The sequence below is a fragment of the Hibiscus syriacus genome, unplaced genomic scaffold (assembly GCF_006381635.1).
Source record: "Hibiscus syriacus cultivar Baekdansim isolate YM2019G1 unplaced genomic scaffold, ASM638163v2 tig00018586_pilon, whole genome shotgun sequence".
In the NCBI taxonomy this organism is placed as follows: domain Eukaryota; kingdom Viridiplantae; phylum Streptophyta; class Magnoliopsida; order Malvales; family Malvaceae; genus Hibiscus; species Hibiscus syriacus.
This window is the reverse complement of record NW_024062441.1, coordinates 298,992-443,170: the sequence shown is the minus strand read 5'-3', so window position 1 is coordinate 443,170 and position 144,179 is coordinate 298,992. Positions and strand designations below refer to the sequence as shown.

Here is a 144,179-nt window from a genome sequence, read left to right as displayed (position 1 = left end):
TGAAAGGGGTGAATGAATGAAAGGTTTAGGTTGATATTGGTAAATTTCGGGTATAAAAAGTGATTTCTGGGTTATGGGTATCAGTACTGATTCATTCAGTACCGATACTTCAAAGGGTAAAAGAGTGATATTTAGAGTAGAGGTATCGATACTGGTTGAACAGTATCGATACCATAAGCCAAAAATTAGATAAGCTATTCAAGGGGTATCAATACCTAAAGGGGTAATATCGATACATAGGGTACCGATACCATAATGCAAGTATCGATACCATTTTGAAATAAGGATTTCATAATCGAAATTGGGTATCGATACCCAAGCTCGGTATCAATACCACATCTAGGGAAGTATCAATACCATACCTTGGGTTCAAATACTACTCAAAGTGAAAAATTGAATTAAACCTTTCTTTTAGCCTAAGTTATTAAGGATCGAATTATAATACTGTAACACCCCAAACCCGTATCCGACCCGGATACGAATCCGAGGTGTCACATTAACTATTCAAAACATATACTTTTATAAAAAACCATAGAAATTTTCAAAATTCCATTAGAGCATACATACTCAATAATTTAGTTTACATGCCAACATATTAATTTACATAACAGAACATACTTTACAAAAGATTTCTGATCTGATCTTTGAGTGGAGATATATTGTTCTTCTTGTACTAGGCTTTATCCTCTTGCTTATCAACACCTACGCATAAGACATTTACACGCTAAGTCATAGACTTAGTGAGACATGTAAATACATATGTAATTAACAAATGCATGTACATACAATATAATACACATTCTACTTACATACATATTTAAACCATTATAACATTCTTATCATTACTTATTTTATTATCACTAATTACTTTCTATCATGTGAGCATATACTTATCATGAACATATTATATAATCTCTAAACCACCTCAATACATGAATAATTACTATGATCATATCATACACAAACACATAGCATCTCATATCACAATTACACATATGTATTTGTTATCATTATTATCATATGATCCTAACTTATTACTTACACATGTAATATATCACATAAACCATTTAACGAGAAACACACATATAATCATATCAATTTATTTATTCTTTTTAAAGCCCATGCACACTTCTGAGAACTTAATGTATGTGAGTACATAGAGGTTGTGCACATATGTTGTCACCATATCTCGCATAATTCCCACTAGGGGCGCGTAGAATTTGTCCCGTATGACCACTATGTCTCGAAGGACCATTATGTCCCGAAGGACCACAGAGAACACATATGTCCCGAAGCACCACGTAGAACCCTTGACTCTTGGCATGCCAACTATACCCCTAGTTCTCATACACATAACATGGGCATTATTATTATATTATCACATTTTCACATATTTATATCATATACACATATAAGCTCAAGGCTTCTTATCACATATATCGTGTAATACTCACTTAGAGTTTCATATCTTCTTATCACATATCTCATATCACAAGTTCTTGTATTTACATAACATGTCATCACGTAGCTCTTGTCACGTTTTCATATGATTCATATTCACATATCACTTGGCTTGTTTCTTGTTCTTATATCTTCTCTTATACATATAAACACATATTTTCTCATCTTATAACTTATATTACATATGCATGTAATCTTATGACTTATTATCAAATAACTTAGGCAACATTCTTGTATTGTTTCATAGATCATTATTACATAAATTCATATCACATAACATGTAATGTAAGCAAGGAACATTCACATAGTATACAATCCTAATCATACCTTGACTCATGCTATCATATATTCATATAAATCACATACCTTTATTCACATAGATCATATGTATATATGCACTTAACATCTAGACACATGCATTTATTCCTATACATCTACATCATATCACTACATGCTTATATTCCAATATCCATATAGCTTACAATCAGAATTAGACTTATCGCAAGTCTTAATTCCCTTACATAACCCAATCTTAAAACATGTACTCACCTGGGTCTCAAAGGGCACTAACAAGATCTCGTTTTTTCTTGTGAATCTTACTCTGACGACCTATTTCTATTTTCCCTTTGAAGTGTATCGGTACACACTATAGGATATTTATATATTCCTTAACGAGTGTATCGATACACTACCTATATATCGATACACAAATTACATTCGAAAGTTTTTCCTGTTCACGGGGTATTGATACACTCCTTCTTGTATCGATACACTTTGAACATCTTCCCAGATTTTACTATTGATGTATCGGTACCTATTGAATGTGTACCGATACACACCAACCCAAAAATCAATTTTAAATCACGAAAATCACTTTATTTCCACTCAAATGTTCTTTATGTCACACCCTTTTATATTCTTAACTCACATGCACATACCTAAACTCATTAATACTCATTTATCCTATCTTAAACCTCCAAATCCTATATTCCCCATGGAATTTAAGAATTAAACTCAATAATCCACATGTTCTAAATTCACTTCTATCACTTTATATCTCTTAATTAAGTTGATGATAAGTCAAATTCATCAATAAAACTTCAAAAACCAAACCATATAAAAAATTCATCTTAAAACTCATTTTACAAATTCCTTATCAATACATTCATCTTATTGTTTAAATCACATATAAGCTTTCCTTAAGCTTATTTAATACCCAAAGAATCAAAACCCACTTAAAATTTCAAGTAAACAACCATAAAAATCCAACTTACCTTTTGTAGCTAAGCCCTATGTGAAGAAGAGAAAACAAGAAGAAGAGGAAAGCTTCCAGATAGCTCTTTTCCCACGTGTTTCACTCTTATATAAGGGGAAAATATATTTTAAAGGACAAAGACCATAATACCATTTCAATCTTTCCCCATTTACAATTTAATCCAATACTGAAATATTCCTATTTAAGTCCTTGAACTTTTTAATTTTCCTAAATTAATCCCCAAATTTCAAAAATTCTCATTTTAGTCACTGACTCGAATTTCAAAATGTTACAAATCTCCCCTCCTTTAAAGAAAATTTGTCCTCAAATTTTCACTTTATAACAGGATAAAGCAATCCTTTATAATACTTATCAATTCTTGGTTTACCTTTACTATTAACCTTATGCTCATATACAGTCCTCCTTTGAGACTCAATATATATTTCCTCTAATCATACCATATAAAAACTCAACACAATCTATTCACTTGGGAACCATATCTTATTTGTCTAACAATTCATTACTTATTTCTTCAATCAAATCTTTCAATTGTTCTACTACTTGCCACTTAACAAACACTATACTAAATCCCAAATCTATTAACCCCAACTACTTTACCATGTTATTGAGATTTACCTGCAAGAATCTCTGGATCCTCAACATTTTCATCGGTTCTTAAATGATAAACTCTTGCAGTTGGTTGCATATCATGTTGAGTGAATGATTCAAATTGATTCCTTCTACGACCTCTACCTCTACTTCTCCGAGATACCATAACAGACCTCTCTCTCTGCACCATCTTATCAGTCATAAGTGGATAATCTCGAATAAAATGTCCAACATCACCACATCTAAAACATGCTCCTGAAATCACTCGACATACTCCTGAATGATTCTTTCCACAATATGAACATGGCCTAGATTGACTGAGATTTGATCTTCTAGTAGAATAAGCTGCTGATTCCAACATATCATGAGTTGAAAAATCCAATTCTCTATTTTTCTTTGATGGCGAGGAACTCGACGAAGCACCCATTCTCTTAAACTTCTGAACTTTCTGTTCTTTAAATCTCTCACTCTAAGCTCTTTCTAGAGCTTTAGCTCGATTAACCACTTCTTGAAATGATGAAAAATTCAAGGCTATCAATAACTCTCTTAATCTATGGCGCAGACCCTCCACAAACCAATCACATACATCCTTCTCAGTCGGAATAAGTTCACTCTTATATAAGGGGAAAATATCTTTTAAAGGACAAAGACCATAATACCCTTTCAATCTTTCCCCATGTAATTTTTAATCTAATATTGAAATATTCTTAGTTAAGTCCTTGAACTTTTCAATTTTCCTAAATTGATCCCTAAATTTTAAAAATTCTCATTTTAGTCATTGACCCAGATTTCAGGATGTTACAAATCTCCCATCCTTTAAAGAAAATTCATCCTCAAATTTTCCCTTTATAGCAGGATAAAGCAATCCTTTATAATACTTATCAATTCTTGGTTTACCTTTACTATTAACCTTATGCTCATATACAGTCCTTCTTCGAGACTTAATATATATTTCCTCTACTCATACCATATACAAACTCAACATAATTTATTCACTTGGGAACTATATCTCATTTGTTTTTAACAATTCATTACTTATTTATTCAATCAAATCTTTCAATTGTTCTACTATTTGCCACTTAACAAACACTATATTGAATCCCAAATCTATTAAAACCAACTACTTTACCATGTTATTGAGATTTACCTGTAAGAATCTATGGATCCTCAACATCTTCATCGATTCTTAAATGATAAACTCTTGCAGTTGGTTGCATATCATATTGAGTAAATGATTTAGATTGATTCCTTCTACGACCTCTACCTCTACTTCTTCGAGATACCATAACAGACCTCTCTCTCTGCACCATCTCATCAGTCATAAGTGGATAATCTCAAATAAAATGTCCAACATCACCACATCTAAAACATGCTCCTGAAATCACTCGATATACTCCTGAATGATTCTTTCCACAATATGAACATGGCCTAGATTGACTGAGATTTGATCTTCTAGCAGAATAAGCAGCTGAATCCAACATATCATGAGTTGAAAAAAATCCAATTCTCTATTTTTCTTTGATGACGAGGAACTCGACGAAGCACCCATTCTCTTAGACTTCTGAACTTTCTGTTCTTTAAATCTCTCACTCTAAGCTCTTTCTAGAGCTTTAGCTCGATTAACCACTTCTTGAAACGATGACAAATTCAAGGCTATCAATAACTCTCTTAATCTAGGCGCAGACCCTCCACAAACCAATCACATACATCATTCTCAGTAGGAATAAGTTCACTCTTATATAAGGGGAAAAATATCTTTTAAAGGACAAAGACCATAATACCCTTTCAATCTTTCCCCATTTACAATTTAATCTAATACTGAAATATTCTTATTTAAGTCCTTAAACTTTTTAATTTTCCTAAATTGATCCCCAAATTTCAAAAATTCTCATTTTATTCATTGACCAAGATTTCGGGATGTTATAAATCTCCCCTCCTTTAAAGAAAATTTGTCCTCAAATTTTCACTTTATAGCAAGATAAATCAATCCTTTATAATACTTATCAATTCTTGGTTTACCTTTACTATTAACCTTATGCTCATATACAGTCCTCCTTCGAGACTCAATATATATTTCCTCTACTCATACCATATACAAACTCAACACAATCTATTCACTTGGGAACCATATCTTATTTGTTTCTAACAATTCATTACTTATTTTTTCAATCAAATCTTTCAATTGTTCTACTACTTGCCACTTAACAAACACTATACTGAATCCCAAATCTATTAAAACCAACTACTTTACCATGTTATTGAGATTTACCTGCAAGAATCTCTGGATCCTCAACATCTTCATCGGTTCTTAAATCATAAACTCTTGCAGTTGGTTGCATATCATGTTGAGTGAATGATTCAGATTGATTCCTTCTACGACCTCTACCTCTACTTCTCTGAGATACCATAATAGACGTCTCTCTGTGCACCATCTCATCAGTCATAAGTGGACAATCTTGAATAAAATGTCCAACATCACCGCATCTAAAACATGCTTCTGAAATCACTCGACATACTCCTGAATAATGCTTTCCATAATATGAATATGGCCTAGATTGACTGAGATTTGATCTTCTAGTAGAATAAGCAGCTGATTCTAACATATCATGAATTGAAAAATCCAATTCTCTATTTTTCTTTGATGGAGAGGAACTCGACGAAGCCCCCATTCTCTTAGACTTCTAAACTTTCTATTCTTTAAATCTCTCACTCTGAGCTCTTTCTAGAGCTTTTGCTCGATTAACCACTTCTTGAAACGATAAAAAATTAAAGGTTATCAATAACTCTCTTAATCTAGGGCGCAAACCCTCCACAAACCAATCACATACATCATTCTCAGTCGGAATAAGTTCACAAGCAAAATGACTTAACTTATTAAACTCACGTTCATATTCATACACTTTATAATTCTCTTACTTCAAATTCAAAAATTCTTGTTTCATCTGTCTAATATATTGGTCCCCAATATACTTACGCTTGAATTCTTCCAAGAAGAATAATCATGTCACTTAATCACTTCTTAATCTCATGGTGACATTTGTCCACCATATTCTAGCTTGACCCCTTAACAGCGAAACTATTCCATCTAATTTCTGCACGTTAGAACAGTGGAGTCCATCCAACATTATCTTGACATCATTCAACCAAAGATCCGCAACAATCGAATCTTCCTTAGATTCACCTTTAAACTCTGGTTCTCATAAACCTTTCAATTCCTTAGCTATATTCATTCGAGGAGCCGGGGGTGCTGAGGGTTGAAAACATGACAGAATATCATTTAATGTTCCAAAACATAACCCTTGATCTCTCACTGGTACTTCTGGAGGTGTTCGCTCTTCACCCTGCCTGGCCAGGGCAGGTGAATTGCTACTACCCTCAGGTCTATTACTTCTCCTTTCACTTCGAGGACTTCCACGATCAGACATCTAATACATAACCATATAACTTTTTTATGAAACAACATACTCATGACCTATCAGATCATAGACTTTCACTTTTTGTTGGCATGTATACCTTTTTAAAATATTTTTTACTTCGTTTTAAGCCTAGCTCTGATACTATTAAATGTAAAACCCCAACCCGTATCTGACCCAGATACGAATCCGAGGTGTCACATTAACAATTCAAAAAAATATACTTTTATAAAAACCATAGAAATTTTCAAACTTCCATCAGAGCATACATACTCAATAATTTAGTTTACATGCCAACATACTAATTTACATAACAAAACATATTGTACAAAAGATTTCTGATCTAATCTTTGAGTGGAGATATGTTGTTATGCTGGTACTAGGCTTTATCCTCTTGCTTATCAACACCTACGCATAAGACACTTACACGCTAACTCATAGACTTAATGAGACATGTAAATACATATGTAATTAACAAATGCATGTACATACAATATAATACACATTCTACTTACATACATATTTAAACCATTATAACATGCTTATTATTACTTATTTTATTATCACTAATTCCTTTATATCATATGAGCATATACTTATCATGAACATATTATATAATCTCTAAACCACCTCAATACATGAACAATTACTATGATCATATCATATACAAACACATAGCATCTCATATCACAATTACACATATGCTTTTGTTATCATTATTATCATATGATCCTAACTTATTACTTATACATGTCATATATCACATAAACCATTTCACGAGAAACACACATATCATCATATCAATTTATTTATTCCTTTTAAAGCCCATGCACACTTCTGAGAACTTAAGGTATGTGAGTACATAGGGGTTGTGCACATATGTTATCACCACAACTCGTATAATTCCCACTAGGGGCGCGTAGAATTTGTCTCGTAGGACCACTATGTCCCAAAAGACCATATAGAACACATATGTCCCGAAGGACCATGTAGAACCCTCGACTCTTGACATTCCAACTATACCCCTAGCTCTAATACACATAACATGGGCATTATTATTATATTATCACATTTTCACATATTCATATCATATACACATATAAGCTCAAGGCTTCTTATCACATATATCGTGTAATACTCACTTGGAGTTTCATATCTTCTTATCACATATCTCATATCACAAGTTCTTGTATTTACATAACATGTCATCACGTAGTTCATGTCACGTTTTCATATGATTCATATTCACATATCACTTGGCTTGTTTCTTGTTCTTATATATTCTCCTATACATATAAACACATATTTTCTCATCTTATAACTTATTTTACATATGATTGTAATCTTATGACTTATTATCAAATAACTTAGGTAACATTCTTGTATTATTTCATAGATCATTATCACATAAATGCATATCATATAACATGTAATGCAAGCAAGGCACATTCACATAGTATAGAATCCTAATCATACCTTGACTCATGCTATCATATATTCATATAAATCACATACCTTTATTCACATAGATCATATGTACATATGCACTTAACATCTAGACACATGCCTTTATTCCTATACATCTACTTCATAACACTACATGCTTATATTCTAATATCCATATAGATTATAATCGAAATTAGACTTATCACAAGTCTTAATTCCCTTACGTAACCCAATCTTAAAACATGTACTCACCTGGGTCTCAAATGGCACTATCAATATCTCATTTTTTTCTTACGAATCTTACTCTGACGACTTATCCGAACTTTTTTTCCGATCAATATCTACACAATCATGTATTGATACTTATCAGTATTTCAATTGATATACTCTAATCTTTCATTTCTTTCCCTTTGAATTGTATCGGTATAAACTATAGGGTATCTATACATTCCTTAACGAGTGTATCGATACACTACCTATGTATCGATACACAAATTACATTCGAAAGTTTTTCCTGTTCACGGGGTATCGATACATTCCTTAATATATCGGTACACTTTGAACATCTTCCTAGATTTTACTCTTGATGTATCGATACTTATTGAATGTGTACTGATACACACCAGCCCGAAAATCAATTTTAAATCATGAAAATCACTTCATTTCCACTCAAATGTTCCATATTTCATCCCCTTGTATATTCTTAACTCACATACACATACCTAAACTCATTAATACTCATTTATCTCATCTTAAACCTCCAAATCCTATCACCCCCATAGAATTTAGGAATTAAACTCAATTATCCACATGTTCTAAATTCACTTTATACCTCTTAATTAAGTTGATGAAAAGTTAAATTAATCAATAAAACTTCAAAAACCAAACCATTTAAAAAATTCATTTTAAAACTCATTTTACAAATTCCTTCTCAATACCTTGATCTTATTGTTTAAATCCCATATAAACTTTCCTTAAGCTTATTTAATACCAAAAGAATCAAAACCAACTTAAAATTTCAAGTAAACAACCATAAAAATCCAACTTACCTTTTGTAGCTAAGCCCCACGTGAAGAAGAGAAAGCAAGAAGAAGAAGAAAGCTTCCAGATAGCTCTCTTCCCACGTGTTTCACTCTTATATAAGGGGGAAAAATATCTTTTAAAGGACAAATACCATAATACCCTTTCAATCTTTCCCTGTTTACAATTTAATCCAATACTGAAATATTCCTATTTAAGTACTTAAATTTTTCAATTTTCCTAAATTGATCCCTAAATTTAAAAAATTCTCATTTTAGTCACTGACCCAAATTTTGGGATGTAACAAATACCTAGGATTCTTGTAATACCCCAAAAATTTAGATAATGACCAAACTGAAAATTTTGAAAGTTTGATGGTCAAAGTAGAAAATTGTGAAAAATTTAAGGAATTAAGTGGTGATTTTTCCAATAATAATGTTATTCTATAAATGGATTTATTTAGTGACCAAATTATAAATTTGGTAAAGTTTGGTGACCAAAGTATAAACTTTAAAAAGTTTTGGGACCAAAATGTAATTTTGGAAAAATTACAAATAGGTCACGAAAATAAAAATATTATTTTCATATTTTTAAAATGTTGGAAAATAATTGTTTAATTCCATGTTTTATTTGAACTGTTGGATTAAGGTGATTGAATTGTAATTTTTGGAAATTGCAAGGGTAAAACGGTAAAGTGGAAAATTATTTTTTCATCTTTGACTATTAGAAGATGATAATGCTGAGATGATATGATTTGAATGATTATAAGGATAAGTATCTTGGTTTTATGGTAATTATGAAGTTATATTAAGGGTAAATTAGTAATTTATCATTTAATGAATTTTAAATTCATTATATGATAAAGAAAGATGAAAAATTATCAAGGATATTTCTTCATTTCAGCAGCTTGGACGTTGGATAGCTTCCAAGGTAAAAAATATTTTATTTTTAATTTTTGAGTCGATTCCTTTGGAATTCGGGTTATGCCGTGAAATAGGAAAGCGATCTAAGCGAAAAACGCTATCATTTGGTACAAATATTTCTTTCTAATCTTGCTGGATTTCAAAGATCCCAAATTTAAGGGTTTATGTTCATGATATGATTCATGAAATTGATGATAAATCTTGATGATTTAGAGGTTGTAAATTTGTTTTCAAGCTTGATTTATGGTTAAAACATGTTCAATCTTTATAGAGATTATTATGTAAAATTTGACCAAATTATAAGTTGGAGAACTTTGTGTTCTGATGAGATTTGATTGTAGAGATGTTAAAAGGCTGATTGAAAGTTGATTTCATGCTTGAATCGAATCAAAATCGAGAAAAATCATGAAAACGTAGTTTTAAAGGATAAACTATTCGATCATGATGTATCTAAGTGATAAAATGGTAAAGAACCATTTTATGTATTGGAAAAGATGATATCAATGTTAAAAGGAATTATTAAGTGTTAAAGATTTGATAGAAAATGAGTTCCAAGTATATTATGGATTTTGTTTTGGGGAAATGTGTTATGTTAGTATAATACTAACATAAGTATTGTTATGAATTTGTGATTTTATACAGATTGTGATTGAATTGTGATTGAAGCAAATCAAGTATAAAAGAGTTATTATGGACCGTAGTGAGGCATACATATTGTGGATATCATAAAGTGTCAAGGTGAGTGCAATACATGCATGACATGATACATAGATGTTTTATACATCGTGTACATATATGTTTTATACATCATCTGGAAGACTTGCGACAAGTCGACCTTGTTTTATCAGCATGAGATTTGACATGGATGTTATTTTGGGTATGAACTGCCCTAATGTTTATACATGGTTATACGTTTCCATGGATGATTTAATTGATGGCTGTATGCCCAAATATGTTATTGAGGTTCAGTGGTATTAATGGCATGTCATAGAGTCTAGCAGTTGCAGAATTAAATAGTATTATAGTGTCAAATAAGATACATAATACAAGTCAGGTGGATGAAACCCGACCTCAGCACTACGGTGCATTATTAGGTGAGCAATGCTCGACCTCAGCACTTTTGTGCACTAGTTGACTCTTATACCAGGTTCCTCATAGATTGAGAATTGTGGGCAATAGTAGTGGATAAAAATGATTTTATTATATTATGTTGTTTTGATTTTGACATGGAAATCCATGCATGAGTTGTATTGCACTATCTATTATTTTAATTTCCTCACTAAGTACATACTTAGCGTGTGATGATTTTCACGCGTAGGTAAAAAGCCAGTAGTGGAATAAAGAGTTCAAAGCGATATCAAGCATCAAGGTGTATATTTTCAATATCAGTAAGACATACTAAGATGTAATGTTGATTTTATTAGTGGCATGTAATTATTAATGTTTTACTTGCTTTGTTGAACAAATTTGGAAACAAAATGGTAATTTTTTGAGTTTTATGTATTTTGCTGAAAATACTGTGGCAGTGCATCGGTACACTGTTTATGTTACTGTAGCAATGCATCGGTATACTGTTCACGGTACTGTTCATGGTACTGTTCATCACTATTCATAAAAAAATCTTTTTCCTTAAATCTATTATAATGAATCATAATTCATATGATATGATAATTTTGATAATATCATTTATCATTTTAAGAAAATAAATTTTGAATTGGAAATGGTTTTTAAAATTCGAGTGACATCTATAATCTGTATAGGTATAATTATACGGGTTATGGGTGTTACAATTCTGATATGCATATTAAATGTATGATTATGTAGATATTGAGCATAATCAAGTTCCATAACAATCGAAGGGTTAGAAACGGTCGGGAGAGAGATAAAGTCATAGAATCGATTCGAATCAAGTAAGGTTAAGGTAAGTGCATACCATAGTTAGTATATATGTTGTTTTATGGAAATAAGACTTGTGATAAGTTTATTTCCTATATTTGATTTCATGATTCCATATTCATATTCATATACATGCATATGTTATGATTATAATGAGTACATGCATAATTTATACATGCTTTAATATTATATGATATGATATGATATGATATGTGATGTATGCAAAAATAAGAGAACAAATTCAAGCTATATGTTATAAGATAGGTGATCATATGTGTACATGTGAAATATGAGATGTGGTTATATGAGAAATGACAGAAGAAATATGAAAATATGGAACGTATCAATATTTAAACCCATGTTATGTGATATGAGAGCTGTAGGTATAATTGGCATGTCAAGAGTCGAGGGTTCTATGTGTTCATTCGGGATATATATGTAATCATTTGGAACATATATGCGGTTCTTCGGGACACATATTTGGTCCTTTGGAATATATATGTGATCCTTAAGGAGTGATCATTCGGGACATATACGTGGTCATTCGGGATAAATTATATGTGCCCCTAGTGAGAATTTATACGAGCTGTGGTGGCAACATATGTGCACAACCTCAATGTACTCACGTGCCTCAGGTTCTCAGTAATGTACATGGGCATACAAAAGATAAACTGAATTAAACACCTCATAAGATGATATGTATTATTCGTGCATTCCATGATTATGTATGTTATGATTGAGTAAATATATGAAAATTGTAGTTTCATATTGGAATTATAGGATTGCATGGTTCATGAATTCATTATTACATGTTTATATTATGCCTAGATAAGTCTGTTACTTAGCGTGTGAGTGTTTCACACGTAGGTATCAAAAAGCAAGAGGATCAGAATTAGGAGTTACAAAGCCAGCATACTTCTACCAGCAGATCAGATTAGAAGTAATTCGCAAAGTATGTATTTTGTTGTATTAAATGTGTTGGCATGTAGACAAAATTTTGAATTACGTATGCTCTGATCTATTTTGTATTATTTTGATCAAACTTATGTAACTAAACTAAGTTTTATTTTAATGAAAGTTTAGATTTTCATGATTTTGTAAAAGTAAAAGTTTTGAAAAGTCAAGGTAACACCCCGAATTCGTATCCGATCGGGTACGGGTTGGGGGTGTTACATCATTATCATGTTAATGTTGATTGTAGACTGAAAAGGGTAACGTTAATCAATTCAGAAGGATTTGAAATGACAATGTTCAGTGAAAGATAGAATCTATTGGAAAACATAATATCAGTGATATCATCCAAGAAGTTATTGCTACAAGGATGTCAGGGTTACATTGTTAATGTGCTGGATATTAGAACCAAGGAGAAAGGGATTGAAGAAATTCCCATAGTCAGAGAGTTTCCATATGTCTTTCCCACAGAGTTGCCAGGTTTACCTCTAGATAGAGAGATGGAATTTCAGATTGAGATAATGCCTGGAACAACACCCATTGTAATGGCACCATACAGAATGGCTCCAAAAGAGTTGCAGGAGTTAAAGATTCAGTTACAGGAATTGCTGGATAAAGGATTTATTAGAACAAGTGTATCACCCTAGGGAGCTCCAGTATTGTTTTTCATGAAGAAAGATGGTTCAATGCGTCTCTGCATTGATTATAAGCAGTTTAATAAGGTGAGTATCAAGAATAAGTATCCCTCTCTAGAATTGACGATTTGTTTGATCAGCTGAAGGGAGCTTCAGTTTTCTCTAAGATTGATTTATGGTATAGATATCATTAATTGAAGATTCAAGAGAAAGATATTCCGAAAACGGCTTTTAGAATGAGATATGATCACTATGAGTTTATTGTTATGTCATTTGGGGTTACAAATGCACCTACTGCTTTTATGGATCTGATGAATAGAATATTTCAACCCTATCTGGATCAGTTCATAGTGGTATTCATTGACGATATATTAGTGTATTCGAAGTCGGAAGAACAGCATAGTATACATCTGAAGATAGTTTTGTAGATTTTACGGGATAAGAAACTATATGCCAAACTATCTAAATGTGAATTTTGGTTGAATGAAGTGACATTCCTTAGACATGTAATTTCTGTAGAAGGAATTCGGGTTGATTCCCAAAAGATAAAAGTCATTATAGAATGGGAAGTTCCAAAGAATGTGTCAGAAGTTCGAAGTTTTTTGGGGCTAGCAGGTTATTATCAAAAGTTCGTTAAGAACTTTTCGATGATAGATTTACCCTTAACTAGGTTGATGAGAAAAGATGTAAAATTTTCTTGGACTCTGGAATGCCAAGAAAGTTTTGAAACGTTGAAGAAAATTTTGACAGAAACTCCAGTTTTAGTTCAACCTAAGTCTGGTAAGAACTACGTGGTTTACAGTGACTCGTCCCATAACGACTTGGGATGTGTATTGATGCAAGAAGGTAAAGTAGTGGCCTATGCGTCTAGACAATTAAAACCACATGAAAAGAACTATCCAACGTATGACTTGGAGTTGGTTGCAGTAGTGTTCGCTCTTAAGATTTGGCGTCACTACTTATATGGTGAATGCTGTTACTTATACACAGATCATAAGATCTTAAAGTATCTGATGACCTAGAAAGAGTTGAATTTAAGGTAGAGAACATGGATTGAATTCTAAAGGATTATAATGTGGTAATCGATTTCCACTCTGGAAAAGCAAATATAGTAGCGGATGCTTTAAGCCTAAAAACGTTTGCAGCCTTACGAGCTCTAGATGCCAGGTTGTCATTAGATGGAGAGGGTACAATATGTGTAAAATTAAAGATTAAACCAACATGGTTGGATCCAATTAAAGAATATCAAAAGATGAAAAGTGTTTGAAGAATTTGCAACAAGTAAAGAATGAAGAGATGAAAGATTATAATATCAAGTCTGATGGGATCTTATATTATCGAGAGAGATTGGTAATTCCAGATGATGATGAATTGGAGAATGATCTGTTAACAGAAGCTCACTGTAGTCTTTTGAAGATGCACCCTGGTTGAAACAAAATGTATATAGATCTCAAGAGTCGATATTGGTGGTCGGGAATGAAGAGAAATGCTATGGAATTTGTATCCAAGTGTTTAACTTGCCAGCAAGTCAAATATGAGCATCATGTTCCGTTAGGACTATTACAACCAATATTTATTCCTCAATGAAAATGAGAGAATGTGACGATGGATTTTGTGACGGGGTTGCCATTAACTCTTAACAAAAGAGATTCCATTTGGGTGATCGTGGATAGATTAACTAAGTCAGCCCATTTTATTCATGTACGAGCTGATTTCTCCATGGATAAGTTTGTGTTGAACTGTATATTAGGGAGATTATACGATTGCATGGTGTACCTGTTTCAATTGTTTCATATCGGGATCCTAGATTCACATCTAGGTTTTGGAAAACTTTGCATGGAGTGTTAAGAACTCGATTGAACTTTAGCACAACATTTCATCCTCAAACTGATGAATAGTCCGAGTGGACTATCCAAATTTTGAAAGATATGTTAAGAGCATGTGTGATCGAGTTTAAAAGATATTGGGAAAAATACTTGTCACTTGCCAAATTCGCTTACAATAATAACTAACAGTCAAGTATCAAGATGGCTCCCTATGAGGCTTTATATGGGAGAAAGTGCCATACACCCTTGACTTGGTACGAGCTGAAAGATCAAGAAGTTCTTGGTCCCGAATTGATTCCCTAGGTGGAAGAGAAAGTTCAAGTGGTTCAGAACAATCTTAAAGTAGCAGTAAATAGACAGAAATCATATATTGATTTTAAGAGAAAAGAAATTGAATTTCAAGTTGGAGATAAAGTGTTTCTAAATCTATCTCCTTGGAAGAATGTGCTAAGATTTGGACAAAAAGGAAAGCTTAGTCTCTGGTTTATTGGACCCTATGAGATCGTTAAGAGAGTAGGACCAATGGCAAACCAACTGGCTTTGCCACCTGAAATGGAGAAGATTCATGATGTTTTCCACGTTTTAATGCTTCATAGATATAGATCAGATCTTCTCATATTGTTTCACCAGAAAAGATAGAAGTTTAGCCTGATCTGATTTATGAGGAAGAACCGATACAAATTTTGGCTCATGAGGTTAAACAGTTACGAAATAAGACGATTCCATTGGTCAAGGTATTATGGAGGAATCATAAGGTAGATGAAACAAAGTGGGAACGTGAAGAGGACATGAGGAATCAGTACCCCCATCTCTTTGTGAAATGAAAATTCGAGGACCAATTTTCTTAAAGGGGGATTTGTAATATCCTAAACATCAGGTTAGTAACCAAATTGTAAAACTTCATAATTTTATGGCTATTGTAGATAAATTAAAAAGTTCAGGGACTTATATAGAAATTTTATGTAGGACTGAATAGCAAAGAAGGATGATTAGAAGGGTAAAATGGTCATTTGACCAAAAATTAAATTAAAAATGTGTATGAGTTAATATATATACACGTGGAGATTTAAAAAAAATGAAAGAAAATATCTAGAGTTATCTTCATCCTTCTTCATTCTTCCAGCCGTGCACCCCAAATTGGTTCAGGTAAGTTTCTTGCTAGCTGATTATTCATTGAATTTAAGTTTGGTTTATGTTCTTTAGATGATACTTAAGCTTTAAGTTGCCTTAAAACCAAAAGATGAAGAAGTTAGGAAGGATTAACGATAAAAGGTTAATAAGTGAAATATTTGAAGAGAGTTAGTAAGTAAAGTTTGAGACTAAATTTGACTTGTCATCAGTTAGATTAAGAAATATAAAGTGTTAGAATTGATATTAGGTAGAATTCTTGATTTCAAGATAGAGGATGAGATTTTGAAGATAAGAATATGTTATATGAATATAAATTGATTTGAGTATATGTATTTGAGTTTAAGTGTATGAAAGGGGTGAATGAATGAAAGGTTTAGGTTGATATTGGTAAATTTCGGGTATAAAAAGTGATTTCTGAGTTATGGGTATCGGTACTGATTCATTCAGTTCCGATACTTCAAAGGATAAAAGAGTGATATTTAGAGTAGATGTATCGATACTGGTTGAATAGTATCGATACCATAAGCAAAATATTAGATAAGTTATTCAAGGGGTATCGATACCTAAAGAGGTAGTATCGATACATAGGGTACTGATACCATAATGTAAGTATTGATACCATTTTGAAATAAGGATTTCAGAATCGAAATTGGGTATCGATACCCAAGCTCAGTATCGATACCACAGCTAGGGAAGTATCGGTACCATACATTGGGAGCCGATACTACTCAAAGTGGAAAATTGAATTAAGCCTTTCTTTTAGCTTAAGTTATTAAGGATCAAATTATAATACCTAGGATTCTGATGTGCATATTAAATGTATGATTATGTAGATATCGAGCATAACCAAGTTTCAGAACAATCGAAGAGTCAGAAACGGTCGGGAGAGAGATAAAGTCATAGAATCGATTCGAATCAAGTGAGGTTAAGGTGAGTGCATACCATAGTTAGTATAGATGTTGTTTTATGGAAATAAGACTTGTGATAAGTCTATTTCCTATATTTGATTTCATGATTCTATATTCATATACATGCATATGTTATGATTATAATGAGTACATGCATAACTTATACATGTTTTAATATGATATGATATGTGATGTGATATATGCAAACATAAAAGAAAAAATTCAAGCTATATGTTATAAGATAAGTGATCATATGTGTACAGGTGAAATATGAGATGTGGTTATATGAGAAATGATAGAAGAGATATGAAAATATAGAATGTATCAATATTTAAGCCCATGTTATGTGATATGAGAGTTGTAGGTATAATTGGAATGCCAAGAGTCGAGGGTTCAATGTGGTCCTTCGGGATATATATATGTAATCCTTTGGAACATATATGCGGTTCTTCGGGACACATATTTGGTCCTTTGGAATATATATGTGATCCTTAAGGAGTGATCCTTCGGGACATATATGTGGTCCTTCGGGACAAATTCTATGTGCCCCTAGTGGGAATTTATATGAGTTGTGGTGACAACATATGTGCACAACCTCAATGTACTCACGTACCTCAGGTTCTCAGTAATGTACATGGGCATACAAAAGATAAAATCGAATTAAACACCTCATAAGATGATATGTATTGTTTGTGCATTCCATGATTATTTATGTTATGATTGAGTAAATATATGCAAATTGTAGTTTTATCTTGGAATTTTAGGATTGCATGGTTCATGAATTCATTATTTCATGTTTATATTATGCCTCACTAAGTCTGTGACTTAGCGTGTGAGTGTTTCACACGTAGGTATTAAAAAGCAGGAGGATCAGAATTAGGAGTTGCAAAGCCATCATACTTCTACCAGCAGATCAGATCAGAAGTAATTTGCAAAGTATGTATTTTGTTGTATTAAATGTGTTGGCATGTAGACAAAATTTTAAATTACATATGCTCTGATATATATTGTATTATTTTGATCAAACTTAAGTAACTAAACTAAGTTTTATTTTAATGAAAGTTTAGATTTTCATGATTTTGTAAAAGTAAAAGTTTTGAAAAGTCAAGGTAACACCTCAGATTCGTATCTGGGTCGGGTACGGGTTGAGGGTGTTACATCCTTCGTCATGTTTTATTAATAAGTTTAAATACATGTGAAATACTTGTAAAAATCAATTTTATTGATTCAATGGAATGCTTTTTTTAATATTAGTTCACTTTTCTTCGATATTTATCGATTGTTATCTAGAACTAGGACCATCTTGACTCAGTTTTTATTAATTGTTATCTAGAATTGGGAGCGACTTTATTGAGTTTTTATTGATTGTTATCTAGAATTCTCACAAGATTTTGTAAATGGCATATCCATCACCATATTCACTATGATACTCTCTCTTCTACTCTCTCTTCTTTCACATGTGAGATGCATTTTAAATACAAGTTTGAACTTGTTTATTAAGGGTTTAATATAAAAAATTATTTAAATTATACTTTTTATTTAATTTAGGTGTTTAAATATTTTTTTCGATCATCTAGGTGCCTAACGTTACAAATGTTACCATTTTAAGTATCCCTACTGTAATGACGTTAAAAAATTTCATTAAGTGACATGTGTCACATCTTGATAATTTAAAAATTTATATTTAAAAAACTTAAAATTATTATTATATTTATAAAAAAAAACCTAAAATTTTCTAAATTTTAAAAAAATTAAATCCCTCAAATCAACCCTAAAATCAATAACACTAACCTTACCATCTCCCTTGCCAATTAACACCTATCGTCGCCAATGCTACCATTGCCTTCTCTTTTCGATCGTCGTCACCCTTGTCATCTCTCGCGCCGTCAGATTTTGTGGGGTCGTGTAAATATCACAATTTTTCTTGTAGTTCATCAAGTTTAAATCGTGATTGGGATTCGTTGGTGACTATTAGTCGGGTGGCTGGTCGACGAGTGGAGCTGTGGCCGGAGTAGGTTCAATCGATTACAAAGGCGACGACTATCGTGGGTATAAGAATTTGAATTAGGGTTTTTAAAGTTTTAGGGTTTTTTAAGATTCGAGAAAATTATGGGTTTTTTTAAAATATGTTTTTAAGTTTTTTTTTAAAAAATAAAATTTTTAAAATTATTGGAATATGACATGTGTCAATTAATAGAATTTTTTAATGATCGTTACGGTCGGAGCACTTAAAATGATAACATCTGTAATGTTAGACTTTTGAATAAGAGAAAAAAGTATAATTTAAATAACTTTTTTTATATTAATTCTTTATTAAAATGCTCAACACCTTGCTGGGCATGTTCCCTCTGATTCATTTTCCAGTGCAGACCAGATGAATGGATTTAGTGAACGATGTTACACTCGTCATTGAGCTATTGGCTAGATCGAACCAAATGTACTTATTGCTCACTCATTGGTTTAGAATTCAAGAACAGAGATTGATGGTGGGAGATTTCCCAGTCAAATTAGAGATAATTTCAAAGGTCATTTAGTGTCACTTCAATTGCTATTACAGAGATTTCTTAAATAATTCTCACTGACATATTAATTTTAAGAGTGCAATCATTCTAACATGGAAAACTTTTAATATTGTTTGACAAAATTAAGAGACGGTAATCATCATTACTAGACTTTTACCAATTTAATTGAAAAACAAATATGAAATCATAATTAGTGGAAACTCCAATCACCAGACCTAAATGATAAAAATAACTAGAATTTGTCACCACACTTGGATGAGAAGTAATTAAAATTTGTTATACCTATAACGTTGAGTACAAAAATTTCATGCATATTTCGTATTTCTAGAATATATATATATATATATATATATATATATATATATATATATATATATATATATATTGACTAGTGAAATGATCAATTATAGAAGGTGATCGGACAATGATTTTAAGGGTCTTGGTATGGTCTTTTGGTGAAGAAGAATGTATGTACCCTAACTCTTTGTTGCATGACTATTTATAATATTTTAGATAAATGTCGATTGAAAGTTATCGTGACATTAGTATTGATTTAACGTCTTATGAAGTGATGGTTTAAACTGATTTGACATTAAATAAGACCACGTGTATCAACACATGATAATTAATACTTATACGTAGGATGTGTTCACTAGGGTCGTACGTAATCGATGGTACTCATGGGTACGCTTCGCATGTCTAAAGATTTGCATGAGTCGTAGGTCGCGTATTTTAGAGGTTCACATTTGTTGTTGGTTCGCAAGTAGTAACAATAATATATATATATATATATAGGTCTTCGTAATGATTAAAAAGTTAGAAACTTATAAAAATTCATAAAAAAGTTAGCAAATTTGAAAAAAAGAAAAGAGATAGGGATAGTTTTATTATAACAACAAATAATGGGCAGTTGGTTATGAATACTGAGAAGTTACAAGGAGTGATAGTTTTTTAAAGATATTTGTGTAGACACTGGTTTTGTCCGTACCGAAATCGTTATTATTATTAATTATTATTATTATTATTAATTAAAATGTGTTAATATCATTAGGGATGGTTAAGTCGGGTTTTTGGTCCACTTGACTCGACTCGACAACAAAGGAGTCTCTGCCCGGGACTCGACCTGACCAAAACAAAAGTTCACCCGACCCGAACCCAATCCGATATATAACTTAGAAACCCGACCTGAGCTGAAATAATAATAAAATATTATTTTTATTCAATAAAAACAGTGACTTAATTGGAAAAAAAATTATATATGGAGGGATATTATTGTAATTATTTCTAAATATATAAGGTAATTTTTTTTTTCGGGTCGGATATTTTTCACCCTAAACCCGAACCCGATCCGACCCAAACATCGCACTTAAAAAAATCCAACCCAAACCCAATTTTTTTTAAGAAAACCCGACCCGATTGAGTAAGATCGAAACCTGTCGGGTTCATGTCATGCCTATCCCTAAATATCATGCATGGTCCTTAGTTAACTTGTAATTTCGTTAGTTCACAGGATTGTTAATTTGAATATATGTGAACATACATTTAGTAATTATATTATACATATGTGTGATGTTTTGAGTTGTTATTTATAATTATATTAGAATATAAATGTATGATGATCAATAATATTTATTACTGACATATTATTATTTTTATTACAGATCATACAATAGCCCAAAAATACCGGTCCAAAATACAAGGCAGCCCACCAGCCATTTCAAACCCAATGTTGCAGCAGCCCACTTGTGTAGCCCAAAACCCGTGTAGAGTTTCTCGCCCCAAGCCCAGATCAGCGCGATCTCTATCGTCAGATCTGGAGAAAATCAACGGCCCAGATAAGTCAAGAATTAGGGTTTTCACCATAACTTGTTGCGCAGCCACGTCCTAGCCGTCAGATCTGTTTAGATCTAATGGCTAGATGTAGTCCGAATTTAGGGTTTTACCCTAACAGATCAACAGTCACCGCTACCACCCAGTAGATCTGAACCGTTTCATCACGCGCGCGTGTACCATGCGCCCACCGTTCGGTTCCCCGCCCGAGTGAGCTACCGCCGACCACTCCCATGCCGCAAATCCGATCGAACAATAGGAAAATTAGGCTATTTGACTAAACTGACACGCCTTTAACGAATATTTACCTTTTTGGCACCGTTTAATATATATTTCCCGAAATGACACCCTTTCGGCTGAGCTGGCGAAAGGCGCGTCCCCGGGGACGTGCTTTACCCGTGTTTTCGCTCAGTTGGATGCCACGTGTGAAAGGCGCATCCCCGGGGACGCGCCTTTCGCCAGTTCGACTGCCACGTATTTTGTTTAATAATAAATATTTTATTTTTATTATTATTATAAATTAATAATATATTATGTAAAGTGTTTCGATTATAATGTAAGAATTATCAAATGTATTTTGTTAATGTGTGTTAAAGGTGGAGTGAATTATCTACATTAATATGATATAACAATATATGAAAACCAGTTTTGACTTTATTGTAGTTATAGGAAAAATGTATGAAATTATAATATTACACATATGGTTATATTATTATTTTTGATTTTGATTATCGATCTATTAATTTTATCAGTTAATTGTTTTAATGTTATCAATCTAGTCATCTCTTAACAATATTTAACGAAAATATTGATGCATAAGTTAATAAATTAGTATAATTACATATTTAATCTTCAAGACTTACATATTTTATGAAATTAGTCTTATTGAAAATTTAATTTAATAAATTTAATCCTCCAATCAGAACATGAAATGTGTCATCGTATACATAAATTTTTTAATAACTTTTAATTTGTTTAATTTAATATTTTTCTCTACTTAGAAGGTGGAATTATTATTATATTTAAAAAAAATTTATAACTAATAATATTAATTATTATATTAAATAAATATATTAAAAATATTTATGTATTTAAAAGTTAAACAAAAATTATTTAGGTGTACATACATTGACAAATTATATAAATGCAATAACATTAAATTATTAGAAACAAAAACATTCATTTAAATACAATATTAATTACATAAGAGTTAACGGTTATATGATGATAACAGAGCTGGACATTTTTTTCTATTGTGCCCGATGTTTCTACAATGCCCACATCGTTTCTGTTCTGTTGACTTCTCCCGAATATCCATATCACAATGTATTCTAGTAGATTTTGGACGACCTGAGTCCCTCAATAGCAATGGATCTGATACAATTGTAAGCCAAGTTTGAATCTCATTTGGGTCTCTTTCGTTTCCTATGGGCGGAAACTCAAATTCATATACCTTGAATACTTGTGAAAGTTGGTATACGGGATCAACATAATTTTTGTAGTCCAAATACAAATGTGAGCAAGTAGCAATGACATGAGAGCATGGATATTTGAGTGCTTGAAAGAAACCACAATCGCACCACCTCTCTTGCAGATTAACTCTGAAAGAGTTAGCTCCAATCCCTTACAGCGGACGTGGCATTTCGGTTACACGAAACAATTCACGGGTGCGAGAAAAATTTGTAACTAACATCCCATTTGATGCAGCCACTTTTTTCTGTAAATCAACTACTAGTCTTGGGTGGTAAATATTTCCGTTTTGCATCCAAGTAAGAGCTTGTCCACCGAGCTTTGCAAAGAGTTGACCCAAACGAAAATAAGTCATTTTAACCAACGCCGTGACTGGTAAATGACACGCCCTCTTTAAGGTTGAATTTATTGCTTCAGCCAAGTTTGTTGTCATATGACCATAGCGATACCCTCCGTCATATGCATTTGTCCACATTTCTTTGCTGATGTCCATAATGTACTCGCACCCCTTCTTATTTTTGCCAAACAACTCTTGTAGCATCGACTCAAACCTTTGAGGTAAGAGTTCGTAACCTAAGCCATTAGGAATATGTAATAGTTAATATGAAGTATAAATAAGTAATAAGAATTTGATAGAAAAATTGGGAAAAAGTAACATACCCATCCGCACGACTAACTAACGTTCATCGTTCTTCTTGTATTTTCCGTAATAGTTTGCAGCAATATGACGGACACAATAACGATGTTGAACATGTGGAGGTCTATACATTGTACCCAAAGAGTCCATTGCTGCTTTTATCCCGGCTCCTCGGTCTGAAATAATGCATACTCGTTCCCTGGTGACAACATGTAAACGTAAATTTTTAAGGAAAAAAGCCCAAGACTCAGTGTCTTCTCCTTGAACGAGGGCAAACGCAACAGGAAGAATATTGCGGTTTCCATCTTGGACCACATCCAATAATAAAACTTGCTTGTATTTCCCATACAAGAAAGTACCATCAATTTGGACAACTGGTTTACAGTACTTGACTGCATTAATACACTGAGGGTAAGTCCAAAAGGCACGGTAAAATTGGCAGCGATCGCGAACCATTCGATCATTCACGTAATGATGTTGAGTTTCGAACTCAACAATTGTCCCGGGATTAAGTCTTTGCACAACATGAAACAAACTAGGCAGCTCGTTGTAAGAGGAATCCCATTCGCCATGAAGTTTGCAAATGGCATTCTGTTTTGCCAACCACGCTTTTTTATATGAGACAGTGTACCCATATTGTGACTGTATAGAAGAAATCAACACTACAACAGCTATATGAGAGCTTTGCTTCACAATGGGCATGATTGCTTGACAAATAATGTTGGAGTCCAAGTTGGGATGATCCTGGTTTATACCTATTGCACAACATGTATGAGGACCGTTATATCTGGTTAGTTCCCATAAGTTGTTCTTCCTATTCCTCTTTGATACACGGACCATCCATTGACATCCGTTGTCACGTTGGACGCAGTAGTAGACATATTTCTCCGTGTTAGATCGATCAACTCAGGACTTAACTGAGTTACGAATATTGTAACTCTTTATTGCCATCATTGCTTCCTCATTCGATGCGAACTCCATTCCAATATGTAAATTACCGTCATTGACTAATGATTGAAGTCCATAGTTGCCAACATCAGGAAGATCTGGAAATTCAGGCTCATACATTGCATCATAATCAGCCTCATACATATGTGCAGGAAATTCGGCTGGTGTTGTATTTATCGGAACGTCATCCTCATCATCATCAGAATGTACGTTAAACTGTGGCGAGTCAGGTTCAACGAATAATCCTGTTTCAGCACCATCTGCACCTGGCTCCCGAAGAGGTTCTTCTGGTGAAGATGAGGGTTCCTCCGATAATCCAATGTTGAGGTCAAATAAGTTCCCGCTTGCGTGTCCTCCCCTTGAACTTGAGGCTATTGTATCATGTGGGATGTGAATAGACTGCCGTCTCGTTGGCATTTCCATATGTAAGTCGAAAACATTGGCAGATGAATGTCTGCCCCTTGAAGTAGAAGAGATGTTGCCATATGGATTATTGGTGAAGCCACGTGGGTTGAGATCATAAGCAGTTGCAGATGAATGCCTTCCTATTGAACTTGAGGGCATGGTATCTGGCGTTGGATCCGCCATTAATGATGTGAAATCATTACAGATCAGTTGTGTCGGGCTATCAACTTGATCAGTTTGATATGCAATGCCAAAGTGAGAGGAATATGAGAGATCATGAGTTGCACGAACCTCAATAAAAGTGGCATACATTTCAATAAGAGATTGTGAACTCTCCATATGAGCATCAACCATCATAGAAACATCATCATCGTTTGAAAGCTGAAATGATGTATACGTGAGCGGAAAAAGTTCAGTAGGAAATCTGTACTGAAGTGAAGATAGTCTTCTCTGGCCTGCTATACGAATCTTTAACGAAATTTTTGTGATTAACTCCTCAATTGTGATGGTTCTCTTCAAGGTTAAGGGGATATAATGATCTGACTAAAAAACAACCCCCTCTTCAGCTTCCTTAATTTCTCCATCATACAAAACAACAGCAGAAAGATGACTCATTTTCAGAGAATTTGAGAATTTAGAGTTTGGGAATTTGAGAATTTGAAAGCTTGTGAACTGAAGTTTGTTTTGAAAGTTTATAATATTTTGCATATAATAGTGTCTATAATCGGAGTACTATTCACATGAAGGCGCGTTCCCGGGGGCGCGCCTTCCATTATTTTGTCAGAGAATATGTTATCATTGCCCTATTATGTCACTCATGTCCCTCGGGGACACTAGATATATTAGTACCTATTATTTCTCAAGGGACTTGAAGGCGCGTTCCCGGGGGCGCGTCTTCCATTATTTTGTCAGAGAATATGTTATCATTACCCTATTATGTCACTCATGTCCCTCGGGGACACTAGATATATCAGTACCTATTATTTCTCAGGGGACTTGAAGGCGCGTTCCCGGGGGCGCGCCTTCCATTATTTTGTCAGAGAATATGTTATCATTGCCCTATTATGTCACTCATGTCCCTCGGGGACACTAGATATATCAGTAAATCAGGTAAATTATAACCAAAATTTAACTTCTTTTGAAAGTTTAGCAAGTTAAGAATAACTTAAATTAAAACTACTGAAAACATTTTGATATTTCGATATAAAAAATTAAGTTAAATGAATTTTAAGATTTTCCAAATGATTTTCTAAGTATATTCGATAGAATTATTCGAATATCAAAACATTACTCCAAATCTTTCAAAGATCATTTTTAATCCTTACTCAAAGTGTAAAATTAAGTTTTAATCTTAAAACAACTTCAAAATAATTTTACAAAGTATTTCAAACCATTTCAAAGCCAAAAGGTCCAGATTGCTCAGAGGGAACCGATTCCCCCCCAAGGGGGTACCGATTCCCCCTGAATGGTTTGGCTCCGAGAATTCCAGTATGCTCGGAGGGAACCGATTCCCCCCCCAGGGGGTACCGATTCCCCCTTGTATAACGGTCGAAATATTTAAATTTTACACTTAGGGAACCGATTCCCCATAGGGGGTACCGATTCCCCCCACGCTCCAAACTGTTTTATTAGTTGTTTTCACACTAAAACGGCTATATTATTTTCTCTAATTATCCCCAACGTTCAGAAGTGTTTCAAGGTGTATTTAAGCAAGCTTAGAAGCCATTGATCAACAACAAGAAACATCAAGCAATTAGAATCAAGAGAGAATAAATGTGAAGTCATAAGTTGATTTTAATGTATACGTTTTAATATATATGTTAATGATAAAATCATATGTATGGATAAATTTAATTTCAATTTAAGTATTGTGAACTATAATTGGAATATAACTTTTAATTTCGAATACAATTGGAATATTAAGTTGAAATTTAATGTTAAATTTCGAATACTATAATTTATATTTTAAATTTAAATTTTGAATAATATTATTTTTATTTTTATTTTAAATTTCGAATAATATAATTTGTATTTTAAAAACATTTATCAAACATTTAATGTTAAATGTTAATAAAAAATAACATTAAAAATATGTATGTAGCAACCATGAAACATTTAAATAACATAACCAAATTACATAAAATTCTGAAATATAACTATTTAAATTACATTAAATACAACTGGATCACCGATGTCGTCTTCTCGAATGAGTTCCACATGGCGGTGGTTGTCTATTTCGTGGAGGATTTCTTCGTGGAACTTGTTCTTCAGTCTCCTCATCTTCACTATCATCATCAGCAGCATTTTCTTCATTTGGTGTAGATGACGCTGAAGGGGCTGAAGGGCCTGTATAAAATAACGACCCTGGAGGAGTGCTAGTAACAATCCCATCGCTCCCCGGGAACTGTGAAAACTGTGGAAACATTGGCATCGATGTCTGTGATCCATATGGAGATTGAGGTGTCTACGGAGAAGCACCACCAGCCAAATAAGATGCATATGAACCATATGCTGGATCATTAAACATAGTCGTATATGCACCTCCATATGGTATAAAACCCTGCGGGCTAGGCATGTGACCTGGCGGGCTAGGAATGTAACCCTGCGGGCTCGGAATGTAACCCTGCGGGCTCGGAATGTAACCCTGCGGAGATGGCATATAAACTGGTGGGCTTGGCATATGAAGTGGAGGGCTGGGCATGTACCCCTGCGGCATCGACGGATAAGGATATTGTGGTGGGACTGATGCAGAACCGGTAGCGCCTTCTCTCCGTCCATGCGTCGGGGGACGATGATATTGAGACGGTTGAAGTCTTTCTCGGCGCCTAGGAATGTTAACCCCTCGTGCTTTCGCCGAAAGTAGAAACGGCTTCCCATTTTCATTAAACCAGTCCATATAGTTATCCGTAACCATATGACCAGTTTCAGCGTAATATTGTCAAGGGGCCAACAGTGTATATCGGTTCTCCCAAAGCGCAATCCAATCTCTGTGTCTCACTACCCAGTTAACATCTTTCTTTCCTCGTCTATCTATGTTATGCACGTCGTCTAAATTCCTAGGTGCTCCAGGAATATGTTGTGTACAACCATACTGACGGAGCACGCGATCAACTGGATGCCACTCAATAATAGCATAACATATAAGAGGTATAACCGATATCCATACCTCTAATGACCCACTAAGGTGGGGTGGGATGCAAGCTTTCACTTCATCGCTCGCATAAGGTATCCACTGAAACTGAAATATAAATATACAATTCAAATAAATAAAATATTCTAATTATATCTAGCATTTTAAATTAAAATATTAATAATTAAACAAATTTAAAAACATACCTCAGACCCAACTTTCATATCAATAAGTAAACGAATTTCCTCCAACCCAGTAGGTATACTTTTATGGTCCTTTCTTTTCATCGACCACCTATGAAATATAATATAAACTAAATATCACCCTATTTAATTGAAAATATTTAAATCAAAATTTAGTTCAAAAATTACCTCAACAATAAGGGGAATACGTATGGTTCATTCACGATCGGACATAAGAAATGCATGCGGAACCACGCCCATGATTGTAGAAGCAAAAGACATCCACCGATAGTAGTTTTCTTATAATTCGTCGCCCGACACATTTCTCTAAAGAGAAATGCCAAAACTGCAGTGCCCCAACTATATCTTCCAGCTTCATCAAAATCGATCAGATGCCGTAACCACATACAATGCACCTGGTTGCGAGATTTGTCGGGCATCAATATTCCTCCAATTATTCGTAGAATATATGCCCGAGCACATGCATTTGCTTGATCCTCTGAAGCATTTTCATTTAAAACCTCAAAATTAGCTTTCAACCAAGATAAAGCTATTCTACCTCCATTAAACTCTGGCGGAGCAGCTCCAAGATAATCAATGCACATTGATTGCCAATCACCATCCGCCATACCACACATCATATTTCCGTCGACGGGAAGCTCCAGATGCATAGAGACATCCTCCAATGTAATTGTGGCCTCTCCACATGGAAGGTGAAAAGTGTGTGTCTCGGGCTTCCACCTCTCAATCAGTGCAGAAATAAGGACAGGTTCGAGTTTGCAACTACCTATAATTGTTGCAATATACCCGAACCCGGCAGAAGCCAAATATGGCAAAATACGTTCCGGTGTCGGTATACGTGGATTTTTAATAAAAGTCTCTAAAATACGATCAGTATCCTAAATAATATGCATTATAAAAAATTAAAATTAATATAAATTCATAATAAATTTAAATTAAACATAACAATAAATATTAACATTAATTATAAAAAAAATATTACCATATCGCTAAAATGTCTGGAGATATGATCAGCATCCAATCGCAACAGCATTTCGTTTTCCATTATAACTGTAGACAAAATAATATAATTAGCAAAAAAAATTAATAATTCTAAATAAATAATAATTATATAAATATTATTTTAATAAAAAAAAATATTTACATAAATATATTAATATAAAATATAATAACTATTTAAAAAAATATTAACATAAAAATAAATTTCTTACCACTAATAACAAATTTAAAACTCAAATAGTTGGAGAATTTGAGTTATATAAGAGAGGAGAATATGATTTTGGTGTGAAGAATGAGGGAGGGTTGAGGGGGTTTATATAGGGGAGGAGGGGGTAGTTAGGGAAAACGGATGGAGGCATTTATGGCATTTAATGGAAGGCATGTCCCCGGGGATCGCTTTCCACACGTGGCAGTCGAGTCAGTGAAGGCGCGTCCCCGGGGATGCGCCTTCCACACGTGGCATCCAACTCAGCGAAAAACGGGTTCGCCAGCTCAGCCGAAAGGGTGCCATTTCGGGAAATATATATTAAACGGTGCCAAAAAGGTAAATATTCGTTAAAGGCGTGTCAGTTTAGTCAAATAGCTGGAAAATTAACCAAACACATCAAGTCAGTCAAAATTTCAACCAAATCCAACAACCCAATAAACAAATCACAAAAATCTCGTTAAATCCGGGATAATACTAGGGAAAACATTTCCTAGGAGGAGATGTCATGATAGAAGACATATATTTCGGAAAAGAGATTTTCAAAGAAAGAAAGGATAGAAGACATATATTTCGGAAAAGAGATTTTCAAAGAAAGAAAGGATAGAAGACATTCGAACAGATATAGGGATTTCAAACTAAGAAACAGAGGGGGATTTTTGAGAAGCCATTCGAACAGGATAAAAAAAACCGAACAAAAATAGCCATATTCGAAAGAGAGAGTACGAAACAAAGAGAAGGAAAAGAGCTCTACTGTTCGGGAAAAAACACACCTTGAGACGAGACCCGACCACCGATTGCTTCATCGGAGTAACATCATCCCGCCATCAAAGGTATATATTTTACCTGTAGGGATTTGATTTTCCATTTTTCGCGTATGGATGCTTTCGGGGTTAGGTTTTAGGAGTGGCTGTGAAGGGATGTTTTAGGAGGTCATTTCGAGTGTGGCCACCGATTCGTGGTGACCGGGACGTTGGGTTATCTTCATCGGCGGCGGGAAGAGAACTAGAGGGAGATGGGAAAGTTTTAGGCATGCCTTTTAGGTTAAAAGAGAGAAAATGAGATAAATGAGAAAATGAGTTTTAACCATATATGTCAAATACTAAACGATGTCGTTTTAAGAGGAGAGTGGACATTTATGCTTCGGCGTGTGGGTTATTTGCAAGAAAGGTACCCTGTGCTTTGTAACCTTCATATTATGGTAATTGAATGAAGCTTTCTTATCTTTTAAGGTTTATGTTTAAGTCACTAGTTTATACATTATGCTATGTTTGCTAATACTTGACTCTGACCATGATGTTTATGAATCTTTCACTTTGGTCACTAAATAAAAATATTTCCTCTTGATTCGAGCTTCGAATTTATCAGTGTTTACATTTTAATCACTTTCTGCTTGTAATATGTATTTGGTTTAATATCTCCTTTTGGCCGATGATTTATGATTTATTTATTTTGATTCTTGTATGTGTTAATTAATTAATTTGTATTTAGGGTCTAGCCTTTAAATTCTCTTGCCTTTTATTTTAGTCCTTAAACATAATTTTAGAAGATAAATACTTATCTTAGATTTTAATTTTAGCTTGGTCACTGATTTAGTTTTCTAAAATGAGATTTCTTGGATTACTACATGATTAAGCTATATTACTTTTTTTTTGTTTGTGATATTGTCCTTTATAGTTACTTTTATTTTAGTCATTATCATTTTCTTTTAATTATTGCATAATTTCGTTTCATGCATTTTACCTTCATATATTTAGCAATTTTTTATGTGATTATATTTTATACTATGTTATTGTATATAAACACATTGTACGCATGAATGTTAGTATGTTAGTTGTTTTCATATTTTGCTTTATTTATTTATTTATTTATTAATATTGTGTTATTATTATTCGATGCATGAGTATACAATATATATTAATGATGTATTTTTTTGTTGTTTTAATAATTGGTTATTTGCGTATAAGTTTAGTCATATTTTATTCGATATGTATGATAGTCTCGTGAGCATAACTTGACTCGAATCAAAATAATTTGACTAAGGGTAATATTCGTTCATTTTAAGATTATCGTGAAGTGACTGTCTTAACGTATAAAAAAGTTGCTTTTGAAAATTTTAAAATGAAAGTGTATACTATTAGGTGACATGAATAAAATTGGATACTTAAAATTTGGGGACCGAGAAAAAGATCATGTTCTTTTAATTAAATTCACCGAAAAAAGAATGTTAGATTAAGTCTAAGGTCTCGTCTCGATGTATTTAAATAATTGAACATCTTTATTCTCATTAATGATTGATAAAATAATTAATTAATTATATTTGTTTGACGTATGTGCTTAGTTTTCATTTTATTTATATGATTTCAAAATAAATAATATTCGAATTAATAATGAATTTTAGGATGAAATATTAATATCTTTTATTTCAATTGGAGTAATAAATGACCGCTTTAAGGCATTAAAGGTAATTTATTCTCGATATAATTAGATATTATCATTTTCCCTATTAAAATTTAAAGAATATGTTTAAAACAAGGTCTTAAATTTAATTTGTTTTATCTTATTGTTATTTCTGCACTTAAATGTTGAATTAATAATAAACTCTAGGATGAAATTGTAATATTTCTTTATTTTAATTAGAGTAAGAATCGACTGCTTTAATGCATGAGAGGACGATTCTTCTCGATAGGAAATAATTAAATATTATTGTGTTTCGTCATAAAATTCAAAGAATATTATTTAAAGGGATCCTGAATTAAATTAAATTCAAACTCATAAATTTCATGGCAAAGATAACTAATTAATCAACTAAGTACCAATTTAGGGCACTGTGGGGGTGCTAATCATTTCTCACACGTAACCGACTCCTGAACTCAAATTTTTGATAACACAAATCACAAATTTGTTTTTTTATTAAAATGACAAACATGCTTTTGGATGTCCAATCACACATTAATCAAATATTGGTGGCGACTCCTCTAACCGTATTTTAGTATTAAAAGGTCACCGAATTATTCAAGACGATATCTTTTAAAAATCAGATTTTAAAAAATTAAATTTATTTTTTTTAAATCGTTTCGACAATTTGTTTATATATTTGATAGAAAGTCTAGATGACATTATTTTTTTATAAGATTAGATTTGACATCGCCTCAATTAATAAGATGTCATTTATTTATTATCCTGTTGATATGACTTACTTTGGACCCTCAGATGAATTTGGATATACAATTTGCGTTAAGAGATAGTTTTCTGAGGAAGCTCGACTCTGATTCACAATTATCGGTAGTCTTTTAGTAGTTTGATCTCTTGTTGTAATTCATTTTCCCATGCAATCAGATCTATTCACATCTTTATTTTGTTTGAGTTCTTTGATGAGCTTTTAACTTTTTCCTTATATGGTCCTTATACGATCTTTAGTGGCTAGTTTCGTGTCTATGATTATAAGAAATGTCCTAATTATATGTTTAGTTTACACTTACGATTGTAAACTATTATTGTAATTTTAGATTTTTTTATTTTAATAAAACTAGTGACTTTTATTTCTTTAGAAAAAATAATATTTTTTTGATTAAGCTAAAGATCAAACATATATTATAATTTATTTATAGATATTTTATAGAAAGTTTAGATGACACTATTTACTTTTATATATATATATATACTAATAATAAAAATTGTATTATCCTTATTTTGAATTATAATTAATGGCTTTATAATATTTTTTATATTTTATATCTATATTTTTATACTAATATTTAAAGACCGAGTACGTGTTTAGTAAGATTTGTGTTTAAATTTCTATTACTCCTAATACTATCCATAAAATTTTACAAAATATATTGTTTTTTGTAATTTTTTCTCACTTGCATCATGAATGTGACAAAATTTAATTTCTTTAATAACTTAACGAGGTTGATTTTTTCTCTTAATTTACGTGGACGTGGGTGAACAAAATATTTTTATGGAAAATAATTTGTTTCTAAAAATTAATAAAAATAAATTATTATGAGTGAAAATGGTAAGGAATTTGTAAATGATTCAATCAATCTTGTGTTTCATCTTCAAATAATTATTTTTACTTCTTTTATTTAAAGTTTATATAAAATTGTGAAAAACAGAATACTCTTATAACAATATCAGCTCATTTAGAATTTATATAAAAAGATAGAGAAATACTTTTGTAGCAATATTAATTTATTTAAAATTTATATAAAAATATAAACAGATAAAAATATTTTTTATATTGTCAATTATCTTTCAAATAATAATAATTTAATCATTTCTTAAATGATTTCATATCAATTAACACCTTACACTAATTCACTTAAAATTTATTATAATAAAGATTAACATTGTGGCTTCAGGTTGAGTTTAACTTAAAAATATTTAATAAAATTACAATCAAATTGTTCTCATAATTAAATGACATCCCCTTAATTAGATTCGAAACTTGTTTCTCCCCAATTATATATATATATATATAAAAGCCAACAAAATCATTTTATTTTGGTTTCCTCCCGGTTCCCCAGAGCTTTGCATTGATTATTCCATATCAATTTGTGTCGTAGACCTGTCTTTGATGGGTGAGTTTCTCAATAGGGATTTTCTGCACATAAAACCTTAAACTCGATACATTCATAAATAATATCAAACTTTAGAGTTATGGATAGCTTGGACCTACAGCTATGTTATAAAAGGCAAAGAATTTAGAGTTATGACTGAAATTAACACTGCTAGTTTGAGCTTCAAAAGACTCTTAAAATTAAAAGCAGAGGCAATCCTTATTCTTGATGCAGGTGCACTGACTACTAAACGCATTTGGGAGGAGATAATAATTAAACATACTAAGGTCCCATGGCACAAGCTTATCTGGTTTCCCCTTCACATTCCTAAACTAAGCATTATTTCTTGGATGACTATCCTTGACAAACTTCCAACTAGAGACAGACTCTCTCGTATGGGAATTACCACTACTGTCTCTTGTGTTCTTTGTACTGATTCTAATGAATCCAGAAGCCATTTATTTGCTGATTGTTCAACAACAACCAGCTTATGGAAAGCTATCTTAACTCTCAATCACCTATCCAAGCCGCATATGTCATGGGATGAAATGCTTTCATGGGCTTCTTCTTCTTGGAAAGGTAAATCCCTTCTAACTTCCATATTGAAGATTGCTTGATGTTCCTTCATCTACACTATATGGGAGGAAAGAAATCAAAGGATCTTTCAAGGAAGAGCAAGAACTATTGAAGAATTGTTAAGCTCCATTAAAGACATTGTAGGTGCTCAACTTAGCAATAGAGACCTCAATAGAATGGATCATGTTAACTCTCTACTTTGTAACAATTGGGGTATAGGTTAACATTCTTTTGTTGTACATAGCTTTCTTTGATCCTTGACTGGGTTCTTTGTATTGACTTTTACTTGGATAAATAAAATTTTACTTGTCTAAAAAAAAATTAATATCAAACTTATTACCACTTGAACCAACCTGTTGACACCCACAAAATCATTTGATTAAACGTTGTACGCATATATCATCAACTTCTCATGCCAACTAGCACCAATGTAAAAACAAGGACGATTTAATTTGCTATTGACCATTAAATTACGTACTTGATTAGTTCATCCAATGTACATAACTTGAATAATTGAATTCAATTTCCCATGTGGGTAGAAAAATACTTGCCTGTCCAGCTCCTCCATGGCCATACCCCCCCTGTGCCTCTTCTAAACGATGAAACGGTCTAGACCATAAAGTTGTGGCAAAACCCATGTTTTCCCTTAAACAAAAAGCTGCTATAAAGGTGAGATTTTGCTGTAGTTTTGTCCTTATTTGATTTGATAATAATAACCAACAAGTCTCTTAAGCACCGCTTAATATTCATCTTCTCCCTCGTTGATTGAGTACAAGGATCGGTTTCTGCTTTTCATGGGTGTTTAGCAAAGGGATTCTTACAGATTTTATTGGCATTTTGTCCACCTCCGATCATAGAACCACAGCCCCTTTCATGGAGGTGGACATACTGCCAACTGGGCTCTGTTGGCTTCTCTTTGTAAAACCCTTGTGATTTCTGATAAGGATATATTCAGGTAAATATCATACCCTACTCATTTCTTATCTTCGTTCCATTTTTGCAGTGATGAATGATCATTTGTGGCAGCTTCTGAATACGACCCTTCTTGTTATCTACAAGCAGATCATAATTAGCCTTAAATTTTCTTTTTTAACTTGGAAAAAAGGGCTTTGATTGGTACTTTCATCAATCTTCTGCCTGTTATCTAGTAATATTGTAGATCTCCTTTGAGGCTTTGATAGCTAATTGAGAACGCCAGCTTCCCTTTTACATATTTACAAACCATCAGTTGAAGGTTTTTCTTGTGTTATATTCCCATCTAGGGTTTTATTCTGAGTGAGGATAGATCCATGATTAGAACCATTTGTTCCTTGAAACACCTTTGTGGTCTTAAATAGGATTGTTGTTTGATAAATTGTTAGCAGCTTTAGAATTGAGATTTCTGAGATCAAAATGATGACTCTGGTTGAATGTTACGAACTAAATTTTATGTTTTTTAAAGTAATGTTTCAAAACAATGAGCTTATTTGTTTGTTTTTTTATTTAAATATACATCATTTAAAAATAATTTATCATTTTAACACTCATTTTAGATTATTTTTTAATCTAGCACCCTTTTGTACCATGTAAACGAAAGACGCTTCATATAAAAGCTCTTTTCAGAAGGCTATTTTTGCAAGAAGTGTCTTCTACTTACGTGACACACAAAAAAGTCAGAATTCTTAAAAATGGACTGAAATGAAAAAAGTAGAAAAATAAGGGTAAAAAATATGAAAGAAAATAATATGGAAATTATTCAAAATGAGTAAACATAAATTGCACGAGCACAAACACGAGCCAGGTCAGGCGACGACAACTATACACATTTATTAACGTAATAGATTTGATATTTAGCAATGTTTCAGGCACAAACGTCGCAATAGGTTGGTTATTTAGCGGCGTTTATTCCTAAAAAGCCGCCAAATATGCACTCCATTAATGACGTTTTGCCCCTAAAATGTCTCTAATCGAAACTGATTTTCAACATATCTTTTTGTTATTTTGTATTACCCAGATTTAACCTGTAACAATATCCAACAACTGACAATAAATTTAATTACGATTTGAATAAAGTAGTAATACATAAAAACATAAATAAATCAAAGTTTACAAACATCCAAGTTAAATATAATGTATTTCAACATTTTTCAATAACATAAAGGAAGCATTAACCTAAGAAAACACCAAGAATGATGAATTCTTCGTTTCATTATGATGCATTATCTGCCTCATAGCTTCAATTTGTTTTTGAAGTTCTTCATATTTTTTTTCCTGAAATGCTGCTTCTCTCTCTGCTTCTGTCGATGCTTCTCTCGCTTCAGCTTCGGCTTTCATTTGAGAAATTTTTTCATCAACTTGACTCAGCTGTTGTTTTAATCGAATAACTTCTTGTTGAGAAGATTGGTTGTGTGATGGCATGTACTAAGACGAGTTGGATCCAAAATATTTGGTTAGAGTAACGAATGATCCCTAACAGCGAACTCGACCATATCTTTCAGGACCGAAAACTTCAGCAATAACTTGATTTTCAATCTCCTCCGCATTAATAAAAGCATGGGATGAAGCCATAGCTTCATACTTTACCCTTTTATCGCTCAATTTTTTTTGATAATCAGTTAAGAATATATAACAAATTCAAAAATTATTTAAAATACAAAATTTTATACTATAAATATAACATAATAAAAATTTTATGTCCATTAAATATACCATAATTTATGCAGCTTCAAGAGCCATATGAGAGCCATTTTTTTGTATGTGTCATTTCGAAGAGCTTTATTCGTCCAACTCTATTGTCGGACGTGATTTCCTACAATGTAGAATATAAATTAATACTTAAAAAAAGTAATAAATAATATAAAAAATGTTAATTACTATATGCTACCAACTTAAAATGACTATATGAATAATCATAATTAAAACGTGAATACTTGTTGTCTACTAGCAATACCAACGTCCTCTCAGTCCTAAAATTTGAACTCCACATGACTTATAAAGTCAATAATATAGTGACATAATATTATTTTTAAAGTGTCATACCTCTCCTTACTTTGAACTCCAAAACCTGAATGTATCTTCCCATTGATATCTAAGCATTCCAAGTGGGACATTTTGCAGATTTCCTTCAAGGCTGAGATTGTTTTTAAATTTTTATTTTTAAAGAAACTATTGTGGTATCTCCATTTCTTTCCTAACGCTTGCTTCAAATATTCATCTGAGACCTCTAAATAAAATTCCTCCTATAATTTACACAAGTGTTGAAAGTAAATATATATATTACTATTGAACTACAATGAATAATTTGTTACAATGAAATTATTACATTAATACAATCCACAGCCTGGTTTTTGCTACTATTCAGCATCTCACGCCATGACTCATAATTGATTGGTAGAAGCCTTGCATTTCGTGCAATATGACACGTTCTTTTGTCCCAATAGATTGACCGATATTGTTACTTGAAACTCTCACGTGGTCCCTAAGAGGAAGTTGGTACAATTCTTTCATTATCGTACGACCTCTACTTTTGTACCTTTGACCATTTTCAGCATAAGAAATAATTTAGTGTAGGTTTTCAAAATCAAGTCAATAAGAAAATCAGTCACCATTTAAATAAAGATTCGAACATTACCTTCAATTTCTACAGTTTCTTCAATTGTATTCGGAACTTATGTAGATCCAACACCAATCGAGTCTTCATTATTTGTTTTTTCCTCCTCTGTAGGAGCTCGAACAATCCGCAAATCACTTAATTTTCTCATAGGCATAATATCTACAATAAACAAACAACAATATTAGTAAATACCGACAACAATCTATTAATATATATATTTGACGACATCAACATATATAAATGATAACATTATAAATTACTCAATTAAGATATAAATTCAAACCATTGAATTTACAAAGTATTTAAAATAAGTTTGCAAATAGGAGTTTCATTTATATCTTCTTCCTTTTCATTAATAAGAATTTACCTAAGGAGGGTGAAAGAAAAGAGAGATAGTATATATATAGCTTTATTACCATTTTAGACATTTTTTATTAATACCATTTACACATTAAAATATGAAGAAAATAGTGTTTTCTGTACAATATTGTATTAACAATAAGAGTTAAATTATTATTTCTGGTTTTGTAGTAATCTTATTCCAACAAGCACTAGATACTCTAATCTCAAATCTATTGATCAACTTTAAGACTACACCTTAACTAAAATTAAACGCTGAAGCAAGTTTGTTAGTAAATCTGGACTTACCAAAAATAAAATTAAAGTTAAAATAAAGCCAGAAACTTTTTACCTCAATAGACATACAATAGAAGCTTGATAACATCTGAAATAGCATAGTAATGTCAACATTTGAAGAAAATCAAAACTTTACGATACCAGAGTTTCATATCTTAAAGAAACAAAAAATAGAACTTGATAGTAACTATGTTAGCATGATGGCTTAATAAATCATATCGGCATTAGAGGAATACTGTAATTTCTGGTTTTTGTTAGCATATTTTCCTGACTCGAGATATTTTCAAGATTTTGTTTGACTTAAACTTGAGTCACATAACACCGACTGAATTTCATACTACTTATACATATGAAGCAGTGATATGCTTGTTAATCTGGACATGAAGATCAAGACAGATAGAAAATTCTAAGGTAATGAAACAGATCAAAAAAAGAAAAAGAAATACTTCAGATATACCCTGACATGAAGATTAGAAAATAGGAAGTGTATGATGAACTTGATATTTCTAAAGACCCAAACCAGCGAGTGAGACCACTTTAGCACACTGCACATTGTTAGAAATTTTAACTTTTATATATATTGAACTTATGCAGAAAGGGTACACAAAATTCTTAGATATTGAAAATTAAAGTAATATATAACTTGAAGTATTCAATTTAAAAATTCACACAATGAACAAAAAGACACCCATATATTAGTATATTGCAGAGTTTGTATTGAAAACGCCACTATAGGTGCATGACTACTGCGACACTTTCTAGAAACACCACTAAAATACGTTTTTAGCAGCGTTTTGCAAAAAGCGCCGCTAGATATCCTTCTATTGCGTCGTTTTTTTTGTAAAAACACCACTATAGGTTATGGCTATTGCGACGCTTTCCCGCAAACGCCGCAAAAATGCCGCTATAAACCCATTTTGCTGTCGTGAGTTCAGAACACATCCTTGATCATGAGTCACACTTTCAATTATTATTTATCAATTTATTAATAAATAGATGAGATATTCTGAAAGAGAAACATTTTATTGCTAAACAATTGATTGACTAATGAGATAGATTCAATATGATCCTAACGTTACGTATTAATAGACATTTGCCTCCCGTACCTCGTCTCAAAGACATAGAGTATGTAATGGAATTCACTCTCTTTCTCTCTCTTAGGGACGATATTTGTAGGTTAAGAGACTTTTTTTCTTTTTTTCTCCCTAAGGAAAATCCTTATGGAAACTTTATCTTTGATCTCTTTCGTTGGAATATGCCCCTCAATTCATATAAGAAGAGATGAACTATAATCAGTCAATCAACCCATCACCACCATCTAATCACCCTAAATCACCATTTCATTCGCTGTACATCAACATTGGTGTGGTGAGCATGATTTTTATATTTCAGTAAAAAAAATCAATAATGGGGTGATCCAAAATAAACAACCTCATACCTAGATTTGGATCAAGACCCAACCAATAAGAGAAAGAAAAGGATTACAAGCAGACCTGACAGGGATAGAGTTAGAAGGAATACTTGTGAGAAGACAAAGAGAAAGGTTTCCATGCATAACCAAGAAGCTGCATGGGTTGAAACTCATCATGTAGTGGACAACGATGGGAAAACATTGCCCAAGGATGACACCGGATGAGGGAGACGCACAACATCAACCCACTAATTTCTAAATTTTCACATAAAATAGTATTGTTATTATTACTTAGTGTATTGCGGTTATGATTTGTTTCTCAGTTGAGATTTTTCAACATTCTTCATTATGCATAATATTATTATTTATTTATTTTATTTTATTTTATGATGACAATGTTTAAATTGAGTCTTTTCTTGTGAAACATTAGAGGCTCTACTGGTTGGATGAGTCTATACTCGTAAAACATCAGATGTCAATTTTTTAGGACTCTTCATCCAAATCAGAAAAGGGTGAATCATTAGATTCCTTCACTGATACATGCATCACAAGGTTCATATCAAAGGAAGAAGTAATAACTCTTCCAAATGATCCACTCGTTCAAGCTTTGGAAAAGAAGATCAGAACAACAGCAAATTTGCGACGACTTTTTGAATAGGATCCTGATCTTATTTGGTCGACATGTCTTCTGGAGATACAACCGTCTGTCCCTTATCTTTCCAACGGTTCTTGAATCGCATCAATCCGATATCGGGAACTCAAGATATAGCCATTTTACTGAAGACGGTGCATGCAGAAAATCTTATACGGAATTAATACGAGATTTTGTAAATATTACGAATATTCAATATTTTTATTGATTATTTGTAATATAACTTAATATAGGATGATGCATTATCTTTTAGGATTAGATGTATTATTTTATTAGGAATTAAGGTTGAGTTAAAAATATTATCTTTAGTTATTATTATTTTATTAGGAATTAGAGTTAAGATATGTTTAGTTTATTATTATTTTATTCATTAGTTATTTAGGACCTTTAGAACTCAGCCCCTATATAATGGAGGCTTCATTAAACTTTGTATTAGAAGATTTCTTTGATTAATAATACAACGAGAGTTCGTTTTTGCAAGTGCTGATTGCCTTGTGCCTTCGAAGCTTCTTCTCCTGGAGTTCTTTCAAGTTCTTGTGAGGGAGATTAATCTTCACACTCCAATTTGCCTTTTCATCGCGACTAGGAGGGTTGGTTAGAGCCATTTATCGAGTTTGCCTTTTCATTGCGACTAGGAGGGTTTGATAGGACACTTATCAATCTATTTTTCCACAAATCCATTTGCACCATCAATCATCTATACCGTCCACCTTCGTAAGGGAGATCTTTTGATTTCTTTATTATCTTATCTTGTTTTATTTTCAATTTCTTTATCTTTTGTTTATTTTGTTCTAATCTTATTGCCTTGAAGAAACCCTAAAGAATCTTATCTATTACCACCACCTTCCCCTATTCATCCCCTTTGTTCTTAATCGAGTCTAGAGCTTTCTAGGTTTGATTTTTCAACAAGAGCAACGTTCATTAACCCGCCACCGCTTCCCTATCAATTGATATCAGATTTGGGCCGATTCTTGGAAAGAAACAAGCAATCTTATTTGTTCTTGCACACAACACCGTCAAGATACCTCAACGGAGCTAGTTCAGAGAAGATTTATCGTTTCAGGTTATTTTTATTTAATTTTAATTTAGATTCAAATCCTTCTTGTTAGTTTGTTATTTTTTTCAAAAAAAAAGCCAAAATTTAAAAAAAAAATTCAAACGAAGGTATTTAGGGCTGATTTTCTCCAGATATCATATTTGTCTTAATTTTAATCTCCAGTCCAAAATTCACTTCGATCAGAGTTCATTAGATCCTTCAAATACATCATTCAAGTTTTATCGGCAGATTCGGTCTAGAATATTGTCGAATTTCTTTAAAATTCTAAAGGAGGAATTTTGTGGTGAAAATTTCCAGATTGAAACTCCATATATTGGAGATCATTCACACACAAAATCAGAATTGTTGGAGATCAAGAACAACTTCGAACAAAGCGATCAAGAAAAACAGATTCTTTGAGGACTCACCGTTCAACAGAGTCTATTGGATACTACTGAAGGTATTTGGTTCTGTAATTTTACAGGTGGTTTCTTGACGCATCGAAAGACATTCAAGAATTTTTCCAAAAGTTTTGGATACCGTTAACCCCCTCAAAAACGTTGCTCATGTTGATCCAGCATTTTCTAGGTTTTCTGGTTTGGTTCTTTTTTTTCTTTGACTCTTAGTGCTTTAGGTTCTTTTGTTTTTCCCTGTTATTGTTCTTTTGCATTATCTAACACATTATCTTCCTTGTGTTAGTAGGACTAAAGAGTTTGCATACTTCTTCCTTATTTGCATTCTCGTTCTCTTGGAGTCTAACCCTTGTTACTTGGTAAAGTGAGTTTTAAAGAGTACAAAATCGGCTTACTTGCCTCTCGTTGTGTTACTTTCTTGGACTGACTTGTGAGGTTTCTTGCTTTGTTGAATTTTCTTTCTTTTATTTTTATTTTACTTTAAAATTTTCTTTTGAGTGTTATGATTTCAGAATGGGCGACAATAACAACAAGACACTTACGGCTATCTTAGCCACACTTGCCCGACTCACGACTCAAGTTGAAAGATTTGATGAAATCATGAGAGAACGACAAGAACCGCAACTGGATCTACTAAACCAGAATCCAAGTCCAAACAATGCTAAACTTTTGGTACCCGGGCGAGAACAACCACGTTTCCAAGCACCCGAACTCTTTGCAAAACCAAAGTTCATGATCCTGTCTTTCAAAGGAGACAACGATCCAGACAGGTAAATCGAATGGGAAGGAAAAGTTGATCTCATGTTCGCATACCATGACTGCCCCCAAGCTAAACAAGTTCACCTCATCACCATACAATTTGAAGGATATGTTCGAACTTGGTGGATGCAAACAAGGAAAAAGATCCAGAACTTCCAAATTCCAACAATCACTTCTTGGACCGACCTCAAACAAACCATGAGGAACCGATTCCTACCGACACATTATACATGAGAAGTTAAACAACGACTACACCGACTTCGACAAGGTAGAAGTTTAGTTGAAGATTACTACAAGGAGATGCAGTCCTTACTCAATAGGGCTAATATAACCGAAAAAGAAGAAGTCACCGTGTCAAGATTCGTCGTCGTCTTGAACTCAAACATCATTGATCTTCTTGATCTACAAGGGTAAAAAAACCTTGAAGATACACTAAATAAAGCAATGACAATCGAAGCACAAATCCAAAGGAGATCTCGATTCAGTGAACATTACCAAGGTACTTCATCATCTTACCAAGGTAATCCTTCAAATCCTTACTCATCTTCTACTCCATCTTCTCTGAAAAAGCCAAGAGATGACAAATCTGACAAGGAGAAAGAACGACCAACAAAGAATGACACACTTCCAGCCCCTAAAGATCAAATGATAATTTGTGAGGAGGTAGGGAAAGCAAAAAAAGAAAAAGCTGAGAAAAAGGCAAAAGAAAAAGAGGTCACTAGTTACAAAAGCCAAAAGAATAATGACCCATGGGAGGTGAGTGAACCTAATTGTGAGAAGAAAAGAGTGACTCAAAATCTATGTGTGAACACAAAAGAATTGATAGAGAACCTTCTTTACAAACAACCTTCCATCCTTGTTTGCTTTAGAGAATCAATTGTTTCGATTTCTAACATTAACAAGGATTTGCCTAGTGTGTTTTCATCTTTGTTATAGGATTTTCGAGAAGAATTAGGTGATCCACCTGACGGATTACCACTGGAAAAAGGAAAACAACACCAAACCAATCTAATTCAAGGTTCCATCATACCTCGTCAAACATACAATCTCGAAGAAACCAAAGAGTTAGATTTGTTACAAAAAGGCTATATCCATGAAAGCCTTAGTCGTAACGTCATCTTAATGACGAAACATGACTTGAACAACTCCACATGCTTTATAGTTCGTGCACAGGGAATCCATGTAAATGATGAGAAAGTAAAAGCAACACGAGACTGGCCCACACCATCTTCCATCGCCAAGAGTTGTCGAATAGTGCTAGGTGACCCTCCTGACGGGTTACCACCTGAAAGCCCTAATCACTATGCCATACCAATGAAGAGTCACGGTTTACGAGATTCCAAAGGTAAATATTTTATTACTCATTTTAATGACATTGTAACGTACTTCTTCTCCTTCTTACAAGGTAAGGCTCGTGAAGTTGTCATCCATAGTAAACACAACTCCTTTAAGTGCGTAACATACCGAGGTAAGCAAAACACAATAGACGATACACTACCACGAAGGTATACTCTTACCTATAAAACTCATACTACTATTCCGAGAATTGAACATATCAAAGATGTATATCACGATAACTCAGATATTTCTGATATTTCTACCCATACTTTTAAAAGTGCTTTTAATGAGCTTTATCTTGTATATGTGTTTCCTTGCCAACTAAACAGGTTCTACAGTCCACAAATCTCCTTCTAGGAATCATTAATTCATGAACCACACTTAGGAGACTTAAGGGATTACTTTAACAAACTAGTTGACATGGTTTTTAAACACTTATTCTCGCCACACATGAATAAAACCATGGAGAAATTATCTGAAATAATCATACAGAAAGCCAACAGTGGCCGGCGCCATGTTGAAATTCAACCAAAACATCAGATTAAAAGACTTGTATGCAAAAGAGGATTTCAAGACTACAAGAAATCAGTTCCTACAAAGAAGAAACCTTGACTAAAACGCATAAAGACACATCACATTGATCCTGGTAAATGTTTCACAAGTTTTTCTTTCAACACATCTAAATCTCTTTCTTTTGGACTTTCAGATTCGAGGACGAATCCTTTTGAGGAGTGGGGGAATGATACATGCACCAGATTCCATAATACATGCTTCTTTGGACTAATGTTTCTACTCGAACCTATTAGAAGAACAAAGTCACGAAGATTCAAAGCATATCTATTCGGTAAGCATAATGTGAATGAATTATTAAACTATTCTAATGTTGCTCCCTTTATTGTTTCAGAATCGAGGTCGAATATTTTTGAAGAAAGGGAGGATGATACATGCATCACAAGGTTCACATCAAAGGAAGAAGTAATAACTCTTCCAAATGATCCACTTGTCCAAGCTTTGGAAAAGAAGATCAGAACAGCAGCAGACTTGCAACGACTTTTTGAATGGGATCTTGATCTTATTTAGTCGACATGTCTGCTGTAGATACAACCGTCTGTCCCTTATCTTTCCAACGGTTCTTGAATCGCATCAATCCGATATCAGGAACTCAAGATATAGCCATTTTACTGAAGACGGTGCATGCAGAAAATCTTATACGGGATTTTGTAAATATTACGAATTTTCAATATTTTTATTGATTATTTGTAATATAACTTAATATAGGATGATGCATTATCTTTTAGGATTAGATTTATTATTTTATTAGGAATTAAGGTTGGGTTAAAAATATTATCTTTAGTTATTATTATTTTATTAGGAATTAGAGTTAAGATATGTTTAGTTTATTATTATTTTATTCATTAGTTATTTAGGACCTTTAGAACTCAGTTCCTATATAAAGGAGGCTTCATTAAACTTTGTATTAGAAGATTTCTTTGATTAATAATACAACGAGAGTTCGTTTTTGCAAGTGCTGATTGCCTTGTGCCTTCGAAGCTTCTTCTCCTGGAGTTCTTTCAAGTTCTTGTGAGGGAGATTAATCTTCACACTCCAATTTGCCTTTTCATCGCGACTAGGAGGATTGGTTAGAGCCATTTATCGAGTTTGCCTTTTCATTGCGACTAGGAGGGTTCGATAGGACACTTATCCATCTATTTTTCCACAAATCCATCTGCACCATCAATCATCTTTACTGTCCACCTTCGTAAGGGAGATCTTTTGATTTCTTTATTATCTTATCTTATTTTATTTTCAATTTCTTTATCTTTTGTTTATTTTGTTCTAATCTTATTGCCTTGAAAAAACCCTAAAGAATCCTATCTATTACCGCCACCTTCCCTTATTCATCCCCTTTGTTCTTAATCGAGTCTAAAGCTTTCTAGGTTTGATTCTTCAACAAGAGCAACGTTCATTAACCCGCCACCGCTTCCCTATTAATTGGTATCAGATTTGGGCCGATTCTTGGAAAGAAGAAAGCAATCTTGTTTGTTCTTGCACACAACACCGTCAAGGTACCCCAACGGAGCTAGTTCAGAGAAGATTTATCGTTTCAGGTTATTTTTATTTAATTTTAATTTAGATTCAAATCCTTCTTGTTAGTTTGCTATTTTTTTTCAAAAAAAAAAGCCAAAATTTCAAAACAAATTGCAAACGAAGGTATTTAGGGCTGATTTTCTCCAGATATCATATTCGTCTTAATTTTAATCTCCAGTCCAAAATTCACTTCGATCAAAGTTCATTAGATCCTTCAAATACATCATTCAAGTTTTATCGACAGATTCGGTCTAGAATATTGTCAAATTTCTTGAAAATGCTACAGGAGGAATTTTGTGGTGAAAATTTCCAGATTGAAACTCCATATATTGGATATCATTCACACAAAAAATCAGAATTTTTGGAGATCAAGAACAACTTCGAACAAAGCGATCAAGAAAAATATATTGTTTGAGGACTCACCGTTCAACAGAGTCTACTGGATACTACTGAAGGTATTTGGTTCTGAAAATTTACAGGTGGTTTCTTGACACATCTAAAGACGTTCAAGAATTTTTCCAGAATTTTTGGATACCGGTAACCCCCTCAAAAACGTTGCTCAAGTTGATCCAGCGTTTTCTAGGTTTTCTGGTTTGATTCTTTTTTTTCTTTGACTCTTAGTGCTTTAGGTTCTTTTGTTTTCCCCTGTTATTGTTCTTTTGCATTATCTAACACATTATCTTCCTTGTGTTAGTAGGACTAAAGAGTTTGCATACTTCTTCCTTATTTGCATTCTCGTTCTCTTGGAGTCTAACCCTTGTTTGGCCTCTTAGAACTTTTAGGTTTTTTTATCGCCTTTGCTAGTAATCAAACTCCGATACGAACTGTGAAAGACTACTTGGTAAAGTGAGTTTTAAAGAGTACAAGATCGGCTTACTTGCCTCTCGTTGTGTTACTTTCTTGGAGTGACTTGTGAGGTTTCTTGCTTTGTTGAATTTTCTTTCTTTTATTTTTATTTTACTTTAAAATTTTCTTTTGAGTGTTATGATTTCAGAATGGGCGACAATAACAACAAGACACTTACGGCTATCTTAGCCACACTTGCCCGACTCACGACTCAAGTTGAAAGATTTGATGAAATCGTGAGAGAACGACAAGAACCACAACTGGATCTACCAAACCAGAATCCAAGTCCAAACAATGCTAAACTTTTGGTACCCGGGCGAGAACAACCACGTTTCCAAGCACCCGAACTCTTTGCAAAACCAAAGTTCATGATCCCGTCTTTCAAAGGAGACAACGATCCAGACAGGTACATCGAATGGGAAGGAAAAGTTGATCTCATGTTCGCATACCATGACTGCCCCCAAGCTAAACAAGTTCACCTCATCACCATACAATTTGAAGGATATGCTCGAACTTGGTGGATGCAAACAAGGAAAAAGATCCAGAACTTCCAAATTCCAACAATCACTTCTTGGACCAACCTCAAACAAACCATGAGGAACCGATTCTTACCGGCACATTATACACGAGAAGTTAAACAACGACTACACCGACTTCGACAAGGTAGAAGTTCAGTTGAAGATTACTACAAGGAGATGCAGTCCTTACTCAATAGGGCTAACATAACCGAAAAAGAAGAAGTCACCGTGTCAAGATTCATCATCGGCTTGAACTCAAACATCATTGATCTTCTTGATCTACAAGGGTACGAAAACCTTGAAGATACACTAAAGAAAGCAATAACAATCGAAGCACAAATCCAAAGGAGATCTCGATTCAGTGAACATTACCAAGGTACTTCATCATCTTACCAGGTAATCCTTCAAATCCTTCCTCATCTTCTACTCCATCTTTTCTGAAAAAGCCAAGAGATGACAAACTTGACAAGGAGAAAGAACGACCAACAAAGAATGACACACTTCCAGCCCCTAAAGATCAAATGATAATTTGTGAGGAGGTAGGGAAAGCAAAAAAAGAAAAAGCTGAGAAAGAGGCAAAAGAAAAAGAGGTCACTAGTTACAAAAGCCAAAAGAATAATGACCCATGGGAGGTGAGTGAACCTAATTATGAGAAGAAAAGAGTGACTCAAAATATATGTGTGAGCACAAAAGAATTGAGAGAGAACCTTCTTTACAAACAACCTTCCATCCTTGTTTGCTTTAGAGAATCAATTGTTTCGATTTCTAACATTAACAAGGATTTGCCTAGTGTGTTTTCATCTTTGTTATAGGATTTTCGAGAAGAATTAGGTGATCCACCTGACGGATTACCACTGGAAAAAGGAAAACAACACCAAACCAATCTAATTCAAGGTTCCATCATACCTCGTCAAACATACAATCTCGAAGAAACCAAAGAGTTAGATTTGTTACAAAAAGGCTATATCCATGAAAGCCTTAGTCGTAACGTCATCTTAATGACGAAACATGACTTGAACAATTCCACATGCTTTATAGTTCGTGCACAGGGAATCCATGTAAATGATGAGAAAGTAAAAGCAACACAAGACTAGCCCACACCATCTTCCATCGCCAAGAGTTGTCGAATAGTGCTAGGTGACCCTCCTGACGGGTTACCACCTGAAAGCCCTAATCACTATGCCATACCAATGAAGAGTCACGATTTACGAGAGTCCAAAGGTAAATATTTTATTACTCATTTTAATGACATTGTAACGTATTTCTTCTCCTTCTTACAAGGTAAGGCTCGTGAAGTTGTCATCCATACTAAACACAACTCCTTTAAGTGCGTAACATACCGAGGTAAGCAAAACACAATAGACGATACACTACCACGAAGGTATACTCTTACCTATCAAACTCATACTACTATTCCGAGAATTGAACATATCAAAGATGTATATCACGATAACTCAGATATTTCTGATATTTCTACCCATACTTTTAAAAGTGTTTTTAATGAGCTTTATCTTGTATATGAGTTTCCTTGACAACTAAACAGGTTCTACAGTCCACAAATCTCCTCCTGGGAATCATTAATTCATGAACCACACTTAGGAGACTTAAGGGATTACTTTAACAAACCAGTTGACATGGTTTTTAAACACTCATTCTCGCCACACATGAATAAAACCATGGATAAATTATCTGAAATAATCATACAGAAAGCCAACATTGGCCGGCGCCATGTTGAAATTCAACCAAAACATCAGATTACAAGACTTGTATGCAAAATAGGATTTCAAGACTACAAGAAATCAGTTCCTACAAAGAACAAACCTTGACTAAAACGCATAAAGACACATCACATTGATCCTGGTAAATGTTTCACAAGTTTTTCTTTCAACACATCTAAATCTCTTTCTTTTGGATTTTCAGATTCGAGTATGAATCCTTTTGAGGAGTGGGGGAATGATACATGTACCAGAGTCCATAATACATGCTTCTTTGGACTAATGTTTCTACTCGAACCTATTAGAAGAACAAAGTCTCGAAGATTCAAAGCATATCTATTCGGTAAGCATAATGTGAATGAATTATTAAACTATTCTAATGTTGCTCCCTTTAATGTTTTAGATTCGAGGTCGAATCTTTTTGAAGAAAGGGAGGATGATACATGCATCACAAGGTTCACATCAAAGGAAGAAGTAATAACTCTTCCAAATGATCCACTTGTCCAAGCTTTGGAAAAGAAGATCAGAACAGCAGCGTACTTGCGACGAGTTTTTGAATGGGATCCTGATCTTATTTGGTCGATATGTCTTCTAGAGATACAACCGTCTGTCCCTTATCTTACCAACGGTTCTTGAATCGCATCAATCCGATATCGGAAACTCAAGATATAGTCATTTTACTGAAGATGGTGCATGCAGAAAATCTTATACGGGATTTTGTAAATATTACGAATTTTCAATATTTTTATTGATTATTTGTAATATAACTTAATATAGGATGATGCATTATCTTTTAGGATTAGATTTATTATTTTATTAGGAATTAAGGTTGGGTTAAAAATATTATCTTTAGTTATTATTATTTTATTAGGAATTAGAGTTAAGATATGTTTAGTTTATTATTATTTTATACATTAGTTATTTAGGACCTTTAGAACTCAGCTCCTATATAAAGGAGGCTTCATTAAACTTTGTATTAGAAGATTTCTTTGATTAATAATACAACGAGAGTTCGTTTTTACAAGTGTTGATTGCCTTGTGCCTTCGAAGCTTCTTCTCCTGGAGTTCTTTCAAGTTCTTGTGAGGGAGATTAATCTTCACACTCCAATTTGCCTTTTCATCGCGACTAGGAGGGTTGGTTAGAGTCATTTATCGAGTTTGCCTTTTCATTGCGACTAGGAGGGTTCGATAGGACACTTATCCATCTATTTTTCCACAAATCCATCTGCACCATCAATCATCTTTACCGTCCACCTTCGTAAGGGAGATCTTTTGATTTCTTTATTATCTTATCTTATTTTATTTTCAATTTCTTTATCTTTTGTTTATTTTGTTCTAATCTTATTGCCTTGAAGAAACCCTAAAGAATCATATCTATTAACGCCACCTTCCCCTATTCATCCCCTTTGTTCTTAATCGAGTCTAGAGCTTTCTAGGTTTGATTCTTCAACAAGAGCAACGTTTATTAACCCGCCACCGCTTCCCTATCATTCACTGATTAGAACATCGAGATGTCTCATAATCCTTTTGCTAATTGTAGCGGTGAGACGCCTCTTATTGTGATTTCCTCGTTGGGATACCTTCAAGTGAGATATCCTCATTTGTACAATGTGAGATGTCTATGTGATTCTTTTATTGCTAGATTGGTGCTACGAAGAATCTATCAAGATATCTCTACTTGGATGTCCTTATTGAAATGCCCTTTTCTTTTTAGTGCGAGATACCTCCACACTTGTAGTATCGAGATGTCTTTGTTGGATAGTTTTCTTTTTGCAAATCACTGATCATAAATTTCAAGGCATAGTTGTAAAACCCCTCCATCATTACGAGTATTGAGATTATCCTTGTGGAATATTGAGATACTCGTTAAGAAAAAAAAGTCATCGGAAAATCAGCACTTGTTACAAAGTATTAAATATCCTTGATTTTACTTAATAGCGCACATATGACCAATCGAATACAACATAATGCGTTGAAATGTGACCTTATAATATCTTGGCCATTGTTCAAACATTCGTATTACTAGTGAGAATGGCTCAACATCATGGACTTGAAATATTCCCTTCACTATCAAATTAATGTTGAAATATAGTTCAGAAATAACAACACTCACTACTTTGGGATGATTAGTATAAAAATTGACATATAACAATTTGATATTTTGAAAAGTTTCCATAAAAAAAAGAAGCAATTGCTAGTATTGAAACACTAGCTCTGCTCTGAAATATGATGTCATTATGTTAATTACAACATTGAAACCCTTAACATTTATAAAAATAATAGTTTGCTCAGCTAGTAGCTCAGAGCCAAGGAAATTTTTATATCAATAAGGACACAAGTATATCAAGTGAAAATAACAAAAGGCAAAGTCAGTCAAAAACTAGAATTCTTCGTTAATTGACATTTCTAACCAAGTCTGATATTACAACACAACATAAACAGCTTTGTGCGGGCAACAAGTATGGAGGCGGGTGGGGCAATCGTTCTATGAAAATTTAAAATTATCATATATTTTAGATTTTATATGTAGTTTTTATTGAAAATCTGTTTTCGTCCCTTATAATTTTATAAATTCATTATCTTCTAAAATATTAGAAGTTCGTCTCCCAACATAAAATTTTACGTTTGTTCCTGAATGTTAATATTGTAAAACTTCCAACCTAGTCTGGTAAGACTATGGACTGTAAATGTCAAATTGATTTATCAAAATTTGGTCAGATTTGAATCAAAACTAAATCAAGCTAAAAATCTTCAAACCATATTAGTAACTAAATCATCAAAAATATAAAATGTGTGATTTTTGAGGCATTATATTTCATTCAAAAGAAACCCTTAAATTAATTTTTTTAAACCCTAAAACGTGAATTGATAGTAAAGAAATTAAAATGAACGACATTTAACATCAAAATATACTCGACATGCATTTGATTTTCAACAAACAAATCAAATTCAAGTGTTTATGACATCATTTAAACATCGCACAAGTAATTAAGAGATCCAAATCAACCTATTAACAATATTTCAAAGACTTCCTTCACGAATTTAATTTTAGATTATTTTAGAGTCACGCACGAAGCCTTTCTACCTAAGAATTTTAATTAGTACCTCTTTATATATTTTATATAATTTTTCTCTAATAAAACGATATCGTTTGATATGATATAATAAAGATTAAATTAAAATTACTATTAATAATTGAATGATGTAATCAATTCCAATCCAAAAAAGTAATCATATTTGATCTTGTTTACCTTAAAAAACATTTTAATTAGAACCAAATCATATTAGAGCATTTTATGTGCTGAGAGAAAAATGGTTGATAATGCGAGAAAATTAGGAGGGAGAGCCACGCAACGAACCAATGCGTAATTGAATTGATGCTCTTCCTTCCCCTTTCTTCTACCTCCAACCCATATCTTGCTCTGCAAATTCTCAAATTTTAACCTTTTTTATATCCAAAAGCCAAACAAAATCATAAGTTGGAAGGCGGAGAAAGGAGAAGGGAGGAGATGATAACGCGATCGAATTTAGCAGAGCAATTGAGGGAGTATCAGCTTCGATCTAAGCATGATTGGGCTTCCGTTTCGTTTTTCTCATCAACGTCCAATCTCTCATCTTATAGGTATACCCAATTCCAAGATTTGCTTTCTTGGCTTTACTTTTCGTTCTGAGTATGAAATATTTTCGATTGAGCTTTGATCTAGATGTTAAAGATGTTCCCGGATAAGTAGTAGGATTAGATGGGTAAAGGGATTAATTAGCTCTAGCTTCTCGAGTATGATTTTTTAAAAATCAATGTCGTTTCTTTGTCGATTTCATTTAGTTTTTCAATTTATTGATACATTTATTAAGAATGGGAAAATAGAAAAGGAAAAAGCTTGAAAGATTCTTGTTGTCATATTATCGTTTTCAAAATATAACTGAAATCTTAGGTGGTCAAAAAATTAGAAATCGACTCTGGATTTCCATAAACTTTGTCTAGTCCCTATGACGAGCATGAGACCTACAAAGGAAACAAAAAGAAAGTTTGAAATTGTTGATTTCATCTGAAATAGATTACTTAACTGCTTAATGAAGAGTGCCGCTGGGGATGGGGTAGATTTAAAAAGTTCATCCCATGGACGTTTCATGTAGTTGATTTGGGGGAGTTTGTGGTAGAGATGACTATGGCTTTCGGTTAATTCTGTATGCCAACAATTTTAAGCTTAACTGCTAATACTTGATGTAGACTGTAGTAGAATGCTTGTCAAATTTCTGGGGATCAGAGCTTCCAATTGCTTGGATTTGAATTGTTTGTAATTTGGCCGAGAAAACATGTTTTGTTTCATTTGGATACGCTTATTGCATCTTCATTCTGGTTGTTGTTTTTCTCCATCTCAGCAAATGACCAATTCTAATAGCTATGCTTTCTTTGTGTTTTGTTGGTGCAGGGTGGATGTTATGGTCTTTGTTATATGGGAACTCGTCATTTTAGCGTTCCTGGTTTTTACAGCTGTTTCTTTATATTTTAGGGATATGCAACTTGCCTTTATCCTAGTATGCATCACAATGCTATTGCTTCTCTGCATGAAAATCACAAAGCAAGTGAGGTTGGCCAGGAAAAGGAAAAGAAGGATGCTTCTTCCTTTATCTATTTAGAACTACATGGAGCTTGAATGAGTTTAAATGACATGGTGCCTGAAACTAGCTGATGAAGGAATACGATTTGATATGATTGCCTCGAAAAATGCAGAACCAAGGTGAGCTACTGATTGGGATGTTCTTATTGAACATATAGCAGTTAGTTTTAAGGTATGGTTTCTTTCTCACTACCTTTGTATGCAAGGGTCAATGGAATTATATTGTAATTCTAATCCAAGTGGGAATATAGTGAACATTATTTGCTTCATTTTGTCATCAGTTTAACATTTAGTTAAACGCATCCAAGGATTGAAATGGATGTCATTAGCAATCGAAATATTTTTTTTCCTTGTATTATGTACCCACAGTTGATTTGCGACAGATCAAATGGTATACAGGACTTCAAGTTTCCCTGTTGCTGGAAGAGTTAAATTCCTGCGAATTTGGACTTATTGGTTTCACAATAGATTTTCACAAATTTAAGTAAAGATAAAGATATGCCACTAATGCACTTTGGTTCACTGGAATGGAATAGGGGTGGAGTAGAATGTTATCCTGTAGTAATTGAATAAGAGTTGTCTGAGTCGTTTGGTTGGATTTTATGGAATAGTCATGTAATATGAATTTAGATTCTGTGAAATGAGTGATTCAGTAAACCAAACCTTTGAATATTGTTGATCACTGAATCAGGCCTGAATGAGTTCACTCTTTATGCCAACCAAACATGCTGCAAGTAGCGGCAAGTAGAACACATAGATTATGAGATGCACATCTTTGATATGGTTGCTTCTTCCTTGAGTTTGAGGTAGGTTATTGGCTTAGGAGATCCAAGGCGTTTTGGTTTGTTTTGATGGGCATGATTTTGTGATGGTGATGCAGCCATTGCTCATTGTCATTAGGTTCAAAGAAGTGATTTCCATGTTTTTATCACCACTTGAGACGGGCAGTGATAGATAGATCAAGGAAATGTCAATGTCATGTCAATGAGCTTAAATTATGCAGTTTGGGGGGTTTGGGGGGGGGGGGGTTCAATGAATCTTCAAATAACTAGGTATTAGAATTTCCAAAAATATATGCCATTCATTTGATGGGAAATAATTAAACACATTAATAAATTATTACTATTATCGGGTTGGTTCAAGTGGTAAGCATCTTGATATCGCTTAAGCAATGTTTCGAGTTTGAGTCCTTGTGTATACAGAAAATCCTTACTAGGAGATATACCCACCAAAGCTAGGTGTGCGACGAGGGTCGGTCCGGATTATTCAAAGCAAAACCTTAGATTTGGTAGGGCAACAAAAATAAATAAATAAATTATTACCCAAAATCATTTAGTACTAAATAAAGTCTTTGAATATTATTTGATATAAAAATTAGTTTTTTGTTCACATAAATAGTAGGTGCGACTTTAAACACAAAGATGTTCTAGTACAGCATACATATTTAGGGGGAAAGAATTGGAGCAAACAGAGAGAAGCATGAGATGTATAGGCATAGCAGTGATGAGAAGAGAAGCAAAGGGTTCAAAGTTTGGAGGTGGCCAACTTGATTAGATCCTTCCTAAGAATCTTGCCTGATGGGTTCTTGGGTATGGAGTCGACGAATGCCACTTTCCGGATTCTTTTGTATGGAGCAACCTGTTCAATTCCATTTTCAATTTCATCTACTCGAAAAACCAATTCATTAATTCTCTTGTGACATACATACCTGTTTACCCACGAACTCCATCACTTGGGTCTCCGATATATTGCTTCCGGGTTTTCTCACCACATATGCCATCGGAAACTGCCCCACCTCATTATCTGGAAACCTGAAACACTCCCCCAGGCATACATAGATAGATAGATTACACATGATTTTCTTTACCATCCATCAACATGAAAAAGAGAATTAAGGAATGAAAGCAGCTCACGGAATAACAGCAGCATCTAAAATTTCAGGGTGGGTAAGGAGCAATGCCTCGAGCTCTGCAGGAGGAACCTGCACAAATCAAATTTACCACAAAACTAAGTTTACTTAATTCTGAATAATCAGAATGAGGGAGGGAGTTTCATTCACCTGATATCCCTTGTATTTGATCAGCTCCTTCAACCTATCAACTATGAAAATGAAGCCATCATCATCGATATAGCATAAATCTCCTGTCCTCAGCCATCCATGTGAATCAAGAGTCGATGTCGTTGCTTCTGGATTACTGAAATAACCTACAATACCAATATTTTCAACCAAAATCACTCATCAACAACAATGTTTCATCCATCCTCCAACTCTCATTCTCAATATCAATTCAATAGCCATTTAATTCTACAAATTTTAAGCAGTTATTGCCAGTGACAACAGGGAAACTAAAAGCACAGGTAGGAGTGAGCCCAACAGACTGACTTTGGAAAAATCAAACTTTTTTACTAACTCCACGCTAAAAAGTTCGATTTGATTTGAATTGGCTCTTAATTTTATAAACTTGACTCGGAAAAATTTCTTAATAAAACTCAAATAATTCAAAAATTTTAGTAATTAGTAGATTGATTTTCAAGTTCGAGTTGAATTTTTCAACTATGCATGATATCGTATATGAAAAAATATAAAAAAATATATAATGTATATCGTATATGGTTATAGAAATTCGTTTAAATTAAAATTAATCAGTATCATAACATTATAAATATTTATAACTAAATTTAAACAGAAAGTTAAACAATTTTAACTCGATTTGAATTTCATAAACTTAACTAGACTAAAAAAAATTCAAATAAAATTTAAATTATAAAATAAAATTCGTCAACAAATTTAATCAAATCAATCAAATACACACCCTTTAAACACATCCACCCCTTAATTAAGTTGGTATTTCAAAGCTAATAACAATTTTTAATCTAATGATAAAGAAATGCATAATCATCATACCAGCAAACAGACAAACATGGCAAAAGCAAACGGAACATTTTACTTGATTTAAAACCGTCAAATATAAATTATAGGCAATACCTTTCATAACGGAGGGGCCCTTAAGACAAAGCTCACCCGTCTGATTCACCGTTAAAGCCTTACCACTCTCCGGATCCACAACCTTAGCCTCCATGCTCGGCGACAACATTCCCGCCGTACCATACCTCCGGCTTTCCTCCAACGAGTCCGTCGACGCACCGATCCCAGCCGATTCTGTCAACCCGTATCCCTGAAGAATCTTAACATTAGGATACTTCTCCAGGAACCCTTCGATTACTTCTTTACTCAGCGGAGCCCCACCCGACAAAGCCGAATGCAACGAGCTCAGATCGTACTTTTTACGTATCTGATCGGCGGCGTTCACCATCGCCACCAGAATCGGCGGCACCAGAGGGAGGTAGGTGGCACGATACTTCTCGATCGTTGACAGCATGTCGTGCATCTCGAACTTCGATAAAACGATGACCGTCGATCCAGACGCCAGCAGCCCGGTGGCGAAGGCTACTAAGCCGTAGATGTGAAACATGGGAACCGTGCAGATGAATCTTTCTCCTACCTCTAGGCTGAACCGGTTTATCACCGTTTGTACCATCGCTATCAGGTTTCGATGAGATGAAACCACCCCCTTGCTGGCACCGGTTGTACCAGAAGAATAAAGCAGAGTAGCCGTGTCGTCTTGGTTGACTCGGTCCCTGACTCGACTCCCACTTGGTTCCGTCTTCATCATCTGATGTAAACTCGTCACGATCTTCGCTCCCGTAGTGTTGCTGTTCACTTGATCATCTAGAAGCACGATTGGAATGGTGGAGCCGGCTAATTTAGGGAGCAGTGGAGTGATAGTAAAGGCGAGAACCGGCTTTGAATCTGCAATTTGTTTCCCGATCTCACCGGCCGTGTTGAGAGGGTTCGTAGTGGTTATGATAGCGCCGAGGGACATAACAGAAAGGCAAACAATGGGGAAGAAGATGGAGTTGGGTGAAAGGAGTAAGACGACGTAGCCTTTCCGGATCCCCATATCAGAAAGACAAGTGGCAACGGAATCAACAGCCCTCCAAAGCTCGGAGAAGGTGAGGTGGCGGCCGGTGGCGGCGTCGATGAAGGCAATATGACCGTGGTGGGCTCGAGCAGAAATGAAGGTGGTGACATCGAGAGAATCGTTCTTGGGGAGAGGAATGGGGTTGCGCTTGCTGTAGAAGGTAGAATTGGAACGGCAGAAGCCACTTCTCGGATCGATTGTCAAACTCCTATTCTCCGCCATGGATTTTCTGTAACAATGCTTCACTTTAGATCGGTTTAGTTTTGTAGCAAAATTCAAATAGAGTCGGCTGCTAAAACAAACATTTTTATATTGTAAGAACGTGAACTGTGGTCCCTTTCCCTAGACCATAGTGAGCGAGTTTGACCTGTAACAAACAGTACAGTGGTCGGTATCTTCACGTGGCAATATAACAGTCGTTGGATGGAAACGAAACATGAGATGTTGAAATTTTTATCGTCAGATCAAATGAGTAATTGAGAAACGTGTTTGACTGTTTAGTCACGTGTGAATTATCTACATCTCCACTATACATGGTTGTTACTCCACACCTCTTCCGACTTTTCCGACCTGTTTTTCCTTTTAATTTAAAATGGCAGTTTTGCTGTGCGGCTGCATAACCTATAAAGTATTATTATTATATTTAATTTAATAATAATTCTAATTAATAATATAAAATTATAGTGAATTTTAATCTGAGATATTACATATTTACTCTATAAAATTATATAATTGATAATAATTTTTTAAACTAATCATATATGATCTATTGACTAATTAAATCAAATTAGATATTACAGGTGAAGGTGATTCTTTCAACTTCGTTTGTTCAATTCGCAAACTAATTTATAATAATTTTAATTATAACAAAAAATACATTAACCATAAATTTTTAGATTACGATCAAAATTGTTAAGCTCTTGTTACAATTGAATTTTACCTTTATATTTTAATATTTTGAAAAATCTTAACCAAAAACACAACTTGGCGATATTTCTTCCACTGGGACAAGAAAAATCCATAACCAACAAATCAATTAATTCAATTAAAATCTCTAAACAGGAACAAGTTACGGCACTGCAAAACAAATGCCTTCCTCCTCAGACGTTACACTATCCAACATGTCGTAACCGATTTTTTTATGGGAAGACCCATCCGACAATAAAAGATTTTATATGAAAAGATAGGAGTGGCTTGATCTGTGTAATCAGAAATTAGGTTTAGAGTCAATTATGCGTAAAGAAATATTAACACTCTCACGGCACCCAAAATTAATACCTAATCGATTATCTTATATTTTAAAATTAGAAATTTCGAGTTCGAAATTTTATTTAATTTAAAATACACTACGTATGCATATTTTGAAAAAGGACGTCGATTTACCAAGACTAATAACGATCACCCTCAAGCAAAAGCAGAAGCTTCATTATCAGTCACAATAAATAAACATTACCTTAATAATTTAGAAATCATGAGGTGGAGTTTTGAAAAGGATGTCGATCTACTTCGAGAATCAGTAGCGGTCACCCTAAGCAAAAGCTGGAAATACACTACTAATCCCCTAATAAATCAACATTACCTTATCTTAAAAATGAAATGCAATTAAACAATTGGTTATTGAGGCTAATTATACTAAATTAATTATTAAAGATTCTCTCTAGCTTAAAGTGTCAAATTATGAGATTTAAAGAACCTAGAGGATTAAACCTGAAAATGGAGGTTCTAATTATTAACTTAGTCAATTTTAATCAATTATTTGATTTGAACAATTAAAATGGAGCCTCGAGTAAAAGCAATGACCAAATAAAAAATTTGCCTTAATTAAAGGACTAAGTTTTCAATTTAGCTTAAAGTGGAGGCTCTAATATTAATCCTAATTAATTTTAATCAATTTAATTCGAATAATTAAAATGAAACCTCGAGCAAAAGTGAGGATTAAACTAAGAATTCGCCTAAATTTAAGGACTTAATTTGAAATTAAACCTAAAGTGAAAGCTCTAATAATAATCCTAATTAATTTTAATCAATTATGGAATATCGAATAATTAAATCAAAACCTCGAGCAAAAGAGATGACCAAATTAAAAATTCTCCTAAATCAAAGGAATAGGGACCAAATTTAAGGCAACCTATATTTAAGGATTAAATCTAAAAATCAAGTGATATGTCAAGGACTAAATTAAAAAGATTCTAAATTTTAAGATTTAAATTAAAAAACGAGTGAGCTATTTAGGACTAAATTAAAAGGAAAATAAAATTAATGAATGCAAATTTAAGGCAATAAAAAGGACAAAATTCAAATAAATTAAAGTGCAAGGTTGAAATTAAAATTCATCAAATAAAGGGCAAAAATAAAAGAAAACATAAATTAAAGCTTAAATTAAGAAATTGCCGAAAATAATAAAAAACTATTTAAAGAACTAAAATGTAAATGCCATAAATTAGAGGCAAAAAATAGAAAATGAAGGGCTGAAATGTAAATAATTGAAAATAAGCAATCGAATAAAAATTAAAAGTTATGGGTTAATTTTAATTCTTACCCAGACCATAAATAACGCGAATCATAACCCAGGGTGGGTCATCGTGAGGTCGTAAATTGATTCGAATATATTTTATAAAAGTTAGCGGTTAGTGATTTAGTAGTTAGCAAGTTAGAATTTTACATGAACTATAAATAATGTAGATCATACCCAAGGGCAGGTCATCACAAGGTCGTAGTAACGTTTAATATTAGTATGTTAAAATAAGGGACTAAAATGAAATAAGATTAAAAAAATAGCAAACAAATCATGACTAAACAGTGACTAAAATGGATAAATTGCAGCTACCATATCAAGTTCATAATAAATAAATAAAAAGGAAGCAACCAATGACTAAAATGAACTGATATAAAAGTCAATAGCTAATTTCAGATAAATACCATAGAAAAATGATGACTAAATTAAAATAAAATGAAACAAGATGTCAAAAATAAAATAAAATAAAACGTAAAAGTGACTAAAATATAAACAAGAAAAATCAGCATATCAAAATTATAAAAATGAAATGCAATTAAGTGATCAAAATAAAAATAATAAAAATCAGCATGTCAAATTCGAAGAAATATAAAATAAATAGGGGACGTGGTGACCAAAATAAAATAAAACATAAATTGTTGGTTAATTTCGAATGCAATAAATAAAAAATGAAAGGGACCAAAATGTAAATATGTGCTAAACGTTCGGGGTCTAAGGGTGATTAGACCTAAAGTTCTAACATATATGTCATATTTTCTATTTTTTGTTAAACCTAAAACCCTAAAAAACTAAAGTCCCCTCTTTTATTTTCTTTGAAACTCAACCCTCCCCCTCTCCAAACATGCGGTCGTCGACCCCTCTCCAAACATGCGGTCGCCAACCCCTCACAAACGGCACCCCCACAAAAGATTAATGGTCGCGTAGGCCATCGCTCATCGGTGGACACTCTTAATCTCTGAACACCCACCACCATGGCCGGACACCCAAAGAAACCCAAGGTAAACACTTCTCCCTCTTGTTCGAAAACCCTCTAGGCCAAAACCCAAGCCGTTTATCGGCTTAAACCGACACCGCTCATCATTTTGGCCACCACCGACGGTGGCCAAACCCCCTTAACACCAACCTAAAAAAAGGCTCCGACTATCCCTTCTCTATTCTAGAATCCTAATAGCTAAAACAAAGAGTCCCTAAACGCCAAAATCAACCCACAACCGCTCGGCTCTCTATCTCAACAGCCCTATCTCCGGCGACGAACTAGACCTCCAACGAAGAGCTCGAACTCCTAAGTTAAACGAAAATACCCCCTTTCCTTATTTTTACTTCGAACATTGAAAGCTTGCTGCTAGGAAAATAAAAGATGAAGGTTAGAATACCTTCTTGAGAAAATCCTTGTCTTTGTATTGATTTTTGGTTCGAAAGAAAGAAATGGGAAATACTCTGTTACAAATTATTTTCGAGGGAAAAGGATTCTCCACTGTTTTTTTCTCTCTATTTCGAATGGGAGCCTCTATCGGGGAAGAGTCCACCCTCCGTACATTGTTTTTCATTTTATATCGACCCCCGTTTTACAAAGAAAAATGACATGCCAAAAAATACTACTCATTTCTTCTTTAACTTGCTTGCATGTCTGGGTTGGGGCTTTTGGAGGCCATTGGTGCATATGTGGCGAAGACGTGGCTTGGAGGGACCACTGCTGGGGCTGGCGTGTACCTTCAAGAGAGACCAGCCGACATGGGCGATTTGACTAAACTAACACTTTTTCGTCGAAATTCTCCCTTTCTAACACCCTTTGACTAATATTTTCCGAAGTAGCACATTTTCTGCTGAGGTGGCACAAAGGCGCATCCCCGGGGAAGTGTTTTACCTGAGTTTATGTTGATTGAGATGTCACACGTGTAAGGCGCATCCCATATAAAGCGCATCCCCGGGAATGCGCTTTATATGGGTTCTGCTGAGTTGGATGCCACGCTGATATTTTCTTTAATAATAAAGATTTTATTTTTATTGTTATTATAAATTATTAATATATTATGTAAAGTGTTTCAGTTATAATTTAAGAATTATCGAATGTATTTTTTAAATGTGTGTTAAAGGTGAAGTGAATTTAGGTTTTAGTGTTATATGTTTCAAGGACTTTGGCATTCACCCATTCCACGCGACATTAATCGGATGAAACAATAGATGAAAACTAGCTTTGATCTTATTGAAGCTATAGGAAAAAATGTATGAAATTATAATATTACACGTATGGTTATATATCTATTATTTTTTTATTTTGATTATCGATTTATTAATTTTATCACGTAATTATTTAAATGTTATCAATCTAGTCATCTATTATCAATAGTTAACAAAAATATTGATGCATAAGTTAATAAAAATAGTATAATTACACATTTAATCTTCAATACTTACATATTTTATCAATTTAGTCTTACTTTTAATTTAATTTAATAAATTTAATCCTCCAATCAGAACATGAAATGTGCCATCGTATACATAAAATTTTTTATAACTTTTAATTTGTTTAATTTAATATTTTTTCTCTACTTAGAAGGTGGAATTATTATAATATTTTAAAATTAATAATTAATTTTTATAATAAATAATATTAATTATTATATTAAATAAATATCATAAAATAATTTTTAAATACAAATTTTTAAAAAAATTATTTAGGTGTACATACATTGAAAAACTATAGAAAATACAATTACATTTAAATATTAGAAACAAAAACATTCATTTAAATAGAATATTAATTACATAAGGGGAATTGCCCGTCCAGCTCAGTTGGTAGAGTGCAAGGCTCTTAACCTTGTGGTCGTGGGATCGAGTCCCACAGTGGGCAATTCATAATTCTGACTGCCGGAGGTCTTCCAAGAAACCTGCTCTTAACCTGTCGTTGGGGGCAGCCTACTACCCACCTCCCCCTCACCCCATTACATATGAGAATAGGGTCAGCTAATTAATTACATAAGGGTTAACAATTATGTGATGATAACAGAGCTGGATATTTTTTTCTATTGTGCTCGATGTTTCTACAATGCCCACATCGTTTTTGTTCTGTTGACTTCTCCCGAATATCCATATCACAATGTATTCTAGTAGATTTTGGACGACCTGAGTCCCTCAATAGCAATGAATCTGGTACAATTATAAGCCAAATTTGAATCTCATTTGGGTCTCTTTCGTTTCCTATGGGCGGAAACTCAAATTCATATACCTTGAATACTTGTGAAAGTTGGTATACGGGATCAACATAATTTTTGTAGTCCAAATGCGAATATGAGCAAGCTGCAATGATATGAGAGTATGTATATTTAAGTGCTTGAAAGAAACCACAATCGCACCGCTTCTCTTGCAGATTAACTCTGAAAGAGTTAGCTTCAATCCCTTGTAGCGGACGTGGCATTTCGGTTACACGAAACAATTCACGGGTGCGAGAAAAATTTGTAATCAACATCCCATTTGATGCAACCACTTTTTTCTGTAAATCAGCTACTAGTTAGCAGAACCCCGTGGCATCCGACTCAGCAGAACCCCGTGAAAGTGCGTCCCCGTAGATACACCTTATATGCATGGCATCTCAGTCAGCATAAACCCATGTAAAACACGTCCCCAGGAATGCGCCTTTGTGTCACCTCAGCCGAAAGGGTAATACTTCGAAAAATATTAGTAAAAGGGTGTTAGAAAAAAAATATTACGGTGAAAATGTATAAGTTTAGTCAAATCGCCCCGACATGGAGCATAGGACAAGTTAAGGCTCAGGACCTTTAGCTGAAGACGTGGACACAGCTGGAATCCGAGGGGACACAGCTGACGGTGGCAACAACTATTCATCACTAACTAGGGTTCTCTCTTTTTGATAACCCTAAGCTTGTTGGTCTGATTGTAATATGTTTGGGCTAGGTGTGAATGGATTTGTAATGGGTATGGACTGGTTAATGGGTTACATGTACATATGGGCGTTTAATTGTTTTTTTGGGTTTGCTTGATATTGTTTGGGTTTATATATATATATATATATTGAATTAATAATAATAATAAAATAAAAGAATAATAATAATAATAAAATAATAATAATAAATGGAGATTACAGGGCAAAAAAGTTTGTTTTTTTGGTGGTTCAGATTTTGCCAAGTTTGAAGTTAATGGTGATTACACAACATCTTGCACAAAATCACCATCCCAGTTTTCATCGTACATTAATCTCAGCGTGTTTGATTGTAACAACAGCCCCAAACAATTTCGATCTTTAGCTCCGCCCTAACAAAACAAAAAAAAAGAATATTACAGAGCCACAAACTTGAACCAACTTCTCAAGATCATCTTCCGCCTAGTTGCCGTTTCTCTTCTAGTGCAGCGGCTTCATTCAACATGTCAGCTGCATCCTTCTGCATATCTAACTTGGACAGGGCGACAGCCTGCATGTAAAATGCTGTTGAACAGTCCGGGTACACACATTGTGCTTGCATTGCATCTCGAAGGGCAGCATTAGTTTGATCGCACAAAAGATGACAAAGACTTCTGCGTGCATAAACGGTTGGAGAAACCATGGTTCCAACATCTATGAACTGCAAAGAAATGGATAAATAAGCATTAATGCATAAAAATGACATCTTTTTCCTTGTGCCAATTATCTATCATGCTGTCAAAACATGCTCCGATACAAGAAACAAGTCTCAGATTTCCCCACCTTCATTTTTTCTACAGGGAAAAAATCCCCAGGTTCCAATTGATAACTTACAAGAAGCACCATTAGGTAAATTAATCAGAACAGCAGGCTCTGCACCTTTTCGGACCATACAAATTCCATGAATAGATGTAATCTCTTCATCTCAGTATGAAATAAAAATGTATACCTGAGAATAACAATCTATAGCAGTTCTAAATCTTTGTTACGAAATGCTACATCTCCTTGCTTTCTTGCCTCCAACATATCTCTCATTTGTTAAGTCCACTCTTGAAAGGAGAGCTGAACCAGTACGTATCCAAAGGGATTTAGTACCATATATAATATACAAACATCCAAAAATCTACATACTTATGATACAGTTACCTCATTTGTTCCTTCATCATCTTTGTAATGTTTCATTACCAAAATTTGATGGATAGCTGTGAGATTTCCGTGAACAGGCATCACCCATTGGAGACAGGGGTTGTTGAGGTGTAGGAGGCCCCTCTTCATGTTTGGGAATTCCCAACATCACATAAGATGGAACCTAAAGACTCGAGTCCTCGAAGTCTGATAACATACAAATTCTGATATTCCCTATTTCCCTTAAAACAAAACACCAAATGCAAACAATATTTCCACATGAATATCCAAAAAGGAAAATTGTGGAAATTTGGGGGAAGAGTGGAGGACAAAAAAGATGGGCTCACATCGGGTTTATTTGCAATGGGGAAAGTGCGGTGACAAGATCTTTGGTCTTTGGCAGCTCCCTTGGTTCATATTGCAAACATTGTGAGGCAAGATCAAAGACAACGGTTGCCTTTTCAGTAGAAAAGTCTCCCACTAGATATGAATCCATCAAGAGAAGAATGTTTTTGCCCCGTATCATATCAAGAGCCTGCATAAAATAATATATGAATAAATATATATATATATATATTTGAAAATAATACTCCAAAATTTAGAAATAAGGATGTAGAACTAAAGACAGGAAAATTGAAGTGGCCACAGAAATAATACTTTTATTCGTTAATTCTTCATGAAAAATCATCATGCATAAATTAGGTAGAGTCATCATATCAAATCATTGAAAATGTACAATAAAAACAAAGCTAAACATGTGTAGTTATAATTTCACCATTGGTAAGAAATCACAGATCCTTGGTATCTATTTATTCAACATTTTGAAACAAGAACCCCATTTTTAATGATCATTCAATTTTTCCCTAAGGTGTAATCAGTAATAACCGAAAATATGCACAATTGAAATTGTGGATTCACTTCATCATGTACATAGTTACAGCTTTCTAAGAAACTAAAGAGTAGTAAATGGATAATACTTACATGACTTGGAGGAATGTGTTTTCCACTGAGAAGATCCAGAAGGACAGTTCCAAAGCTGAATATTACACTTTCGGGAGTAACCCTTCCTAGAACACAGATGTTAATAATTTAATCAAATTAGAACCAAACTGTCAAGCTAAGAGCAATTCTAAAACAAATAATCCATGGTTAGAGTTATAAGTCCAAGAAACTTCAAAGCTCTAAATAACCAAATTTCACAATAATCTATCAAGGGAAAGTTAAGTATTTTTAATTCATTTATGAAATACACAAATGATCATATTCATAGCAAATTTGACAAGGATCGCACACTTATAAGAGGTGTTTACAAAATACCTGTTTCTGTAGGTTTGTGTAAAACTAAAGCTCCTCCCTTCTAGCTTATGAGAATATATGAATGATAATTCAGATCTAAACATTTGACCGCATAAACAAGTTTTAGATTTACACTTACATGCGAAATGATATATACACTGCAAAGCAATATTGTTTTCTTTCTCTTAACAAGAGTAAGGAAGAAGTAAAAGAATGATAAAAATTAAAAGGCTGTTACCATTTTGTTATTAAAATAATTCCGACTTCTTAATAATAGAAAGGAAAATGTAGTATAGAGAAGCAGTGTCGATCTACAGGGACTGTGGTGCTGCTGATTTAGTAAAACTCTTTCTTGATTTTAGAAGAAGATAGAATTCCAGATGAAATTCAAAAGATAGAATAAAATAAAATAAAAAAGGAAAATAATAAAATAATAAATAATGATTTTAAAAATAGAAATAAAGATAAAAAGGAGTTTTAAATTATTTAAATAAGTATAATGAGATAAAAAATTAAATAAACAAATAAATAAAATAAATAAATTGAGATAAAGAAAACTTATGGTAAAAGCAGCTTCAGACTTTAGCTTTGTCTCAAATTCCTCGGATCATCGAAACTTATCTTTACTCCAAGATTCACGTCGGCTTACAAGGACAATTCTTCGCTGTCGACTCGGATTATTTTGTTTCAACAATAACTGATTCCGATCTTGGTTTCCTCTTAGCAAACAATTTTGCTAAGTGTGTTCTCGGGAAGTTGAATGTGCTGCAATAAGCTAATCATTCTTCCAACGTTAACCATAACAATATCCAGATCAACTTCAACTTTTGGTTTTGAAAATCGTTTTGATTTGAAAAGTAAGCTCAGAAAACAGAGAGAGAAATCTGAAGCAATTTAAGTTCCTTACAATTCTCACGTTTGGAATTGAGCATTCTCTGTAGACTTCGGCTTAAAAGAAATTTAGCTGAGCATGACCAAAGTCATACTTAGCATATTTAAAAACAAAATTTTAAAGGGAAATAAAAGAAGTATGCAAAAAATAGAGAAAAAGCTAAAGAGAAAAAGAAGATTTAATTCTCATATGAGAGAGATATGTTTCCAGGCTTACCCTGAGAGGGTATTTATAGCCTTCAAATTCCTAAAAACAACTAAAATAATTGATAGATAAAATATAATAAAAATAATATTCTAAATCCTAATAAAAATACTTAAAACTATTTAAACTAAAATTCCTAAAGATAAAATTAAAATAATATCTTAAAACATGAGTTTAATTCAAATCTGAATTGTAGAAATGTGGGGCTGATCTATTTGTTCTTCTAGAAGTGCTGACTGTACCTTCTAGAAACTGTCAAGTCAAAACGTGTCATGCCAAGAGTCGTGCCCATGTCTCTAGCCGTGACCAAATAATAATAAAAATTACAGAATGCGCCCGTTTTACTACTAATTCTAGAGAGTAAGACCTTGCACAAAAATAAGCATAACACAACCAAATTAGCAGCAATAAATCCATAAGATCGAAGAATTAACGAGCAAATATTATCGATTCAGAACACTCATCAGATATATAGTAAAATATAAGAAAGTGAAGAAAACCGGTTAAAATTTGACAATACTGGTTTATCGAGACCAAAAATGTTGACTTAAACATTATATGTTATAGTTTGGTATCGATACATTTTTTTAAGTATATGTATAAAAGTATTGGTATTTTAGTAATTTAAAAGAATTGCAATAAAAATAGCTCGAAAGTATCGATACCTTACACACATGTATCGATACATGACAATATAACAAGTTGAAATTTGACAAAACCGGTTGAAATTTGATAAAACCGGTTACGAATTTGACAAACAGCTGAAATGGACAAAACCAGTAGGAACTTGACAATACCTGTTGAAATTGGACAAAATCGGTTTAGCTCAACCAGTTGGAATTTGATAATATCGGTTTTCAATTTGACAAAACCGATTAAGCGCTACCAGAATTGTGACATTAACATAATATGTTATAGTTTGGTATCAATATTTTTGTAAGTATATATATACAAGTATTGATACTTTAGTAATTTAAAAGAATTACAAAAATGAAAAATGGCTCTAAAGTATCAATACCTTACACAAAAGTATCGATACTTGGGAAATAGTATCAATTAAATATAATTAACATAACCGGTTACAATATTGTGAATGCATAACAGAGAATTAGAAGGGGCATACGTTGTTGTGAAATAGAAGGCATTATATAAAAGGCTCGTGGTTTTTGAAATCGAAGTGTTTTGGTTGCTACAAAATAGAAGCGAGGCGTTTTTGAAATCGTAGTTTTTTGTTGATGTGAAACGAAAGGGTACCCCTGATCAGAATTGAATCAGAAGGTATGTTGTCAAAACCCTAATTTATATTATTATAGTATTTGGAAATATGAGTTAGGGTTTAGGGTTTTTAAAGTAAAGAAGGATTTGAGATCGATTATAGGTAGAAATTGATATTCTAGGTAGAAAATAAATATCGATACTTTTATAGATCATTATAGGTAGAAATTATTATTGTAGGTTGTATATGTTATAGGTATCGATATTTGTATTATAAACTATTTCCATTCCTTTGAACGCAAGCAGTTACTATAGAATTAGTTATCGATACTTGTATATTGGATAAACTATATCTAACATGTATTTGATTTAATTTAATACTTTAATGTTCATAAACTGATATATGAACGATAAATGAAGTCAATGGATCTCTCAATTGTTGTTCGAGAAGATTCATTTGAAATGGAGCTGGAGATTGAGACCAAAGAAAATCGAAAGCAACCACTGGGTGGATATATGTACTTCTTGTAAGTATAAATGTATTTGTGTAATTGTTGTTGAAATGGTAATTGAATTAAAGTATTTAAGAACTTGAAATTGATTACAAATTTCAAATCTTGACAATATGACTGAATGCCAAAGGATGAAGGAATGTATGTAAATTGAATTTAGAATGAGTACTATTTAGCGTTAATTTATTGATTAAAAAATATTTATGCTTAATTTCAAGTAAGACAGGATGTTTTGGACAATTGGAACTCGATGAGTGATGCTGAGAAGGAACCATATACGACATTGTCCAAAAATGATAGAGAAAAATACAAAGCTTAAAGGAAATCACATGAAAATAAGGTATTCATTAAACTTGTAAATACTGTGATAAATGATATATAAAAAAACTAACATTATATATTTGTAAAAAATGTAGGAATTGTCGACAAGGTGTAGCATCAAAAGAGTTAAAGACATAATTGAACACTTAAAGGACAAGAAGAAAGAACATGTGCTGAAAGAAATGTGATTTAGATCTTTGATTGGAGTGAAGGATAAACCAATTCGGAGGGAATTGTGTCGACTGTTGATGGAGGAATTTGATGTGAAAAATTATCGAGTTTTGTTCGATGAATATTCATTTCCTCTGGGGGGTCCCATGTGTTGTAGCCGTATTGGGGCTACAAGATAAAGACAGTAGTGTTGAAGAAGTAATTAAGAGGGCGAACTAGAAACACTTGCCAACAAGTATGGTTTAAAGACCAAGGTAACATATGTTGCACTTGAGGAAGATATTAAAATCGATTGTTATGATGGGGATAACCTGAAAGCCTATGTATTATTGTATCTTTTCGTAATCTTTCTTTATCCAACAGGTAATACATCCCCGGGGAAGGATAATATGAAGTTGATTTGTCGCGAAGGGTTGAAAATACCATTCAATTGGGCTCAATTTGTCCATGACAAATTGATTGATGCAATCAATAGCTTTTACAAGTCCATATGCCACACATACCTCAAAGGGTACATAGTGATAAGATGCATATTAGACATATATTCTATGACATTTTCCTCATATTTGAATAACTAAAATTGCTTAAATCATGGATTTTGATTATATTTCGTATTTTGTGGATTAGGTTGAAGATTTGGATTAAACAAGTTCAAAATATAATTATTAGCATGATCTTCACAAAATCCCAAATTAAAGAGGAAAAATCAGAATTCAAGAAGTGGCAAGACTAGAAAAGGTTTTCACATAAGGCGTGGGCACGACTTATTTATCCTAAGGTATCACAGAATAAGTTCGTAGTTAAGGCGTGGGCACGCCTTACTAGTCCATATAACTTTAAATTAGGGTTATAAATTTACAAGAGAAAAGGACTTTAATGACGGCTGAAAGACTCTACTCAACCATTCTTATCTTTAGATAAGGATGAGGGTATTCAAAAACCCCTATTTTAGTGGGATTCACTTTTGGGAAACTTCCTTATCTAGAATAGGGCAATCCTTATAAAAGAGGAGCTAGGGTTTTCATAGGAGTAAGTTTTTCTCTCTAGGATTATTTACATATTTCATCTTTATTTTCTTTTTGTGTTCTTTCAATTATGATTAGCTAAATACTTTTGTTCCAACTAAAGGATAATTGAAGTTTTGGTTCTTTAAGAATTGTGAGATCTAAATAATTTTCATTGTTCTTTTATTTCTTCACTATTTATATATCTTCTATATTTATTAAGAATTATTGTCTTGATTGATTGTTGCAAAAGACATGTTGTTCAATTATCAGGTTGATAAATTGTCATTTAGAACTTTAAATCTGTAACTGTTTAAACGTTCTAATATTTGTGGTAAAGTAACATAGTTGATTTTTTATTATGTTATGAAGGTATATAATCTAGTCTAAATGAATCGAGCTTGTGTATTTGGTTGCTAGAATTGGTGGTCTCTCTAGTAGTTAATGATGTTGGTGGATTAAATCTTAAGCGATTATCTAGGGTTGTTCATTAACAAGGGAAATAATTAAAGAGCTTCTCTTGATTATCAAGAAACTAAGGAGATATAGGTTGTTAGAGTTTGTTAATAACCATAACCAATTTAGTGGAAAATAGAAGATTTTATCATTGTATATATGATCAATTCTCTGAACCAATTATGAAATTATACCTTTAGTTAGATATTTGCTTGATATTATTTTCTCTAAATTTTTGGTTGCTTATAATTGCTTTTTCTTTTGATTTTTATCAATTTCAAAACCCCTTTTCCTTGCTTTAATTTTCATTAAAAGAAGTCTACCCAATCCCTGTGGACTCGACCTTGCTTAGCGCTACTGTAATTTATATTTCTAAAAGCAAGTATTATTATTTGTTGGATTCAACACCCACCAAATTTTTGGCACAGTTGTCGGGGATTGGTGTCATTTAGACATATTTTGATGCCTCGTTCTTTTCATGCAGGTGAACTCCAATACGATCCTGAGATCGAGAAGACCACTTGCAGGTTAAGAAAAGAAACTAAATTACGCAACATATAAGCTTCTTCTTCTTCATCCCCTGAATTAGAATTTGTACTCAACTTGGTTGATTCATCCAGTGATTTTGAAATAGAAGGAACAATGGCCAACGAATAAAGAACTTTAAGAGAAATTGATGCACCAAATGTGAATCAACAACCGCTCTGCATTGACTACCCAACTTTGGAGGTAGCTTTTGAACTAAAATTTGGTTTGATTCATTTGTTGCCTACTTTTCATGGACTTGAGAATAAAGATCCTCATAAGCATTTCAAGGAATTCCACGTGGTATGTTCAAGTATGAGACCGCAAGGAGTGACTGAAGAGCATATCAAACTGCGTGCTTTTCTGTTCTTGCTAACCAATAAAGCTAAAGATTGGCCCTTCTATTTACTCTCTGGTTCTGTGACTACTTGGGCAGAGATGGTGAGGTTGTTTCTTGAAAAGCAATTCTATGCTTCAAGAGCCACTGGCATTTGAAGAGAGATATGTCGAATAAAACAAAAGGATACCAAGGCCTTTCATGAGTATTGGTAAGATTCAAACAACTGTGTGTAAGCTACCCTCAACATAGGATCTCTGAGCAACTTCTCATCTAATATTTCTATGAAGGATTACTACCCATGGATAGAAAGATGATGGATGCAGCTAGTGGAGGTGCCATAGTGAATAAGACTCTTCACGATGCTAAGGAATTGATCTCCATTATGGCCGCCAATTCACAACAATTTGGCTTTAGGCAAAACACATCTTCAAGAAAGGTGAATGAGGTAGGTTCGTCTTCCATTGAACATCAATTATCGCATGTCACCTCCTCTGTTCAACAAATTGTTGTAAGAAACACACATCAAGTGAAAACTTGTGGGATATATGCTACGATTGGTTACCCAACTGACATGTGCCTTATACTTCAAGATGGTTCTCATGAGCACGCCAATACAGTTGGAAGGTTTACAGGCCCACCACAAAGGAATTATGATCATTACTTAAATACCTATAATCCAGGATGAATGGATCATCCTAACCTTAGCTAAGGACCAAGACCATCGCAATTCCAGCATTTTCCACCTAAGCAGTCTTCTTCAAAACCAGGTATGTCTCTAGAAGAAATTATCAAATCACTTGCAACAATACACAACATTTAGCAAGAGACAAGAACAAACATAAAAAATTTGGAGAATCAAATGGGTCAATTGGCAAGTTCCGTGAGTCAGTTAAAATCCCAAGGTAAGCTATATTCACAAACCATTGTTAATCCAAAGCAAAATACTAATGCAATCACATTGAGAAGTGTGAAGGAGAGTTGAAGGGACTAATCCATTGCACATGGGAGAGCCTTAGAGGAAGAAACTAAAAAGGAAGTTATTGCTTCCCAAACTATAAAAGACCAACCCAAAGGACTCGAAAGCGAACAACCGAAGGTATTGGTAACAAATCCTCCTTTTCCCGCTAGATTCACTAAGTCCAAGAAAGAAGCAGAAAGAAAATTCTTGAGACATTTCACAAGATCGAGGTAAATCCTCCTTTACTTGATGTAATTAAACAAGTACCTCGATATGCTAAATTTCTCAAAGAATTGTGCACCATAGAGAAAGCTAAAGGGTAATGAAAGGTAAGTATGGGAGAATATTTCAGCTGTCTTTCAAAAAAACTACCCTAGTGCAAGGACCCATGTATATTTATATCCCTTGTAACCTCGGTAATGTTCAGATTAAGAGCAATGTTAGATCTAGGAGCCTCAATAAATTTCATGCCTCTTTATTTACTCATATTTGAATGGTCCTTTGAAAGAGAATGAGTGATTATCATCTTGCTGATAGATCTAATATCCTGAGGGAGTTTTTTTAGAGGATGTTTTGGGCAAGTTAATGAATTGGTTTTTCCCGCAGATTTATGTGCTTGATATGCAAGAAGATGATTCTTCTAAATCAACATTAATTTTGTTATGAATGCCATTTTTTTAAAACTAGGACAAAAATGATTTAAATGATGGTACTTACCATGGAATTTGATGGTGAAATTATTAAATTCAATTTATGATGTCATGAGATATCATAGTGATGTGTCCTATGTTTTTTATGGATGTTATTAACCCTCTATTACAAGAAACTTTTGATCAAATGATGAAGACAAGTTGAAGTTGCACTTAACATGAATTTCATTTCTGAAGGATGTAGGGAATCATGAAAAGTTTGTGTTGGATCATGATTCCAATATGCAACCAAGAACTAGAATCTCAAAACCATAAGGCATAATGTATCTTATATTGAGTTACCTCTTTCTTACACCAATCTTCTTCATTCTCTTATGTAGACACCAAAGTTGGATGAGTCGATTGTTCAAAGGAAATTACAACTGCAAGAGCTAGAGCATATTCGTAATGACGCTTATAAAAGCTCGAGAATCTACAAGGGAAAGACCAAAACCTTCCATAATTATGTAATTTCCAGGAAACATTTCTCTATTGGTCAGAAAGTTATACTTTATCACTCTCGATTGAAATTATTTCCTGGTAAATTACGTTCTAGATGGGTCAGACCCTTTGTTGTTACTAATGTTTTACCTCATGGTGCAGTTGAAATACAAAGTGATACAAATAAAATATTTAATATAATGGTCATTTGAAACCTTTTTATGAAGGTTCTCAGGTGCATACTGTTGATCAAACCATTTTGGAGTACCCAACTTAGGATAATTGAGAAGCTAAAACGTCTAGCCAAAGACGTTAAAGAAAGGCGCTCTTGGGAGGCAACCCAATTTTTCCTTTTCAATTTCTAATTTCTTTCTTTTTCTTTTTATTTTTTTTATTGATTTGATTTGGAGTACAATTAATCTTGTTTTCTTCTTTAGGTTAAAAGATGATTTTTTGTAACCGGGGCACGCCTATAAAAGTATAATTATTCCAAAGTCCCTCACTATCTAAAAGATGTTTTTGTATAAGATGTGCCCACGTCGAAACTCAACACCACTTCTGGTTTAGGAAGCAAGAAAAAACAATAATAATAAAAAATAAATTTTAATTATAAATAAAACACCGTCTCCAATAATCATTTTATTATGCCCTATTTCCCCTCTTCTCTATCTTATCTACTTTTTCAGGAAAACAATGATAACCAGTCGTGCACAACCCCTCTCCGCCCAGTCCATACTCCATCAGCCACACGCGTCCTTGCCGACGAACAGCCCAGCCGATGAACAGCCACCAGTCACACGCCATCTACCGCCGCACATCATCGCTTCACTCAATCCACATCGTCGCTCAGTCAATGCTCAAACTCTGACGAACAACACCGCTTAACCTGAACCATGTCGTCGCTCAGTCCATACTCCGACTCCGACGCCGACGAATAACACCGATCCACCCAACCCAAGTCTCCACGCACGTGCTCCACCAATAGAGAGCAACCAACATGGAAAAAAAGGCATAGTTCCAGGCCACAACCCCCCAGAACGTAAGAGAACAAGATTGGGCAAAAGAAAGCATATTCTTCCACCGTCTGAGACAGACATGAATGAGCATCTATCATTCACAAAAAGAAAGACAAATAACGATATCAAGAGATTGTAAACGACCCATCATTCCCTGTAAGTATATTCAGTCTTCTACAATGGAAGCCTTTGATATAGAAGACCACTTGCAGGTTAAGAAAAGAAACTAAATTGCGCAACATACAAGCTTCTTCTTCTTCATCCCCTGAATTAGAATTTGTACTCAACTTGGTTGATTCATCCAGTGATTTTGAAATAGAAGGAACAATAGCCAACGAATATAGAACTTTAAGAGAAATTGATGCACCAAATGTGAATCAACAACCGCTCTGCATTGACTACCTAGCTTTGGAGGTAGCTTTTGAACTAAAATTTGGTTTGATTCATTTGTTGCCTACTTTTCATGGACTTGAGAATAAAGATCCTCATAAGCATTTCAAGGAATTCCACGTGGTATGTTCAAGTATGAGACCGCAAGGAGTGACTGAAGAGCAGATCAAACTGTGTGCTTTTCTGTTCTTGCTAACCAATAAAGCTAAAGATTGGCTCTTCTATTTACTCTCTGGTTCTGTGACTACTTGGGCAGAGATGGTGAGGTTATTTCTTGAAAAACAATTCTATGCTTCAAGAGCCACTGGCATTTGAAGAGAGATATGTCGAATAAAACAAAAGGATACCGAGGCCTTTCATGAGTATTGGTAAGATTCAAACAACTGTGTGTAAGCTGCCCTCAACATAGGATCTCTGAGTAACTTCTCATCTAATATTTCTATGAAGGATTACTACCCATGGATAGAAAGATGATGGATGCAACTAGTGGAGGTGCCATAGTGAATAAGACTCTTCGTGATGCTAAGGAATTGATCTCCATCATGGCCGCCAATTCACAACAATTTGGCTTTAGGCAAAACACATCTTCAAGAAAGGTGAATGAGGTAGGTTCGTCTTCCATTGAACATCAATTATCGCATGTCACCTCCTTGTTCAACAAATTGTTGTAAGAAACACACATCAAGTGAAAACTTGTGGGATATATGCTACGATTGGTTACCCAACTGACATGTGCCTTATACTTCAAGATGGTTCTCATGAACACGCCAATACAGTTGGAAGGTTTATAGGCCCACCACAAAGGAATTAATGATCATTACTTAAATACCTATAATCCAGGATGAATGGATCATCCTAACCTTAGCTAAGGACCAAGACCATCGCAATTCCAGCATTTTCCACCTAAGCAGTCTTCTTCAAAACCAGGTATGTCTCTAGAAGAAATTATCAAATCACTTGCAACAACTACACAACAATTTTAGCAAGAGACAAGAACAAACATAAAAAATTTGGAGAATCAAATGGGTCAATTGGCAAGTTCCGTGAGTCAGTTAAAATCCCAAGGTAAGCTATATTCACAAACCATTGTTAATCCAAAGCAAAATACTAATGCAATCACATTGAGAAGTGTGAAGGAGTTGAAGGGACCTAATCCATTGGCACATGGGAGAGCCTTAGAGGAAGAAACTGAAAAGGAAGTTATTGCTTCCCAAACTATAAAAGACCAACCCAAAGGACTCGAAAGCGAACAACCGAAGGTATTGGTAACAAATCCTCCTTTTCCCGCTAGATTCACTAAGTCCAAGAAAGAAGCAGAAGAGAAAGAAATTCTTGAGACATTTCACAAGATCGAGGTAAATATTCCTTTACTTGATGTAATTAAACAAGTACCTCGATATGCTAAATTTCTCAAAGAATTGTGCACCAATAAGAGAAAGCTAAAGGGTAATGAAAAGGTAAGTATGGGAGAGAATATTTCAGCTGTCTTTCAGAAAAAACTACCCCTAGTGCAAGGACCCATGTATATTTATTATCCCTTGTAACCTCGGTAATGTTCAGATTAAGAGAGCAATGTTAGATCTAGGAGCCTCAATAAATTTCATGCCTCTTTATATTTACTCACTCATATTTGAATGGTGGTCCTTTGAAAGAGATATGAGTGATTATTCATCTTGCTGATAGATCTAATATATATCCTGAGGGAGTTTTAGAGGATGTTTTGGTGCAAGTTAATGAATTGGTTTTTCCTGCAGATTTTTATGTGCTTGATATGCAAGAAGATGATTCTTCTAAATCAACATCAATTTTGTTATGAATGCCATTTTTTTAAAACAGCTAGGACAAAAATTGATTTAAATGATGGTACACTTACCATGGAATTTGATGGTGAAATTATTAAATTCAATATTTATGATGTCATGAGATATCATAGTGATGTGTCCTATGTTTTTATTATGGATGTTATTGACCCTCTATTACAAGAAACTTTTGATCTAAATGATGAAGACAAGTTGAAAGTTGCACTTAACATGAATTTCATTTCTGAAGGATTGTAGGGAATCATGAAAAAGTTTGTGTTGGATCTTGATTTCCAATATGCAATCCAAGAACTAGAATCACTCAAAACCATAAGGCATAATGTATCTTATATTGAGTTACCTCTTTCTTACACCAATCTTCTTCATTCTCTTATGTAGACACCAAAGTTGGATGAGTCGATTGTTCAAAGGAAATTACAACTGCAAGAGCTAGAGCATATTCGTAATGACGCTTATAAAAGCTCGAGAATTTAAAAGGGAAAGACCAAAACCTTCCATAATTATGTAATTTCCAGGAAACATTTCTCTATTGGTCAGAAAGTTATACTTTATCACTCTCGATTGAAATTATTTCCTGGTAAATTACGTTCTAGATGGGTCGGACCCTTTGTTGTTACTAATATTTTACCTCATGGTGCAGTTGAAATACAAAGTTTAGATACAAATAAAATATTTAATATAATGGTCATCGTTTGAAACCTTTTTATGAAGGTTCTCAGGTGCATACTGTTGATCAAACCATTTTGGAGTACCCAACTTAGGATAATTGAGAAGCTACAAGGTCTAGCCAAAGACGTTAAAGAAAGGCGCTCTTGGGAGGCAACCCAATTTTTCCTTTTCAATTTCTAATTTCTTTCTTTTTCTTTTTTTTATTTTGATTTTTGATTTTTTGGAGTACAATTAATCTTGTTTTCTTCTTTAGGTTAAAATATGATTTTTTGTAACCCGTGGGCACGCCTTATAAAAGTATAATTATTCCTAAAGTCCCTCACTATCTAAAAGATGTTTTTGTATAAGATGTGCCCACGTCTAAACTCAACACCACTTCTGGTTTAGGAAGCAAGAAAAAACAATAATAATAAAAAATAAATTTTAATTATAAATAAAACACCGTCTCCAATAATCATTTTATTATGCCCTATTTCCCCTCTTCTCTATCTTATCTACTTTTTCAGGAAAACAATGATAACCAGTCGTGCACAGCCCCTCTCCGCCCAGTCCATACTCCATCAGCCACACGCGTCCTTGCCGACGAACAGCCCAGCCGATGAACAGCCACCAGTCACACGCCATCTACCGCCGCACATCATCGCTTTACTCGATCCACATCGCCGCTCAGTCAATGCTCAAACTCCGACGAACAACACCGCTTAACCTGAACCATGTCATCGCTCAGTCCATACTCCGACTCCGACGCCGATGAACAACACCGATCCACCCAACCCAAGTCTCCACGCACGTGCTCCACCAATAGAGAGCAACCGACATGGAAAAAAAAGGCATAGTTCCAGGCCACAACCCCCCAGAACGTAAGAGAACAAGATTGGGCAAAAGAAAGCATATTCTTCCACCGTCTGAGACAGACATGAATGAGCGTCTATCATTCACAAAAAGAAAGACAAATAACGATATCAAGAGATTGTAAACGACCCATCATTCCCTGTAAGTATATTCAGTCTTCTACAATGGAAGCCTTTGATATATTTACTGTTGTTTTTTTAGCTCATTGACAATATTGGGTTGCAAAATTACTTTCTCATAAATTGCCCTGCATTTATTGAATTAGTCAGAGAATTATACACTACTTTTGAGTTTAATAAGCATGCTAATTTCAGACTTCATAGCCCACAAGTAGGCAAGTTTAGATTAATGGGAAAGGAATTTAAGCTCTCAATCACTGAATTCGCTTTTGGATTTATCTCTTTGAATATGCTATGTTTAATGAATATTTGAGTAATTCTTGTGATTTTAGTGAGGCCTTTGAACCAGTTAGATTGTATAACACTCTCTCCACTGCTGATCACTATGACCTAAGTAAATCCAATGACACCTACCTCTGTGACCCTGTCTTGAAATACATTCATAGGTTTCTTGCATTTACTTTTTCGGGTAGGAAATATTATACTGCTGTGTTGACAAAAGCTGAGATTTATTTTTTGTGGTGAATGCAAAACAAAATCAAAGTGAATATTGGATATTGGTTAGCTTCACAATTTACTATGTCCTCAAAACCAAACGTCCCTTGATTTTAGGTTCACTAATCACACTTAGTTGTTCATGAAAAATTGATTGATCATCATAATAATGATCTTCATGTTTCTTGTAAGATGTTGCCATTGGACTTATCTTGTTTACAGGGGATGGGTTTATTTGGACGCAAAGAGAGTATCTTCTATTTTTATCCTCCATGCCATGTTCTGCCATGACTACAACAGAAGCTACTTAGTGCCAATGATGATGACGAGGTCGACACTTCTACCGACTTGCCATCTACATCCACCACATCCTCCCAAGGACAATTTGGTGATCAGCTTGCAAGACTCGAAGACAAAGTTGCCCAAAAGGAAATAAACATGACAGCTTTCTTTGCCTACATGGGATTCACACCACCTTCACCCCAAGCTCATGACAGATATCATGGTTGATGCTCAATATTTTCAGGGGAGATTTTTACTCTTATTATTTTATGGTTTTTGAGCATCTACTTTTGATACATTGAGGACAATGTATGGAGTAAGTGTGGGGGAGAGTATTTCATATATGGTTTTGCTTTGAACATAATTTTGCTTCAATTTTTGAAAAAAAAAAAGTATGCTTTAGTTCTTGTTTGTGATTTTTCTTTTCGAAATTCCAAATTCTTTCTATGTTTATCCTTACATGATTTGGATTGTTGTGAATTATCGAATTAAGTTGAAGCATAATAGGGGACTAATTTGAGTAGTTGAATTCTTATTTGCTACACACTGTTGATTACTCTTGATGACTGATTGAATGAAAATGTACGGGATTTGATACATGTTTACCCTTTATGCGAGTTTTTGAACCAATGAGCACTCATTTTATAGCATGCTCTATTTCTTGATTGAGTGATTTCCATTCATAGTTGATTTTTCTAGAACTTGCTTTTCTATACATGTTGAAGACCACATTTTAGAATTGGATGCATCAAGAATGATAAGGGCATTTAGGTGAAACCATTTAAATTTTGTAAAGAGCATACCCTAATGCTCATCCTTAGAAAGCCAATTTTGAGCCTGAGCCTTTTTGTTCGAAATTAACCATGGTACAAGCAAATATCAAATCCTTTTTGTTAATTCCCCTCTTTTGAACCATGAATTGGAGGATTGTATGAGCTTCTTCACATGAAAATTCAAATTATCTTGAGAAGATTGGAAGATGTCGGAATATAGTAATTCGAGTTGCAATCTCTTTCATTTGAAAAAAAGAAGAAAAATTATGCAAAGGAAAGGAAAAAAAGATATTTTGTGTAATAAAAAAGGTTATGTAGCTTAAAGAGAAAATTTGAGATTAAGTTCCATGTGGATAAGTTTGTATAATTCCTTCGATAAAACAACTCAAATTCATTCCCTACCAAACCTCACCTAAGCCCCAGTACACCTTGTTTAAGACCCTGAAGTTTTTATGCATTCAATTCATTGATTAGTGGTGGGGATGTGATAGGTTAGCAAGCTTATGGTAAAAATCTTTATATGTTTTGGCTTGAGAGTTTATTGGCACATTAAACACCTCGAGCGTATTGAGTGAATCCAATGTGAGGGTATTAGATCCCACTGCATTTTGATTTCGAAAAGATTGATGGAGTGATTATTCATGTGTGTTGGTTTATGAGAATTTCTTCTATGAATTGCTCGTTCCTTACTTGTGTCTAGATTTGAGTCCTTAAGGCATGACAATTTTGATTATGGAAGGATAAGCAAAGGAAGAAGAAAAATTAATGTTGAGAAGAGTTATGAATTTGAACTATTGTATGCTTGAGGACAATCATTGTTTTAAGTGTGAATGAATTTTATAAGATGCATATTAGTCATTTATTCTATGATATTTTCCTCATATTTGAATAACTAAAATTGCTTAAATCATGGATTTTGATTATATTTCGTATTTTAGAGATTAGGTTGAAGATTTGGATTAAACAAGTTCAAATTCTAATAATTAGCATGATCTTCAAAAAATCCCAAATTAAAGAGAAAAATCTGAATTTAAGAAGTGGCAAGACCAGAAGAGGTTTTCGCATCAGACGTGAGCACGACTTATTTATCTTGAGCTATCGCAGAAGAAGTTCGCAGTTAAGGCGTGGACACGCCTTACCAGTCCGTACAACCCTAAATTAGGGTTACGAATTTACAAGGGAAAAAGACTTTAATAATGGCTGAAATACTCTATTGAAACATTCTTATCTTTAGAGAATGATGAGGGTATTCAAAAAACCCTATTTTGGTGGGATTCACTTTTGGAAAACTTCCTTATCTAGAATAGGGCAATCCTTATAAAAGGGAAGCTAGGGTTTTCATAGGAGTAAGTTTTTCTCTCTAGGATTATTTACAGATTTCATCTTTAATTTTTTTTTTGGTGTTCTTTCAATTATGAGTACTAAATACTTTTGTTCCAACTAAAGGATAATTGAAGTTTTAGTTCTTCAAGAATTGTGAGATCTAAATAATTTTCATTGCTCTTTTATTTCTTCAATATTTATATATCTTCTATATTTATTAGGAATTATTTTCTTGATTGATTTTTGCAAAGGGCCCGTTGTTCAATTATCAAATTGATAAATTGTCATTTAGAACTTTAAATCCGTAATTATTTAAACGTTCTAATATTAGTGGTAAAGTAACATAGTTGATTTTTTATTATGTTATAAAGGTATATAATATAGTCTAAATGAATCGAGCTTGTGTATTTGTTGGCTAGAATTGGTGGTCTCTCTAGTAGTTAATGTTGTTGGTAGATTAAATCTTAAGCGCTTGTCTAGGGTTGTTGATTAACAAGGGAAATAATAAAAGAGCTTCTCTTGATTATCAAGAAACTAAGGAGAGATAGGTTGTTAGAGCTTGTTAATAATCATAATCAATTTAGTGGAAAATAGAAGATTTATCATTGTATCTATGATCAATTCTTTGAACCAATTATGAAATTATACCTTTAGTTGGATATTTTCTTGATATTAATTTCTCTAAATTTTTGGTTGATTATAATTGCTTTTTCTTTTGATTTTTCTTAATTTCAAAACCCATTTTCCTTGCTTTAATTTTCATTAAAATATGCCTACCCAACCCTGTGGATTCGACCTTGGTTATCGCTACTACAATTTATATTTCTAAAAGCAAGTATTATTATTTGTTGGATTCGACACCCACCATATAACAATCTTATAGGTAAACGAATTGAAGGATGTGTTGGGTTAGAAAACCTTTTAAGTATAATTATTATAGAAAATGATAAAGTTCATTACAAATGTAGGTTCTATTGTTTGATTTTTTATTTGATTTTGCAAGTGTTACTGCCTTCTAAAGAACCGGAGTGCCACACATCCTTGCATGGGGGCAAGGAAGAAGTTGTTCAAGCGATGACAAAGTTGAATTTGGAAAGACTGAGAAAGAAATAAAGGGTAATAAAAGTAATTATATAATATTAAGGATTTAAAAAACTGTTTTAATATTGCAATTTATTTTTGAAGGTTATTGGCAAAGAGGAAGAGGAGAAAAAAGATAAGGTAGAAGAGAATGAAGAATAGAAGGTAGAAAAGAAGGTAGATTGGGGAATTTCGGTGAGGGAGTGCAAATAAATTTGACATTTTGATGTTTGAGTTGGCGGAGCTTAAACAAGTTGTTTCTGATTGTTTGCAAAGACAATCCAAAATCGAAGAGGCGATTGAGAGCCTTAAGGGGGAAGTGGGGGAAAAAGTTGATGGAGTGGTGAAATAAGTGGTGGAATTAAAGGGAGTAATGAGAGAGCTTGAAAACAAATCGATGACGGGAAAAATATCATGACTGAAATGAAATATATGAAGAGTTATGTGGAGGAAAAATATGATGAATTAAAAAAATATGATGAAGAAATGTTGGATGAAGTGAGGAGGAAGGAAAACATAAAAGAGTTTGATGATTATATGGGGACACATGAGAATGTCATCGATGTCGAGTTAGATACAAAATGTACTGCACCTAAGAAGAAGTAGAATGTAAGATGAATAAAAGAAAATTGAATTTGATTTTGATTATCGTGTTGTGACTAATATTTATAATCAAAATTATAGGTTCAAAAATATGCTAAAAAGTTGAAAGTACCAAAAGAAATAGGTGTATTTGAAAGTGCAATGTGTGACTATGTATGAAATAGTGGGTTAGCATTGAGGTAAGTAATATATATTACTTTGTGAGTGATATTTAAATATTTATTTGAAAAAATTATTCAAACAAATATTATACATCGAAGTTGTAATCGAATTGGGAAACTAACATACCACAATAGCCGACGTTGCGAAGTTAAAACCTAGTGCATGGGTTAATGGTGCGGTAAATAGAAAGTATAACTTGTTTTTTTGTTTAAAGTGTGTATATTTATATGGAATTGAATAGGTCGAAATTGTGTAATTAATTTTGTAAGGTTATTGATTTGGTCGGCTGGGTGTTGGTTTACAAATCGAAGAAGAACATACCGAGGAAGTGGTAGATTGCCTACATTCCATACAACTTTGCGGTGAGTTAAATTAATAAATGTTGAAATAAAGTGATATGGATGATTAATTAATAATGATTAGCGGGGATATACAGTCAATGGTGTTAGATAACAATCCAACTGGTGATGTTGTTGTGGACTTTTGAAAGTCCATATTGAAATACTATGTCAAATTAACCGATTGTGACACGGCAAGATACCATTTGATTTGCAAATGGTGTTTTGTATTTAAATATTTATAAAGAAATGTTGTATTTTGTTAAATTGGGTGTGACATTTATTCTAGATCCTTATTACAATAAATGATAGTCAGAGCCATTGGTATTTGTTAGCGATGGATATGGTTTCTCGCGTAGCAATGCTTCACGATAGTCTATTTACATCGCCAAGGGCCAAAAAGAGAGTGCAAGATGCGGGGAAATTGGCATGAATGAAAGGAAAAATATTTTATAATACATAATTTTTTTGTAATCTAACTTGATACTTTTTCACACAAATGACAGAATTAGATAAATATAACAAGGAAGCTAAATTTGTAAAGACATGTGAGCAGCTGAAGGTCCTATTGAAAGGTTTCAAATTTGTGGAGCATAAAATGAATGCACAAATGAATGTGTATGAAATTTGATTATGTAAGAAGTGAAATATTTATTAGGGTTTCATATTTGACATTTATGGTAATCAATATTTTTAACAGACATGATTGCAACATTTTTGTGATGATGTGGATGGAAGGGATCGTTGTTAGAGGATCAACAGATGAAGTGGTAAGTGGTTTAAAAAACTACTTTGATTTTAAATTTGTAAACTCTTAGATTGAATGATATGGTAACATAATGACAATTTGAATATAGGTTGTTGGAGAGTGGGATCGTATGAGAATATTAAACGATCTCATAAATCACGAACAAAAGAAAAGAAGAAATGAGTTGACAAGTGCTTGCATGAGACATATGGAAAAATAGATGGCGGTTAGAGAGAAAAAAACAATGATGTTTGGTTTGTCTAATTCTGTATGTATTTATTTAGCACAATTAGCTTGTAAATTATGTATGTGAAAGAAATTATGTATGTGATTATCAAAGTTACAACAAATTCTATATGTTAGGATAGGTTACCAAATTTAACAAATATTTTTTAGATGTTTGTAATACATACCAGGTGTTATGATATTTACGATATATGTAGATCGATACTTGCAGTATTCCAAAGGTTGTCGTTGTCTTGAGACATAATGGAGAGATTGAAATTATAAATGAGCATTAAAAATTTAAGACATCATAGTAAAATAGATATAGTAACTCACATCATTGTCATAATCTGTGAGATCGTACGACTATTTCATTACGTATTGAAATAAATTCTGTTGTTGTAGGTTGTGTACTTGTTTCCAAGCTGAGCTTTAATTGAGGACATGTTACTTTATTGTGTCCTTCCCCGTTGTAGAACTCACATCACCTAATTTTCTTCTGGACCTTTTTCTTGTGTACTTCTTTCCTCTTTCCTTGTTTTCGTTGTGGGTCACGAATGTCGTTTACAACATTGCTTCGGTGAACTGAATCTTTCATACCAAACAAGTGTTCAAATTTGGCAGTTAGTCTTTTCATCTTATCTCTTTTGGTTATGAAAGACACATCAATCTTTGATGCAATGCAGCATAAATGACTTGATGTTACACATAGAGAAGTGAACCGTGCTATTTGCAAAACTTATGGGGTACATTGAAGTCAACAAAACTTGGTCCAGAAGTCTATGTATCCTTAGTCCACATACTTAGAATCAAAGACTTAGGCAGATATGTTTAATCCAAGTGCTTCAGAACGTGAAATTGATGGCGAAATGGAATTCCTACGGTCAGGAATTTTCTACACGAGCATGTTACGCTTTTCGTAACGAAGACAAAACAAATTTCAAATCTTTTGTTCTTTTCTTTGTTCTTTGAAAAAAATAATTTTTTTACATTCATCTAATAATGACTGAATTTGTTCCTCAAGCCGGTACAAGGTTCTTCTTGGAAGATCTGAAATGATTCGCATGTATAAATTTCAGCATCATGGCTTTCTAGGTCAATCAATTTTGTGATTTGGAATGACTTTGTCTGGGAACTTAAGTAATCCACTTTCAACTCATTGATATGCATTTTACTAATGTCTTCTTCAATTGCACAAACAACGTCTAAATATATCTTCGTGTTTTTCAGTGCAATCGCAAATGAATCATTCATAGACTCGTACCTTTGTGTAAAACGAATATTGGAAAATAAATGACCACTAGGAAGCCATTAGATTCTTTTCGACATTGAATTCTAAAATAATTGAAGGCCATTAAATATCAAATTCTTTTCTTGTCCACTAGGAAGCCATACATTTAAAAAATTGTTGTTGTAAATTTGAGGTCATCAATGATAGCTTGTGCATTGCCAGAAAGATGCCAAGAACATAATCCGTGCTTAACAAAAGGGGTAACAGATCTGATAGCCCTCTACATTGCCCTATCCCCATTGGTCACAACTGAAAGAGGTGATTTATTCATCATGGCATGTAGAAAATTATGTAGCACTAACTCGAAAGATTGAGTCGTTTTGTCAGCGATTATTGCAGTAGCAAATACTATTATGCTATGGTGATGATTGACACCAACAATAGGCATAATTGGTCAACCATACAAATTATCTTTGTACGTTATGTCAAACATAATTACATCACTGAAGTATGTGTAATCTGATCTCGATATTAAATCAGCCTAAATAAGATTATGCAATGTCCCCGATTCATCTACTGAGTATGTCATAAAAACTCGGGGTCATCTTGTTTCTTATAATCAAAGTAAGAAATTAGTGCATTAGCATGCCATTGATGCTTTCCTTTGCTTTACCTCTTTGAAGTGCATTGTAGAGGTATTTATGTGTAAATCCAACATTCTGAGAACCCCTTACCTGATGCGTGAAATAATCTATTACTTGTGATGTCCCAACACCAACATCTTTCAATGTTGTTACCTTATTCACATTAGCCTTACTCACAGCTCTATTTGTACGTATAAATTGTGCCATAACAGTTGTGCACAATGCATGATTATGTTCTTGAAAAGATTTACTTAGAACCCATTATTCGTTTGTATTTGTTGTTGTCACCAAGATTTTCACCTTGCATCCAGTCCTTGTGACTGGATTTTGAGCACGTTGACGATCAATAGTATGGACCTTGGATGACTAAAATCCTTCTTTTGAACAACAAAATTCTTGTTTCTTCACATTCCCTTTCCTATCTAGGCGTGTTATTCCCGACGTGCACTAAAACCATGTTTCCTTGCGTATTCCCTGTAAAAAAACCCAAGCTTCATTATGTGAAGAAAAGAGATGACCAACCAACCTTTCAGATTCATCAACAGTAACTACTTTATCGCATTCCTCACTCGGCTAAACATCGTCTGATGTAGTATGGTCCATTTATATAAATCGACGGTGATCTAAACATAAAATTTAGTAGTAGGAAAGTTGAGTGGTCCGTACAAGAGTAAATGTTAAATTTTGATGTTAGGGGTTGAAGTAGAGGTTCACAAAATATGCTTAAGTGGTGCTTTCAATTATATTAGGTGGTGGTTATTGAAGTGAGGGTACAACATTTATTTGCTAGGACATAGTTAGGTGTGTACAATTAATAAGTAACAAATGCAATAAATTATATTATAAATATTGATACTATTAATGACGGTATCGATACTTTTAATATAAGTATCTAAACTTTTTATGGAAGTATCGATCTTGCTTATTTCGAAACAAAATATGCAATATCTTCAATGTAATAGTATCGATACTTGTTGTAAAAGTATCGACACGTTTAAGACAGTATGTTATGTCAAACAATTTTCATGAAAAAGTATTGATTTTTATGCAATATCTTCAATGTATAAGTATCAATACTTGTTACGACAATATCGATACTTTTTTTTAGTATGTTCTCTTAAACAATTTGCATGAAAAGGTATCGATACACATAAATCAAGTATCAATATTGCTTATTTCGAAACAAAATATGCAATATCTGAAATGTCAAAGTATCGATACTGGTTATGACAGTGTTGATTCTTTTATTGCATTATGCTCTCTCAAACAATTTGCATAAAAGAGTTTCAATATACAAAATATGCAATATCTTCAATGTCACGGTATCGATACTTATTACGGTGGTATCAATACTTTTTTTTCGAGTATGCTCTCTCAAACAATTTGCATGAACACGTATCGATACACATATATAAAATATCGTTATTTATAATTTCGAAACAAAATATATAATATATGAAATGTTAACGTATCGATACTTGTTATGATAGTATCGATACTTTTGTTCCTGTGTGCTCTCTCAAACAATTTGCATGAAAAGGTATCGATACACATATATAAAATATTGATGTTTATAATTTTGAAACAAAATATGCAATATTTTCAATGTCAAAGTATCGATACTTGTGACAGTATCGATACTTTGTTTCCAGTATGCTCTCTCAAACAATTTGCATGAAAAGATATCGATACCCATATATAAAGTATCAATGTTTATAATTTTGAAACAAAATATGCAATATTTTCAATGTCAAAGTATCGATACTTGTTGTGACAGCATCGATACTTTGTTTCCAGTATGCTCTCTCAAACAATTTGCACGAAAACGTATCGATACACATATATAAAGTAATCGATCTTTATAATTTCAAAACAAAATATGTAATATATGAAATGTCAACATATTGATACTTGTTATGACAATATCGATACTTTTGTTCCAGTATGCTCTCTAAAATAATTTGCATGAAAAGGTATCGATACACATATATAAAGTATCGATGTTTATAATTTTGAAATAAAATATGCAATATTTTCAATGTCAAAATATCGATACTTGTTGTGACAGTATCGATACTTTGTTTCCAATATGCTTTCTCAAACAATTTGCATGAAAATGTATCGATACACATATATAAAGTATCGATCTTTATAAAGTATCTATACTTGTTATGACAATATCGATACTTGGACATTTCAGATATTGCATATTTTGTTTCAAAATTATAAAGATCGATACTTTATATATATGTATCGATACGTTTTCATGCTTTGATAGTAATGTAAATGGTAAAATAATTACAACTTAACCGGTTAAAATAACAATAGGCACAACATGTTACGTTAAATTTTCTACCAATATAAGAATAATATAAACTGTAAAATATTTTCAACCTAATCGGTATAATAATAATGTAAAAGGTAAAATATTGACAACCTAACCAGATAAAACAATTTAGGCGCAACCTATTAATTTAAACTTGATACCGGTTTGTTTATAGGGTTATTAATAATGTAAACTGTAAAATATTTACAACCTAACTGATTAAAAAAAAATAGGCGCAACCTATTACTTTAAACTTGCTAGTTGCTACCGAAATAATAATAATAATGTAAATGATAAAATATGTACATTCGAAGAATGAATGAGAGAATATTTTCAACAGTCCACATGAAAGAATTGTAATTGTCGTACTGTTGAAAAGAATCAAAGCAAACGCCATTAGAAGAAGGAATGAGATAATATTTTGTGTTTTTACATTATTTGTTTCTCTTGTAATAGTATAGTACCTTAATCCTTCAATACAGTCTATGTAATCAATATCAGTTTTAGGGATTGCAAATTCTCTTTGGAAATGCGTCGAAACTTGCAGAAAATGTATCGACACTTCAACCCTGATCAAAATGCATATTTTGTTTCGAAATTTTAAATACCGATACTTACAATATTTATATAGACACTTTGTAAATATAATTTTTTTATATACCAGTCTGACTGCATTTACCGATACTTTTATTAAAAGTATTGATACATGAACATTCAACAAAATGGATGATGTGTTTTGAAATTATAAATATCGATACTTCATAATCCATATCGATATTTTGTTATGCTAATTTTTTGTCAAGGCATACTGTCATAACATGTATCTATACTTTGACAATTCAGATATTGCATAGTTTGTTTCGAAATTGTAAAGATAGATACTTTATATATGTGTATCGATATCTTTTCATACAAAATGTTTGTGAGAGCATATTGGAAAAAAGTATCGATATTGGGAAAAAAGTATCAATATTAAATCCATTAACCGGTTGGGTTGTAAATATTTTACCGTTTACATTATTATTAACACTATAAACAAACCGGTAGCAAGTTTAAAGTAATAGGTTGCGTGTAAATTATTTTAACCAGTTAGATTGTAAATAAATATTTTACCGTTTACATTATTTATAATACCGATATATAGTTTAACATAATATGTTGCTTGTAAAGATCAATACTTTATGTATGTATATCGATATGTTTTCATGCAAATTGTTTGAGAGAACATACTGGAAAAAATATTGATACTGTCATAAAAAGTATTGATACTTTGACGTTGAATATTTTGCATATTTTGTTTCGAAATAAGCAAGATCGATACTTGATCTATGTGTATCTATACCTTTTCATGCAAAATGTTTGAGAGAGCATACTGGAAAAAAAGTATTGATACGGGGAAAAAGTATCGATATGAAACCAATTAACCGGTTAGGTTATCAATATTTGACCGTTTACATTATTATTAACCCTATAAATAAACCGGTAGCAAGTTTAAAGTAATAGGTTGCACATAAAATGTTTTATCCGGTTAGGTTGTCAATATTTGACCATTTACATTATTATTATACCGTAATAGGTTGTCAATATAAGTTTTATTAACCCTATAAATAAACCGGCAGCAAGCTTAAAGTAATAGGTTGCGCATAAATTGTTTTAATTGGTTAGGTTGTAAATATTTGACCGTTTATATTATTATTATACCGGTATATAATCTAAGGATATGTCCGAGGTGAAGAAGAGTAGTGATGAACCCCATGCAACGTCTACTGTACCAACTCAGGTAGAAATCTCTGAATCTAATCTGTTTGGTCTTTGGATGGTTGTGGAAAATAGGAGGCGAAAACCAGGTCCGAATAGTCCCTCGGTGAAACCAAATCATAATACCTCCAGTGGTTCACGTTTTGACTCCTTGTCAGAAATTGTTGTTGTTGATGATAATTCCAAAGAGAACAATGATCCAAATTTGGCTCAGCATTCAAGATTAGAGGTTGTTAATGGGAGCGGCCGCGTTATTAATGATAAACCAGTTGGATTGCGGGAGGTTAATCGGAATGAGGCATATATGGCCTCTAATCCAGAAAAGAAGAAAAGGTCGGGACACAAGGGTGATCAATCCTCGATTGCCATTCCTCTAGGGAAGGGATAGGTTACAAAGGTTATTAATCATTCTCCTTCAGGTGTGATGGGCTCCCACAAGCCAGTTTCCATTGTTGAACAGGGGAACAAAACTACAAATGTTGCTCGTCAATTAGGACAAAGTATACGTACTAGCCGTGGCAAGGGTCACGTGGGGATTAATCTTGGAGGGTTAAACCCATGCAAAGTTCAATCTTCTCTTGTTAAGTCTCAAATGTCTCCTGTTGAATTGGTCCAGCATATATTTGGTCAAATTGACTCAGTTAGCGTTGTAAATAGCACTGGGTCTCCTAGTCAGCTTATGGAATCTGACGGTTGTGAAATAATGGATCAATCCTCGAATGACGATAATGAGATCTTGTCGTTGTCCCATTTTGATAGAATGGCTCAAGAAATTGAGCAATAAGTTGGTGGCTCCACTGATGTGCAGTAAAGGTTTCGTTTCTTCTTTTATTATTATTTATTTAATGATTAAATTTATGCTATAGAATTGCCATAGTGCTGCTAGCCCGAAGTTTATAAGGTATTTCAAGGCATTTGTCAATGGGCATCGTTTGAATTTGGTGGCTTTGTTTGAAACCTTGGATTTTAGGTGGACATTTAAACGTTATTTTATTTGTAAATGAACGAATTGATGGTGCTGCAAATCATGTAAATGGGAGCGGTTTGTTTGCTAACTTTATTTGTAATATGTGGTTAATGGATTTGGGGTTTCATGGCTCTCATTTCACTTGGTCTTGTGGTCACCTTCATCAAAGGCTTGACCGTTGCATTGTTAATGCATAGTGGAGTATTTCGTATATGGGAGCCCATGTGACACTTCTGGATAAACTTGGCTCGGATCTGTTGCGGAAGACAGCTATCGAATAGAGTAAAATCACTAATGATAATTTGAGAAAATAAAAATGAAGATAAAAGAGACACAAAATTTACGTGGAAAACTCCTAAATAATATAGGGTAAAAACCACGAGCAACGGTAGAAGAATTTCACTATGAGAAAATAGGAATTACAACTTCTCTCGGTCTACCAAGGAGAAAACAATGATAATTCTCTCTTGATAAAAAGGACAAAACAACTCTCAAGAAACTCTCTAAATTCTCTAGTATTGGAAGAAAGCTAAAATGCTTTTGTGATGATTTTGAAGCTAAATGAGCTAGGGTATTTATAGTTGAATCTTAAGGACTAATCTTGTAAATACCCTAAAGTACAATGAGTAAAATGTGTAATTTTGCCTTGTCACTTTTCAACCATTATTAGTGCCAACTTACAATGCATTATGAACCATTATTATGCATTATGCAACTATTATTAGTTGCATGACAACTAATAATCTCTCACTTGAAGATTTGATTGGAACAATCATATCTTCACACCATTCTTTCTACCTTGTACCATCATGTTGCTTACGTCTCTGACAGGCTACAAGAGGATTGACACCAAGTAAATTTATCATCATTGATCGCTTTCGTCATGAAATCTGCTATGCTGTCTTTGGTATGGATCTTCTGCATATCTAATGTCTCTTCTTTTACCTTTTCACGAATGAAATGGTACTGAACTTGTATGTGCTTTGTCCTTGAATGAAATGATGGATTCCTTGCTAAATGTAAGGCATTTTGACTATCAAAAAACAAAGAGACATACTCTTGATTGTGCCCAAGCTCCTCCAATAGCATTTTCAATCAGATTGCTTCTTTATTGGCTTGTGTAGCTGCTACATATTTTGCCTCTGTTGTGGATGTAGCCACTACTGACTGCAATTTTGAAACCCAGCTTACAGCTCCACTATCAAATTTGAACACATATCCTGTAGTAGATTTGCTTTTATCCAAATCCCCTGCATAGTCAGAATCGACATACCCATTGATAAGTAAGTTTGATCCTCCGTAACATAATGTAATATTTGAGGTCCCTTTGATGTATCTCAGGATCCACTTTACTGTATTCCAATGCTCTTTGCCTGGATTCGCCATGTACCGACTAACCACTCCTACTGCTTGTGCAATGTCTGGTCTTGTGCATATCATAGCGAACATTAAACTTCTCACTACTGATGCATATGGTACTCGAGACATCTCCATCCTCTCTTCTTCACTTCTAGGAATCATACTGGAGGATAATTTTAAGTTAATAGGAAGAGGGGTAGAAATTGGCTTACAATCTTACATGTTGAATCTTGACAAGATCTTTTTCAAGTAATTCTTTTGTGAAAGCCAAATATTCCTATTACTTATGTCTCGGTGAATTTGCATCCCTAGAATCTTGTTTGTTAATCTCAAGTCCTTCATTTCAAATTCCCTAGCAAGTTGTGCCTTCAATTCTTCAATATGATCTTTGTTGGGTCCTGCAACCAACATGTCATCTACATACAACAACAATATAATAAAATCGTTATCACCAGATCTCTTTCTACCTTCCATGGTGGTTGACGCTTCACAACATAGAGCATCTCCATCATCTAAAGTGTTTGTGGTATTGCCTTGTGGATTGGAGTTTTTATTTAGACTCCAACAATCCTTCTTCAAGTGACCATTTTTTCCACAGTTATAGCACTTTAAATTCTTCTTGCTCATCGACTTCGATCTACCATGTTTGTGACTACTGCTTTGGCCACGTTCTGTTGATCTCCCTCTCATCGTTGTCAACGCTTCTTCTTGTTGCAGATTTACTTATCTGTCTTCCTTGTTCTTGCGCCGATTTTCTTCTTGTAGAACAGCAGTTGCAACGTTATCGAAGACTAGACTAGTGAAATTACTATTTGTCAAGTTGATGATGAGTTGATCATACGAATCAGGTAGACTTTGAAGTAGAAGTTCAGCACGTTCTTGTTCTCCTATTGTACATCTTAAGGATGTAAGCTGAGAAAATAACGTGTTCAGTGTGTTTAAGTGCTCCGTCACTGAAGTAGATTCTGACATACGGAGAGTGTATAATTTTCTCTTAAGGAAAATTTTATTGTGCAACGATGTGGCCTCGTACAGTTTGGTGAGATGATCCCATATCTCCTTAGCTATCTTCTTCTCCTCGATGCTTGGTAATACTTCATCTGCTAATGCTAGATGAAAGTTTCCCATAGCATTTCCTTCCATTTCGATCCATTTGTTGTCATCTATGAAATCTATCGGCCTTTCACTGATAGCTGCTAGACAGCCGTCTTTCCTCAGGATTGCCTTCATCTTCAATTTCCACAATGAGAAATTTCTCCCATTGAATTTTTCAATATCAAATTTCGTTGTCATAGCTTCTTTTACGGATAGCTCCCACTATTTCACTATCGTGAATAGTTCTCTGGAACCTTCAAAGAATGGGTAATAACTTCTTACTTTCTTATGTTGGAGGATCCACCTTTTGGTGGCAACCACAAAGACAATAAGCAGATATTACACACTCTAATCTAGCTCTGATACCAATTGCGGAAGACGGCTATCGGATAGAGTAAAATCACAACTGATAATTTGAGAAAATAAAAATGAAGATAAAAGAGACACAAAATTTACGTGGAAACCCCCTAAATAATATAGGGTAAAAACCACAGGTAACGGTAGAAGAATTTCACTATGAGAAAATAAGAATTACAACTTCTCTCGATCTACCAAGGAGAAAACAATGATAATTCTCTTTTGATAAAAAGGAGAGAACAACTCTCAATAAACTCTCTAAATTCTCTAGTATTGGAAGAAAGGTAGAATGCTTTTGGGATGATTTTGAAGATAAATGAGCTAGGGTATTTATAGTTGAAGCTTAAGGACTAATCTTGTAAATACCCTAAAGTACAATGACTAAAATGTGTAATTTTGCCATGTCACTTTTCAACCATTATTAGTGCCAACTATGAACCATTATTGTTGTCAACTTACAATGCATTATGAACCATTATTATGCATTATGCAACAATTATTAGTTGCATGACAACTAACAATCTCCCACTTGAAGAATTGATTTGAACAATCATATCTTCACACCATTCTTTTTACCTTGTACCATCATGTTACTTATGTCTCTGACAGGCCACAAGAGAATCGACACCAAGTAAATTTATCAGCATTGATCACTTTTGTCATGAAATCTTCTATGTTGTCTTTGGTATGGATCTTCTGCATATCTACCGTCTCTTCTTCTACTTTTTCACGAATGAAATTGTACTGAACTCGTATGTGCTTTGTCCTTAAATGAAATGATGGATTCCTTGCTAAATGTAAGGCGCTTTGACTGTCACAAAACAAAGAGACATACTCTTGATTGTGCCCAAGCTCCTTCAATAGCATTTTCAACCAGATTGCTTCTTTACTGGCTTGTGTAGCTGCTACATATTCTACCTCTATTGTGGATGTAGCCACAACTGTCTACAATTTTAAAACCCAGCTTACAGCTCCACCAGTAAATTTGAACGCATATCCTATAGTAGATTTGATTTTATCCAAATCCCCTGCATAGTCAGAATCGACATACCCATTGATAAGTAAGTTTGATCCTCCGTAACATAAGGCAACATTTGAGGTCCCTTTGATGTATCTCAGGATTCTCTCTATTGTATTCCAATACTCTTTGCCTGGATTCGCCATGTACCGACTAACCACTCCCACTGCTTGTGCAATGTCTGGTCTTGTGCATATCATATCGAACATTAAACTTCTCACTGTTGATGCATATGGTACTCGAGACATCTCAATCCTCTCTTCTTCACTGCTAGGACTCACACTGGAGGATAATTTTAAGTTAATAGGAAGAGGGGTAGAAATTGGCTTACAATCTTGCATGTTGAATCTTGACAAGATCTTTTTCAAGTAATTATTTTGTGAAAGCCAAATATTTATATTACTTCTGTCTCGGTGAATTTGCATCCCTAGAATCTTGTTTGCTGGTCCCAAGTCCTTAATTTCAAATTCTCTAACCAGTTGTGCCTTCAATTCTTCAATATGATCTTTGTTGGGTCCTACAACCAACATATCATCCACATACAACAACAATATAATAAAATCATTATCACCAGACCTCTTGAAATAAGCACAAGGGTTTGCATTAAGTCTGTTGTATCCAAGGCACATAATGAAGGAATCAAATCTCTTATACCAACACCTTAGCGCCTGCTTTAGACCGTATAGAGATTTGTTCAACCTGCAAACCAAGTTCTTCTTTTCTTTTTCTTCAAAGCCTTCAAGTTGGAGTATGTAAATCTCTTCTTCAAGATTTCCATGAAGAAAAGCTGTTTTAACATCTAGCTGCTCTATATGTAAGTTCAATGTAGCACACATTGCCAAAACTACTCGAACTGTTGTTAGTCGAACCACAGGAGAAAAGATTTCATTGAAATCAATATCTTCTTTTTGAGCATATCCTTTGACCACCAGTCTTGCACGATACCTCTCAACTTGATCGTCACCATTTCGCTTGATTTTGAAGACCCATTTGTTACCAATTGGCTTCCTTCCTTGTGGTAGTGGCACAAGGTCCCATGTTTTATTTTTATGAAGGGCTTCGATTTCTTCTTGCATCGACATCATTCACAGTGAAGCATCTGAGTTGTATATTGCCTCCTGGTATGTTGATGGCTCACCATCCTCTGTTAAAAGGCAGTATGCAATATTACCTTCTATAATATAATATGGGTGCCAATTGGGACATCTTCTCACACAATCTGATTGACGAGTTGTTGGAACTTCAGAACTCTCTGGTTCTTGTTCATCATGTGCTGGTTCTGCTTTAGAAGAATATCCTTGTTCAAACTCTTTTTCCACATGTATCTGTTTAGTCTCTGACTTTTCAGCACTATCACCGTGTTCTTTTCTTTGTAGTTTATCTTCTACAAAGATAACATCACAGTTGATGATCACTTTGCGTGCAGTGGGATCCCACAAGCGATACCCCTTTACACCATCAACATACCCCAAGAATTTGCATTTCCTGGATTTTGTATCCAACTTTGAAATTTCTTGGGAGTTGTACATCACGTACACAACACTTCCAAATACATAGAGGTTTGAATAATCAGCTGGTTTACCAGTCCACATCTCCATTGGTGTCTTCAGCTCTATTGCAGTTGATGGAGCTCGATTCACCAAATAACAGGCGGTATTGACTGCTTCTGCCCAGAATGATTTTTCTAGGCTTGTATCCATCAACATTGCTCTTTTTCTTTCTAACAAGGTTATGTTCATCCGCTCTGCCACTCCATTTTATTGAGGAGTGTTCGCCACTGTGAACTGTCTTTTGATGCCTTCTTTCCTGCAAAAGTCATCAAATTCTTCACTTGTGTATTCTCCTCCATTATCTGTTCTGAAACACTTGATCTTATTTCCAGATTCAAGTTCCACCCGCGCCTTGAAGTTTTTGAAAGTTGAAAATATGTATGACTTCTTCTTAATAGGGTACACCCAACATCTCCTGGAGTAGTCATCAATAAATGAGACAAAGTATTTTGCTCCGCCTAGGGATGTAACTGGTGTTTGCCATACGTCAGAGTGAACCAATTCTAGAACACTTTTGCCTCTAGAATTTGATTTGTTGAATTTTAATCGGTGCTGCTTACTTGTTATGCAATGCTCACACAAAGGAAGTGTTACCTTTGTTAAGCCTGGAAGTAGCTTTTGCTCCACAAGGACTTTCATTCCTTGTTCTAACATGTGTCCAAGTTTCTGATGCCATAGTATTGCAGAATCTGAACTACATGAGGCAACAGAGGCTTCTGCTTCTAGTAAAGTCTCTCCCTTCAGCATATACAAGTTTGCTGCTATCTTTTCACCTTTCAGCACCACAAGTGCTCCACGGAACACCTTCATGATTCCTTTCTGTGTTTCAATCTTGCTTGCATTATTATCCAACAATCCGTTGGATAATAAATTTTTCTTCAGGCCTTTCACGTGTCGCACATCTCGAACAATTTTGATTGTTTCATCATACATCTTCAATTTGATGGTTTCCACGCCAACTATCTCTAAGGCATGATCATTGCAACTATACACAGATCCTCCTGAGATAGGTTCATAATGAAGGAATCATTCTCTTCTTGAGGTCATGTGATATGTTGCTCCCGAATCAATGAGCCATATATCTGCATATCTCTTTCTACCTTTCATGGTGGTTGACGCTTCACAACATAGAGCATCTCCATCATCTAAAGTGTTTGCGGTATTGCCTTGTGGATTGGAGTTTTTATTTAGACTCCAACAATCCTTCTTCAAGTGACCCATTTTTTCCACAGTTATAGCACTTTAAATTCTTCTTGCTCATCGACTTCGATCTATCATGTTTGTGACTACTTCTTTGGCCACGTTCTGTTGATCTCCCTCTCATCATTGTCAACGCTTCTTCTTGTTGCAGATTTACTTGTCTGTCTTCCTTGTTCTTGCGCCGATTTTCTTCTTGTAGAACAGCAGTTGCAACGTCATCGAATACTAGACTAGTGAAATTACTATTTGTCAAGTTGATGATGAGTTGATCATACGAATCAGGTAGACTTTGAAGTAGAAGTTCAGCACGTTCTTGTTCTCCTATTGTACATCTTAAGGATGTAAGCTGAGAAAATAACGTGTTCAGTGTGTTTAAGTGCTCCGTCACTGAAGTAGATTCTGACATACGGAGAGTGTATAATTTTCTCTTAAGGAAAATTTTATTGTGCAACGATGTGGCCTTGTACAGTTTGGTGAGATGATCCCATATCTCCTTAGTTATCTTCTTCTCATCGATGCTTGACAATACTTTATCTGCTAATGCTATATGAAAGTTTCCCATAGCATTTCCGTCCATTTCGATCCATTTGTTGTCATCTGTGAAATCTACCAGTTTTTCACTGATAGCTGCTAGACAACCGTCTTTCCTCAGGATGGCTTTCATCTTCAATTTCCACAATGAGAAATTTCTCCCATTGAATTTTTTAATATCAAATTTCGTTGCCATAGCTTCTTTTACGGATAGCTCCCACTATTTCACTATCGTGAATAGTTCTCTGGAACCTTCAAAGAATGGGTAATAACTTCTTACTTTCTTATGTTGGAGGATCCACCTTTTGGTGGAAACCACAAAGACGATAAACAGATATTACACTCTAATCTAGCTCTGATACCAATTGTTACGGAAGACGGCTATCGGATATAGTAAAATCACAACTGATAATTTGAGAAAATAAAAATGAAAATAAAAGAGACACAAAATTTACGTGGAAAACCCCTAAATAATAAAGGGTAAAAATCACGGGCAACGGTAGAATAATTTCACTATGAGAAAATAAGAATTACAACTTCTCTCGATTTACCAAGGAGAAAACAATGATAATTCTCTCTTGATAAAAAGAAGAAAACAACTCTCAAGAAACTCTCTAAATTCTCTAGTATTGGAAGAAAGCTAGAATGCTTTTGGGATGATTTTGAAGTTAAATGAGCTAGGATATTTATAGTTAAAGCTTAAGGACTAATCTTGTAAATATCCTAAAGTACAATGACTAAAATGTGTAATTTTGCCATGTCACTTTTCAACCATTATTAGTGCCAACTATGAACCATTATTGTTGCCAACTTACAAGGCATTATGAACCATTATTATGCATTATGCAACTATTATTGCATGACAACTAATAGGATCACCGTCCTCTACTTGTCTCATTAGTTGATGATAATCGCAACGTCAACGTAGGTAATAGGCCTTCGGTTTTTTAATGCCTGGCAAACTCGCCCACTTTTTAGGAATTTCTTGGCTCAGTGTGGATGACAGAAAATTCGTTGCAGTGTAAGATTACAAAATTCAAAAACAAGGCGGAGAATTGGAATACGAATGTCTTTGGCAACATCGGTTTGAGAAAGAAACGCCTTCGAGCTCAATTATGATGTATTGATAAAGCCCTTCTGTCCTAACAGGATGATTATCTGGTGTACCTATCTTCCCAATTAAAAGCTGAACTTGAAAATGTTATGGAACAAGAAGAAAGCCTTTGACGTCAAAAAGCTTGTTCCCAGTGGATTTTATATGGGGAGCGTAACACTAAATTCTTTCACGCCTCTGTCAAGGTGAGGATAAGAGCAAATAACATTACTTCGCTTCGGAGAGAAGATGGCTCTTGGTGTAATGACAATGAGGAACTTGAACTGATGGCCCTGAACTTTTATCGTAAGCTCTTTACTAGCTCTACCTCTTCGCGTCCTCGTTTCCCTATTAAGGGTCAATTGCCGCCTATACCTCCCACGTGTAAATATGGGTTGTTGTTGTCGCTTAGTAACGCTGAAATCCGTCATGCTATCTTTGATATGGGTGCATCAAAAGCTCTTGGGGTGGACGGTTTGAATGCGGGTTTCTATCAGAATAATTGGAGCATTGTTGGTAACTCAGTATGTTCTTTTATTGCGACAGTTTTTGCTACAGGGATCATTCCTGACCATTTAAACAGGACTTTGTTAGTGCTCCTTCCGATAGTGGCGGTACCGTTGATGCCTACGGTAGTCTTGGATAATCAAACGAGCTTTGTTTCGGCCCGCTCTATTACAGATAATATTGTGATCACTGAAGAAGATATCCACTCAATGCGTAAAAAATCTGGAAACAAGGGGTGGATGGCTATTAAAATTGATTTGGAAAAAGCCTATAACAGGTTAGAATGAGATTTTACTGAAGATACACTGTCAAACATAGGCATTCCGTTATCTATGTGTAATTTGATAATACAATGTGTTTCAACAATTTCTACTCAGATCCTATGGAATGGTTCTATGACGGAGGTTTTCATTCCAACTCGAGGTATTCATCAAGGTGATCGGTTATCTCCGTACTTATCCGTTCTCTGCATGGAGCGGCTTGCTTAATCTATTCAAATGTCCATCAATCGGGATAAATGGAATCCTTTTGAAAGTTCTTCTAGAAGGCCAGCGATATCGCATCTATTTTTTGTCAATGATATAATTCTGTTTGCCGAAGCATCTTTTGATCAATTGAATGTTATTCGGTCAGTGTTGGATGAATTTTGTTGGATTTCAGGTCATAAAGTAAGTATTGCTAAGACTGCAATTTTCTTTTTCAGAAATGTAACTCCTAATTTGCGGCATCATATTAGCAGCGGTTTTGGGTTCACTGAGGTAGATGACCTTGGTCAATATCTAGTTGTACCGCTTCTGCACCAACGTCTTACTTCGGCCTCGTACAATTATTTAGTACAAATGGTCCAGCGAAAACTCTGTGGGTGGAAGGTGCGTTGTCTATCTTTGGCGGGTCGTATTACCCTAGCCAAATCGGTACTTTGTGCAATAACATCCTATACAATGCAAACCACAGTTTTACCAAAAAGCATATGAGCGGAAATTGAACGTTTGATACGTAATTTCATTTGGGGATCTTCTCGTTCCAAAGGTAGATCCATTTGGTAAAATGGGATGACATATGTAAACCGATTCATGAAGGAGGTTTGGGATTTTGCAAAATGGTCATGCAGAATGAAGCGTTTTTTATGAAACTTGCTTTTAATTTACTTACCCGCAAGAATGACACTGGGTTCGTTTTGTTTGTTCAAAATTTAAGTGTACGAAATTGGTCCTCTTGTCTTTAAGCAATTCCAATTGTTCTCGTCTTTGGAGAGGCTTGAGCGTTATTTAGACTGTGCGAAATAATATTGTGTGGACTATTGGATTGGGTAGAGACGTGGATTTTTGGCCTGTGTTTAATATGTATTTTGATATAATATTAAATTGTAAAATTGATTTTGGACTTGATTGAATTTGTCAAAAATTTATCAAAAATAATTCAAAGTCCAAATTAACTTGAAAAATATGTTTTAAATGTTTTCTAACTTAGTCGAACCTTTTCAAAAATATATTTGATCCTTTTCATGCTATAAAGTTGTGTTTTCAAGCTTTTTTTTTTTTTTGCTCAAATGATCTATCCCTTGGTAAAAGGATCGAACCTTTTGACCAAAGGATTGACCCCTTGTATTCCAAAAAGTTTGGGATCGATCCATTCACAAAAGGATCGATCTCTTAACCAAAAGGATTGATCCCTCGATGAAAATGATCGATATCAATCCATTTCTTGCAACGATCGAATTATTTGAAAAATGATCGATCCCTTTCACAAAAAGATCGATCGCTTATGCATAAAAAAATTTTGTTCACCCACGTCCACGTAAATTAAGATAAAAAAAATCAACCTCGTTAACTTATTAAAGAAAATAAATTTTGTCACTTTCATGATGCAAGTGAAAGAAAAATTTACCAAAAAACATTATATTTTGTAAAAATTTATCGATAATATAAGAAGTAATAGAAATTTAAATCTTAATAAACACGTATTCGGCCTTTAATTATTAGTATAAAAAATATTATAACAACATTAATTACAATTCAAAATAAGGATAATACAATTTTTATTATTAGTATAAAAATATAGATATAAGTAAATAGTGTCATCTAAACTTTCTATAAAATATCTATAAATAAATTATAATGCATGTTTCATCTTTAAAAATAATATTAGGAGTAATGGAAATTTATACACAAATCTTAATATATGTTTCATCTTTAGCTTAATAAAAAAAATTATTATTGTCAAAACGATTTTTCTTTAAAAAAACAAATTTTGTTTTTAATTAGGCGATTTTTTTTAAATCTCGTCTCAAATAATTTGGTTTTCTTTTTAATAATAAAACATGGTTCGAGGAGTCGCCACCAATCTTTGATTAGGGTGTGATTGAGCATCCAAAATATTTTGTCATTTTAATAAATTTTAATTTTAATCAAAACAACAATTTTACAGCCTACTTTACCAAAAATTTGAGTTCAGGAGTCGATTACGCGTGGGGAATGATTAGCACCCCCATAGCACCTTAAATCTGTATCATGTCGAATAATTAGTTGTCTTTGCAATGAAATTTATGAATTCAAATTTAATTTAAGATCCCTTTAAATGATATTCTTTGAATTTTAGGACGAAACACAATAATGTTTAATTATTACCTATCGAGAAGAATCAACTTCTTATGCCAGCAGCCAATTCCTACTCAAATCGAAATAAATAAATATTACAATTACATCTTAAAGTTTATTAAAAATTCCAAATTCAAATGAATAAATAACAATAAAATAAAAATAAAACAAATTAAATTTAAGGCTTATTTTTAAACACATTCCTTGAATTTTAGTACAGAAAACGACAATATTTAATTATTTCCTATAGAGAAGAAAATACCTCTCATGCCTTTGAGCAATCATTTCTTACTCCAATCGAAATAAAGAAATAATATTGTTTTCCTTCTAAAATTCATTATTAATTCAAATACATAAATGATGATAAAAATAAAAATTCATTAAATACGAATTACCAATTCTTTTAGAAAGAAGAAGGATGTTTGATTATTTAAAGATATCGAGATCAGACCTTTTATAAGTTCTAACGATCTTTTCTCAATAAATTTAAATAGACGAACATTTCTTTTTCTCTCGTTTCCAAATTTTACGTGTAGTCAATTTTTAGGGTTTCACAACAATCTTAAAATGAACGTTAGTCAAATTATTTGAATGAATCGAGTGATACTTATGAGGATATCATGCCAATTAATTCAAATTAAATCCTAAACCTATATGCAACAAACAAAATATATTTACATACATATTATTTGAAACCATACAAAAATCACACAATTAACATCAGCAAACGAAATAATATTTATTATATTATATTATACTTAACATGCAAAGGCTAGTAATATAACACATATGTATGATTACTACCATGAAACGACATACAAAGTATATTTACTATATACATATACGCTTAGTCGTTAATTTTAAAAAGAAATAAAATAAAATATGCGCATACATGCAACGATGGATTACAACATGATAAGAGTGAAAATGGCAAGTTAGAATACATAAAACAAAATTGAAACATATTTAGCAAAATAGGGACTAAATAATAAAAGCAGTAACTTAAGAGGAAAATATCAAACATAGTAAAAATAATATCAAAAATGCAAACATCAGACAACACAAGCACTGAAAAGGAAAATAAACCATAAATCAGATTTGGAACTAAAATGAAACTTCTTAAAACATGATACTAGAATTAAAAGAAACATAAAATAGTAAACAACAAGTAAACATGGATTAAAATGAAAAGTAGGAAAAATAAAAGACATAAATCAGAACGTCATTAGTAAAAGGTGACCAAAATAGAACGCTGAAAAAAAAACAAAAGACAAAAATGTAATACATATAAATATGGCGGATCAGGAAACTAATAATAGAAACTAAAACATGTTTAATAAATAAATGGTTAAATAAAAAAAAAGTAAAATGATGGTCGCAAATATAAATATGGAAAAGCTAGGATCAAAATGCATAAAATCAAAATGACCAGGAACATTCGAAAAAAATAGAAATAAATGGACTCACATTACAAATCTCCCATGAAAATAAACAACTAGAACTGATGATTAAAACGTAAGAGATAAAAAAACAAAACTGAAAATCAAGAATTTCATTAATAATATTGATGACTACAACATAAGAAAAACATAGATTCAAGCCCTTAAATGGTAATTAACCCATGGATAAGGGTTTAGAAACCCTAACCCAAAACTACATCATTTTAAGGGGTTTAAATACCCTCTTTATCATTTAAGAAACCCTATTTCCCTTTTTTTACCCCGATCATTTCTCATCTTCTTTTACTCATCTCCCCCTTTTTTTTCTTTCGATCGAAAAAGAATGAAGGTCTCTCCAACCGCCCCTAAACGACCCCGACGAGGGGTCGATGACCCCCTTTCTTTTTATTTGTTCAAACCCATAAATAAATTGACTCTAACCCAACTTATCTCTTCTATCTTTCCCCAAAACGAGATTCAAATAAAAAAAAGAATTACCTTCTATATTTTGAGATCTCCTTATATTCTGGCCGAAATCCAAATGTAATGTTATCTTCTTCTTATTTTCTTTTGTTTCTTCATTTTTTTCATTTTTTCGAACCGAAAATTCTCTGATTTTTTTCTGTGTTTTTTTCAAAACCGAATCCCCCTTTTCTCCCTTCTATGTTGCTGGTTATATCGTTTATCTTTTGCGTGTTTGGTGATGGATAAAACCGAGGGGAATGATTTCCCCTAAACTTGCATTAAGTCCTCCAAATTTTCTAGGATTTTGGTTACTTTTTAATGGGTTTTGGTGATTTGGTTTGGTATATGATATTTTCTGATTTGTTTTGTTGTAGATGACAATGGTTAGTTGAAACGACGACTGTCAGATGAAGGGAATCGGTGGCCGAAACAGTGGTGGCGACACGATCTTCTCTTGCTGGTGGCGGCGGTGACTAATTGTGCTGAAGTGATCGACGTGACTCTTCTTCTTCTGGATTTCAACGGTGGTAGGTGGCTAACCATAAAATTAGGGTTAGCCAAAATTATAACATAATGGGTCATAGGGCTAGGTTTTGGGCAGGTGGACCCTTTGTAATTAGGCTCAGTCTGTTGTTGGGCTTCAGGTAATGCAAAGGCATGTAAAAAATAAATAATAATAATAATAACAACAACAACAACAATAATAATATTAATAATAATAATAAAACTCATACAAAATGGGTGTCTACAACTGCACCTTCTTTGCTCATGCTTGTGTTAACAAGAATAGGGCGAAGATAAAAAAAAGACGTGTTTTTGTCCGGTCCCATCCTGATGTTGTCTTAAGTGAGACTACCAAATGACCTAAAGGATTTAATCGTCATGCTCGAAAGACTTAATGATGGCCTGAAGGACTTACCAAGTTTGGAAATAGTTTACTAGGTAAGAAACTTTGGAAATCACTTTCTTACTTTTTAAAAAAAATCATTTTTTGAAAAATTCTAAATGAGAAACCTTGAAAATCGCTTTCTAATTTTTCAATTTATCATATGAAAGCATCTTGCCCAAAGGTCTTATAGATGACCCGAATGATTTATCATCTTGCTTGAAAGACTGACAGATGACCCGAAGGATTCAATCATCATGCTCGAAAGACTTACTGATGGCCCGAAGGAATTATTAATTTTGGAAATAGTTTACTAGGTAAGAAACTTTGGAAATCACTTTCTTACTTTTCAAAAATTTCATTTTTTGAAAATACTAAATGAGTAACTTTGAAAATCGCTTTCTCATTTTTCAAATAATGTGAAAACATCATGCCTGGAGGTCTTATAGATGGCCCGAATGACTTATCATCTTGCTCGAAAGACTGACATATAACCCGAAGGGTTTAATCATCATGCTCGAAAGACTTACTGATGGCCCAAAGGACTTACTAATTTTGGAAATAGTTTACCAAGTAAGAAACTTTGGAAATCGCTTTCTTACTTTTAAAAAATTTCATTTTCTGAAAATACTAAATGTGAAACTTTGAAAATCACTTTCTCATTTTTCAAATCATGTGAAACATCATGCGATGGCCTGAAGGACTTATCATCTTTCTCGAAAGACAAACATTGAAACTCAGAATTGGTTAGAAATGTCATTTAATGAAGAAATATAGTTTTTGACTGACTTTGGCTTTTGTTATTTTCACTTGATACACTTGTGTCCTTATTGATATCAAAATTTCCTTGGCTCTAAGCTACTAGCTGAGTAAACTATTATTTTTATAAATGTTAAGGTGTGTCAATGTTGTAATTAACATAATGCCATCATATTTCAGAGCAGAGCTAGTTTTTCAATACTAGCAATTGCTTATGTTTTTATGGAAACTTTTCAAAATATCAAATTGTTCTGTCAATTTTTATACTAATCATCCTAAAGTAGTGAGTGTTGTTATTTCTAAACTACATTTCAACATTAATTTGATAGTGAAGGGAATATTTCAAGTCCATAATGTTGAGCCATTGCCAGTAGTAACACGAATGTTTTAACAATGGCCAAGATATTATAAGGTCACATTTCAACGCATTATGTTGTATTCGATTGGTCATATGTGCTCTATTAAGTAAAATCAAGGATATTTAATACTTTGTAACAAGTTTGGATTTTCAGATGATTTTTTTTTCTTAATGAGTATCTCAATATTCCACAAGGATAATCTCAATTCTCGTAACGATGGAGGGGTTTTACAACTATGCCTTGAAATATATGATCGATGATTTGCGATAACAAAACTTTCCAACAACCAACAACTGGTTGGTCTAGTGGGATGAGACACTAAGTCCCTTAAGCAAGGTCAGGGGTTCGAATCCTGGAGTTTGCAAATGGAGCAAATTGGGTTGGGAGGGTCGCCCTCGCCTCTGTAGTATCCAATCTGAATTAGTCAGTCAATAGATCGGATACCAGTGATTAATTCAAAAAAAAAACTTTCCAACAAAGACATCTCTATACTACAAGTGTGGAGGTATCTCGCACTAAAAAGGCAAAGGCATCTCAATAAGGACATCCAAGTAGAGATATCTTGATAGATTCTTCGTAGCACCAATCTAACAATAAAAGAATCACATAGACATCTCACATTGTACAAATGAGGTAATCTCACTTGAAGGTATCCCAACGAGGAAGTTGAAAAATCTCAGCTGATAAACAAATCATAACCGCAATACACTAAGTAATAATAACAATACTATTTTATGTGAAAAATTAGAAATTAGTGGGTTGATGTTGTGCGTCTTCCTCATCCGGTGTCATCCTTGGGCAATGTTTTCCCATCGTTGTCCACTACATGATGTGTTTCAACCCATGCAACTTCTTGGTTATGCATGGAAACCTTTCTCTTTGTCTTATCACAAGTATTCCTTCTAACTCTATCCCTGTCAGGTCTGCTTGTAATCCTTTTCTTTCTCTTATTGGTTGGGTCTTGATCCAAATCTAGGTATGAGGTTGTTTATTTTGGATCACCCCATTATTGATTTTTTTTTACTGAAATATAAAAATCATGCTCACCACACCAATGTTGATGTACAACGAATGAAATGGTGATTTAGGGTGATTAGAGAGGCTGATGGTGGTGATGGGTTGATTGACTGATTACAGTTCATCTCTTCTGATATGAATTGAGGGTCGTATTCCAACAAAAGAGATCGAAGATAAAGTTTCCCTAAGAATTTTCCTTAGGGAGAAAAAAAAGAAGAAAGAAAAGTCTCTTAACCAACAAATATCGTCCCTAAGAGAGAGAAAGAGTGAATTCCATTACATACTCTATGTCTTTGAGACGAGGTACGGGAGGCAAATGTCTATTAATACGTAACGTTAGGATCATATTGAATCTATCTCATTAGTCAATCAATTGTTTAGCAATAAAATGTTTCTCTTTCAGAATATCTCATCTATTTATTAATAAATTGATAAACAATAATTGAAGGTGTGACTCATGATCAAGGATGTGTTCTGAACTCACGACAGTAAAATGGGTTTATAGCAGCATTTTTAACGACGTTTTTTGAACAAACGCCAGTAACTTTAGACCACTCATGGAGTTTTTAGAACGAACGCCACAAAATAACAGATTTAGTGGCGTTTGCAGGAAAGCCCCGCAATAGCCATAACCTATAGTGGTGTTTTTACAAAAAAAGACGCAATAGAGGGATATCTAGCTGCGTTTTTTTTTTAAAACGCTACTAAAAACGTATTTTAATGGTGTTTCCAGAAAGTGCCGCAATAGTCATGCACCTATAGTGGCGTTTTAATACACACGCCGCAATATACTAATATATGGTGGCATTTTTTGAAAAACGCCGCAAAAACCACAAAAGTGAAAGAGGTATGTAGCGATGCTAATAGCGGCATTTTTCTAGAAATGCCAATAATGGTGTGCATATGGCGGCGTTTTAAGCCAAAACGCAGCGATTTATGGGTACATTTAGTGACGTTTGTAATTACAAACGCCACAAGTTTTGAGTTTGTAATTTCCTTCATTTTTCCCCTTGACCTATTTGCTGCTTCTAAGTTTTGCATTTCATTCTCGTCGTTTACCCAAAACCCATACGCCGCTACAAACGCCGATCTCACTTTTTCTTCGCCGAATCTGCTGCTTCTTCACCTATTTCTCTTCGTCATTCACCCTTGTTTGTTTTATTTTATTTCACTTGTTTCATTTGGTTGCTGGGGAAGTTGCGGTAAAGAAAAAAAAGGTAATGATTTCTAAAATTTACTGAAATTTTTTGCTTCAGATAAGGATTTTTACTTGTTCCTTTTTGGTTGCCTGATTTGACGTAAGCCCTCAATTTCTGGGTTTTTTGTATTATTAATATTCTTATTTTGAAAACGAAAAATTTTCAATTTGTATGGAAGAAGATGAAGTTCTGGATGACTTCAATATAGATGAGTTTATGCATATAAATGTTTCACAAGCACCTAGAAGCAGACATACTTCAAATATTTCTTTTTTGTTTATTGTGTGAATTTTTAAATTGAATTCTTCAGGTTATATATTACTTTAATTTTCAATATTTGAGAATTTTGTGTACCCTTTCTGCATAAGTTCAATATATATAAAAGTTAAAATTTCTAACAATGTGCAGTGTGCTAAAGTGGTCTCACTCGCTGGTTTGGGACTTCAGAAATATCAGGTTCATCATACACTTCCGATTTTCTAATCTTCATATCAGGGTATATCATAAGTATTTCTTTCTCTCTTTTTGATTTGTATCATTACCTTAGAATTTTCTATTTGTCTTGATCTTCATGTCCAGATTAACAAGCATGTCACTACTTCCTATGTATGAGTAGTATGAAATTCAGTCAGTGTTAAGTGACTCAAGTTTAAGTCAAACTACAAAATCTTGAAAATATGTTGAGTCAGAAAAAGATGCTAAAAAAGTTCAAGATTTAAGTCTAACAAAAACCATAAATTACAGTATTCCTCTATTGCCGATCTGATTTATTAAGCCATCATGCTAACATAGTTACTATCAAGTTCTATTTTTTGTTTCTTTAAGATATGAAACTCTGGTATCGTAAAGTTTTGATTTTCTTCAAGTGTTGACATTACTATGCTATTTCAGATGTTATCAAGCTTCTATTGTATCTCTTTTGAGGTAAAAAGTTTCTGGCTTTATTTTAACTTTTTTTTGGTAAGTCCAGATTTAGGGTTTGAGACTAACAAACTCGCTTCAGCTTTTAATTTTAGTTAAGGAGTAGTCTTAAAGTTGATCAATAATTCTTGTTGGAATAAGATTACTACAAAACCATAAATAATAATTTAACTCTTATTGTTAATACAATATTGTACAGAAAAACACTATTTTCTTCATATTTTAATGTGCAAATGGTATTAATAAAAAAATGTCTAAATGGTAATAAAGCTATATATATACTCTCTCTTTTCTTTCACCCTCCTTAGGTAAATTCTTATTAATGAAGAGGAAGAAGATATAAATGAAGCTCTTATTTACAAACTTATTTTAAATACTTTGTAAATTCAATGGTTTGAATTTATATCTTAATTGAGTAATTTATAATGTTATCATTTATATATGTTGAAGTCGTCAAATATATATATTAATAGTATTGTTGTCGGTATTTACTAATATTGTTGTTTATTTATTGCATATATTATGCCTAGGAGAAAATTAAGTGATCTGCGGATTGTTCGAGCTACTACAGAGGAGGAAGAAACAAATAATGAAAAGTTAATTGGTGTTGGATCTACAGAAGTTTCGAATACAGTTGAAGAAACTGTAGAAATTGAAGGTAATGTTCGAATCTTTATTTAAATGGTGTATGATTTTATTATTGACTTGATTTTGAAAACCTACACTAAATTATTTCTTATGTAGCTGAAAATGGTCAAAGGCGCAAGAGTAGAGGTCGTACGATAATGAAGGAATTGTACCAACTTCTTCTTGGGGACCACATGAGAATTTCAAGTAACGATATCGGTCAACCTATTGGGATAAAAGCACGTGTTCTATCATGTTACCTAGGCATTATTGCATGAAATGCAAGTCTTCTACCGATCAATTATGAGTCATGGATGAGATGTCGAATAGTAGCAAAAACCAGGCTGTGGATTGCATTAAGGTAATAATTTCATTCTAATAAATTATTCATTGTAGTTCAATAGTAATATATATTTACTTTCAACACTTGCGTAAATTATAGGAGAAATTTTCTTTAGAGGTCTCAGATGAATATTTGAAGCAAGCGTTAGGAAAGAAATGAAGAGACCACAAGAGTTTCTTTAAAAAGAAATATTTTAAGAACAATCTCAACCTTGAAGGAAAGCTGCAAAATGTCCCACCTAGAATGCTCAGATATCAATGGGAAGATACAATCAGGTTTTGGAGTTCAAAGAAAAGAGAGGTATGACGCACTTGAAAAATAATATTATGTCGCTATATTATTGACTTTATAAGTCATGTGGAGTTCAAATTGTAGGACCGAGAGAACGTTGGTATTGCTAGTAGATAACAACAAAAGTTTACTCACACTGTTGGATCGAAGAGCTTTGCTCGTGTAGTTCATGAACCGTTATTCGCGTTTTAATTATGATTATTCATATAGTCATTTTAAGTTGGTAGCATATAGTAATTAACATTTTTTCTATTATTTATTACTTTTTTGTAAGTATGAATTTATATTCTACATTGTAGGAAATCACGTCCATCAATAGAGTTGGATAAATAAAGCTCTTCGAAACGACACATACAAAAAAAGATGGCCCTCCTATGGCTCCTGAAGCTGCAGAAATTATGATATATTTACTGGACATAAAATTTGCATTATGTTATATTTATAGTATAAAACTTTGTATTTTAAATAATTTTTGAATTTGTTCTATATTCTTAACTGATTTTCAGGAAAAATTAAGCGATGAAAGGGTTGAGTATGAAGCTACGGCTTCATCCTATGCATCTATTAATGCGGAGGAGATTGAAAATCAAGTTATTGCTGAAGTTTTCGGTCCTGAAAGATATGGTCGAGTTCGCTGTCCGGGATCTTTCGTTACTCCAACCAAATTTTTTGGATCCAGCTCGTCTCAGTACATGCCATCACACAGCCAGTCTTCTCAACAAGAAGTTATTCGATTAAAACAACAGTTGAGTCGAGTTGATGAAAAAATTACTCAAATAAAAGCCGAAGCTGAAGCGAGATAAGCAGAAAGAGCAGCGACAGAAGCAAAGAGAGAAGCATCATTTCAGAAGAAGAAAAATATGAAGAACTTCAAAAACAAATTGAAGCTATGAGGCAGATGATGCAGCATAATCAAACGAAGAATTCATCATTCTAAGTGTTTTCTTACGTTAATGCTTCCTTTATGTTATTGAAAAATGTTGAAATACATTACATTTAACTTGGATGTTTGTAAACTTTGATTTTTTTTTGTTATTACTTAATTCAAATTGTAATTAAATTTACTGTCAGTTGTTGGATATTATTAAAAGTTAAATATGGGTAATACAAAATAGGAAAAAGATATGTTGAAAATCAATTTTGATTAGCGGCGTTTTAGGGGCAAAACGCCACTAATGGACTGCATATTTGGCGGCGTTTTTAGGAATAAACGTCGCTAAATGACCAACCTATTGTGGCGTTTGTGCCCGAAACAATGTTGAATATCAAATCTATTACATTAATAAATGTGTATAGCTGTCGTCGCTCGACCTGGCTCGTGTTTGTGCTCGTGCAATTACGTGTCTTCGACACGCACCACACAAGTTTACTCATTTTGAATAAATTCCATATTATTTTCTTTCATATTTTTTACCCTTATTTTTCTATTTTTTTTATTTCAGTCCATTTTTAAGAATTCTGACTTTTTTGTGTGTCACGTAAGTAGAAGACGCTTCTTGTAAAAATAGCCCTCTGAAAAGAGCTTGTACATTAAGTGTCTTTCATTTACATGGTACCAAAGGGTGCTAGATTAAAAAAATAATCTAAAATGAGTGTTGAAATAATAAATTATTTTTAAATGATGTATATTTAAATAAAAAAAACCAAACAAATAAGCTCCTTGTTTTGAAACATTACTTTCAAAAACATAAAGTTTAGTTCGTAACATTCAACCAGAGTCATCATTTTGATCTAATATCAAAGAAATTATGTGATTAATTTCTCAATCTTTTCACTGTAACACACTTGTGAGTTTTATTGTTTAATTTGCTCAAGTGTGATTTGGGTGAGAGCTTATCATTTGCAAACACTTTGTCTTGTGAGGTTTTTATTTGTTTGCTAAATTTGTAATTACTCTTTTGGAGAGTGTGTGTTCAAGATTTTAGGTATAAACTTTGAAGTGTTTGTAAGGTTTCACTTTGTCCTTAAAGGTAAGCAAATCTAATGGATTTGAGAAATTCTTAGTGTAGAAGTTAAGGTAGTGGATGTAAACTTAATTGAGAAATCAAACCACTCTAAATCATTATGTAATTTTTTTTTTGCTTCCACCAAATTCTTTGAAAAGCCAATTCACCCCTCTCTTGGCCTATTTCGGTTGATCGATAAAGCTAACAATATGATTCTTGGATCGGAGAGATTGGCCCTTTAATTCATTTTGTTAATCCATCTTTAACTCCTCAAACTGGGTAATACTCCTGTTGCCGAAATGGTTGATGCTAAAGGGAATGGTCTTGGCACCTTTTTTACCATCTTCTCCCACACGAAGTTTTGCTTCGAATAGCCGCTATTAAGGGTCCAACCCAGCCTCATATCCATGATGTTATTGGTTGGGATGGCGCTAAAGACTTGGCGTTCACCATAAAATCAGCTTATGGTCTTCGTAATGGAGCTTCGAGCAATTCTTTGAACAACGTTTGGACAGTTCTTCATAAATTTTGGGGATTACCGAAAATTAAAGTTTTTATGTGGCTTGTTTGGCTGGTTGGTTGCAAATATTCGGGTTCAGTCAGGTTTGCCATATGTAATGTTAATTGGGATTTGCTGTTTAGTGCGGTTCTTTGGAATATATGGCTAAACAGAAACGCCAAAGTATTTGAGAGCCCTTTTGAAGGTGGGGGAAGCATCATTGAGCGCAGTCGAAGTCTTGTGGAATTATCAATAAAAGCGACTGAGGAACATCGTTCTATCACGGTCACTGCTTCTACATTTAACCATGGACCTTCACGTTGGCTCCCACCGCCTTAAAATTGGATAAAACTTAATACCGATGGTGCTCGTCGTGTAGTGGATGGGCACGCTTCATGTGGTGGAGTGACACGGGATAATCTTGGTTTATGGAAATTTGGTTTTTCCAAGTTTAATTGTGTTTGCTCAATTCTTGAAGCTGTGGTATGGCGCGCATATACGGGACTTTTATTAGCTTGGGATGCTGGTTTTTGTCAAATAGAACTCAAGGTTATCAGTTTGGAAGCTCTCCGAACCCTTCGTAGTGTAGTGCACCATTTAAGTTGGCATCTGGCAGATCTTCGGAAACGCAACTGGGTTGCTAAAATTCAACATGTTCGTCGCGAAGGTAACAAGGTGGCAGACGCGCTTGCTAAATCTTCATTTGGTGATAGCTTGGAGCCCACTGTTTTTTATATTCCTCTTTCTCTGGTTGGTTCTTTATTACATGAAGATGTCAATGGGTTATAAGATTTTGGGCATTGTTATGGGATGATTGGTTTTGCAGCCATGGTTGTCTTTGTTGAACTTTTTATTTTGTTTACTATCATATGTTCTTTTTGTAATGGCATATGGTAATATATCCCTTGTATGGTTCACTTCAATGAATTCATACTATTTCACCAAGGAAAAAAAATCATCTTCTTTATAATGGCTTTATGGAAGAGTAAATTTTAATTATATTTAAAAATATTTTTAATTTTAAATTATTCAAGTTAACTGAAATTTTGATTTCAATTTTTAAATTTTAGTTAAATTTTGATTTACTAAATTTAAAAAAAATAATTTGAAATATTTTATAATTTTATCATTGATTCTTTTTTATTTCTTTAATTCTACATTCATTTTAAGTTTATTTTTTTTTATCAAATTTGAATCATACACTTCTAAATGATTGTAGAATGCCTATTTAACTTTAATCCCTTTTTGAAAATCAATTTCCTATTTTATTTATTTTTTTCATTTTAAGTCTATTTTTACCAAATTTAAATCATATATTCAATTAACACTATAAAATATCTATGTAACTCCAATTCTTATTATTAACAACTTTATTTCTTTAATTTACTCTTATTTTGTTAAATTTTGTCCTTTGGTTAAATTTTTTTCATCAATTCCTTTAACTCCTATTTATTTTCTTCAATATTTTTCATTAAAAATCTTTTATTTGAAAATAAAATTATAGATTTATTTTATAATTTTAGACTTTTTTATTTAAGTTTAAATGTATCATTACCCCTTAAAGTATATCATTTGTACTTCTTAAAATATTTTTTAGAACATTTTATTATATGAAATTTATCATTACTTCAATTACCTTAAATCATTAATTCCGTTAAAAATTAATGAAGGACCAATTAAAATATGTTACATCAACAATTAATTTTAATTTATTTTTTAATAAATTAATAATATTTTAATCACCCACTCCGCCCCTTCTTCCCCCAATCGTATTCGTCGCACTCTCACCATCACCAACCCAGCCCTCGAATCTCTTTCTAATCTCCTCTCCAATTTCCAAATTTCACCACCATCGTTCTCTATGATTTTCACGACAATCTCGATTCAATTCTTTCATTGATCTCTCAATCTGGGCTGCCCTTGAAATTACGTTTCCAGCCACAAGTGTTTTGCTTTTCTGGGTTAGAAGCACTTGACTTCTTAGATGAAGAATTTGATAGAATTGAATTGCTCAATCCGGGATGCCCTTGAAATCCTTTACGTTTCCAGCCACAAATGTTTTGCTTTTCTGGGTTTGAAGCACTTCTTAGATGAAGAATTTGATAGAATTGAATTGCTCCAACATTTTGTCAGGAGATTTAAATAGGGCCCGCGACTGCGATAGCGCCCTCAATATATCAGTGCCCTTCGAAAACACTATTGTTTGTCCGCGACACCTGTAATCATCGTAATAGCGCTCGTTGTGCTTGCGATAACGGAAAAGTCTAAAAATACGATCATGATTTGAATCCCTGATTGGATCTTTAAAAGTCTCTTGTTTGATTGAAATCCTAACCATGAATGTGGATTTTCCCCTAGTGGGTCATTGGATTCAAAGAGATTTTTGGTTTGGTTACCAATTATGGTATCCTTAAGTCGGTCTCGTCGTTTAAGAGTTTGTACAAGATTGATCTTTTTGGTAATACCTTCATAACCGATCATCAAACTCTTGTTACTTTATCTTCCAATTGTTTGTTCTTGAGTGAAATTGGGATTCGTGATTGCGATTTCATTACCCAGAACAGAAATTAAACGATGTGGTGAAAGGGGGGGAGTAGGTGATTCGAGTCTGGAAACACATTTTGGCGACATTTCTCCGCTAGGACAAGCAAAAATCATAACAAATCAATTAATTCAATTAAAATCACTAAACAGGAACAAGTTACGGCACCGAGAAACAAATGCCTTCCTCCCCAGATGTTACACTATCAAACATTTTGCACAAAACCACCATCCCAGCTTCCATCGTACATTAATCTCAGCGTGTTTGGTTGTAACATTCACAAACAATTTCGATCTTTAGCCCCGTCCCAACAAAAAAATAAGAATATTACAGAGCCACAAACTTGAACCAACTTCTCAAGATCATCTTCCGCCCCGTTGCCGTTTTTCTTCTAGTGCAGCGGCTTCATTCAACATGTCAGCTGCATCCTTCTGCATGTCTAACTTGGACAGGGCGACAGCCTGCATGTAAAATGCTGTCGACCAGTCTGGGTACACACATTGTGCTTGCATTGCATCTCGAAGGGCAGCATCTGGTTGATCGCACAAAAGATGACAAAGGCTTCTACGTGCATAAACGGTTGGAGAAACCATTGTTCCAACATCCATGAACTGCAACGAAATGGACAAAATTAAGCATTAATGCATAAAAATGACATCTTTTTCCTTGTGCCAAGTATCTATCGTGCTGCCAAAACATGCTATGATACAAGCAAGCAACAAGAGTTTCAGATTTCCCCACCCTCAATTTTCTACAAGGCAAAAAATCCCCAGGTTCCTACTGATAACTTACAAGAAGCACCATGAAGTAAATTAATTAGAACACAGGCTCTGTGCCCTTTTCGGACCATACAAATTCTGTGAATGAATGTATTCTGTTCATCTCAGTAAGAAATGAAAATGTATACCTGAGAATAACAATCTATAGCAGTTTTAAAATCTTTGTCACGAAATGCTACATCTCCTCGCTTTCTTGCCTCTAACATATCTCTCATTTGTTGAGTCCACTCTTGAAAAGAGAGCTAAACCAGTCCATATCCAAAGGGATTTAGTACCACATATAATATACAAACATCCAAAAATCTACATACTTATGATACAGTTACCTCATTTGTTCCTTCATCATCTCTGTAATGTGTCATTACCAAGATTTGATGGATAGCTGTGAGATCCATCCGTGAACAGGCATCACCCATTGGAGACAGGGGTTGTTGAGGGGTAGGAGGCCCCTCTTCACGTTTGGGAATTCCCAACATCATATAAGATGGAACCTACAAAAAAGACTCAAGTCCTCAAAGTCCGATAACATACGAATTCTGATATTCCCGTAAAACAGAACACCAAATGCAAACAATATTTCCACATGAATATCCAAAAAGGAAAATTGTGGAAATTTGGGGGAAGAGTGGAGGAAAAAAATGGACTCACATCGGGTTTATTTTGCAATGGGTAAAGTGAGGTGACAAGATCTTTGGTCTTTGGCCGCTCCCTTGGTTCATATTGCAAACATTGTGAGGCTAGATCAAAAACGACGGTTGCCTCTTCAGTAGAAAAGTTTCCCTCTAGATGTGAATCCATCAAGAGAAGAATGTTTTTTCCCCGTATCATATCGAGAGCCTGCATAAAATAATATATGAATAAATAATTTTTTTTTTTAAATAATACTCCAAAATTTACAAATAGGGATGTAGAACTAAAGACAGGAAAGTTGAAGTGGACACAGAAATAATATTTTTTTATTTCTTAATTCTTCATGAAAAAACATCCTGCATAAATTAGGTGTAGTCATCATAACAAATCATTGAAATTATACAATAAAAACAAAGCTAAACATGTGTGGTTATAATTTGACCATCTGTGAGAAATTACAGAGCCTTGGTATCTACATAATCAACATTTTGAAACATGAACCCCATTTTAAATGATCATTCAGTTTTTCCCTTAGGTCTAATCACCACAAATATGCGCAACTCAAATTTAGGAATCACTTCATTATGTATATAGATTACAGATTTCCAAGAAACTAAAGAGTAGTAAATAGATAACTTACATGACTTGGAGGAATGTGCTTTCCGCTGAGAAGATCCAAAAGGACAGTTCCAAAGCTGAATATTACACTTTCGGGAGTAACCCTTCCTAGAACACATGTTAATTATTTAATCAAATCAGAATCAATCATTCAAGCTAAGAGCAATTCTAAAACAAATAATCCATGTTTAGAATATTCAGTCCTAGAAACTTAAAAGCTCTAAATAACAAATTTTCACAATAGATTTAGTTCACTTATGTCTTTCTCAAATTTTACAGTTGCACATTTGGAATGCATTGAAGCTGAAGGCATTATGATCTTCTATAAAATGGACGAAGCTCTCAGACACACTCAATCCCAAGGCAAAGCTAGAAACTAAGGAAAAGAAACAGATTCCAAGGCATTTTGATCTTCTCTCTCTTAACAAGAGTAAGGAAGAAGTAAAAGAATGATAAAAATTAAAAGGCTGTTACCATTTCTTAGATACTCGGGAGGTGTATATGCAAGATTGGTACTATAACTTTTTCCATCCCTGCTGTTCTTCATGAAGCCAAAACACGAAAGTCGTGGATCACCATTCTTCCAAAACCATTAAAAGTGTTTCAATATGCACTATAAAACAAACGCCTAAACAAAAAGGAGAGTTGTTGCAATACCTCATCAAAGAGCACCCTATATGCATTCAAATCATGGTACAGTGGACGACCATTACTACTACAATAATCTAACGCTTCAGCCATGAATAAAGCAGCTCTCAATCGCATAGCCCATTCAATAGTCTGGTTTTCCCCTGCCAAGCAAATAAAGAACTGAAATTATATTCAAGCCAAAATGAAACATCAGAGGTAAAGAGTGAGCCAAAAATTCTGCTTTCACTGGCAAAGCAATATGTTGTTATTTAAATTAATTGAAAAATAAAACTTAAGATATTACATGTAGGATCTAACTGGTTGAGAGAGAAATTAGCTGGAAACAAATTTAGCAATACACATCAATAAACACCTAACACAGTTCGATCGGAGAAAGTAATAATTGCACTCAAATTGAATTGAATGGAGCTTTTTTCTTGTTCAGAAAACAAAAATGGTAGCAAAAACTAGAACCATACAGTGAAATAAATGCTTTGCAAGGTTATCATTGGGCATGTATTCGGCAACAAGCAGTCTCTCGTCGCCATCGCAGCAATACCCAATCAAATTAACCACTCTCTTATTTCTCAAGTTGCCAACACCCAGAGCTTCATCCTTTAAGGAGGAACAAAAGAACAATAAGAGGGTTCCTAAAATTTAAATAACACAATGATTTGAGGCCATGAGGGGGAGAGAAAAAGAGGACATACGGCAAATTGTTTGGTATCGGGCCAGGCAGATTTGGTGAATTTCTTGATGGCGATCCAACGGCGATTATTGTCGTTCTGGAGGCGGCCTTTGTAGACAACATTGGGGGCCTTCTCACCGCCTTCGGAGACAATGAAATCGGAGCTGAAGTTATTGGTGGCAGCCTTAAGCTCAGCTAGGGAAAACTCGGAGAAATCAGGGAAGGCCGAAGCCGTACCGGCAAGGGAATCCTTCCCACCATTTGAAGGCGAGGAAGGGCCATTATTGGTCTGAGTTACGCGGTTGTTTTGGTTGTTGTTGACGTTGAGGTGGTGGCTATAATTGGATTTGTGCACCGAGTCAGGCTTCCTGAGAAAGGCCGATTCGCAGCAGCCCATAACTAGGGGGTGAGTTGAGTCAGAAGACTAATTTATAAATTATAACCATAGAGAAACCTCTTCGTCTCCGATCTTCAAAGAAAAATGGAAGAGGGAAGGGATAGAAAGCTTTGGTGTGGAGGAAGGAAGGGTAGCCGACGTCGACTTAGTGATTGAGAGAGAAAGCGAGTTTTCCCCAAAAATGTGTGAAAGAGAGAGAGAGGTGGCAGCAAACTGCAACAGAGCTTTCTCTTCTCTCTCTGTCTCTGTGTTTGCGTTCGTCTCTTTCAGCCCTTCATTATGCGATGACAGAGCCTTTTGTCCCTTTTGAATGACAAATAATCTGCTACTATTATAATAGGCTAAATGTCCTATGGCGATTATTGTCTCCAAATTGTCCTCCTCCATTTGGATTTCCTTCATTTGCTTCAAGGGTTTTTTCGTCTTATCTTCTACTACATATTTAGAAATGTTCTCTATATTTTAATTGATTCCATAAATAAAAATTAAGTTCGTAGTGGTACGTACAAATTAAGTGATTTAGTGATTATAAATTACCAGAGGTTTTATATTAGAATATGATGCATTTAAGAATATTTTAGTATTTATAATTAAATAGTTGAATTTTTTTTTAAAATATATTACTTTATAATAACTCAAATTAAAAAAAATTATAATTGAGTGAGTGATTTAGGAATTTAATATTTAATTATTAAATTTAATATTAAACTTACAAAAATTCTTAAATATTTTATTTTTTAATTTAATCCTTAAATTATTTTTTAATCAAAATAAATTCTTAGAGTATTTCATTTTATTATTAATTTTGTTTTGAATGTTTATGATTTATTAATATATTAGGAATTAAGTATTTAGAATATCTTTTAATCATTATAAAATATAAGGACGTATAGGTTAATATTATAGATTATACAAAAATATGTAAGAATATATGGGTTTAAGGTTTATCGTTTTTAAATATTAAATGAGAGAAAACATTATAAAAATACGTAATATTTTTAATAAATTTACAATAATTACGAACATAACATAAAATTGTTTCGAGGAAGAAGAAAACAAGAATTGCAGTGCACAAATTAAATTGCGAAACACTTCTTCGAATGCACTTTTAGGCCAACCCGCAAAGCTATGACAATTAGAGTTTTAGACAACTCATTCCCGGCATGAGTTAGGTAGAGACATCTCGACGCTTCAAGTGGAAGCTTCTCAGCGCTTTGTTTGTGAGGTGGTAATGGAATAATTCCTGTTATTGTGACAGAGGCATCCCAACTTTGTTGGTTAAAGTTGAAGACTTATTGAGGAGTAGATGCATCTCCACGTTCTCCACTGGTTTAAAAGGGTTAACTTGGTCTTCAAAAATGTAAAACATGTGTAACAGATGCATCTCCACACTTTGAATACGTAGGAATGACTTGGGCATCTTTGCCTTGATAAAAGCAAAGTGTTGAAATACCTCTCGCTTGGGTAAATAACATCTCAAATTTCGTCAAGGCATAATAAAATTACTCTTATGGTTAGAGCATAGGCTCTCCATCCTTTTGGGTGATTTTTATAAGTCGTGAGCTTGGGGTCCAGTGGAGGCAACTCAATGGCGTTAGAGGGTGGAGACATCTGGGCTTGTTTGGTTGGTTAATGCAGAGGTAGCTTGACACATTCAGCCAGGAGGAAGTCAGCCTCACTGTAGCAACACAATGAAGGCATCTTAATGCCACGACAACATGACAGATGACATAAGGCACTCAATCCTATTACTAGTAGGATTTGTAATGTTTAAATAAAAGGAAGAACTCTGCTCTTTTATATGTACTAGAAATGTTAAAGTGTTACATAATACGCTAGAAATAAGTTTCCTTCTAGCTTTGTTTTGAGGATTGAATAGTTAAGCTTTTATATAAGCCTTATCTAGGTCTAAGGTAGAGATATAAATCTAGCTAATAGGTTTTTGTCTAACCTAGCTCCTAGTTCGTAAGATTAATGGGGAGGTTATTCTCGTCTCTACTTACTATTCGACGATTTTCTACATGTATAACTTATTGAGTTTAGAGGAGCGGTCATGGAGTATTTATTAATGTCATAATGAAGAATAGTATGACGTGAAATATTAAAATTGAGAAACCTAGCAATAAAAATGGAGAGGTTCCATTCGTACACATATAGGTATGGGGGGAGACATCAGGGAAAGCAGCAGATGACGGGAGACAAGCGTTGAAAGAGAGTAAGAACACATGGGTTATGGGTATTGGCATTGGAAATTGCATACCCCACCCCCCCTCACCCAAATGCACAAACATACCACAAAAGTTTAAGCAACGGGTACAAAACACATCATGCTTTGACTCTTTTTCCCCCATCTGTAGATTTTTAAAGAATTTCAATTTGATTTTTTCGGTAAAATTATTTTTTTTGCGCTTTAATTTTGTCAATTTAGTTGTTGCAACACTTATAATTTTATTATATCTCATTTTTACCCTTAAACTTTTATGTTTTGTCAAATTGACTTAAATATAACGGAATAAAAATCCACCGTTAGATTGACATAAACTACTTCGTCCTTATAGAAATGCTTATATATATATATTTATTTTGTCGCATCATTAAAAATATTATAGACTAGAAAATAATTATAACATCCCAAACCTAATCCACACAGTTCCATCAGAGTTAAAGTGCCACATAAGCTCACTAAAGTGAACTTGATATATCCAATCTTTAAAATGAACAATTATTTATTAGCTGAATTTTATTAGTATTATGAAATTGAAACTACTAATCATAGAAGTGGAAACATTAATTGAAATGCAAATAGACCTAGACAATTTGTAAGTCATGGTATCATAATGTGGATAGATATACATGAGTATCCGTGTCATGTCCTAAATTTCGGTTCTAGAACTTTTGAATAGATTCAAAAGGGTTTTTTTTTCTTTCTAATTTAATATATGAAGTTTGGGTTAAATTGTAAAATTTAGTTGTTTGGGGGTTAAATTAGAAATGTTGAGAAATTCAAGGGTCAAAATCAACCATTGTACAATTATTAATAATATTATCATTTCAAATTTTATCACTAATATAATCACAACTAACAATAGGAGAAAAAAATAATTCGGGAAATAATTGATAATCCATTGAAGATTCTTAATTAACATTATTATTACAAGCATTTACTCGAGTCGATCAATTGGATAAATAAGGTAATCCACCGAACACTTTAAACACATCAAGCATAAATTCAAGTATTTGGGGACCATTTGTTCATACTTTAAGACCAAAATGAATAAGGAAACAAATAAGTATTGTCAACATCCGACTTTATTAATGATAAGTTGTGAAAATTTTCAGAGCGTTCATATTCGATGGATATCTACTTCTTTTGTTTGACATGTTGAACATTCTACTTCTTCAAGTTGTGACATTTTGTTTCTCTTAACCGACACTTCATTGTGTAGCTTGACTTACTTCTTCAAAAATGAGTTTATATTTATTAAATAAATCAACTGCTGCTCCTTTCACTTTCTTCATGTCAATCTAAATTATTTTAAGAAATTGTCGATGAGAAACAAAATGTCAAGTGGGAATTCCTTCAACTTTTAGTGGCAAGCATTTGTGATGGATGGTTTAATGCTCCGAAAGAATATATTAAAAAGGTTGAAATTCATGATGACCCGAACAGAAGTCAAGAAAGAACGAATGAAAGAAATATTTGTGTTTTTGTTAATATTATTTTTAACTTATTTAAAACATTATAAATTATATAGTTTTAAATGATGTTAATTTATTTTATATAATAAATATATCCTGGTCAGGTTAATACTTGTGTTCTGATTACTAAAAAGGTTAATTTATTATATATTTTTAAACGCTGTTAATTTATATGATAATTATATTTTAAATTAATGACTATAAAAATATTGAAATTATGTCATTATATTAATAATTTGTACAAGAAGCAGGAGCCAAGTGTCATAAAATTGTCCTGATTGCGTTCTTGGCTTCGGGTTTGACTTATCGGGGGCATTCTGCTGATCTGGAGTTGCCATTCGTTTTCCACAATTTGCGTTCTTAACTGTATTATTGATAATTCCAACACACCATGGGGAATTAGTAATTTGTTTTTAGTTATTTGCTAAAACCTTACTTTCGCTGATATTATATATATATATATATTAGCTTTTTATAAGACACTTTAATCACTTAAAAGTTGTATCATTTTTACCTGGACATGCTTCTTTTTACTTGAAATTTTATTTACTACTTATGTAGATTGTTTTTAAGGAGAGATACTATCATGTAGCTGATAAGCAGCAATTACGTAGCTATCATGTTTAAGAGGACATTTGTCTCACCCATAGAGACATGAGTGATTGCTAAATTCCAATAAAGAAACAAAATTCAGTAAAAGGAAAATGATTTTCTCAGCCGACGAGAATAAAGCGGCTGAAGTTCACACAAAAAATTATCTTTTTCATGCACGATAAGATCAGATGGATTACCAAAAGAAGTGAAGGATAAAATTTACATCGGCTTTGCTAATACACAGAAAGCAAGCAACTAACTATATGAATATGAATGATCTCTCGCATAACCAAAAATAACTGGGGAAAAAACTTTTGAACCATGCCCATATTTGATATTTCTAACTTTTGTTTTTTCAATGACTTGATTAAACAAATGCCACGGAAACCGGTATTTCCCTGAATTCATCCTATAATACTTTTGTACCTTGTTGTGGAACATCATCTAAATAGAATAGAAAGTTCCATATTTGATCTGCCGTCCGTTTGTTGCTTCATAAGTTGAATGTTCCTGGAAATCAAAAAAACTCAACCAGAAAACAACTGCAGAGAAAACCAGGGGGGATTAATAGACAGAAGGGCATTTTGAGCTTCCATCAACAAAACTATGAATATGTCTCTTATAACCGAAGGAGAGAGAAGGAATTTCATGAATCAATTTGTCACTCATTCTATTCAGTCTGAAATCATCACTTCCAACTCAGGTTGTTCATCAGAGCTGAATGCATCATAATCCGAACCTGTTGCATTATAAAGGAGCTTCTCTTGTGTCCCACTTTGGTCCTCTTCCTCATCCAACAGATCAGGCCATTCTGGCACATCGTTTTCATCATAACCATTCTGATCATCAATGGCCATAACATCTTTTTTTGATGAATCATCCATTTTTCTATGTTTCTTGTGTTTTGAATCTGCCTTTACCTTTCCCCTTGCCTCTGAATCTTCACATATACAGGTGGATGGATTCTCATGAAACTCGCCCCTTCCTGCCCTGACCTCCATTGGCTCCCCCATAAAACCTCTCTGCAAAGTACGAATTCTAGAGGCAAATTCCTCCCATGTCATGTTCTTTCTACCTAAGAACACACGATATAGTTTTTTAGCATTTGGACGAATAGTAGGTTTATGTCCAAAATATTTCCTGCCATAATACAATGGAAAAAGTTAGCCAGCTGTTATATACTGTTATGGAGTGGAAGGATTGAAAGCAGGACGTTTTTACCTTCTTCCAGCTAGTATCCTAGCCATGTTACCATTATTGTTAGTGACAAACACATCACTCTCATCACAAACAATGAAGTCAAGTGCAGCCAGTCTAGAAGAGAATGAGGAAAATGGCCCTAATTCTTCCTTTGTGGCAATGGTATCTTTTGAATGGAAGTTCGGGAAGAGTTCTTTCAGAGGTCTCAAAGTTTCCTCCCCTCCATAAACTTCACCAGATGCCACATAGATATGAACATTACTTCCATATCCTAGAGCTCTAAGCATCAGACCAACTTCCTCTGCGGTAAGTGGGCATCTTCCCTGCCTCCGTTCCTTATCCGGATTGTTTTTCTGCAAATCAGTAACAGACACCGTACAGCATATGCATTAGGTCTGAGATTGGGCCGGAGTGATGGGAATAAAATTAATACAATTGGAGAATTTAAAAGGACAACAGCTTATTTTCCCACTATAGCAGTCACTTCATGATTTTATATGCAACGCTTTTAGCCTCTCCCACTCTTTATAAAATCTTCACTCGACTGTACCTAAATCTTTTAGGATGTTTCCGCCTCATGGAATAGACAATGATATTTTTAAACTGACAATTAATGTTGGGTGACCGTAACAATGGAAACAAAGGAATTTACTTTCCAAGCTCCAAATTATTGGCCAGTAAAAAATAAGAATGAGGATGCATAAAATTATTAGAGTATGAAACTTAAGCCTTACATGTAAAGTCTTCCACCTCTTCCTTATAGCACCTAGTTCATTCCTTTCCTTTTCACCTCCACCATAATCACAGCCCGAGAATGCAAGCATATCAGGCTCAAACCTGTCACAAATTTGTTCGGCTACATCAATAACCTCAAATCTGTCCTTTATTATTGAATGGAAAAGCCATTGCTTCAAAAGAATGATGCATTGATTCACTGCAATATATGTGCATATCTATCATGTGAATTTGGTTGATGGTCTATCTCTGAAAACATGAGACAAAGACATTTCATTGAAACAACTGAAATTTGATCTCACTCAAATGGTCATGCTTCCATATACCAAGCGTAAAGACCTTGGAGGGATATGTATACTTAGCAAATACATTCTTATATCCGTATCATGCATGAAAGTTATGCAGTTTTGAACCTTAAGGAGTTAAGATATATAGTCTAGGTGGCACGGAGTACACAACTGTAAGCATAGCATGATAGTTATACAGGGCGAAAGATAATGATACATGCCTTAAATGCAAAGCAATATAATTCTTGCTCCTAATCCGCATTCGCTGAACTAGCATTTTACCCATTTCTAGAATAGGGTGAGCGAACTTAAGAGCATGGTAGTTTACTCTGCATCTTAACTTCTGCAAATCTGTATCCAATTTATTGGCAAGTCTGTAATCAAACTTGTTGAGCTGAACTGCATTCTTCACGTGATAACAAGAAGTGCCATTAGTTAATCCATCAGATATAAGACAGATTTTAGAGGACAAGAGTATAGGCTAGTGGCCTGGTTATTTGGTTCATACACAAGCTCAATGAGCTGGACCAAACACAATCATCTTCAGCTCAAATGCAAGAAATGCACATTCAGTATAATCGTTTCATAGACATATTATATACATAAAAATGCATATATTTTCCAAACATTTACATCACAAACAAATAAGACTCCCATTAAGGATGCTACCTACAAGCCAGAGGTCCCTATACATATTCCCAACCTGTGCATTAGATGGGTCAAATCAAAAGGTATACACCAAATATGGGCTTCAGTGATGTATGAAGAGGTCAAAATCATAAATCGCTTTTTTTTTTTACAATTCTCATGAGTGATTGTTGCTCAAATAGTTCATAGCATTTCATAATCTCATAGCTAGGTCTCAATTTCATTAAAAAACATCAACTTACGATAAAGCAGAACATTTTAAACATGAGAACCTTAAGCCTCTGGTTTAAATAGCAGAAGCTTCAAATAATGTTAGTAAACCATTTTAAAGGCAATGCATAACTTATAACAATGATGAGATACAATAGTTATGTAGGAAAGAAGCAATTTATGTGCAATATAGTAATGATCAGAAGTTGAAAAGAGTGACACTTTGAGATTCTAAAGGCTCCAATGAACAGTGTTTTGTGTTTAATTGATAGAGAAGCTTAGTAAGGTAAAGCTAGAACTTAAACCACACAAAACCAGACCTGTGTGTACAATAGATCAGAGATTGTAATAATCACGGTATTGACTGGTGAAAACAGAAACAACTATGTTGGAATATTGACATATTGAAATACAGAAGAGTGACTAAATAACATGTCAATATGCCATTCAGGTCCAGGAAAGTGGTAAACAAACATTTATGAGCATGCTTAAGCAACATATTTGACATTTCTCTATGAGGAAAAGAATAAGATAGAAAATACAGGGCAGCCACTACAAACACAAAAAAAGGACAAGCAATCCAAAAGTATTCCGTGACCAGCTAGGGGATAAATATATAATATTGACTGAAAATTTTGAAAATAAGGAACTTACATGCCTTTTCAAAAGAACCGGCAATATACGATTTACATAACATCTTTCACTACACTTCCGTGGAATACGCATGGTGTATGGAGTCCAAGTCCTCCCTCCCCTTTTAGGCAGCTGCGTTATGATTTTAACATCTTTTGACAAAAATGATATGACATCAAAGATATCTGTGAAGTTACTGGACATGAAAAAGTAGAAAATGTCACATAACAGCTTAACAGCTCAATTCATCCAGATTTTATCTATTTAGATAAGATGGCTAAACAAAGTTACAAACTTAAATAGTGAATATCTTTCATTCTATAACAAACCTTGCATCCTTCCAAAATGATTTTTGGTCCAGCATTGGAACAACTAGAGTAGCATTCAGAATTCGAGCAGCAACAACAGCATCCGTAATCTGCGACATGCATTGATAGTAAGCTCAACTACAAAAAAGCATTGAGGGATAAAATAAAGTATTCACGTTATTGTGATCTTGAGACATGGACGGTAAATACTAATAGAAAGCTCAAAGTATGTTCTGAAAGGCCAACAGCTTTAAGCATGGGAGTAGATCATTAAATTTTCCATCAGTTTGAATCAGAAGAAAGCGTGCGTGTGCTTTTCCAAAGCTTTCAGTAGACACTCAACCCATTAAATATTTTCTGTTTGTGGCAGAAAAAATTCTGTTTGAACAATATAAGTTGTCGATTGGGGCCAATAAGTCAAGCAGCCACTTTATTGTACAATTCCAATCCATTTTATATGCTCAGTTACAATTCAAATAGAATAGTACAAAACTCCACACTGACCAATAATGAAGAGCATGTATCTTTGAGTTCTGCCAATGTATAACTGTTAAATCTATATACATTTAGCACCAATCAGCATAAATGTTAAATTGTATTTATGACATCAAATGAGACTGGAAAATTCTACAAAACAATAGGAAATAAAATAAATGTATCGTAAAGTAGCCACAACACTTACTCCAGTTCTTTGTTGGTTCAAACCTCCACTTGTGGCAATAGCCAGGTACCGAGTGGGATGCGTAACAGCTTCAGCTTCTGTAATACAATCGACGAGTTAATGTGTTTCTACTACATAAGGTTTTTATGCAATTTCATAATTGTCCAAACCAATTTAAAAACCCTAAACCATCTCAATTCTTTTATCTTATCATTGTATTTGATGTTTCCCAAATCCATTTTCATAGAACCTTACACGTTACAAATAAAATGTGTATTTTTTTAATTTGTAAAAATGTACATCTAATTAGCGAAATTGGAGGAAAAAATGATTATACGAACTCGCAAATTTGGCGCTGGCATTACTGCATCCATAAAAGAATTTAGCATTTCTCGAACTCCATATATCACGATCTAATTTTCCTCCGCTACTCTGATTTTCAAAAACCAATATTGCAAATTAACCAATGGTAAGGATCCAATGAAACCTAAACCAAAGCGCATAATCTTGCTAAAACTGCAAATAATAATACAAGTAAAGAACAAGCCCTAACTGGAATACTGAAAACAGAGCCTCCATTTGTAACTGTATCCTGGACAACTGCATTAACCTAGAGGAGGGAAAAGAGAATCAATTATACATACACATAATCACACATAAATTCAAAGATAACTTAAAAAAAAGGCATATCGAGGGAGAGAGCCAATACAGAGGTGTGATGGCGTCGAAGGTGGAAGTCTTCCGATTCTTCAGGAGAAGGAGATAGAAAGGAAAGGATGGCGAAGAGGATTAGAAGAGCACCGAAGAAGACGGATAAAACCTGAACCAGAGACCGGAGGCGGTGGGGATGAATTTTGCGCCGCCGAGACAAGGCCATCGTACAGCGCTACACTCTCTTCCCAAACAAAAATGAAAAAAGAGAAGTGATAAGATCTGCGTGCAACAGTCACTATAAGTCGAGCAACATTACTTGGAAGTTGGAACATGGAAATGAATCTTAGCAGTAGAGACTATGTGATAGGGCGCCACAATAGGGACAAGATTACTTGAATTTTGCCATTTCCAGATTCAATGAAGATGACAGAGTAACGATATAATTATGAAAAGAGTAAACTACACGATTCATCACTCAATTATCTTCTTACTCCTAGATTAGTCATTACAATTGAATTTTTTTTAATTTATTCATTCAACTTTTGAATTACTAATGTTGATCACTTTACCATTAAATAATTAACGGCTTTATGACATGGAAACTAACACCAAAACAAAATAGTTTTGGATTCTTACAGAAAATCAAATTTAAAATAAAACGATATCATTTTGATCTAAATAAAAAAAATTTATTTTCTTTCTTTCATCATTTTCCCTTTTTTTTCCTTCTTTATTCTTCTTTCCCTTATCTTCTCAACCTGAATGAACTCAGATTCCGACCATCATATTTGCCGTCTTTTTGACCATTGTCGACCACATTTGTCGGAGTTTAATGACTCAAAATTTTATATTGAATGTGTCTCACCATTTTAAATGTAAATTTAATGTCCATTTGACCCGGAAGTACCCAAACTCTATAGATCTAGTGTTGATGTTGGTTGTCATATATCACCATATTTTCCGGTCACCATTTGCGTTAATACAAAAATCAAAAGAAAGTTTTTCATTTTCCTTTTCAATCTCAACTCAGATCTTCATGAAACTAAACCAAAAGCCACAAGAACTCAAATCAAAACCTGAAATAAATATATTATTCTCCATTGCATATATTATTTTTTGATTGTTGGGATCTAGAACCAAAGCCCAGATTTATTAGAATATGAGAAACACTTGGATTTAAGGTTGTGTGTATCCCATTGATTTCTTTCTCAGTCTCACAATAGCATCCAACGGTCAAGGGAAGGGGCAATCCAATCTTTAATAGTCTCTACATGGGGCTTTCCAACTTACAAAAACAAGCAAAGGAAGGACTTGAAACACTAACCCCGTGCACTACCCTCTGTTAGCTTATTTTTTCCATTTTTGTTTTTTTATTTGTTAGTTTTATTCTTATTCTTACTTTGGTCTTATGTGGTTGTTGGGATTTGATTTAGAATATTGTTTAGATTACATAATTTTCTGGGAAAACTTGACAATTGGAGAAAAATTTTGGTTCAAAACAATGGAAGTGGAGGCTCAGATTAATAAAAATACTATGTCACCACAGTTTTAGAGATAAAACGGTAGGGCGCCAAAAGAAAATTTGAGTGAGTAAATTTAAAATTTCTAAACTTAGTGACTAAAATATGAATGAGAAGATAGTTGAATGATGAATGGTGTAGTTTATCCTTAAAAAACAAAGGGCGGAATGGACGAGTGTGCTGGCACGCTGGCACGCTGGCTTTGGTCTCAAGTAATCAATTTTTGCTTAAATTTAGTAGTCTCTTTTTAAAAGCTTTAAACAGCATTTTAGCGCTAATAACCAGAAACATGTCTGCGCGCATATATCATACATATATTAATATTTACCTAACCATATTTTTTACACTCAATTTCTTAGTTTGATGTCCAATATTTTATGTTTTCTTTTTTCTTTCGGTTTCTAAAATTTTGTCTTAACATATATGAATAGACTTATATCGTACACCAGACTTTGATAGTCAAGTATATCAATGAGACTTATATATATATATAATATCTCAAATTCGGGATATACTTAAGTAATATTAAGCTACTTACCACTTGAACCAATTTCATTAGTGAGTATTTTATGTTTTTAAATATTGAATATCAGTTATTTTTGTTATTTTGTATACAAATATTTTTATTTCTCAAATCATTCTTTTTGTTTTCTTTTATTATATACTGTTTTTAAATAAAAACTGAAAAGAAAAATATTGAAGGAAATCAACATTTGGCATTATACTTAAATTTTAAATAGACAGAAAGTTATTTTTTAACAATTTCATCTAACATTTTAATCACTTTTAAACTCTTATGATGTTCTCACATGAAATATTATTTTAAGGATACAATACACAAATGGTCCCCGATTACAGAGTTATATTTTATAGAGTCTCTCGATTATTAAAAGTTATAAAATGATCTTCTAATTATAGGGTGATGCTTTGTTGAGTCTTTCGACTATTAAAAGTTAAAAAATTGTCACCCAACTTTTCATATGTTCCAAACTCATCCTTTTCTATTAAATAATTGACAATCGTTTGAGCTGAAAGTTAACTTGTTGATTGAGATATGATAAAATTTGATCATAGAACTATTTGAGCTATATTTTTCGGATCGAATCTCCGTTTACATTATGCCGTTGAACTAGTACTTGAAACATTATGTCATCAAGTTAGTACTTGAAAGCAATGGTGGTGTCACTAGACATCATTAAAATATTATTTTTATTATATCTCAATCAGCAAGTTAACGTCCAGCTAAGATGTGCCATCAAAATTTAATTGGAAAAATGACGAATTTAGAATATATAAATAGTCATGTGACCATTTTGTAATTTTTAATAGTTAAATAATTCAATAAAACAACATCATATAGTCGGGGGACAATTTGTGTATTTTACCCTGATACTCATTTACTCAACATTCTAAGAGTTTTTTCAACAAATTGAATGTTAAAATATTTTATTATAATTTCATTTCTGTCTAAAGAAATCTCATTAAAAGATTTTTCGAAAATTATAATATAAATTTGCATTCATTTTATAAAATCATGTACAAACATATTTTAGTTGATTAATATGATTACTATTAAAAATATTTTTGATAATTGAGCCCAAAATAAAGTCTCTAATTCCATTGCCCGTGAGCTACAGGTTGCTGTGATTCTTCGAAATGATTCCTAATGCTTGATAATTTCATCACCACTGGCTCTATGTATAACCATCCTTCAACACAAATGCACAAGGTGTCTCCGCCCAGTAATCATCTAGTCTTGCCCCCACAGCTTCCTCCCCTCCACCACTGCTGGATGGCTATAAAGCACTGATTCCACTTCAATGGAGGTAACATTTTCTCCCCCGGAGATGATTATGTCCTTCGCTTCTATGCATCCATTCATGACAGTGTTGCTCTGAACATAACCTTACTTGTACTTCTTGCATCAGCTGGCATGCTCTTCATAGTAACTGGATCTTTAACATTGGTTTTGTCTAGACCGAGATGGTTCGACCCTTGCCGAGCCTTGATCTTAGCTTGTTCGTGTCGAGGCAGAGAATCCCATTCTGGTTTCCATGTGCAAACTGTACCCCCTCAGACCGATGCGGGTAATCCGATCCGATCTGGGTTGTCACATTAGGGCCACCGGAGTGACCCATTGTAAAAATAACGGAAAATTTAAAAAAATTCAAAACATGTAACTCATAAAATGATTTATCAGTATGCAGAAATAAAATAAATTTTCAGACTCATATATAAAACAAAATACAATTACATGCCCCCTAATCACATGTACCATACTCTGCAAACAACACCGGAAGAACTCCCTTACTGAAGTCGATAGCTGCACTGGTACAATTCTTTTAACCTGCAATGGTGAGTAATAGAGTGAGCTTCGGAAAGCTCAGTAATATAGAACTACCAGATGATGCTGACGAACGTGCAGATACAAATAAACATATATTTCCTTATTGGTTCATATATCTACAGATTTTTATGTTGAGCTGAGGTCCCATTGATATCTCAGGTAGTAACAGATAGTATTCAGTTCAGATGGAAATATTTCAGATGTCTAAGTTCAGGAGATCAGAATAGGTTATTTAGTGTGTTCCCGCAAAACCAGTGAAAAGATACAGATCTATTTAAAAACATATTTTTTAAAATTCAGAAATCATAGTAATTCCCTACAACGCACACGTCCATAATGTGTAGGTTCCCCAGAACCATACACCCCCTGCACAACAGTAAGGCCCTGAGTACAAAGCCGAGGAGCCTTCATATACTTCCTCTAACAATACCCCCCAAATAAAACATTTATCAAAAACCATAGTAAATCCCCCAACCGAACACATCATAATGTGTAGGTTCCCTAGAACCATACAACCCTGGCACAACAGTAAGGCCCTGAGCACAAAGTCGAGGAGCCTGCATATATACTTCCTCCAATAATATTCCCCCAAATAAAACAATTTTTTCCGTCATTTAAATGGAGATATCAGAAATCATAACAGAAATCATATCAGATATCAGAATAGAATTCAAATCAGAAATCAAATCAGAAATCAAAACAGAATTCATATCAGAAATCAGAACAGAATTCATATCAGAAATCATAACAGAATAAAATCGGAAATCAGATAAAATATTCATGTGATTAGGGAACACACTAGAATTTCCAGATGTTATTCAGAGATACTAAATAATCTTATCGGTAGAGAAACACGGATCTTCAGTTTACCGATAGAATGTCGGAAGTTAGAATCACTATTGGAAGAGTTTATTAACTGACAGAATCATCGGTTATTCAGAATATGAATTATCAGGATCATATCTTATTCGGACAGTTTTCGGAAGTTGTACGTAACCAGAATGGTATTCAGAATCCTTTACAACCATGTCGATTGATCGGATAATCGAACAACTCGAGATGAATAGCTCCCAGAACAAATGTTTATCGACTGGTCAATTAATTGTCCTTCCAGGGTATTTACTTTTTAATACCACAAATTCTTGTTCATAGATCATCTTCAGAATCATCGCTAAATAGATCTTCCAATGGTCTTTATTTCATTTCCACGCATCCACGATATCATGAAATACTGACGTGCTTGATTTGTAGTTCATGACCCATAAGGATAGTACATCTTATAAACTCCTCAGAGTTTCCATACTTATCCAAATCACTTACTTAATCCTCAGTCATTGAGGTTACTTAGCTCATTTAGCAGTCAAGTTCATTCCAGTTACTTCGAGGTTTTCCAGAGTAATTTAAACGTTTCTAAATTTTAGATACATATTGTACTTTTGTTCAGTTCAATTTGGTTTTCGTGGTTGATTTTTCTAACGAATATTCAATTCTTAGTACCGAATGCGATCTAGAGTTGAGTTGAGCTGAGTACTTCCAAAATTATCATCGAACCAACTTGAGAATATGAACATGCATTCAAGTGATATATATATATGTTGTTCAAGTACTAACATATTATTAGGGTTGATCGACTCACTTAAGTTGTGTTCCATAACTTTTAAGGGTAGTATAACACTCATATTTACTTAAATTCCTTAATTAATCCAAAACATTTACTTAATCTAGGCCATAAGGGTATTTTGGTCATTTTAGTGTTTAGTTTTATTCCATTCATTTCAGAGCTCGAGGATATCCAATCATTCCTGAGCTTGTTGATATTTTTGGGTTATTTCCATTCTAGGGATATTCTAGTCTTTTTACAGATCCAATGTATTACAATCATTTACTTCCGTCCGATCTTATTATCGAATTTAAACATATCATTTATTTCAGTCATTTCGTACAATTTTGTCAAAAGAGCATTATCGATAAATTATTCTTAACTCAGATATTTTCAGGTCCATTGCCTTATCAGAAGTTACAATCAGGTTATCAAGAATTTTCTGTACAAATACAAAATCTTAACATTTAAATCCATAATTTATCGAGTTAAAAAAATATGAATCCTCAAAGTATTTTCTCATTCAAGGTCAACTTAAACTATTTTTACCTTTCAAGGGCATTTTCGTAATTTAATAACCCAAATAATTTCGGTATTAACTCTTAACAAAAATAACTATAATTTAGAGATCCTATGGTTAATTGCTTTCCCGAATATTCTCTGATCTCGAAATGATTCCTTAACAGACTTCTAATATCTTGCATAAACCCTCTTGGGGTTAAAAACCGGTTATCCAAATTTCCTAAGCAAAACTATTATTTCTTATGCACATCAGTAGTTTCATCATATCAATATGTCTTTAAAAACCCTTATACATCTTCCATGGTCAAATCTTGTCTTTTTACAACATAAGGGTATTTTAATAATTTTACCTAATCGAATTATTCTCATAATTTATCATTTAAACGAATTCGGATCGAGTTCATCCATAATCAAACAGGCGTAATAATCCAATCATATTTATCTATGCATTTTTCATTTATCAATATATTCCGTAAAGCATAAAGAGGTAGTAATGTATTACCTCGATTTTTGTGCCATACTAATAGACCATTTAAATTCCATTCGAACGCCTTTGATCTTAAAATTATCTCTCAATAATTCCTCAGATACATATTAACAGAAATTACTTAAAAAATGGGGCTTAATTATGAAAAATAGATCAAATCGGATGATAAATCAGTGAAAAATAACTTATCGGGTTCGAATTTGGTGAAACGGACCCAAAAAAACAGACTCTTGACGTCGAAATATGTCAGATTATGTATACCTAGAAAAAGTCAAAGGTCGTTCAATGGTCGGTCAACGCTGGTCAAATTTTGGTCAACGGTGGTCAATGTCGGTAAACGCGGTCAACAGTCATCGCGATCAACAGCTCACACTGGACAACGGGTCGGGTCGATCAGTCGGGTTGGGTTGGGTTGGGTCGAACAAGGTAAAACCGGTTTAAACCGGTCAAATCGGTTTTTTTCTTCTTTCCACGTGCAGAACCATCCCACGCGCAGGGGACAGAGCATGGGGCGCGTGCGGTGGCCTGGGGTATCCAAAAATTCATAAAAAAATTTCTAAAAATTAATTTAAGGCATTTTGAGACACTTATCAAGCTCAATTCACAATTTTGAACGGAAACACGGAGGTCACCGGTAGACTCAAAACGATGCAAGGAACATGATGGTGCGGTAGGTGTCGAAAACGGGTGGTCGGATTGACGTGAATCGACAGAAAACCAATGAAAATTGAATTAAAACCGATGATACTTTCGACTGAAATTAATGACGAACGACGACGATTCACTACGAGAGGTTTGAGGGATTTATTTCATCTTTCGAAAACGAACACGATGGTGGTTTCCGTTCGTCAAACGGTGGTCGGACGGTGAGTAGATCGAAATGGAAAGGAGGGTCAAAGGGGAAGGGAAACTGGGAAAAATCTGTAGAAACAATCGGGGAGAGAGTTTTTAATTCTCTCCAAAAGAAAAATGGGTAAATCATGATTTTAGTCACTGAATTTCCTGTAATTCCTAAAATAGTCTGTCAACTTTGAAATTTTACTATTTAATCCTCAATTTCATCCATATTTTATAACTCCGAAAATTTTGCACCTAAATTGGGGTGTTGCAATTCTCACCACCTTAAAAGAATTTCGTCCTCGAAATTCATTCATGTCACAGAATTGCAGAAATGAAAATTCTATCAATACTTCCATATATTCAAGTAGCTTTTATAGAAATACGGATCCTTCACTAATCCTTAACCAGTTGAGCAAACATTCTTATCAGAATTTTTCCTTATTTCAATAAAAGAATCCGAAAAAAACTTCTTTGAGGAATAAATTCAGTCTTGGTTATGAGAATAGGCTCATAGAGCAGTAGCATATCCCAATTTTATTTCCAGAGTCGGGTCAGAATTTCTCAGATGAGTAACTCTCACATGGCTCGTAAGGAACTTTACAGAGTTTAAACAGACGTTACTAGTATTCCTTTATAAAAAGGTAGAGCATTAACTGATAAAAACTCGATTTACTCGCTACAGATAAGGACTCAACATTGGAGTTCCGGCTCAGAGAAGTATGATTGTAGTCTAGGGGCATGTACTAATCATACATATTTTTGAAATTCGACCGTCTGGTCTATCTTGAAAAATTTGACTCAACCATAGCTCTGATACCACTAAATGTAACCCCCTCAAATCGATGCGAGTAATCTGATCCGATTTGGGTTGTCACATTAGGGCTATCAAAGCGACCCACTGTAAAAATAACGAAAAATTTAATTTTTTTTTCAAAACATGTAACTCATAAAATGATTTATCAGTATGCAAAAATAAAACAAATTTTTAGACTCAGATATAAAACAAAATACAATTACATGCCCCCTAATCATATGTACCATACTCTGCAAACAACACCGGAAGAACTCCCTTACTGAAGTCGATAGCTGCACTGGTACAATTCTTTTAACCTGCAATGATGAGTAATAGAGTGAGCTTCGGAAAGCTCAGTAATACAGAACTACCAGATGATGCTGAAGAACATGCATATACAGATAAACATATATTTCCTTATTGGTTCATATATCTAAAGATTTTTAAGCTGAGTTGAGGTCCCATTGATATCTCAGGTAGTAACAGATAGTATTAAGTTCATATAGAAATATTTCGGATGTCTAGGTTCAGGAGATCAGAATAGGTTATTTAGTGTGTTCACGCAAACCCAGCGAAAAGATACAGATCTTTTTAAAAACATATTTTTAAAATTCAAAAATCATAGTAATTCCCTCAACCACACACGTCCATAATGTGTAGGCTCCCCATAACCATACACCCCCTGCACAACAGTAAGGCCCTAAGCACATAGCCGAGGAGCCTTCATATAATTCCTCCAACAATACTCCCCAAATAAAACATTTATCAAAAACCATAGTAAATCCCCCAACCGAACACATCATAATGTGTAAGTTCCTCAGAACCATACAACCCTGGCACAACAGTAAGGCCCTGAGCACAAAGCCGATGAGCCTGCATATATAATTCCTCCAATAATATTCCCCCAAATAAAACATTTTTTCCATCATTTAAATAGAGATATAAGAAATCATAACAGAAATCATATCAGATATCATAACAGAATTCAGATCAGAAATCAGAAAAGAATTCATATCATAAATCAGAACAGAATAAAATCTGAAATTAAATTAAACATTCATGTGATTAGGGAACACACTAGTGTTTCCAGATGTTATTCAAAGATACTGAATAATCTTATCGGTAGAGAAACACGGATCTTCAGTTTACCGATAGAATGTCGGAAGTTAGAATCACTATTGGAAGAGTTTATTAACTGATAGAATCATCGGTTATTCAGAATATGAATTATCAGGATCATATCTTATTCGGACAGTTTTCGGAAGTTGTACGTAATAAGAAGGGTATTCAGAATCCTTTACAACCATGTCGATTGATCGGATAATCGAACATTTACCACAAATTCTTGTTCATATATCATCTTCAGAATCCTCTCTAAATAGATCTTCCAATGGTCTTTATTTCATTTCTACGCTTCCACGATATCATGAAATATTGACGTGCTTGATTTGTAGTTCATGACCCATAAGGACAGTACATCTTATAAACTCCTCAGAGTTTCCAGACTTATCCAAATCGCTTATGTAATCCTCAATCATTGAGGTTACTTAGCTCATTTAATAGTCAAGTTTATTCTAGTTACTTCGGGGTTTTCCAGAGTAATTCAGACGTTTCTGAATTTTAGATGCATATTGTACTTCCGTTCAGTTCAATTTGGTCTTCGTGGTTGATTTGTCTAACGAATATCAAATTCTTAGTACCGAATACGATCTAGAGTTGAGCTGAGTTGAGTACTTCCAAAATTATCATCGAACCAACTTGAGAAGATAAACACGCATTCAAGTGATATATATGTATATATATATATATATATATATATATGTGTGTGTGTGTGTGTGTGTGTGTGTGTGTGTGTGTGTGTGTGTGTTGTTCAGGTACTAACATATCATTAGAGTTGATCGGCTCACTTAAGTTGTGTTCTATAACTTTTAGTGTAGTATAACACCCATATTTACTTGGATTCCTTAATTAATCCAAAACATTTACTTAGTCTAGGCCATAAGGGTATTTTGGTTATTTTGGTGCTTAGTTTTATTCCATTCATTCCAGAGCTAGAGGATATCCAATCATTCCTGAGCTTGTTGATATTCTTGGGTCATTTCCATTCTAGGGATATTCTGGTCATTTTACAGATCCAGTGTATTACAATCATTTCCTTCCGTCCGTTCTTATTATCGAATTTAAACTTATCATTTATTTCATTCATTTCGTACAATTATGTCAAAAAAGCACTATCTATAAATTATTCTTAACTCAGATATTTTCAAGTATATTGCCTTATCAGAAGTTATAATCAGGTTATCAGGAATTTTCTGTACAAAGAAATAATCTTAACATTTAAATCTGTAATTTATCGAGTTAAAAAAATATGAATCCTCAAAGAATTTTCTCATTCAAGGTCAACTTGGACTATTTTTACCTTTCAAGGGCATTTTCGTTATTTCATAACCCAAATAATTTCGGTATTAACTCTTAACAAAAATAACTATAATTTAGAGATCCTATGGTTAATTGCTTTCCCGAATATTCTCTTATCTCGAAATGATTCCTTAACAAACTTCTAGTATCTTGCATAAACCCTCTTGGGGTTAAAAATCGGTTATCCAAATTCCCTAAGCAAAATTAGTATTTCTTATGCACATCAGTAGTTTCATCAGATCAATATGTTTTTAAAAATCCTTATCCATCTTTCGTGGTCAAATCTTATCTTTTTACAATATAAGGGTATTTTTTGTAATTTTACCTAATCGAATTATTGTCATAATTTATCATTTAAAAGAATTCGGATCTAGTTCATCCATAATCAAATAGGAGTAATAATCCAATCATATTTATCCATGCATTTATCATTTATCAACATATTTCAAAAAGTATAAAGAGGTTGTAATGTATTATCTCAATTTTCGTGCCATACTGATCGACCATTTAAATTCCATTTGAACGCCTTTGAACTTGAAATCATCTCCCAATAATTCCTCAGATACATATTGACAGAAATTACATAAAAATTGGGCTTAATTCTGAAAAACGGATCGAATCGGATGATAAATCAGTGAAAATAGCTTATCGGGTTCAAATTTAGCGAAATGGACCCAAAAAAAGACTCAGGACATCGAAAAACGTCAGAATAGGTATACCCGAAAAAAGTCAACGGCCGTTCAATTGCCGGTCAAAGTTCTGGTCAATGGCGGTCAATGGTTAACACTGGTCAACGGGTCGGGTCGGTCAGTCGTGTTGGGTCGGGTCGGGTCGAACAGGGTCAAACTGGTTTTCTTCTTCTTTCCACATGCAGAACCATCCCTACACGTAGGGGGCGGCGAGTGGGGCGCGAACCGGTGGCCTGGGGTGTCCAAAAATTCCCGAACAAATTTCTAAAAATTAATTTAAGGCATTTTGAGACACTTACCAAGCTCGGTTCACAATTTTGAACGGCGGAGAGCTCGATTTCGAAACATCAAAAATTTTGTCTTCTTCACCCCTCCACGTGCCGGTGACGAAGGAAACACGGAGGTCACCGGTAGACTCAGAACGATGCAAGGAACACGATGGTGCGGGAGGTGACGAAAACGGGTGGTCGGATCGACGTGAATCGACGGAAAATAAACGAAAATTGAATTAAAACCGTCGATACTTCCGACTAAAATTAACGACGAATTACGACGATTCACTACGAGAGGTTTGAGGTATTTTGTTCATCTTTCAAAAACGGACACGATGGTGGTTTCGGTTCGTCAAACGGTGGTAGGATGGTGAGTAGATCGGAGTGGAAATGAGGGTCAAAGGGCAAGGGAAACTGGGAAAAATCTACAGAAACAATCGGGAGAGAGAGTTTATAATTTTCTCTAAAAGAAAAATGGGTAAATCATGAGTTTAGTCACTGAATTTCATGCACTTCCTAAAATGGTCTATCAACTTTGAAATTTTACAATTTAATCCTCAATTTCTTCCAAAATACCAATTAAATCCCATATTTTATAACTCTGAAAATTTAGCCCCTAAATTGGGGTGTTATAATTCACACCTCCTTAAAAGAATTTCATCCTCGAAATTCAATCATGTCACAGAACTGCAGAAATGAAAATTCTATCAATTCTTCCATATATTCAAGTAGCTTTTATAGAAATACAGATCATTCACTAATCCTTAACCAGTTGAGCATATATTTTTATCAAAACTTTTCCTTATTTCAATAAAAGAATCCGCGAAAATTTCCTTGAGGAGTCAATTCAGTCTTGGTTATGAGAATAGGCTCATAGAGCAGTAGCATATCCCAATTTCATTTACAGAGTCGGGTTAGAATTTCTCAGATGAGTAACTCTCACATGGCTCGTAAGAAACTTTACAGAGTTTAAACAGATGTTACTAGTATTTCTTTATACAATGGTAGAGCATTAACTGATAAAATCTTCTATTTACTTGCTACAGATAGGAACTCAACCTTGGAGTTCCGGCTTAGAGAAGTATGATTGTAGTCTAGCGGCATGTACTGATCAAACATCTTTTTGAAATTCCACCGGCCGGTCTATCTTGAAAAATTTAACTCAATCATAGCTCTGATACCACTAAATGTAACCCCCACTGTAAAAATAAAGAAAAATTTAATTTTTTTTTCAAAACATGTAACTCATAAAATGATTTATCAGTATGCAAAAATAAAAAAAATTCAAACTCAGATATAAAACAAAATACAATTACATGCCCCCTAATCACATGTACCATACTCTGCAAACAACACCAGAAGAACTCTCTTACTAAAGTTGATAGCTGCACTGATACAATTCTTTTAACCTACAATGGTGAGTAATAGAGTGATCTTCGGAAAGCTCAGTAATATAGAACTACCAGATGATGCTGAAGAGCGTGCAGATATAGATAAACATATATTTCCTTATTGGTTCAAATGTCTACAGATTTTTAAGCTGACCTGAGGTCCCATTGATATCTCGGGTAGTAACAGATAGTATTCAATTCAGATGGAAATATTTCGGATGTCTAGGTTCAGGAGATCAGAATAGGATATCTTGTGTATTCCCGCAAAACTAGTGAAAAGATACAGATCCTTTTAAAAAGATATTTTTAAAATTCAAAAATCATAGTAATTCCCTCAATTGTACATGTTCATAATGTG

The 144,179-nt window shown here is 33.7% G+C and overlaps 4 protein-coding genes across 7 annotated transcripts; 1 reads left to right on the top strand and 3 right to left on the bottom strand.

Annotated features, from left to right (window-relative positions):
• The first annotated feature begins 53,311 nt into the window (after positions 1–53,311).
• Positions 53,312–54,698, top strand: LOC120209305. The gene is made up of 2 exons (XM_039208345.1): positions 53,312–53,590; positions 54,399–54,698. The coding sequence occupies exons 1-2, from the start codon at positions 53,478–53,480 to the stop codon at positions 54,604–54,606; spliced, it is 321 nt and encodes a 106-aa protein (XP_039064276.1). The 5' UTR covers positions 53,312–53,477; the 3' UTR covers positions 54,607–54,698.
• LOC120209303 (4-coumarate--CoA ligase-like 5) lies at positions 53,444–58,835 on the bottom strand. Of its 3 annotated transcripts, XM_039208344.1 has the most exons (6): positions 57,574–58,835; positions 56,647–56,792; positions 56,501–56,568; positions 56,296–56,398; positions 56,125–56,208; positions 53,444–53,460 (listed from the first exon to the last, which is right to left on the bottom strand). In XM_039208344.1, the coding sequence occupies exons 1-5, from the start codon at positions 58,790–58,792 to the stop codon at positions 56,149–56,151; spliced, it is 1,596 nt and encodes a 531-aa protein (XP_039064275.1). In that variant the 5' UTR covers positions 58,793–58,835; the 3' UTR covers positions 53,444–53,460; positions 56,125–56,148. The 3 variants fall into 3 exon arrangements, with proteins under 3 accessions (XP_039064275.1, XP_039064274.1, XP_039064273.1); XM_039208343.1 differs by lacking the exon at positions 53,444–53,460 and having other exon boundaries at positions 55,929–56,208; XM_039208342.1 differs by lacking the exon at positions 53,444–53,460 and having other exon boundaries at positions 56,112–56,225; positions 57,574–58,792.
• A 6,529-nt stretch (positions 58,836–65,364) lies between these two features.
• Positions 65,365–121,590, bottom strand: LOC120209301 (serine/threonine-protein kinase BSK1-like). Of its 2 annotated transcripts, none has more exons than XM_039208340.1 (9): positions 120,939–121,590; positions 120,708–120,843; positions 120,256–120,389; positions 120,073–120,178; positions 119,621–119,706; positions 118,999–119,187; positions 118,677–118,841; positions 118,479–118,592; positions 65,365–65,662 (listed from the first exon to the last, which is right to left on the bottom strand). In XM_039208340.1, exons 1-9 carry the CDS (start codon positions 121,311–121,313, stop codon positions 65,414–65,416), a joined length of 1,554 nt encoding a protein of 517 aa, XP_039064271.1. In that variant the 5' UTR covers positions 121,314–121,590; the 3' UTR covers positions 65,365–65,413. The 2 variants fall into 2 exon arrangements, with proteins under 2 accessions (XP_039064271.1, XP_039064270.1); XM_039208339.1 differs by lacking the exon at positions 65,365–65,662 and adding an exon at positions 117,687–118,182 and having other exon boundaries at positions 120,939–121,577.
• A 4,485-nt stretch (positions 121,591–126,075) lies between these two features.
• Positions 126,076–131,209, bottom strand: LOC120209302 (O-fucosyltransferase 16-like). Its single transcript, XM_039208341.1, has 10 exons — positions 130,998–131,209; positions 130,842–130,898; positions 130,630–130,720; positions 130,310–130,386; positions 129,649–129,737; positions 129,341–129,515; positions 128,050–128,234; positions 127,541–127,643; positions 126,828–127,159; positions 126,076–126,746 (listed from the first exon to the last, which is right to left on the bottom strand). Exons 1-10 carry the CDS (start codon positions 131,163–131,165, stop codon positions 126,281–126,283), a joined length of 1,743 nt encoding a protein of 580 aa, XP_039064272.1. The 5' UTR covers positions 131,166–131,209; the 3' UTR covers positions 126,076–126,280.
• Between the last annotated feature and the right edge of the window lie 12,970 nt (positions 131,210–144,179).

Coding starts and splice junctions, on each gene's coding strand:
- LOC120209303 (XM_039208342.1), bottom strand. CDS start 58,792: ATGGCGGAGAATAGGAGTTTGACAATCGATCCGAGAAGTGGCTTCTGC. Junction 56,569..56,646: donor TCAAATACAAGGGATATCAG/GTGAATGAAACT, acceptor TGATTTGTGCAG/GTTCCTCCTGCAGAGCTCGA. Junction 56,399..56,500: donor TTAGATGCTGCTGTTATTCC/GTGAGCTGCTTT, acceptor GGAGTGTTTCAG/GTTTCCAGATAATGAGGTGG.
- LOC120209305 (XM_039208345.1), top strand. CDS start 53,478: ATGATAACGCGATCGAATTTAGCAGAGCAATTGAGGGAGTATCAGCTT. Junction 53,591..54,398: donor TCCAATCTCTCATCTTATAG/GTATACCCAATT, acceptor TTGTTGGTGCAG/GGTGGATGTTATGGTCTTTG.
- LOC120209302 (XM_039208341.1), bottom strand. CDS start 131,165: ATGGCCTTGTCTCGGCGGCGCAAAATTCATCCCCACCGCCTCCGGTCT. Junction 130,387..130,629: donor TGCCAGCGCCAAATTTGCGA/GTTCGTATAATC, acceptor ATTGTATTACAG/AAGCTGAAGCTGTTACGCAT. Junction 126,747..126,827: donor AGGATACTAGCTGGAAGAAG/GTAAAAACGTCC, acceptor GTATTATGGCAG/GAAATATTTTGGACATAAAC.
- LOC120209301 (XM_039208340.1), bottom strand. CDS start 121,313: ATGGGCTGCTGCGAATCGGCCTTTCTCAGGAAGCCTGACTCGGTGCAC. Junction 120,844..120,938: donor CCGATACCAAACAATTTGCC/GTATGTCCTCTT, acceptor TCCTCCTTAAAG/GATGAAGCTCTGGGTGTTGG. Junction 120,390..120,707: donor TGCAAAGCATTTATTTCACT/GTATGGTTCTAG, acceptor TTTGCTTGGCAG/GGGAAAACCAGACTATTGAA.